The sequence below is a fragment of the Blennius ocellaris genome, assembly GCF_963422515.1.
Source record: "Blennius ocellaris genome assembly, chromosome: 14".
Lineage (NCBI taxonomy): Eukaryota > Metazoa > Chordata > Actinopteri > Blenniiformes > Blenniidae > Blennius > Blennius ocellaris.
The window spans coordinates 8,272,755-8,416,933 of record NC_137663.1 but is presented as its reverse complement, the minus strand read 5'-3'; the positions used below and the strand labels follow the sequence as shown (position 1 = coordinate 8,416,933).

The 144,179-nt window shown below is 41.9% G+C and overlaps 7 protein-coding genes and 1 long non-coding RNA gene across 8 annotated transcripts; 5 read left to right on the top strand and 3 right to left on the bottom strand.

Moving 5' to 3' along the window:
• Positions 1-37,274: 37,274 nt before the first annotated feature.
• caln2 (calneuron 2) lies at positions 37,275-65,859 on the top strand (the record flags this gene model as incomplete). Its single annotated transcript, XM_080509345.1, has 5 exons — positions 37,275-37,419; positions 47,032-47,175; positions 49,516-49,628; positions 59,800-59,953; positions 65,732-65,859. The coding sequence occupies exons 1-5, from the start codon at positions 37,302-37,304 to the stop codon at positions 65,857-65,859; spliced, it is 657 nt and encodes a 218-aa protein (XP_080365471.1). The 5' UTR covers positions 37,275-37,301.
• A 4,384-nt stretch (positions 65,860-70,243) lies between these two features.
• On the bottom strand, positions 70,244-75,216 carry sdf2 (stromal cell-derived factor 2). Its single transcript, XM_080509344.1, has 3 exons — positions 74,968-75,216; positions 73,268-73,464; positions 70,244-71,273 (listed from the first exon to the last, which is right to left on the bottom strand). Exons 1-3 carry the CDS (start codon positions 75,149-75,151, stop codon positions 70,974-70,976), a joined length of 681 nt encoding a protein of 226 aa, XP_080365470.1. The 5' UTR covers positions 75,152-75,216; the 3' UTR covers positions 70,244-70,973.
• A 2,666-nt stretch (positions 75,217-77,882) lies between these two features.
• On the top strand, positions 77,883-90,945 carry supt6h (SPT6 homolog, histone chaperone and transcription elongation factor). The gene is made up of 36 exons (XM_080509346.1): positions 77,883-77,991; positions 78,073-78,234; positions 79,587-79,660; positions 79,740-79,920; positions 80,043-80,124; positions 80,226-80,481; positions 80,573-80,674; positions 80,814-80,927; positions 81,045-81,134; positions 81,227-81,369; positions 81,485-81,630; positions 81,727-81,834; positions 81,927-82,207; positions 82,295-82,449; positions 82,635-82,830; positions 82,974-83,113; positions 83,245-83,362; positions 83,481-83,557; positions 83,654-83,789; positions 83,930-84,067; positions 84,173-84,340; positions 84,436-84,563; positions 84,683-84,890; positions 85,372-85,519; positions 85,681-85,823; positions 85,926-86,066; positions 86,146-86,341; positions 86,466-86,611; positions 86,798-86,890; positions 86,982-87,095; positions 87,186-87,310; positions 87,807-87,919; positions 88,014-88,091; positions 88,170-88,348; positions 88,757-89,058; positions 89,213-90,945. Exons 1-36 carry the CDS (start codon positions 77,892-77,894, stop codon positions 89,403-89,405), a joined length of 5,274 nt encoding a protein of 1,757 aa, XP_080365472.1. The 5' UTR covers positions 77,883-77,891; the 3' UTR covers positions 89,406-90,945.
• A 1,180-nt stretch (positions 90,946-92,125) lies between these two features.
• Positions 92,126-96,239, bottom strand: rab34b (RAB34, member RAS oncogene family b; the record flags this gene model as incomplete). The annotated part of the gene is made up of 10 exons (XM_080508535.1): positions 92,126-92,181; positions 92,960-93,067; positions 93,187-93,277; positions 93,907-93,988; positions 94,225-94,276; positions 94,370-94,434; positions 94,863-94,964; positions 95,582-95,647; positions 95,982-96,073; positions 96,192-96,239. The coding sequence occupies 10 exons, from the start codon at positions 96,237-96,239 to the stop codon at positions 92,126-92,128; spliced, it is 762 nt and encodes a 253-aa protein (XP_080364661.1).
• A 1,280-nt stretch (positions 96,240-97,519) lies between these two features.
• On the top strand, positions 97,520-99,538 carry LOC308139811. Its single transcript, XR_013936934.1, has 7 exons — positions 97,520-97,617; positions 97,964-98,026; positions 98,223-98,339; positions 98,527-98,587; positions 98,924-98,958; positions 99,145-99,203; positions 99,441-99,538. It is a non-coding gene; the product is annotated as an uncharacterized lncRNA (long non-coding RNA).
• An 8,438-nt stretch (positions 99,539-107,976) lies between these two features.
• Positions 107,977-113,976, top strand: LOC308139187 (calpain-2 catalytic subunit-like; the record flags this gene model as incomplete). Its single annotated transcript, XM_080508534.1, has 20 exons — positions 107,977-108,207; positions 108,303-108,390; positions 108,521-108,636; positions 108,714-108,847; positions 108,947-109,139; positions 109,249-109,323; positions 109,405-109,490; positions 109,648-109,719; positions 110,299-110,456; positions 110,628-110,785; positions 111,417-111,616; positions 111,700-111,805; positions 111,895-111,969; positions 112,055-112,112; positions 112,214-112,269; positions 112,508-112,576; positions 112,719-112,797; positions 112,897-113,010; positions 113,154-113,206; positions 113,950-113,976. The coding sequence occupies 20 exons, from the start codon at positions 107,977-107,979 to the stop codon at positions 113,974-113,976; spliced, it is 2,148 nt and encodes a 715-aa protein (XP_080364660.1).
• A 279-nt stretch (positions 113,977-114,255) lies between these two features.
• On the bottom strand, positions 114,256-118,147 carry nsrp1 (nuclear speckle splicing regulatory protein 1; the record flags this gene model as incomplete). Its single annotated transcript, XM_080509343.1, has 7 exons — positions 114,256-116,051; positions 116,146-116,248; positions 116,476-116,683; positions 116,800-116,928; positions 117,016-117,072; positions 117,166-117,253; positions 118,128-118,147. 7 exons carry the CDS (start codon positions 118,145-118,147, stop codon positions 115,301-115,303), a joined length of 1,356 nt encoding a protein of 451 aa, XP_080365469.1. The 3' UTR covers positions 114,256-115,300.
• Positions 118,148-123,687: 5,540 nt separating this feature from the next.
• Positions 123,688-143,751, top strand: ssh2b (slingshot protein phosphatase 2b). The gene is made up of 15 exons (XM_080509338.1): positions 123,688-123,862; positions 129,244-129,287; positions 136,144-136,256; positions 136,343-136,407; positions 136,506-136,627; positions 136,718-136,783; positions 136,896-136,961; positions 137,162-137,356; positions 137,627-137,720; positions 137,827-137,955; positions 138,225-138,271; positions 138,398-138,544; positions 138,675-138,875; positions 139,322-140,369; positions 141,065-143,751. Exons 1-15 carry the CDS (start codon positions 123,800-123,802, stop codon positions 142,319-142,321), a joined length of 3,657 nt encoding a protein of 1,218 aa, XP_080365464.1. The 5' UTR covers positions 123,688-123,799; the 3' UTR covers positions 142,322-143,751.
• Positions 143,752-144,179: the final 428 nt, after the last annotated feature.

Below are 144,179 nucleotides of genomic sequence, written 5' to 3'. Positions count from 1 at the left end.
AAGCAACAGTGGCGAGGCACCAGCACATAAATGCTTTTAATTATTCAGTTACAAAACAAGGCCACTGACTCTAGAGGAGCCTTATTCACACAATCTACATCTACATAGAATGCAATAGGTTTATTTAATATAGATGTGCAGATCCTCTGCTGCAGTACTAATACTGTATATCTCAAGGTTTGAAACCTTCCGTCACAATCAAGAAGTTCATGTCCGGGTTGGTCTTGGCATGTTGTCTTGGTGGAGTTCGTCTTTTTCTCTGTGCAGAAGAAATGTGCATTTAAAGCTAGTTGGTGGCTCTAAAATTGTGTGAATGTGATTGTGCCTGTCTCTCTCTGATGGACCGCTGAGACGTCCAGAGTGCAGCCTTCCTGTCGTCCATAGTCAGAGAGGATCAGACTCAGTCAACCGTGACCCTGAGTCGGACAAAGCAGGAGTAGGGTGGATGTCAAAAAGACCACTTCGTGATTGGTGTACATGAGTAGAAGGATTTTTCTTTTTTTGGGGGGGGGGGGGGGGGGGGGGGGGGGGTATGAGACTTAGTTGTGGAAGTAGGCAAGGCTCTCTCATCACAGTTGCACAAGCCGGCATCTTTGTGTGCCGCTGCCGTGCTCTCTGCTGCAGAGTGCCTGTGCTCAGTGTGACGTTATCGTCTTTGTGTTTTTTCTTCTTCTTCTTCTTCTTCCTCTTTCACTTTGTTGCTGACTGGTGGCAGTCATTAGCCTGAAGATGCCGGCCCCACTGGACCTGTGCGCTCAGGCAGCCCTATCAGCGACAGGCAGAATTTCACAGACAATGCACACATTTTTTTTTCCTTTTTTTTTTTTAACAAAGCCACTACATACAGAGGAAACAACAACAACAACACCATCAGCTCCCAACGCCTGCATCCACAGTGCAAAGGCAGAGGAATCTGGACGTGTGTGAGAGTGTTTTCATATGCTTGTACCGTGCACACATGTGCTGAATAGTTGTGTGTGTGCAAGTCTATGTGTCTGCCATTTGTCTGTACCTGGCAAGGTCAATGCCTCACATCTGTCATGCAGGCCGCTGGGATTTCTCTAATCTGTCAAAACCTGGCAACAGCTGACTGCACGATCTAAAAGGCCGATGCAGACTGACTGCTTTTTTATCTCCAGGCCTAGTTTCGGTACACTTTAACCATGTGTGGTCCTGTTGCCCGCTATATGCTTTTTGTCTTTGTCGAGATGAACCTATTTATGGGAATGTCTTCGTTTCAGCTCCCTCTGAGGGGACTAACCAGGCAGGGAAATTAGAAATCCTCGTTTTCATTGTTTATGTTTTCATTCGACTCGACGCGGACACAACAACCAGAGAAATGAATGTTTTCCTTCGGGTTCAAATGGGCCGACGTGGAGACTTTTTAGTGCATCTCACTGAGGGGGGGTTCTTCAGCTGATAAACTTTGTCAATGAGATGCAAATCCATGCAGCAACGAGGAGGGAAAAAAGCCAAAGGAGCCGGGCACACACACACACACACACACACACACACACACACACACACACACACACACACACACACACACACAACGACATTAAAGCGTAACTTTCTTCTTCAAACGCCTCAAATAACCATGGATTTTTTTGAGTCACTGCCGAGTGGAAAAATAAAACAAAACAAGAACGTCTGTTTTCTTGATCAGTCACTTAGTGACACCCACACCGTCGGCGTCGGCTGCAGCACACAGAGTTGTCTGGGCGATCCTCGGCGCAAATTGAATCAAGCCAATCATCGTGACAAAATCCAATCATTCTGCAATACATAGTATTCCATATGGGGCTTTATTTCATTAGAGAGGAATTGTATTCCAAAACATGAAATATCCATTTCAGCTTTAAAACAAATCACAACCAAAAGATTTCAGGGGGTTTAGCGGGATTGGTGTGATTTAATTTGCAAATGTTATTTTCACAATTGATGGTAAAGGCTGCGCCACAGGGGCGTCAAAATCACACAGTCCAAACCAATCTCGGTCAGGCCGGCAGAATAATAGCATAACTAGATATAGTTATCAAAACGTTTTCATACTAGTAGCTACATTCTGTAAATGTTCCGATTTATTATTTCTTCTCCGAAATGTGTTACATCTGAAATCTACCTCCACTTGCCAGTGTATCCTTCAGGTCAGTGGATTTCTATAGTTTGTAACGTGTTTTTTTTCACCTCCTGGTTTCTCTTCGATACTGTTTTTCCAGCAATACTGTCACAAGCTCGGCCTCTCTAATCTGTCAGCTCTGCGTTATGACTTGTACTTTAAGTGTAAATGAAAAACCCTGTTTGTAGGGACCTTTGAAAACACCGCAGCTCTATCGGGACAATCGATCAGTGTGACAACCCAAGAAGCAGGTTGTGTAAAATGTTCTTTAATCCTACAGAAAGATAACCAAACATACCGTTAACTTTTATAATATCCCAAAGTGTAGAATATTGTGTCAATTTTATTATTACAACTTTTGCTGTGTAACCAGTACACATATTGGACTAAACTTGTAAAATCAATTTCACTTCTTTACAGATGGTACACCCAATTCTAACACAATTGTCCCAAAAAAGTTTTAATAAGGATCAATAATTTTCCTAAATCTTGCTCAGAGGAACTCCAGCCGTACATGTTTTTTTTTTTTTTTTTTTTTTTTTTAAGACATCCTCCTCAAGCTCACTTGGCTCCACTCCAAAGGTCGTTATCAGGCTATGCAGAATGCATTAGGTATGCTGGAGCAGAGAAAATCCGTAGAAAAACAAGCAGTGCGGGGTTCTCCCGGGACCTGGGGAACACAGTAATAAACCTTGATACCAAGTAATTAAAAGAACACCAGTTTTTGTTTGCTTTATGGTTCACGTCCCGATCCCTCTGCTCACACTTTTCTCCCCTGCGGTTTGTCGTCGCCTCTGGATCACCAGCTCCAAGTCAAGTTTTATCAAACTATTCTTTCACAACCTGCTTTGTCTGCCTAAAAAAGAACCAATTCAAATATTTTTACTTGGATTTTCACATAAACATTTGAGCTGCTCATGCAGACATTGACGCCACACAGGATCTTTTTCCCGTAACTTGTAATAATTGCACTCTCCATCCCACATAAGCTCGGGGTTTAAGGAGCCTCGGTCACAGAAGCCCAGCCAGATGGTCACAGCTCGGTGTTCGGAGTTGGAGGTCACGCCGTGTTTTGCTTGGCTCCGCAGATCTTGTGAAGGTGACAGCTGTATCAGATGAGGTATTGATCCTGAGGGCACATCTGAGCTCATATATGGCTCCTCTTGTTTTTCCAGGTCTCCCTGTAATTGATTTGCCCAAACAGATTCATGGTCGTTGTTCACTTGGGGTCAGTCTTTGATAGTGAGGTCCTCGGCACGTGTTGGTAATTAGCTGCGTCTTGTTGAATATGTGAAGTCCTTCGATTTGTTTAAGATGTGGTTTGTGTGAAACTTTTAACAAATATTAGTGGATCGATTCTTGTTAGCGTGCCCAGACTCTGAATGTGAAGTTCTCCTTTTGTCTGTTATACAGCTCTCAGGCAGGAGGTGACACTGTTGATTTGATAATGGATCAATAGGACAGGATCCTGTCAAAGTGGGAGATAATGAGACGGCTCTTACACCCACAGCAGAACATCTTCACAATTTTAATGCATTTTGTTTGATGTAACACGCTGGCCATGGATTAAGGGAATGTTTGAAGGTTTAACTATGGAAAACACACTGAGCAGACTTCAAATGGATTGTTCAAAATTATTTTACTCAGTTTAACAAATAAATTCCAACTTGCGACTTTATGGGTTAAAATTAGGCAAATTTAACTAATAAAGGCATTTCTTTTTTCAAATTTTTCAATATCATGCAAGTGATTTTTGCTTTTCTATCCGTCAATTTTGTACAAAGTGTAAATGTATTTCTACATTCACTACTTAGTATTGTGCTCTCAAGTGTTATGGTCAATAATACTCAGTGTTGGGGTCATGTTTCACTGAAATGCCATAATGTCTGTGACAACTTATAATGCAATAACAGCCAATAATGGAATATATTTGTCCTTTTTCAATGTGATAAAGCCCAAAATGTAATAAGGTGTCAATGGTGTAATAGGCTATTACTTCACTGAAGAAGTTTTATATAGAAACAAAAAACCTTTAAAAATGTAATAACTGCAACCATTATTGTCATAATTCATGAAGACGGCTGCATTTCTTGAAAATAGTGGCTTTTTTAGCTGGTTTTGAGTTTTTACTGGTCCCTGAAAAAACAATGTTGGATGTTTTCATGAATTTATTAATAATAAATAAGTAAAAGTGACGGCCCTGAAAGGACATTAAACGTGGACACGTTTGTTCAAAAGGGGACTTTGTGACATTGTAAAAGTTATCTCACCTGTATGATAGATCTCCTTTCGTCTGCAGGTTGGCAGCTTATCTCCCCCTGAATAACTTCAGCTCAACTTAATGAGTTTATCAGGAATAGACTGACCCACGCAGTCAGAAAGCTCAGCTCATTTATCACATTATACTACAATTATACAGCTCTGTGCACAGGTAACACGCGAGATCGCTGTCCCTGTTAATAAGGCACTTTTTAAATGCAGTAACTCGTGAAGTAACTTTGTAAAGAGGTGACTCGTAACTGTAATTCACTTTCAGCAACCTGCACATCACGGGGGAGGTTTAGTTGAGACACGATTTCCTTCACTTGTGTACTTCACCGAGCTTTCAGTGCTGCAGATGTTTGTGGTCCGTGACATGATCGACTGCACTCGATGCGTTTTATCCTCTTAGAAAGACATTTCATGTCAGGAATAATGAAAAACTCCCGCCGTCAGTCATCTGTGCACCACACAGTGGCATCGCCAGATTAAGCGAGCAGGTTAATCTGCAGTGATGTCTGCGGCGCGCAGTCTGATTCAGGTTGCAGCTTCGCAAATAATAAATGTCTGAGGCAAACGTCTTAGTGTCGGTGTTGCAGGAGAACAGCAAGAGGCGGCGTGTAATGATGTTAAGTCCCGCAAGTACGAGCGAACCGTCACAAACGATGTGATTAATAGTTCTGGAGGAATGTTAAACTGAAGAGGCAGAGGAGGATGTTGGGTTTTGGGCTGATGCGATTAGTACAAGGTCAGAAATAAGAAAAAAACCCCAAACAAAACAACACTGTGTGGATCCATTACAGACAATCTTGTCACCCCAGATGGTGAATGTTCAATTACTCCACAACTCAGCCTGATGCACAACAGACATTTCAAACAGGAGGACTGGACTCAAGGCTGCAAAACTGCAGATATTGACTCTTATTATTTCACACTTTCCTCTTCCTTGTCAAAACAAGCAGGTTTCTCAGGCCCTCATGCAATAAGCAAGCAGAGTTTGGGCTGGTTTTTTGATTATTTGCAGTTTTTGCCAGCACCCCTCCAATCCTCAGTAATTTGGAGGACTGTGTTAAAACTGTATACAAAAGCAAGACTAGATTTTAAAAAAACACCTCACAGTTGTGTCAAATTAAAACTCTGCACTCCAAACCAAACAATCCTTTTTAAAGGTGTCATCTTGCAACAGAAAGATACTCACGTGCGCCACTCGAATCACTTCCAGCACATTGATGGGCTTTTTACAAAGCACTGCAATACTTTTCATTTACATTTTCTCAGTTCGCTGTGAAGCTCAACAGTACAATTTTATGGTAATATGTTTTTAGTTTTTTTTATTACAACACTGAGAGTGCATTAAAAATGAATACAATAATGTTGCACCCTCAAAGTGAACTTTAAGACGCACGTCCATCTTGACTTTGTGACTTTAATAAAGAAAGAAAGGTTCAATACAAGCATACATTTGTTTTTCAGTACATTTGTTTTTCATCAAAAGTACAAACCAACAAATAAGACTTCCTCCAAAAGCCTATGTAAAGCACATTAAGACTAATATTTAATAGGAAATTATAAAATGAAGATCATGTGTTCTTTGAGGATGCTATGCCCCAATTAGATTGTATTTGCTTTACTGTAAATAAAATTACCATAAGTAAAGAAAGGCCGTTGGTATGTTTTATCTGCCCATAACGCCACATCCACAATTCAGACAACCTCCCAGATGAAAAAATATCACCTTGTGTGCCCAAATCAGCTTCAGACTTCTCCTCTTCCATTACATTCAGAAGCAGGTAGTCGTATAATTTCCAGCATCATGCTGCGGAAAATTCTTCAATTGGGTTTGGAAATGTAGTGTAAACTGTCCAGGTTTCACTAAAACAAAAATATGCATAATTTATGTTGTCAATAGCGTTGGACAATGCTTAGAAGGAGACTCGCTATAAGTAGTCAGCTGATTACATAAATGAAGTTGCAAAGAGAATAAGTGCAACGCTTCCCAAACAGTCTAAAACACAGAGCTCAAGGTCACACTGATTGATGAAAAGTTTTCTGTGTTTTCACATGTGTGCAGTATTGTAATGAGCTGTAATGAGATGAGATGTGATTGAGAGATGTTTTCCCAATGACAACACGTTTCAGATTCAACATTCGACGTTCAATGAGTGTTCAATTGTGTTCATGTTGTGCAACACGTTGAAGGATTGAAAACCAAAGTTCAAAGCAGAAACCAAGTATAATTCAAAAGTGTTCTGAGTTTGGCAGCTTGATCAAATGCAATTAGTAGAAAAAGTCCAGAATGTCTAAGTGACACAGCAACTCACTTTATTGCAGGTTAATAAAAAACCAACATGTAGACGTTTTGATGCTTAGAGAAGGTGGAGCTCCCCTGAAGCATCTTTAGTGTCTTGCTTTATGGCATGCGGTGTGTCGTCAAAGTGTTAAAAGAGAAACAAGACTTGCATACTACCACCCATGAATATTTTATGCCACCAGTACATCTGATGATTGTGCGTATTGTAAAAAGGGTCAGTGGTGCTGATTATCACAAATGATCATCTGAGGTCTCCTCAGCTCCCTGAACAATTGTGACATTTTCCATCTCTTTGTTTTGATTTAACGTGTTTGTTTTATTGCTCCCAATGCCGTCATAAATCCCAGCTGTGGCCAGCAGCTGTTTAAAAAAATCTTTTTTTTTTTTAAATCAAACCTCCAGCCCTCAGTATGCTATCTCTTCAGTTCTGAGCAGGAGACTGCCTCAGTTTGTCTTCCTGTTGAAGATTTTAGCTGCTGAAAAGCCAAAATCTGGCCTCAAGAAATGTTGTGGGGTCTAAAATTAGAGATAAAAAGAGATTAAATAGCTAAATCCCCCATGTGGCCAGAAGTATAGGCTTAATATGAAAGCTGATCCTGCACCATGTCTGCTGCATGTGTATTTTGGAAACATTTGCAATGTCAGATTTATGTCTCAATATCATAATGACACCACCAAATCATATTACGAGACTATTCAAGTTACTTGTGTGTATTTGGACAAGTTACACAAACTCTGAGCCAAACAGGGGATCATTTCTAAGGTTTAATGTCTAATTTGCCTAATTTTAATGCATCATTTGGCATGAACAAAGACCGTTTGAGGAGCATGACTCAGCAGACGAGACTGCACGTGGCAGAATGATGGATATTTGCGCAGAAGAACAAGTTGCAGCTCTGTTGTCAAAGGCTGACGCTCTCTGCGCAGAGGATTATTCCATATTTCTCAAACCTTTAAACACCCGTGTGCATTTGTTCTGCAAGAGTTTAGGGACACCATCCAAAGTAGCTTTAACCTTATCTCTGTGTAACACGTCTCTGAAATACATGCAAGTGAAAGCAAATTGTTGATGATGGAAAAACTCAAGGTTGCAGCTTATCTTTGAGAGATTTCAACGACTGACAGTCTCTGGGAAAGATAGTGTGTCTGTACTTATTTTATTTGTGCCCTGGGGGCACAAATCAGTAACACGGCGGAGCCCAATTTCTCTGTTTGGGGACATAAAGCAAATCCCTAATATGTAAGTCTTTGCAATACAAAGCAGAGACTAACTTTAACTTTGAGGTGAGGTTGGAAGTATTTCGATCTGAGTAACGATTTGAGAAATAAGTGAAATATACAAGATAATATACATATTGTGTGTATATGTGTGCGCGTTGTATTTTGGCTGAACCTCCTGAATCCTCAGGCTGTTCATCTTGTCATCGGCGACTTGGCAGCTTTTCTCTGTTCGTGTATGTATATTTAGATATTAAAGTGTGTGTGTGTGTGTGTGTGTGTGTGTGTGTGTGTGTGTGTGTGTGTGTGTGTGTGTGTGTGTGTGTGTGTGTGTGTGTGTGTGTGTGTGTGTGTGTGTGTGTGTGTGTGTGCGCCCTAATATCTGCAGCTAGTCAAACTATGCTAATTTGGTCTCTTTATCTTTCCCCGCTCATTCTCTCCTCGCTGCTGCGTTCACCCACATGTACGTGCGCTCTCTCTCCATCTCACACACTAACAGCTTCCCCAGCTTCTCAGTTTGGCCTACTTCCTGCCGGGTCACGTGACCAACTGGCAGCTGAGATGATTGAGTGGGAGAACCGCAGGTCCAATGATGCTGGAGGGCACCGCGGGTCCCAGCATGCAGTGGAGGGGCACTTCTCTATTTCCTTGCCCCCTTGAGAATCCTCCTGTCAGTAATTAGCGAATACTGCCTCTGGTGTCTGCAAGTGTGTGTAAGATTGTTGATTTCTGTTTGAATGTCGAGGAAAATGTTTTGTGACGAGCTGTTTCAGTCTAAACCTCCAGTAGTGGCTTATTTGTATGGTAAATACTTTGAGTGCGCTAACGTGACGGCACCACGCTCTGTCTCGTCCTATTAGATTCCCCACAGCAGATGTACTTGTATTGTTTCTCTTCCAGGCGGTTTGAATTATCCTCTACAAAAGACAAACCGATTTTCAGGGTCAAATGCACTCAGTGGCATTGAAGTGAAGTTAGGGAAGTTAGTTTGTGGTTATTTGTGGTGAACTCATTTCATGGCCTCGGGTTACTTTGAGTCATCCAGCTGAGTTGAGTCACTTTGAGTAATTGTCGTGGTGGATTTAATCCACTCTAGGTAAAAATCCTTTGGCATCTTTACTGACTTTTCCTGAGAGTGAGATTACCTCAGATGTTTGACGTATGTACGATAGCACACGTTCACAATTTCAAGATATAGTGTTGTTAAATAGAATTAACAGCCACAGCAGCAGCAACAGTCATGATGATAATACCTGGTGGTGCTGTGGGAAATGCTCTTGCTCTATAGCAAGAAGGTCATGGGTTCAAATCCAGGCCAGACAGGTTATAAACTGGATTAGCTCCCACGACCCTTAATGTGATAAAGCGGCAGGGAAAAAGGCTGGAACGATCATAATGATAGCTTTTTTTCATATTTAATGATCAAAAACTCAACCACTTCTCTGCTGCATATATCTATGTGGAATCATCTTAAGTTTGCATTATACTGCGTTGCTTTAAACTCTGGTGTTTATCTGTGCAGCCAATTGTTTTATTTCTCCGTTTTTGTTGTTGTTTAGTGGAGGCAGGAGGAGAGAATCTGAAGTCGATCACAGTTGGATGAACAAATCTTTGCTAGCATAAATGCTTAGCCTGCTGCCCAACCATGATCTGACAATGGAAGCACAATAAAATACGTACCGTTTGGCTTTTACACTTTACTGTAACAAAGTCACATAACTTAGTGTTCATGCAGCAGATTTATTAGCGTTATTTTGTTCGTGCTGAATGCCGATTTCAATAATTTACTTTCAGGCACATCACTCTTTGTCAGGCAGGAAAATAAGAAGCACTTAATGCCAGGTTGAATCATGGACTTTACAATCTCTACTGAATGAATGATGGGCGAAAACAAGACCTGCACTTTGAATCAGTGCAGCTCCACACTCCTTACACTTATTATGAAGGTATAAGTGCATTCACACTGTGCTTACAATCAACATAATCTCTTAGCTATTAGCTAACATTTTCACTTCCATGTTGCATTACACTGAAGAATTAAAAAAAAATCCAGATTTCCGTGAGCAAACAATCGTGTTTGTTGTGGGTGATTTCATCAAATCGCATGAAGATAACATTAATTTAAGATTGGCTAATCCACCAAAATGTTTTATTTACATGGAAATACTGATTTAATAACATAACTGAAGACTGACAGTTTGTCACAGGCATTCAGTTAACCTTTGCTTATTTAGTTTTGCTTTATTGATTCTTTCATCCTTTTGTTGATGTTTTCAAAGACACCACATCAAAGCTCCTACATTTTCTTTAAAAGGTAAACTCAACCATAGTTTCCAGACCGAAACAGTTACCGATGCATTGATTCCACCGGCACCAAAAGGCAAATACAGGTGATCTTCAGGGAAACGTGGAAAAGCTTCCAAGACATTGTCTTCACCCACGTTCTCCGTCACACTGAGGTGAAAACAATACAACGACTGATTAAATGCTTGGTCAGCCGCTTCAGTAAATGAGTCTCCTCCAACATGCTAATTCAGTCCCAAATCATTTGGTTGCAATGCTTAAGTCATTTTAGGTTCAGCAACAGCAAACCGCCACAGTAACTTTTCTCTGCGACACTGAAAACAATAATCAGAGAAGAGACAAAAAGGTTTTATTGATTCAGGACGAGCCCCTATTTGTCACGAACCTGCTCACTAAGAGAGCAACTCAAAAACTCAGACATGTATTAAATCTAAAACCACAAACGGATGCTATGAGAGACGTCTTAAGACATTTTCCTGCTGTTTCTGATTCAAACGATCATTCAGGTTTTCTGCAGAAGTCTGCACTGTCAGTCCTTTGAGTAAAGTGTGTTGGAGTACCAGCATGCAGGACAGGGTCACTTCAGGACCTGGAAGCACAGAACCTGCTCTGGGTTGTCTTGTATTCACCTGCTCAACAAATCAAAAAATAGTGAGGGAAGTGCAGCACTCGGGTCAAGTCCGGTAACGATGATGAAATTAAGTGACTTTTAATGACGAGGATATCCTGTGATAAATAAATGACGATGATTTATTAATGAATCCATCCATCTTCTGTACTTTCTTTTTACAGGAGATGATTGTGGGGTGGGAAAGGGTGCCCCAGCTACTTTAAGAAAACTGAAACAGGCTTTATCAGTGATCTATAATAGCCGTTTTAGATGTTTCTGTGTTGCATCTGATTTTCAAATCAATTGAACTTCATAGTATGCCACAACCTTCTCATCCAGTCCTTTGAGAAAGTTGTATTATATTGATCCCATACGTGACGGGCAGGACTGCTTCAGGTCATAACTGCTCCAAGGTGTTTGGTATTCGACTGGTTCAACACAGCAAACAAAGTGCAGCACTCAGCTGATGATGAAATTAAGTGACTTTTAATGATGAGCACATTTTGTGATTAATATTTGATGTTGCTTGATAATGGATGCATCCATTATGTATACTAGCGGTTTACAGACCAAAGTTCTCGGGAGTTTGTCGCAGCTACATTAATTGATGTACAGTCCATCACACACACACACACAGACACACACACACACACACACACACACACACACACACACACACACACACACACGCACGACTCCCAATATAAAATGTATGTATTTGGCCAGAGAGAGCAGGTCAGATTGTGCAGGGGAAATCCACACAGTCACAGATAGAACATGCAGATCGCTATATATTCAGTATATCGAATGAATTTTTCATATTTCATTCAGCTCTTTTGATCATGGGTGTCAAACTCAATCAGGTTCATACCCCACAAATAGCCCAAGTTTATCAAAGTTATTCAAAATGAATGTTTTTTTTCTTTTGTATATTTTTTTTTAACAAAAGCCATAAAAAACAATCCTCTCTGGCACAATATCTCTCACTACTGATCATTTGAATGTTCTGCTGAAACCCAGTCTTTTGATTAAGGTGTATTTGAGTGAGGAGACATCACAACCATGGAGGGAAAAAGTACTTCAGAACCAGGAAGTTGTTTTATATTCGCCTGGTCAACACAGTTGAAATTGTTGTGCAGCACTGAGCTAATGAGAAAAAAATGTCGGTGACTTTTAATGATGAGCAAGTTTGGCGATAAATAATGACGGTTCATTAATGAATCCATCCATCTTCTATTCCTGTTTTAGTTTTTTTCACAAATTTTTAGGAGGCTGTGCTGGACATACACGTACACATTTTTAGGCGGTATGGCTCGGTAGCGCAGTCGTCGACGGAAGGTTGCAGGTTTGAGTCCCATCTCTGCCTATTTGAGTGTCCCTAGGCAAGGCACTGAACCCCAAACCACCAGGGTAAATGTAGTGCGAGAGTTAGCGGTTGGTGGTGGTCGGAGGGGCCGATGGTGCAGATTGGCAGCCTCTCCTCCATCAATCTGCCCCGGGGCAGCTGTGTCTCCATACGTAGTGTAACCACCATCAAGTATGGAGTGAATGAAGCGATGTAAAGCATCTTTGAGTGTCAAGAAAAGTGCTATATAAAACTATGTGCAAACTATATGCATATCAAAATAATCCAAGCTGTCTAGCATGCAATATGTTGGACTTCGGGGGTAAAAAAACATCCTCGCTGTACCAGTGTGATGCCCTAAATTAGAAATGATGCATTTATTGTTGACGCAAACTAGTTAAAATCCACTTGGAACATTGTTTGAATTTTGAATTTGAGCACATTTGCAATTGAAATGACCTTGTGTTTTCAGACTATAAAGAGGCATGCTGTGCAGCACACACGTCGTACTGGTACTGGGAAGACTTGATCGACTGTGAGAGTTGGTATGTGGCTTGCTCCCTAATAATTCGTGGCAAAAAGAGGAAATACTAAAAATAAACACTTTGCTCACGGTCGCGCCGTGACAAGCGAGCTAAACTGAGGAATGCTGAGGTACTTTTAGTTTGTTGCTCTGCAGTTCACCGTCATGCTAATGGGAAGCACTTCTCCATATTAAGTACGCCCTTGATCTCCTCGTCCTTCTACCTGATGTGTTTCTGAATCACATTATATACACACACACACACACACACACACACACACACACACACACACACACACACACACACACACACACACACACACACACAAAGCCCAGCACGTGCACAAACAACAATAGCACACATAGACACATGTGCCCAGCGTTGTTTTTAATATTTTTCATTTCATCCACTCACCTCATTCACTCAAACTTCATCGTATCCACACTTTTATCTTTCCACAGTTCTCGCTCCATTATATCGCTGGCTCATGCTCGCTCTTTCATGACAAAGCTAATAAGCAGACAAAGAAAGAGGAAATGAAAAAAAAAAAATAGTATACAGCCCTCATTATTTCCACTCACAGCACCAGTTGCATTGTAATAGCAGAAAAACCTTCCCATGTCTCTTTCCCCTGCAATGCTCCATTTAAGTCTGAACCCCTGAAAAGAACAAGTGATTGATGTCTCTCTCGCTCCGTCTTTCATGTTCTTCGTACGTCCTCCACACATGAAAAGACCCACTGCATATTAAAGAAAAACCGTTCAGCATGAGGGTGAAGTTCACCGTAACCCAGTGAGTGACACAAACTGGCCTTTAATTGTTCACCACAAATCTTTCTTCCCACGTGTCTTTGATCCTCTTGTTGCAGAATCAATACCATGTGAACACACACGCACACACGCCACACACATGAATGCATACTGATGAGCACGTGCACTCGGTCACAAATGAGGACGTCTACGAGAACTTGACGGGAGCGTTCGATCTCGGTTTCGTGTTTGACTTTATCAAAGGTTGAATGTGAGGAAAACAGCACTTCGCTGACTTGAAGTTAACAAGCTGGAACAGATGAACATCAGCCGTGCTTCACGCCATCGTGTATGATCTATATGATGTGTATGCATACGGTGTCTCCACTCCCCGACTCTTCTCCTTTTTGTTGTTTAAGAGCCGCTCTTCCACACGGGTTGACGTCTTTATATAAAACTCCTGTACATGAAATGAGCAGACTTCCTGGCGTCTGATTGGCTCCCCACATCAAGGTGAGCTCGTCCCCTGAACGCCAACCGTGTCCTGTTCATGTTTCAGTCTCCGTCACTGACTGCGGCAGCGGGATGTGCGGCACATGTTGTGATTACGTGATTACATTTGCCCCTCTTTGCGCTTGTGTGTGCTGATCGGGGCTCGGGTGTCTGGCCTTTCTACAGCTTTGGATCAATGTGAAATGGAAATCCTCAAAAGGAAAGCAAATCATGAGATAAACCAGATAATATATACAACTAAGTATCGCTGTAAGGTCCTGATTAATATATTTAGTGTAACAGATTGCCACCACACCAGGCTTCCACAGCAATGCCAAGGCTGAATCAACTAAGAAATATTTGATTACATGTAAAAGGAGAGACACTATGTTAATGAGCATCTGTGCATATTTACACTGAGGAGACATGGTACATGTATGTTTGCTTGTAACTCGCAATCTGATGGCAGATGGCTGGAAGGCCCAGTTTGATGTGAACCCACACAAAATATTACATTTCAAAATATTATATAATATAATTATATATATATATATATATTATATATACTGTATACCATACTTGATATCATTCTGATCTATTTGACTTTATTATAGATGAGCTGAGCCACAGATGATTGAGGAGTGTGTGATTTGGGAGCATATAAGCCAATAAAAGTGGTGTTATGAAGACCTTATTAACACATTTTATATTGCAGCAACAAACTGGTAACAGATGGAGACCTTTGCTCGCTGCTCTAGTTCAAGCAAGGGCAGAAATCACTATTCTACCTTGTTCCTGGACTCTGACTTGGCCTCATTATAATTCCTGTGTGTGCGTGTGTGTGTGTGTGTGTGTGTGTGTGTGTGTGTGTGTGTGTGTGTGTGTGTGTGTGTGTGTGTGTGTGTGTGTGTGTGTGTGTGTGTGTGTGTGTGTTACTACATGGTGTACTTACATTTGGTCTGTTGACATCTTCATACTACTTGTGAGAAATATACGGATAACAAGTTCCCATAGCTTGTAGCATTAAATGTTAAGGCGATGATCTGCTTTACATTTGGACTTAGATTAAGGTCCGATCGGTCAGGATTGAACCTGGACAAGTTGTAGTCAAGGGGAAGGTTGAAGAAATCCTGCCGGGAATGAATGTAAGGCCAGTAAAGAGATGGGAATCCAGCTGTGTGTGTGTGTGTGTGTGTGTGTGTGTGTGTTGTGTGCGCATGCGCAAACTCTCACCTGCTTGCTGCCGCTGATCCACACTTTACTCATTAGTATTAATGAATCACACACTAACTGCATCTCCTTCATTATCTCAGTCTCCTTCAATTCGGCCGAGTTCAAAGAGACGTTGTTCGTCCGTAAACAAGAAACAAACTGCAAAACAAAAGCACACAACAGGAAATATACACGTAATATTCATCACCTATAATGACTTCAGTGCTTTTAGTCACGTTGTAGAGGTTGGTCTATAAACTGCAGTAGAAAAGTAAAGATGTACTGTTTGACAGGGGTTTTTTGTTTTTTTATTTCTTGGACTATTTAAGCCTTGAGATGGATTTTGCTCCGATTTGCAATTGTATCGGCCTCAAAGCGAGGCAGTGGGGGGCAGCTGAGATGGAGAGAGCAATAAGCAACCGCCAGAGTTCAGTCTAATAGCCAATAAAACAGGGGCTCTCCCAGATACGCCACATTTATTTTAAGTCCTAAAGTGGCATGAATCAATATTGTGATAGTAAAACTGGAAAAAATCAATATGGAATTGGGAGAATGAACAAGTTATCACACAGTTTTGCAGTTCCCTTCAATGTTTTAGGGTTTTTTGTTTTGTTTTTTTTAGCTCTTTTAACGTATTGTTTCTTTTTCAGCCGACAATCGACAGATTTCATCCCACTTTTTTTTCTAATCAGCCTTGTTTTGTTTTTTAGGTTGTTGGGTTTTTTTTTGCCTGCAGCGGTTTTCAGTAATAAGCACCTGATACACAAATGTTCCTGCACTAAACACTTTAGAAGCTATCTGCTTAATGTAGTGAAGCCCAAAGAGTGATGTTCCAGGTATTTCCTCAAATAAAGTTGGCGAGTAAATAATGGAGCCCAAATTCACATGGGGACAGAAGCATGACTTCCAATGAAAACAAACTGCTTTATTTACCAGATGACTTATGTAACAACACCACTTGCTTATATGTGAAATGGATTTTGTGTCCTTTCTCTCTCTCCCTCTCCCTCTCTCTCTCTCTCTCTCCCTCTCCCTCTCCCTCTCCCTCTCTCCCTTGCTATCTTTAGCTCTCTTTTTCTCCAGATGATAATGCCTGTTCTGCTCAGCGACTCTCCAGGTCCAGCAGAAAACCCCCAAACCATCAATCCCGTACGCTGGCAGCCCCAACGCTGTTGCAATGAAATGTGAACCTATGTTGTGACAGAGCTGACCTCCTTTTCCGTGTGTCTGGGGATTGTGCCAGCGGGAGGTGAGAAGAGAGGATGGCGTAGAAATCGAGGGAGAGAGACACGGATGATGGGGGGGAAAGCGAGTGATGACGGGGAATTGGAAAGAAATGTGGAGTTGGTGGAGAAGAGGAGAGAGGCGAATGAGTTAAATGAAGGTAGAGGCACTGGAATGAGATGGGGGGAGGGGGGGGGGGGGGGGGGGGGCAGGCGGCGTGTGTTGCATGCCAAGGAGAAAATACTGGGATGTAAGAAAAGCGTAAGGGAGACGGGGTAAATTAAGAGAGGGGAGCGAGGTGGACGGATTGGGGTGAGCAGAAGAGGTTACAGCCAATGGTGGAGCTCAATCACTATCGCCGGCTTCGGCTTCCCTGTGCCTCTAGCTGGAGTTGATTTACTGCCCACCACCGAGTGAAGATCCCCTCCACGGTCATCTGCTTCCATCTCCAGCTTAGCGTACCTTCCCGGGGGTGATATTAACACCTGAGGAAACGTATTCACCTGCTGCAGCAATGACTTTATGGGGCACTTCACTACCAAAGAGGCAAGGTGTTACTCAGAGAAGGTGCACAGTGCTATTGTACCTGCTAGATGTCCTCGGCGGTGCGTGAGCAGCACTCCACCCTGCTGTTATGGCCCTTCAGCAAAGAACAAAACGGCCTTCTGTTGCAGCGCCGCAGTAAACTGAATGGTCACCCGGCGGGGACATTTACTGTAAAATGCCCGATAATGTTGTCATAGAAATGATTCTTATCTTTGAGTTTGACCTGGTGAGTCCATGTCGATTCCAGCTGAATGTCTGTTTATATAATATCTCCCATTTAGGTTCGGTTCTGACAAATGAGAGAACATTTTTCAGATGTTCAGACAAAACCACAAAAAACTCCTCCTGGCTCTTCATCAAGTGTTTGTTTACTCTTCCATCCCTCAGCGCTCTCCCCTCTTCACGCAATGCCTAATTGACTTTTTCTCCTTAACTTCACCTTCCCCCTTTTCTCTCATCTTTCACAGCTCCTTCTCGCTCCCTCCGACCTCTCCTTCACCTCAAACCCATATAACCAGTTTTGCCGCCTCTTTTCCCGGCTCTCCTTCAACATCCCTGCACTAGTCCTCCGTCCTCTCATCCGCCGTGCTCGTCAGCGATGTTTCATTTGCTTTAATCTAATTTGGTGTTATTTAATTTAGAGAGCCGTGACTTGTGTTGGCTCAGCAGGGATTCAGGGGTGGAGCTGCACAGTCGCTCCGTGTGTGTCCGTTGCAAATGTGTGCGTATGTGCGTCTGGCGCATGCACACATGCACAGATGTGCCCATCGGTGGAGCCGTTATGTTTGATTTTGTTTTTGTGTTTTTTGTGGGTTTTTTTGCGAGCCTCGATTTGTCTCATCGAAAACAAACTAACTTACAATCATGCCCAGATGGTCATCACTTATTTACATGAATGAGTGAGAGTCTGAAGGCAGCGTGAAGAGCTGGAATGAAAGCATTAGAGGGTAATGTTCAGACTGGCACACTTAGAAAGAACTGATGGGTGCAGGATGAGAAATAGAAAGGAAGGAAGAGGAGGAACAACCTTGGGGAGGCAAGATAAACAGGCGTACTGTGATTTATATGGCTTCATGCATTATTGACAGGGGAATTATTAGCTTTGGGGGACAGTGCTCACTTGTAATAATCTCCAGACTGTTTTGACATGCTGCTACAGACACTGGGTATGAAGACAAAAGTCTATTGGCCATTTCAATTCACCCCGAAGGACCTCCACCAGGCTCCAAGCTGCAGAGGACGGACCTGAACGTCTGAGATAAAGTGAACTCTTGTCTGTGCAATAATGTCATTGATATACGGTATATCTGCTTAAATAAGGCGCCCTGGGCTCAGAGCAGTTTCATAAAGGCTGTGTAACCTGTGGATCCAGTCTCGGGTCTATACGACCTAAAAGTTAAAACATTGAGATTTCTACAATCATATCACATGTTTGCGCTACAATAATACGAGATAATAGCAAAACTGTTGGATTAATGCAGAATACTGCCATGTTGTGTGTAGTTTCCTATACACTCGGCTGAAGGGCTTTCTGACTCTATTCCTGTATTTTTTTTAAATGTATTTTATTGCAAATTTAATAGATGGTATTGCTTTTGTGTGGCAGGTCTGGAATGCATTAATGTGTCTTTATAATAGACAGAATTTAATTCAGTTAGACAATATGTATACGGGAAAATATGTGATCCAATTTTACTGTAATTGTTTTTGCTTAGTGCCTAATGTTGTTTTTAGTGGTCGGCTTTAATAAGTCTCCCTTTGTGTGCTGCGTATTGTTTGTTTACTTTGTGAGTCGAGAAGTTTAGAGCTCAGATGAACTTGTAATCCCGTTAATTTCATCCCTCAGACTTTCGCAGAGAGCAGCAGTGATGCCAGCAGCATTACCATATCATGAATTAAAAGTAATTTAATCGTGTTTTAATTAAACCTCATTTGGGTCTGTTACCAGCATGTGGTTCTCTCTCTCTCTCTCTCTCTCTCTCTCTCTCTCTCTCTCCGCTCACGCACCTCCAGTGTGATGTTTTTTTTTTTAAAGGAGTTCCTCTTTGCTTCTGCCACAGCAGACAGAGACGGACCACTTTTCTGCACTCTAAATTTGATCACATCTCATTATTTCCATTTGTCTTATTTTCTTTTTTCTTCTTTTTCCTGCTTACCCCGACTTTCCTGCTTTAATTCCTCCATATACAAAGACACAAAGAGATAAATGCATAATCTTGCTTTTGAATTTGTTTAGTTTGACGGTTCTGTCCATGTGTGGGAATAAATCCAGGTTGAGCCAAACCCAAACCGTCTGCACGCAGACAGGATGGGAAGAAAACTGCTGCAGCTGAATTTTGGTGTCTGAAGGGATGATGGACTGGCAGCTGCCTGGCTCAGAAGAGAAAACAGACGAGAAGAGCTTAAGCTGACCAAGGTGTGAGATTTATTCAGTGTGTGGGTGTGTGTGGCTACTCAGGTTGAGCTTCTAGGGAATCTTTGAAAGCTCATTCCAATACTTCTGCATTAAAGGCTGATAAATCTGATATTTTCAGGAATCTGCACACAAACCTATTTTCTTTTTTTTCCTTTTTTTTTACCTGGTTTTTATTTGTTTTTTTTTTTATCATGTTCAAAAAAGCTCCTGGACAAAAAAAAAAACATTGAGATCAAAATGACGCAATAAAACTTCCCCTGAAACACATAAAAAATGTAATCGTTCCAGGTTTTTACGGCTCGGATTGAAAGCTTGAGAAAACTCTGGGGTGAAACGAGGTTTTAATTTACCCCAACATCACTAGATAATTAAATGAGGGAATTAAATCGGCAAAGAACATAAGGGATGGATCTTTGGATCAGATGGAACCAGGACGAACGCTCACAGTGAAACCGGCCAGAATAAAAAATGTAATGTTTCTGTTCGTGCAGGCGTGCATTCATGGGTGTGTGTTTTAGCAAAGTGCATGTGTAGTCCTGAGTGTATCCATCTATTTAAAGGAGATGATGAGTCACCCAGTAATCTCCAAATAGAAGCAGTGCTACATTTTGAGGATGCATCCGTCGTCATCATCACCCGTCTCTCGCAGATACTCGGGGGGTCATCAGAGTGGCCACACTGCACACCTCACTCACTCTCACTTCCCTGTTATTCTGGAACGGGCGACAGGTTCTGATTTCACGGTCTTTCGAAAGCAGCAGCAACAAACTAGGTTAAAGTTACCGTAGCTAATGTCATCACGGACTGTCAAACACTATTTGCTTTCAATGCGTAGCTCACAGCTCACAAACAGTAAGCAGGTGAAGCTTCATTGACTTTCTCAAATGTGCACTCACTGACTGTACAAACTGCTTCCATGCTGAAAATGCAGCAGCTTGTTGTGAATGGGTGAATGTGACTAACATTGCAAAGGGCTATTGTGGGCTGTTTAATCAGTGGAAAATCGCCGCATAAGTGAACTACATTTACCATTTAATTCTGGCTGTTGTTTTACAAAGGAAATTGAAATCTCTCTCTGTCAATGTGGAAATGCACTTATTTGAAAAGAGACGCAGAGACGCTGCGACGGTACAGGCGCACTTCCACCGTAGTAAATAAGTCTTCTGCAGATGGACAATAACAACAATGTTTGGCTCCAGTGTGTCATGACTCCCAGTCCATATTCTCCTGGGATTTGGTAGTTTTAGAGTAGAGAGTCACCATAACAGCATTGTTAATGTTCTGTATATAGCAGCTTGTTCTCTGCATGCAAGTTTCATTACAAAATGTGAAAACAAGATAATTGTCACCATTTCTGCCTTGTAATCATCACTTTCAAAACATTGCCACGTAAATGCAAAACATTTCTGAAATGAAAATATAAAAACATGCATTTTTCACTTAAAATGTCGGGGCATCAAATCAAAATATTGATTCATTAAAAATCCATGGTACCTGTTTGGATTGACTAACAAATAAAAAAAACCTCACAGACATTTTTCAGTATTCAGGCTAAACATATCCCATTAACTCTCTGAAGCCTGAAACAAAGTGAAGCAGATGTTGGACGGTTATTGTGGTTACTTTCTTGTACAGAACGTAATCACATTCCTGGATAAATAAAGTCCAATTAATGAGTGTGGTTGGTATTGCTAGCAGCAGCAGCAGCAGCTAGCAGCAGCAGCAGCCATTGGTCCATGCAGGTTTAAGTTCTGATAAACTGTGCTGGTTTGACAAAGGACATGTCTCCAACTACAATTTTGTTCTGAAGCTCTGTGGCCTCAACTAGTGGCCGGAGGCAGTATGACTGTTAGCAGCCTTGCATGTTAGTTAAAACTTAAAAGTAACATTTCTACTGCCAACTAGCAAGGGGGCAGATGTTTAATCGTTTACTGTACATATGTAGATGTATACATTAAATGACAAAATATTTTTTACAACCAGTATTTTTCCTTATATTGTATTTACATTGACTGTCAGATGCAGAGGTTGGACCTTGGTACTATTCTAATATGCCAGAGAAACAAAATTCTCACTTGATCACCAGGCATTCGTAATTTTGTCAAACTAAACTCCTCATGATCTCGCTTGAATTGTCAGTGTCACATCTGCAAGCAGCTGGCTGCTCCGCACACACACATGCCAGCGCACTCTCCCTCCTCCAAAGGTCTGGATGTTAAATCCACTCAGTCCTGCATTATTCATGTGCTGTTGCAGATGTAACCGTCTTCGAGGAGAAATTTAAGTTTAGCCCCCTGCTCTTGAGGGTATTATATATTTTAAAGAACATATATATTCATGTGCAGGCTTGAGGAACCGTTTGAGACAGCTTTTTCTTTTAATGCACTTTGGTGTATGTGTATTGTTTCACTGGCTGACCTTTGAGTTGCAATGTTTTATTTATGACTGGTTCAGTTCCAGCATCCACCTGGTCACTACAGATCTCCTCTGATCTCTGTTTCTTGGTCACAGGAATGTTGTCGGGTTTATTCAGCGACGACTTACTCATGTACTCAGATACAGACCATCACCACACAAAGAGAGTGTATATTGTGTTATCTTCTGTTTACCATGTTGAGTACAGCGGTGGATTTAAAAAGACGAGCTAAAGGATTTTAAGTTAAATCAAAGGGTTGATGAATGTGTGTGGTGCATAACTCTCGCTGACGGGGTGCTTTTTTTTTTCTCCCCCCCATGTAGAAGGTCATCACTGCTGCAGGACTTGAAATAAGCTCTGCCGGGATATGGAGTGGAATGGATGATGACAATATTTAAATACTAATGAAAAATGAGGCTGGATCTTGTGAGATGGTGAATGCATTATATAGCAGGGTTGTGATCTGAAGCCGTAATCTTCTCGCTCACGTTTACACTTCAGGACGGGGCCTCACAACAACACGAAGACGCAGTTCATACCTCACAAAGTCCAGTGAATTCCTATTAAAAAAAAAAAGTTTTTGAAGTCTCTCAAGCATACGTGCTGACTTTGTCTGTCGACTCGCGCGGGGACAAGTTTCAATTCATTGCCTATTATCTGCGATTTAGTTTTATCATCACAAGACTCCGCTGAAATCACAAACTTCAGCACCCTTTAAGATAATCCTTTCATTTTTTTAAAACACACCACCCCAGTGCGGGCTATTAAAACAGCACATTATCATCACCTTTCACTCTCGTAGAGAAAATAAATTGCCAGAGCTGAACATGAACTTTGAAATGCTAATGCTCTTGTTCAGAGGATGGCTGTCTGTGCCCTCAAAAGAGAGTCATTCAGACTTTATTTTGGCCCATTTCATGTCCCAACCTGTTTTTCCTGTATAATTTTTGTTTTCCTTTTTTAATGTGGATCACTTAATATTGTTATTTTCCATATTTCCAGGAATAAATCTACCATGATGTGGAGTGTTGCTTGAGGCCTGCTGATGACAGGCCTCAGGTTCAAATTCGGCCCCTTTAAGACCTTTAATTGTATGTCAGGCCCTATAATTTCTTGGCACTCTCCTCTGTCAACAATCTAATTAAAAAATGGAGAGTGTTGAGTCCGTCACTTCAGGCTATTGTTTAGTCACGGTCTTTTTTAAGTAATGATTAAAGCTCAGGAGACAGGATAAAAGCGTATCTTTATTAGCCTGACAGAAAACAGTCTGGCAGAACTAGCATTATTAAAAAAAAAAAAATAGGGCAGCCACTTTTGATTGCAAACATGACTGGCTGTATTGATTTGTTGTGAGGTGTGAGTCCATGTTCGAGTCCTTGTTACAGTTTTATTTGATGATTTCTACCTCCTCCCGTGCCTCCTCGCTCTGTGTTTTGTGGAGCCTGAAGTTTTGGCAATCTCGGTTACCTTTGGTGATACTCTGGGTTAAGTGCTTTATTCAGGCGGCATAGGACTGCAGCAACACAAAGAATCAGTATTCTGATAATAAGTCGACTTCTTTGACTCAGTGAAGAGGTTCATATTAAGCAAAATACAAAAGGGAGCTGCTGACATTCTGATATAATGCACCACGGTGGATTTTTGACTGAATGGTTGAAGCGTTAAAGTGCGCCTCCCCTACTTATTCCCCTTTACCTCGCCACCGCCGAAGACAAATGAAGTAGATCGGATATCTTGACACCTGAGAAAATTGTGCTCAATTCAGCGTGAGATTTAGATCATCACCTTGCCAGATAATCACTGCACAGCTGTGTCCTTCTTCATGGGAACAAAAAGACTTGACCGGGTACAAGTATTTTACAAGGACGGATGGGAGTCTGTCAATATGATGACCATCAGAAAGAGTATTCAATTTAGTAAATTTCCATTGAAGTCTGTTGAATACTTAATTTACACTAATGATCGCTATGTAAAAGTTCCCCTTTTAAACTAAACAGAAAAAAGGGAAATATTTTGTTTTATGAGAATGAGCATGTTAGAAATGTTGTGATGTCTGATGTCTGTTCGTGTCGTCCATCATCTCTCTTGCTTTTTTTTTTATAACGCAGAGGATCTCATGTCATCTGAATGGGCAAAGCCAGGCGACACCATGTCTTTGGATTGTGGGAGGAAAAAGCCATGCACACCCAGGGAGAACGTGCAAACTCCACGCTGCACTGGCCTCCATACAGCCCTGTTCTTATCAGTTCATATCACTTTCTTATCAATGGCATGAAACTATAAGAGGGGGAAAACTTGAATAATTACCAGTTTGGAAAACCCATTTCCCAGTAAGGAGCATCAACAAGTTAGTTCCATGAGTTAACGACACAAAGCCAACACACTGATATAATCATGCTTGTAAAGGCAACATTGAAACTTATGTTAATTCTAATGGATTTTGTTGGTAGTTACAGTAATTATGTAGTCAAAGCCAATGAAGTCAGGTTATTCACTTCAAATGTGATTATTATTCTTATTATGGAGTAAATGTAGGAATTCATGGTTATCAGTGGCGTTAAATGTCAACTAATTAAAAGCTAAAAGCCACATAATTAGTCTTGGTTTAAACACGTAAACCAGTTTCAATCTTTTTTTTTTTTTTATTTGACCTTTAGTTTTTCAGGTAATCTCAAGGCACATGACCACATTGATCAGGAATAAGAGCGAGACCCTTTCTGGAGATTATTATTTAATCTCACATTAAAATCACCTAAAATCAGATCTGACCATATGAGCTCCAGTTGGAGTTGTTTACAGGTTAATTATATGAAGTACTTTAGGAAAACAGATATTTTAACCACACTGATCGAATACGCAGGCTGATACACTTTTAGTCCGGTCTGTTGTTTGAAAACATGAAAGTCTGGGTCTTTCTTTGTGGAAGATACATGTTCTTCATGTGCCAGTCTGGGTTTCTTTGGCTCTTCGAGCTTCCAAAAACATGCTTGTTGAGTTAATTGGTGACAGTCAGTAGGGGGGTGGATTGTGTATTTGGGTGATTGTCTCTTCCTCCGTGTTGGCTGCAGACAGACTTGCAAGCTGTCCAGGGTGTAAACTGCCTCCAGCCCAATAAGAGCCGGGCTGAGCTCCAACTCTCTGCGACCCTACAAGCATAAATGCTGAAGGGAAGATAAATGGATGAGAGGTGTTACGTAAATATGTTATTTTTAAATACATTGTTTACTTTTGGTTTTGCTTCGTACCAATCTGCACTCTGACACACTTCTGTCTCATATCTTTCTTTGCTCATTTTTACTTGCCACAGTATTATTGTTATTTATGGGAATGAGTTTTTCTCTCTATTGTATTTTTTTTTCCTGCAGGTGACAAATCAAACTTATTTCATCACGTATTGGTTTTTTTTTTTTTTTTTTTTAATTACTTCCCCAATACTTCAATTAGAAAACAGCCCTCGTTGTCCATCACAGTGACCCTGACTGCTTCTGCAGTGTTTTCTAATCGTAGTTCTGGAAACCCATTAGCCTGCATGTTTTAGGCGTCTCCTTGCTCCTACATACCTGATTCAAATTAATTGGTCGTTATCAGGCTTCTGCAGAGCTTCATGACAGCCCATTCAGTCATTCGAATCAGCTGTGCAGGAGCAGGGACTCATGGCTAACCTGCAGGGCAGAGCGACTGCAGAATCAGAGCAGCGAAATGCTCCTCAGAGCACAAAGTGAAGGTGTCATCGGCTGGGTTTTCTTTTTTGTCTGAATACACACACATTCACATGTGAAATGGTACCAGTATTTATGTTTTGGAATATAAGTAACAAATCAATTATTTATCCCCTCACTGCAGTAATAGTACCTGGTAAAAGCCATGTTGATACTTAGACTCTGACAAAGGGAGTAGCAAAATAAGTAAAAATGTTATTACCAGAATGACAAACAGCACAGAATAGACAGGAGTCTGGCTGCAGACTCCTGTTTATTCTGTCGATTAAAAACTTCATGATTCATCATAGTTCATTCATAGTTTGTTTGTATGTTGTTTTTTTTTAACATGTATTATTATTTGTCATATAATTTTGCTTCTGGGACAAATAGAGCCTCGCCTCATTGTATCTTAGAAACTTACAAAATACAATTTCTAAGCAACTACATAGTGCTAATTGAAAAAAAGCTAATAAATGAATCTGGCAAAATAATGAAAAAAAACTTCTGTAGATTAATATCAAGGGCTAAAACATCTAAACTGACTTAAATGAGGTCCGAAATAGCAAAAACGTACATTTTTATTCAACTGTAAAATCACTTAAATGCAACATAAACTACAGTTTCATATCTAACCTACAGCAATGCTTTATAAACCATGTTTATCTTCATTCTGAAATTGTTTTCGCAGCTCCACACAAATTCTATCTTGGTGGAAAGTCAACAAAAAAGCTCTTCTGACAACAGCTTTGAGTGAGAAAATAGTTTAAAGGTCTAGATACTTTTGACTTAAGTTTCATTAGGAGTCTTATATTAGTCTAATTAAATTTAGGATTTTGGTGTATTTCTGGAATTAATCCAATACACTTAAACATGCTACATCAATTGGTTGGAACACAATTGTTTCAGAAATAAGAATGTCAGACAGTGTTATCAATAAAAATCTATAAAAACATGTCCTTCTAATAAAAAAAACCCAACCTGAAATCTTATAATAAATGCATTAATTTTAATGTCGGTTCGGTTGTTACTCGATGCTGCCATGAATCAACAGTGTGTGGCCTGTGCTGGTCAAAGGAAAGGCTTCAGCACCATGGACAGAGCCAAAGACCTGCGTTTCATTGCTTCTGCGGGACCGCCGGGGGGGAAACTGCTTCAATTACTTTGCATGTCTGATTGCTTTACTTTCCAGGTGAGTCGCTGGAAAACGTCTCGAAAACCTTTGCTTACCTCATCAGATCTGCGCAGAGTTGTAAAAACAGCGGGGTGAAATATCCATGACTCATTTGGCGTTGTCTTTACTTTTCACTTGATGGCTGAGCTCCACGGAGGAACAGCGGGCTATTGGCCCATCGCACTGTTATATACCCCAGGGGCCCACGCGTAATCACAGCGCAGCAGCGCAGGAGACAGTTTTCGACCTGAAGGCGAAGGCTGCTACTGAGCTGCTGCGATCCCACTGTTGGGGGAAGGAGGGGGGGGGGGGGGGGGGGGGGGGCACAGGCTTCACACATGCTATTATATAATTAGTATAGATGGGATAGTGGCGGCGTATTCTAATCATGGGGGGGGGGGGGGGGGCAGACAGCTTGATGGAGGGGAGAGACCGTCGAGTAAGAGCTGGAGAGGAATGAGTGTCGCCTGCAAGAATATGAAGAAAAAGATTTTGATTGAGGTGTGTGTGGGGGGGTTGGGGGTGGGGGTGGGGGGATGGGGGGTACACACTGCATCGTTTAAGTACTGCGGCTGATGTCATTTCCTAAGCACCATAATTGGTCATCAATGACTCTTATAAGTGAAGAATGGGTAAATGAAAAGGCGCGCACACACAAACACACAACCACACACTTCCTCAGGGGAGATGTGGCCACCTCACTGAGCCATTGAAACCTTAATTGCTTGGACTCTCTCTCTCTCTCGCTCTCTCTCTCTCTCTCTCTCTCTCTCGCTCTCTCTCTCTCTCTCTCTCTCTCTCTCTCTCTCTCTCTCTCCCCCCCCTCTCTCTCTCTCTCTCTCTCTCTCTCACCTGAGTGGAGGACGGCTCCCACTGAGTACCACAGCGCGTTGCAAATCTCTCTCCAGGCTCACCAGCTCCTCGCACCCCAGCAGCAGTCGTGGCCCCCATGTGGCCCCTCCTTTACCGGACAGGACCGATAAATGGGTTAAGTCTGTCACCGGGAGTAACGGAGATAAATGCACCGGGAGCGTCGGGAGATCCCTTCCCTTCCACGCGCTGGTTGACCGAACTGCGCGCAAAGCTCTCCCCGCGCGTCCACCTCTCCTCTGCGTCCATTTCGACTCATTAAACAATTTAGGCTAAATCGTGTTTCCACCCCCTTTTATTTTACTGAGGGGCGACCGGCGGCAGCGGCAGCAGCACCGGTTCTCAGACCCAGACCCGTGGGCGGCTGGGTGGCGTCCGTCTGGGCGAGCTGATAGGACGAAGATTTGGCACTCTACCTACCAACCGCTTCATCCCAACGACACCCCAAATTTCTCAAGACATGGTGATGACAAGTGAGATGTAGACGACGGATGGGAAGCCGTTTATGTGGGTCTGGGCTTCAGCTGAGACGGATAAATCCTCCCCCCCCCCCCTACCGCCGCCACCACCATCACCCACCTCCTCGTTGTCGTGTAACCAGTTGATTATTTTTTTTTTGCAATAACTATCTGAAAAGTGCAGCGCATGAGACCCTGGTGACTTCCCGCTGCAGGTCCAACACACGGACTGGATGAGTCCACCTCTGGCTGTCGGACGGACTCCTGAAGAGCACAGGACGGATGCAAACAGACTAAACACATCTTGGCAATCCAGCAGCCCCTCAGCCTCCCTGCCAACGCCGTTCTAACCGCACGGGGTGACTCTCGCACGAGGACCTGCCGTCTCGCGGACAGGTAGGCGAACCCCCCCCCCCCCTCACCACCAAGGTGAATTAGTGTGTCACCGGGTTGGAGTGTGAAAGGTGATAAAGGTGATTACCATCGCCGAGCGTCCATGCGTCGCTCCTCCTGATGGCCGCAGAGCCACGCAGGAGATTGCACCTGTTGTAATCTGTGTAAATGGGCACGCGCGCGCCCGCGTGTGAACGCTCAGTTTGGTATTGGCGGTCTGTGAAACGTGCATTTTTTTTTTTTAAATGGATGACAAATTGTCAACACAGTGTCGTGTCTGTTTGTCTTTAGTCTATTCCAAGTGTTTGTTCTAAGAAGCTCCTCGCAGCTGCCTGTGTGCGCGGCGCGCGTCAATGCGCGCGTCGACGCGCGCCTTGTGGGTTTTGATCGGCGTGATTAGGTGATTGCAGTTTCATCACGCACACGCGCCATAAGTGTAATTACAGTATAATTGTCTGAACACGCAACGGGGTGTAGAGCGCTCCACCTCGCACTATACATCACGCTTTGTGGCTCCATCAGCTGGTCCGTCACTCAGAGCAGCGCACATATTGCTTCTGATAAATGGGGACTGGCTGCGGTCTAAAGCCCAATTGTGTTCATTTTCATTGCCAGACGCTCTAAAACTCCAGTCATAAAGCATGATGGCCAAATCTGTCAAATGTCTCGTACACATTCATCATCTGAACCCCTGAGGGAGAGCCGCTTGTTGACGGTGGCTTCACGGACTGTTGTGTGCGCATGAGAATTGGGGGTGTGGGTGCGAGTTTTTTGAGAGGTTTTTTTCGTTTGGATTTTTTTTTTTTTTTTTCAGTTAGGGGCGGGTGGAGGTTGCTTTTTTTTTTTTTTTTTTTTTTTTTAATTTCTCTCAGTGCAGTAGCGATGCCATTAAGTAGCATTCTGAATCCAGCTGCTGCAGATATGAACGGTGCATGTGGAGGACCATCGTGTCCAACTCTTTCGCCCACAGTTGGTGTGACTCTATTAGGATCCGGCATGACTCTCAGGCCACCTGGCAGAAGATCAAGGACGCACACGTCCACGTGTCCTCTGCTGGGAGCTGACTGGTGAAGGCATCAGACTGGCACTATACTGGCGCAGCAGCCGCTGATGGGGTCAGGTGAAGCGTGTTTGGTGACCCAAGCTGAACTCGGGAGAAGGTGGGCGACAGGATGAGGAGCTCATTCGGTGCCTCTCTTGAGGAAATGTTCCATGAATACAGCACTGGTGGGGGATAGAAAGACAACAGAGATCCCAGCTGCGTGGTCCCTGCCTATCTTTTGTCCAAGGTGACTTCTGACAGTATGACATTGTACAGAGGTGGGACGACAAAGGCTCATCAAGTGGTATATATATCTAGTCTATTCATTTTTTTAAATCTTCAATCTCATAAAAATCATTTTTGTTTCTTGTTGCTTTCTCTTTAATAATGATAAAAGAATTACTCCCAGTCCAATTTTGCAGCGCTCTGGTCTGCAGCAGCCACGGGATGACAAATCACAGAGGCAGTTCACCTTTATCCAACAATGATGCTTTACAGCATCAAATGTGGCCTCTCATTATTTTTGGCAGGTAACACGGGGCTCAACAGCAAATGGAGTGGGGACATAAAGAGCTAACTGACATTTTAATGGCTTGAAGAAAAAAGAGAATAATTTGTTGATTTATCTGGTAGCCAAGTCCCTCTGGAAGGCTTGCAGATCTCACGTACATCAAAGAAGCATTGGATTGGAGTTAGATCACATAGTTGTGCATATCCAAGGCTTAATTGTGGGCTGTGGTTGAAGTAACAACCTGTTTCCCTTCATATGAGAGAACAGGACTGATTCGGCATCCTTGTTAGGGTTGCCTGCTTTGTGATGGTTGTTTTGTGCTGCTGGAGGGGGAAAAAAACAGTTGTGACACCCCCAAGCTCTTCTCTGCCATTTTGCTAATGCATTTCCCTCCATGGGGACAAGGTGATGTAGGTGAGGGGGGAAAAAAACATGACCCCCCCCTCCCCCCCTCCCCCCAACCATACTCACTTTTTTTATTTATTTTTTTGTGGCTCACTCAGAACTGCTCGTTTCCCTTCATCTCTGCCTCTCGTCTCTGAGCTTAAATTCGTTGTGATCACCAGGCTGCTAACTTGAAACTGAGTTCCCCGGGGTGCAGGTGACCCCTCGGTTCAAACACTGCCAGTCAGCCCACTTTCATTCGCTGCGTTTCATCCCCTTTTACGTCCCCCTCCCACCCACCCACTCACACTCCACTGTCTGTCTGTCTGCTTCTCCTCTTCCTGCTCTCAGACGGGCAATGAAGCTTATCAGATGGAGGTTTTCTGCTGAAGCTTGTCCTTGTCAGCTTTCATGTCTATCTTTGTACCAACATTCGACGATTTCATAAGCAAAGAAAAAAGAAAGAGAAACAATCCAGAAATATATGGGAGAATAACAGGGATTGATGGAGAGAGGAAAAAAAAACCCAGAAGGAATCGGTGTGTGACTGTTAGATTTTTCTGTGTATGCATGTCTGCCGGTTCTGCCATGAGTGAGTGGGTGTTTCTGTCAGGGGAACAATTGTTTGAGCAGATGGACTGTTGAAATACATTCTCGTTTTAATTTCATATCATATGTCTTATTAATTTCTCCAGTGATTGAATGATTTCTACGTCCTGTTTAATTTGAGGACCTGAAGAATTTGAACATTCAGCTGCGAGCACACGCCACCAATTCATCACTGTTCATCGCTCTGGCTATTTTCAATTTTTTTTCCAAATTTTTCTTCTAACATTCAGTGTTCCTGGGGCTGAATTTATTCACAGCCAATCAATGAAACATGATGCACAATCATCAATAAACCATGAACGAGTGCATGCATAAATTGATGGAGTCTGCCCATCGCATGCCAACGTTACATTTTGGGTTAGGCACGGTTTGTATATCAACCCAGAATCACACTCAGGCTCTTAGTTCGCACTTGAAGGTGGAGAGAAATAGTCATTAATGAGAGGGGGAAGAGACGTTGTCAAAATAGTCATTGGGTAAATAGCACATGCTTTTAGGACTGAAGGGCATGCATTGTGCTGCTGTCATCTTTTCATGTGTGAAGTTGCAGAAATAGTTTTGTAAAGAATTAAAAAAAAAAGAGGTAAGGTCATAAAAATAAACCCAGGCTCCTTTTTCACTTCATCTGTACAATCATGCAAAGGTTGTTTTCTATTCCCTCGTGTTGTTTCTGTACTTAACACTCTCACTTCCCAGTGAATAGAGCATACATCAATTATAGGCTATGGGTTTTCTGGTAGACGTCTGCATGTTCTCCCTGTGCATGCATGGACTTTTGTCCAGGTCGACTGTCTTTCTTGCAATGTCCAAAGACACACCTGTCGGGTTCGGTTAGTCTGTGACTCCAGGATTACAGGTTTGGATACTTGAATTGTCTCATTCAGCGCAATGCAGAGTGAATGAACAGAAGAGGACTCAGTATTTAGTTTGACCATGCCAAAACCTTGTCAGTTCTTCTAGTTGAAGGTTTTTATGCAGGAAGTTTGTTAAAAACGACATTTTAGACTCACAATGTAGAGATCAGGTATCCGGGGGGCTTTGCCATAACTTCCAGGATTCCTAATTCCTTATACCCTTATACTTCTCAATTACACCGGCTGTATGCTTTGGGTTATTGTATAACGCTGCAGGTTGAATCCAGAGTCATGGCTGATGAAATGGAAGCATTTCTTTCAAACATAACTAAATCCTTTGCGCAGTATGGTAGATGCACTTTGGGTGTTTATAAAGAACAGCCACCTTTTCAACAGTTGAATCTGTTATTAAGCTGTGAGAAACAAAAGAACAAGGATGCTTGTCTTGGTTTGTGGTATAAAACAAATTTGTTGTCACACAAGATTTATTGTTTTGGAGGGCTTTGCCAACCTTTAAAGTGAGCTGAATTTCTGAAATGAATGTGGGAATGTGGAGTTGATGATAACCTACAGCATTGGACATTTACAAATAAATCACTCCGCTCGTGTTTTCAAGGTTTCGCTAAATCCGGTCAGTCATAGCTGATCAATCGACTGCAGTCATTGTTGCGTGAACCTCTCAACATCTTAAAGACATTCTTAAATCTGATGTAAAGTTTGACATTGCCGCGGGACGAGCTCATCTATAGACATGGATGATCAAGGTGACTCAACATCCTGTCCAGGATAACATGAGCAAAGATAATACAATTCAATTGCCTGGCTCTGACAATGACACTGCAGTACAACAGAGAATTACCTCCACGGCACCGGGCTGTGCCCCCTGTGTTCAAACATTGAGAAAAACCATCACAAGTACACTTTCATCAATCACTGACCGTGGCTTTGCAGCCTCATCATCTGTGTGTCTGTTGTGAGACCTCATCACTTCGACTGCCACCGAAACACACCGACCAGCTCTGGTTGCACTGAGAAATAGCTAAAAAAAGGGGGAAAAAAGCACCTTTAAGTGGAGATTCAAGAACAGCCTGACAATATGACAATGGCACTGTTTACTATTCACATAGATTTCCATGAAACAACAAATAGGATAGAAATAAATCAAAGGGATTTATTTCACACATGCTGGACTGCTTTGATTATAATTTTCCGTAATAAACATAAACCCATTCTTAGACAAAAACCTGGGTGCTCTTGTGGCGGGATAATGGTCCTCGTGCAGTTTTTCATGAATAGATGAAAGCATAATCATACAAATACATAACAAAATACATACATGAATAAAATAAAAATCAGACAATGTGCCATCAACTTTATCCTCATTGAATGCACTGTGTTTAATAATGAATTTGTTGCGATCGCCCTGATACTGAATAAAGATAGATGGCTCAACGACAACCATGACAGCGATGATAATAATGATAATGCAGGTCACTCCAAGCACAGTCAGTGTAAAACTGGGAGTTTCTGCTCCCACACTGTTTTTGCTCATTCCATGTCCGTTATGCTGACTTAATTTAACAACTTGTCGCAAAAAAGACTTATATCCAAGGTACTTTCAAGCCGTGCAGAGATAAATGTTATTTGCATCGGTTTCTTATCACTGAATAAGTGTTATCTGGGGAGGTTATGACAGTTACAGCTGCAACAATCAGGCTGACATCGTAAAAATGCGAATAGTGTTTTTGTGTTCACACTGGCAGACAGATGGGGGAACACACACACACACACACACACACACACACACACACACACACACACACACACACACACACACACACACACACACACACACACAGAGCAGTGGACGCTTGCCATGTACAATATATCCATTGGTTGCCAGTATGTACAATAACTGCTAATTTTCATTGAGACTTGCCTGAAAAATCTTTTCTGCACTGTTTAAATAATAAAAGCAATTTTGCCAATCAACAACCATTATGACAACAAAGTGTAGAAATTGTTGAAAACTGACAAACAGCTGACATAAAGTAGGCAACATCTGTATCAAAGACTAAAGTTACTGAGTCACCACAGTTCACACACACCAGACATCGACAACTAAAGCTGCAGCAGGAAGCTTTTTTTTTGTTCATTCAACTTTTCTTTGGCAAATGTGTATTTTCTTTCCTTGGGCACTCATACAGTCTCATCCAAAAGTCTGATGTGATCAGATTTGATAATGAAAAACAATACGCAGATAAATGCATGTGGAAATAGATTTGGGTTGATGTGCGGGTGCTTCTTCCATGTGGAGTATTTATTATTGCTCTTGTAATCTTGCTCGCCTGGCCAAACATGAAATCCTAGTGAGGACAATCATTATATTTTCTTGTTGAAGACATGTTTTTAAGGTTGCATTAAGGTATGGGTCAGTGTGGTAATTACCACTTTCCTCTCACTGTGAGCAAACATCCGGATCCGGCCTCGCTGAAGGTCAGGTTCTGGGCTTTCCTCTGGGTAGTTTGCGTTTGCCTTTGTTCCAGGTACTTTGCTTTCTTTCCATCTTCCAAACGAACATGTGCTCTGCAGTTGCTGAAGGTGTGAATGTGTGTGGTTGTCTGTCTCTGGATTTGCCCCGTGATTGAGTGGTGACCTGTTCTCCGCCCTCCTGCAACCCGAAGTTTGATTAAGCAGTATAAAAACTTTAAAGTGGGAAAAAATCGTGCTTTAAGCTTGTTTTTAAAACTTCCGATGATCACTGTAGCCCTCAACATATTCGACAGGTTGTTCATAAAGATGGAGCATATTTGTTGTAAAGCTTCACTTCAAGGTTTTGTCTTGTTGGAGTGGCAGTTTAAAAAAAAAAAAACTAAACTAAAAAAGCTAATTGAAATATCCGTTTATTGGATCCCTTGAGGTGAGCCGTCAGGGACTGAGGGACATTGCTCAAGGCTTCACAGTGAGGTTGATAATGCAGATATAAGTGTTGGCTTTGACTTTCACAATCTAAATCTCTTTCGGTTCAAGCCAGCATCGTTCTGTTCATTAGCTTGCTTCTCAACTAGGCCATTACTGTAAATGGGAACCAAACTTATCTTGTGAAATAAATAAATACATTTGCCCTCAAGGCCACCAGACAGTTAAAGAAAATCCAGCCGACGATGTGATGTCTCACTGTAAAAAATTTGAAATGAAAGGAGCTGCAGTATGTGGAAAATTCCTCATTAGCGCAAGGTATGACTAAAGTTTCAGGTTTAAAGAGGCAATATGTTCAAGATTTGCTTAATGTAAAACAAAATGAGACATTGACATATGCTGCTAGTTCACTGACCGACACGAGGTCTGCACATTTTCCAACTTGCCACATCCCATTTACTCTTGCAGTACAAGTTCGAACCACAAGATGGCGTATTGAGCCACATGGGTTGAAGGTCTCGCTATTACACGGTGCTTTACTGTACAGGATAAGCAGGTACACACCATTTACCCAATCAACCCAACCTTGAGACCTTCATTAGAAGAAGAGCTAAATTTCTGAAAACCAGGTAATCAAGTGACTCAAGACTGCCACCCAATGTACAACAGAGGCATGACTTACATTCTAGATCCATACCACCTAAAATCTCAACTGAAGAGTAAAGTTAGATTAAGGTTGGTGGAAGGCTTGGGTCAAAGTAATTGTAGTTAAAATAAGAGTTTCCAGAAAATGAATGTAGGTAACTGCAATGACCCCCTGGAAGTAAAAATATAGAATACATGATTCTGCATATGTGTTTTTGTTTTTTAAACGTGACACTCATGTTTCTACGAAAGCTATGCATAGTTGAGATGATCAGAATATGTTTACTATACATCTAAGACGGGAGCAGATCGATCTCGTATATATAAATGGTGGCAGAGTGGTTAGTGTTGTTCAAATAATGGCCCGGGGCCTTTCTGCGTGGAGTTTGCATGTTCTCTGTGTGAGTGGGTTTCCTCAGCGTTCTTTGAACGTTCCCAAAAACATGCACTGGGGTTCTCTGAGCAAGTCCCTTGCCCCCCCCCAAGTGCTGCTCTGTGTGGCTGCGACTGATGGGTCAATTTGGAAAGGAATAATATATTGTGAAAAAAGAACAGAAAAGCTGTTTGCCATCTGTCTCATGCGTATGCAAAATGTACACACCTTGTACTGATCATCAGAGCGGACTCCTCCACCAATCTTAACCTTTCACATGTTTTATCTTTCTGTCCGTCTTTGTCGTCCCATAGTTTGCTTCCGAGATCCACAAATGATTTTATTCTCAGAGAGAAGAGGCGAGAGGAGCAGGGTGTTTCTACGTCCTCCATGTTTCTTGTTAGAGAGATATCCTCCATACTATCTCTATCTCTCCTGTCTGCCAGCAACACGCTCACCAAATACTCCGGGGATCCCAATCTCTTCCTTTCTCCCTCTCTTTCTCCTTCTCACCTCAATTCAGCTCAGTGCAGCATGCACTATTGCCAAGAATGTAGCATGAAGTATATCGCCAAATTGTCACAATACTGCGCTGGGAAAGCCCTCAGAGGGACGGCTCTCATGAATCAAAGCTGAGGATCACTGTGATCATACAACAGCAGGGGCCGTTGCCGATTGATGCCCCTTCAAGCCCCGAGGTCTCTCGCTGAGGTATTGGGTGGCAGTAGGGATTGTCTGCTGGGACAGAAAGTCAAGAGATCTGACAGCCGGGGTTTGAAGAAAGGGTATTTGACATGACTTTAGTGCTTCTTCTCTGTGGACCAAGGAGACTGAACAAAGAGCAAGTGGGGAGACAGACAGCAAGAGAATGATTGTACTATTTATCAGTACGATAATAGTGGAACATTTTTTTCATAGCGCCATTGAATTATAATGTGATTACATAATTTGTCACTGCGGTTCTGAAAAGAGGAGACAGCAGTTTCACCCAGAAATGAACGCTAGCAGAACGGAAGGAACAATGCTATCTCCACAGGAGCTTGTGTTTCTAAAAAGGGCTCATGACTGCGCTGGTTGAATACGCATGCATGCACTGTACACACTTTTCTCTCCCCTCTGCTTGTCACACACACACACACACACACACACACACACACACACACACACACACACACACACACACACACACACACACAGACACAGACACACACACACACACACACACACACACACACACACACACACACACACACACACACACACACACACACACACATACACACACAAACAGACTCATGGAACTATCTTTGTGAAGCCTTTTCATTGCCACTTTGTATTCTCCAGTCCCTTTATTTCACCTTAACCATCCAAACAGAGCCCACAAATCTGACCGTGACATTATTGTAAAATTTGCTATAAAACTCACATACAGGGAAATACAAGATCACACACATGCACAAACAAAGTTTATTTAGACCGTGTGTCTGTGTGCCTTTGTGTGTGTCTGTGTGTGTGTGTGTGTGTGTGTGTGTGTGTGTGTGTGTGTGTGTGTGTGTGTGTGTGTGTGTGTGTGTGTGTGTGTGTGTGTGTGTGTGTGTGTGTGTGTGTGGGCTCTGCAGGGAGAAGATGCCATTCCACCATGTGCGGGCGGGCCTGCTCTATCCAGACAACTACCTGAGCAGCTCCCTGACGGAGGGCAGCGAAGCCTTCCAGCTCACCAGCATCTCCACCGAGGAGCTGGGAGGTGAGTGTGCTGCCAGACACAGAGAGAGGAAACAAGGTGGGGGCGACCGGGGGTGCACAATAAAGTAGCAATTAATGGTTCAGTGCTGGAACAATACACCAGGTACAATGCTCCAATTGTCCCGAGGGAAAGTTAGTTGTTGGGGTTTTTTTTTTTTCTTTTTTCATTTAGCCATTGTGTCAGCCTGACTGAATGCACTGGGGATTTTTTTGTGGTTTTTTTTAGTTACACTGCTTTGCAAATAAGATTAGTCAAAGGTCTCCAAATGAAGCTGTGTTTGACATATCAGTACACTAATGCACTGATATTGGTGTTCTAATGACAGTTTTCAGGTAAAATTCATCTTGTGTTTTGTTGCAACAAGTCGCTTCTAGTAAACAACACTGATAATAACGACCTGAGCTGAAATGAATCCCCTTTTATCCATGTAAACAACATTTAAAAAAAAAAGACTAATTCCAGGGTTTCATTGTAACTATGAGGATATTAAATGCTTACAAATAATGTCCATGGGAAGGGAAAAAAGCTTCTGAGGAAAACAGCAACACTCCCAGAAGAAGAGGTCAAATGGAGCAAAAAGTACAAATGTCCAGATCCTGTTAAATTGGCATAGAGGCAGACTGTAATCAAATCTTCAGAAACACTAAACTGAACATTCAAATGCAGGGAAATCATGCAGAATATAACCACCGCTGACATAAACCTTCTGAATCTTGCATTGCCTATGCATCAGTGCAACATCATACACTATTAACCATCACCTCTTAACAAAGTCGCAGCATATATGACAAAACAGCTTGTTTTCAACCTGCATGAGTTAATGGGTTCCTTTTTTTTTTAAGGTGTCAGCAGCAATTACCCCAGTGAGTCCAAATCCGTTGTAATCACAGCACAGAAAGCACCAAACTGTGTTAAAATGACAAAGAACTTTCTCTTCTTTCTTTTTTTTCTTTCCCTATAAAGTATCTTCACTGTTCATTGAGTGCCACTTTTTGTGCAAGACTGACAGCAGGCTGAAGGATCCTAAATCGTACTGAGCACCAGAGTGTTTCACTCTGACTGGAGTTGTGCCAGTGTCATTCAAATAAAGAAATGTATTACACTAATCACATAGAAAGAAAAGAAAAGTCACTCGCGGACTCCCTGCTATTCGTCACTATTAGTAACAGTACTTGTGGAATGCTGTCTTGTCATTGCAGGCCAACAATATAGTGACAGCGACAGATCTGCAAATCCCTCTCCTAATAAGGTGGACATACACAATGTCGCCTCCCGTATGCACTTTAATAAAACAAAGCAACAGCAAAGCTGCTGAGCATCAAAGAGACGTGTACCAATGAGGCGGCTGCATGGTTTTTGCTTTACCACCGCGTAGACAGCAGTGCCATATTAACCCTGGCTATGTGGTTGTTAAGCAATTTAACCATTTGAATATTGGAGCAAAGCAACTTGTATCCACAAGTTATCGGTCGAGACACAGTGTGTAACACATGTAACTTCATGTTTTAGTTAAATTATTGAAGGAGCTGTTCACAAACATTACTAGAATAACAATGAATTTTTCTTTACTAACAGACTCCAAAAGTGACGAGTTCAGCCTTATTTTCGTGATACTCGACATACAACATTCCCTGATTTTCCTCACTGTGTAACATAACCTAACTACACCCAGGAGGTAAATGTATCGTGTGCCCACACGTCAGCAAATCCTTTCACTGAGAACATGAACACACGACAACGTCTGCTATATGCACTCAAATAAATAAAGTGACCGAGAAGCTGCTGAGCACTTATACAAAGAGCACCAAAGACGTGTGGCACTGACTGGGCGACACTGTTTGCATTAACCGTCACATTTTTGTCCTTCCTGTCATCAAATCAATTTGTGTACTATGTTAAATGAATCCATGCCAATGTGTGAAGTGATGAGAACCTCAGATTGGAATTAATGTCAAGCAAGTCGCTGTATTTTGTTAAATGGTTCTTGTCAAACGTGTCCGAAGTGCAACTTTGTTTCAAGGTTTTTCGGTAAAGTGCAACGTTCACCACTTGATACCAATTAGTTGATACAGAAGACGCCCAACAAAACAGCCAAAGTCATCCAGAACTATCTTTTGCATATTGAACACTGGGGTCCTGTAAGTGATTCACCAGACTTCACACCTGGAAGGAGTCCGTTTGAGCTCACAGAGAGAGAGAGCGATGGAGAGATTTCATCAAGCTTACATCCACTTGTTCTATAAGGCATTTGAAATGACCTCCCCGCAGAATCCCATCAGAAACTGTGTGAACATATACTGAGAAGAAATAACGCTGGTTGGGATTCAAACGGCCACCGTACACCCGTCCTCTTTCTCTCCATTCACTTTGCATTCTCTTACTTGATAGAAATGTTCAATAAAGCTCTTAACAGCTGTTTTTTTTTCCCCATAGCCAATCTTCAATTCTGAGCCCTTGTTTTGTTTGCAGTGGTGATCGGCAGGCACACAGATGAAGCCAGAATATGACAGGCTCACCTGGACAGCAATGTTTATGGATGACACAGTGATCACAGAGCGACAGTGGAGAGCGGATTGGAGACAACCTGGAAAAGTAAAGGCTTGCAGAATGATGAAACAATGAAGGGACTGGAAGTAGCACATAGACAGGAATTCAAGTATTTGAGTTCAACTGTCCAAAGCAGTGGAAGGTGGAAGTGAAGGAGAGAATACAGGCAGAGTGAACGGGATGGAGACGAATGTCACGGATCCTCTTTGATAGAATCGTCCCAAAAGTCTACAGGATTATAATGAGACAAGCCGACAGAGTTGAGGATGTTGCGGTTTTAACTAGGAGTGAGCAGAATGGAGAGAATTAGGAATGAGTACTTTAGAGGGAGAGAGCTGTCACAAGTAAGGCGTGAACTCAAAACGCAGAACACAGCAAGTAACGAGACCACAGATCTCTTCATTATCAAAGATGGAAAAGAGGAGGTGGAGTACTTCACAGGCCGGGAGGTCGTCGTACAGGTCGAGTCAGAATCCAGTAAACATCTAAGGACGGGGCAGAAAGTGTGTCGGACACGTGGAAACATATAATTATTATTAGGTTCAAACCTGTAAAGTCTAACATTGCTAACCAGATTATTACAATGATCACACTAAGTGGATATACCACAGACTCTGTTACTTTTGGGATAAATTATACTTGTGAGAGGAGTTTTTTATACTTTTACTTAAGTAGAAAAATGTGATTTTCACTCTGGGTTTAATGCAGCTGATTACATTTACCTTTACTTTAAAATATCAACAACAATTTCTGAGTAGGATGAAACATCTGCTGCAGCTGCTCACATTCAGTTTATTGTGTTCTCTTCTGATTTTACAATCAACTCTACAAATATGATTAAGAGTGACCATATTGTGATTTTCACAAAAAGTGGACATTTGGCCCAGTTTCTATATACTGAAATGGTACTCTAAATGTACTCAAAAAGGCTTTATAATGTTAATTTATTCAAGGTATGCCTCCCTTGTATGGATACAAAAATCCTATTAAAAAACAACATTATCTTTCTATAACCAGACAAAAATTCGGACCTCTGGGATTTTAGTTGTCATCTTATTATAGATAAAGGTATCTCTCTTCCACTAACATTGGTACAAACTCATTATTCATAAGTGTCTGGAATGAAACAATTATGGAAATAATACCTATTCTCTATGACAAAAAGGATTTTTTTTTAAAAATGAAATAATGTTCTGAATAATTAATAATGAGTTTGAGACAATCCAGCTTTGACAAAATGTCTGTGTTTTAACTAATAAAACAATAAAATGGCCTCTTTACAGTACTAGCTTCACAAATATGCACACAGAGCGGCACTTTAGCAATTTTCCATCGATTTATTGAATTATCTCCAACTATTGTTCCCCGTAATAAAGCTTTTTTTTCTTTCTTTTTCAGTACTGAAGCCACACAAGGCAGCTTCTTGGTGATTATATCTCACACCATAATATTCAGCATTAAGCAGCACATGTCCTTGGAAAGAAACAATGAAAACTGGACATTTCCATGAAGTCATAACAGAAATATAGTTACCCTTACACAAGTTTTTGAAAATGTAAAGTCAGTGTAGTCTGTTGATCTGACTTCATCATTGTAAAATTGTACATATAATAAAACAGGGTTCAACATTCAAAAACAAGAGTGTGAAGAGGAAAAATACAAATAATTTCATTGTGAAATAGATTCTTGTTACTCAAGTTACATTAAGGTGTTATTTTGTTAAGATGTATTTATTTCAGATTTCAAGAACTTGAGTAATATTATACTAAAGTGGCAATACTTTTGAAGTAGTCTACAGACCTCCGCTGCTGCACCCTCATATGGGCTAATGACCAGCCATGCAGAACAAAGCCTTCGACGTTGCAGTAAGTGAATATGGTGTATTTCTGAGTTGCTCTGAGACGGCTAATCCTGTCACCGAGTGCAGACCGAGAGCACGAGAGTGGCTGAGGCTGTTTGTTTGTGTTTATACATATGGCCTATTGTAGTTTGCTCGAATGAGCTTCGGTATGAAATACTTTGTAGTATAAATCTTTTAATCCATTGTCCCTTGTGAACAATTCGACTCAACCCAGCTCAGTTTGATAGTTTGTGCTGAAAGCGGAGCTGCTGCACTGACTGAAACGTCTCGTCGTCGGCAGTCTGGTTGGCCTGTGTTTTGTTTGTCAAGGGCAGTGAGAAGGTGGAAGTGGTGTGGACCTACGTATCCGTGGAGCTATTATATAAATTGAATGTCGGACTCTCAGACTCCAGACATTATGATGAGGCATTATCTCAGCCCCGTCAGCCGCCAATCCAACGCAGCCAATGGGGCTGTTAGATGTGGATAAAATATCCGTGGTATTTGCTGCCAGCATTTGAAAACTCCTAATCCCACTTCAGAGAGATGCTGTAGGTTCTTCCAGGATCATCTGTTTGCATCTGTACAAGGCTGGTTAATCACCCCTGTGTTGGATCGCCACTATCCTTTTCTCTAGTTTTGAGGCATTTCATCAATCACAGTGAGAAAATGCACCGTCCTGGGGGGGGGGGGGGGTCGACTTCATAATACACAGTCACGCACAAGCAAGGCTACATCCCCACACACACCCGCGGGCACTCCAAAATAATATATCAGGGACCGGCTCATTTGTACCCTATTGAAAATGTACAGTTCAGTGTTGAGCTGCATACAAATATCCCCGGCTTTGTTTTGGGGAGGCCCCATGCTTTCCCAGCCTCTCGCTTCTGATTCCCACTTTATTTAGTGAGCGTGAAAGTGAGGCGGTGGCATTGGTGCTCTGGTCTAGTTATCAGCCGGGGGGGGGGGGGGTATTTACAGGCTTAGATGGCGGCTGTGACTGAACTTCGGCTCTCACACGACTGACAGAAAAAAGACAGGCAAAGGAGGCAGACTGGGACCGACTTAATACACAGAGGAAGGAGGGAGCCGCGTGCTCGGGACGAGAATATTAATGACAGGCGGCCTGAGAGAGATGCAGAGAAGATGAACTTCATGTAAAATTCATTGTTTAAGTCGTGAGAAGAATTAGTGTTGGGGAAATTGTTACGTTCCATTGTGTTTCTCCCGTAACGATCTGCACGCATTCTGAAACGACGGTCACTCCCACCCCTGAAGTGCGGCGATCCACGGAAAAATGAAGTGCTCACTTGTGATAGTGCGTCCCGCCGCCGCCGCCGCCGTCTTCATCGAGTCGATAAAAATTCAGCCCCCTCCCTCCAAAACTGAGCTCCTCCTCCAGGCTTTCATTTCCCATCAGATAGCGATGACAGACTGACATTAATTAGCCAGAGACTGACCAGGAGTATTTTGTAAGAAGCTCCTTGGAGGTTTTAATAATTGGGCTGGGCAAATGGAAAGATTCCTCTTGAGCCGTGTGCATTTATTTACAATTTCAGGCGAGAAGGAAGCCTTTTATGTGGGAGGAGTGAGTCGGAAATGCTCTTGGCAGTGCTGGTGGTGATTGTGCTGCACGGAGTGATTGGGACGGGGCCCTCGGGGTTTACAAAATACAATAAGTAGATAAAGATGTAACTCAGACAAGAAGAGGCAATGAAGGGAAGATCATGGGGGAGGAAGGCAGTGTGGGAGATCACCGTCACCTTGATTTGTTTTCGAACTAATGCCGCAGCACTTCCAGGTAATGGGAATGTCTGTTATCAGCGCTGGGGAAGCTCCAGTCAGCGCCATCGACAGACCTGCTGAAATCTGTTAATCATTAAATTTGTCTCAGTCATATAAGTCCACTGCACTGACACCATCTGATGACTCACTGTTACATTTTTAGATTCATCGGGGTGAAGGCAATACGGGCATTGTTGCTTTGGGAAGAAAATAAAAAAAAGAGAGATGATTAGATTTTGTTTGAATGGCCTAAATAGCAAGTTGATTATTGCTAATTGCTCTCCACATCAAAGCATGAATATATACTGATCTTGCATCCCTGTTGTCAAGGCAACGCCGTTACGGCTACAAACGATGGATCTGATGTTGACCTGCAGCTGCGTGTCAAATCGCTCCCTTGAATCACCCATTCTGTCCGGCTGTCAGGTGGACATTTAAAGTTTACACTTTGAAAAGTGAAGACAGAGGATAAAATGTACGAATGAATTATTAGGATTTTTACATTGTTAAAATATGGACCGGTGCGTTGCATTGGGGTCGAGTATAGGCTACAGGCAAAAGAACGATTTTGGGTTTTTTTTTTCACAGCACTGTGGGTTTTTGTGAGGACACTATATAGTGAATATATTTATAGGCTCGCCTCATTCAGACACTTCAAAGAAATGGTGGCGGGTATACCCCAGACTGTGTCGTGTACAGCAGAGCGTCGGCTTGGACACACAGTCTCAGCGTCAAACATAAAAACTACTTGGTTAAATGACTTGTTTTCAGTCTCTAGCTGCCAAGAAGTATTAGTGCTGCGCCAATGTATTTGCCGGCGAGTCGCTCATTTGTCAGTGTGCTGTTCGGTTTCTGCGCAGGTAGTGCACAGTGGGTTGTGTGGCCTTTATCGCCAAAAAAACCTGCTGCAGCTCAAAACAGGGCTGAAAGAGTGGAGACTGAATGCAAACAGTAAGGTTATAGGAAATAGAAAATGAATGTAAAAGTGCAGTTGCAGCCATTTCACATTCCTTTGTGAGTTTGGCATGATGAATAAACCATTAAACCTTATTGAGTGCTCGCTGTATGAACTGACAGGTTTAACCCGAAGGTGAAAAATCTAAATCGGAAAAAAATAAAATAAAATACACCATCACGTATCAAGTACACAATCAAATATCTTGAAAATTGGTGTAAAACTGACCAAGATCACACATTTGTCGTTTGTGAAAATGTTCTCTGAATGGGCTTCAGTGTCCCCTTTTATTACCACTGTCCTGCAGTACAATGTGCTATTTACAAAAAAATACAAAAATACTTTACATGAGAGTCAATTATTGGGCATATATTTAAAAATAGATACCTTCACTTGCAGTAAATTTCTGTTAAATAATTTTCCATCTTTTCATACTTTTCACGATACGTGCATTAATCAGCTCCACTAAGTGAGAACATGACTGGTGTTTGTACAATCATATGAATGCCAAACATGTCCCAAAAAAAGCTGAAGCAGACTCATGTTTAACATTGCATCACATATCCTGCCGTCTGTAAATATCTGGGAAGTGAGGAGACAGTTGCTTGAGTTTTGGGAGAGGAAAAATGTCTCTTATTTTCCTGATGCAGCATTTCAGCTGCTCAGCACTCGTCCCACGTCTTATTTGCTATGGATGTGGTTTCCTGATGCTCTATATATTTTCTATTAGTGAAAGGTGTGGCCTGCAAGCTGCTCAGCTCACAAACTCTTCGATTGTGAAGTCGTACGGTTGGGATTGGATGCAGTGTGTGGTCGAGCTCTGTCTTTGCTGAGTAATGCTCTTTTTTTTTTCCCCCCAAAGAAATAAATGTTTGGAACCTAAAAGTTCTGAAACACTGATGTACTTTTCAGCATTGATAGTGCATTTCCAGATGGATAACCTGCCCACACTGTAGGCGCTAATGCAACTGTATGCCATCAGATATGAGGATTTGTTTCTTTCCACTGTGTGTTGAAAACAAAGTGGACTGGATGTGGTTTCCAAAAATAATTTAAAAACGTTCTTTATCGGACAAGAGAACATTTTGACATTTTGTTTTGAATTCAATGGTTTCTGTTTTTGGATTGCACTTGCATTTACATTTTGCCTCTGCCTGATAGAACTTTCACTTACATTTTTGCACAGCAAACATTAATCCCTGGGAGTGTTTTTGAGCACGTGCAGTGGTTTCCCGGATCCAATCATGCCCGTCGTTATTGAGAGCCTGAGGGCACCAAGATCCTCCCCATGCAAGACTGACCTTCAGTTCTTCACACAGAGATGTATTAAGATACTCTCAATCATGTATACTATTTAATGTTGCAGGATGTTGAAAACCTTTGCAACTTTACAGTTGTGAACTTGTATACGGAAATTATTGCCCAATTTTGGGACAGTCTGTCATTTTCTGAGAGCTTCTGTCAACCTGAAGTGTTCTATTCATGTAACTATGGTGCTGCTCATTAACCTAATTGGCTGCAAAATGCTCTCCTTTATGAGTATCACTTCACTTTTACAACCTTTTTACCTCTCTCCCAAACTTTTAAGATGTGTTCCTGATTTCTAAATCTGACATGTTGTGAATGGAATTTGGTTGTGAGCTCCTTGTATCTTGTTTGTATTTACACTTTACTCGTCATCTCAACCGTCCTGTAATTCAGCATAATTTGATGATCATGTTACCCTTATTGCAACTTTATCCCTCAAACTGTGACTACCCAGCTCCTGTGCTTTTCATCCCGAGAGACGGAAGCAATATTTAGTCACACAAGCGAAAGTACTCATTGCCAGTGAATGTAAACACGTGTCATTGTGTGTGTGTGAGGAGCACAAACAAATGACCAAATGCTGCAACAGCTCAATCAACAATCATTCTAAGCAAAGAAATGAAAGCAGACATCATCAAAATCAAACACAAAAATGATCTACAAGACATTTTGAAAAATAAATTACAACAATTTGGCAAAAATGTAGGGAAATTAGTGACATTTATTATGCCACTACAGTCATAATGGAAGGAGAGCCTTCTACTAACAATACAAATGTTCCTGAGAGTCACTGTCCTTGGAAGATGAATGCATTAAAAGAAACAACTAAAGCAACAAAACACACCTCATTAGTGCACAGACGAAAACAGTAAAGACCAGAGAAGTCAGTCAAATGAATGCTAATGTTGCATTTTAATGGTGATTAGGTATACAGATAAAATAATATCTTTATCTGCTGTGATGAGTCACTCACCAGCCATTAAAAGAAACACCAAACAAAGAAAGGACAAATAAATAACCTTTTAAATGTAGTTTAACTGCAAACAAATGGACCGACAATGATATTACCACAAAGAAAGTGTTTTATTCTTTTTTATCCATAAATCTCTGAAGCAGAGCGTCGACAGAAGCGCAGGGACAATAAGGAGCAGTGACGTATTGTGTCTTTGTTGTGCAGAGATCCGTGAGGCGTTTCGAGTTCTGGATCGCGATGGGAATGGTTTCATCTCCAAACAGGAGCTGGGCATGGCCATGCGCTCACTGGGTTACATGCCCAGCGAAGTGGAGCTGGCCATCATCATGCAGAGACTGGACATGGATGGTGAGACGCCACATAAGGACACACAAGGGTGCAGGGACGGCAAACAAACACACACACACACACACACACACACACACACACACACACACACACACACACACACACACACACACACACACACACAATGTTTGAGTGATCAAAATATATTGCTAATTGCTCATGTTTCCTTACAGTTGTTATGTTTGTAATGAGAGGGATGTTTTCCCTCCAAAGAAGATATATTGTATAAATGCTTCAGTGCATTTAATTCTATTGTAATGTGAAAAATCTCTTGCCTATTTGCTTGAAGCAAAATCAGATTTGTAGTTATAGTTTAATACAAAATGTGCCCTCTGAACAGTTTCTAAACTGTCATAATAGCAGCAGGTGGTCAACTGTTGAAAAACAAATTCCCCTGGAGAAAACAAAAGGGGGGGGGACCGCTTTCCCCGCTCCTTAAAATCCAGCTCTGCTTGTAAATTCTCAGTGGATCGCAATTACTCGTAAGCAGTCCCTGCATCACAAACAAGCCAGTCAATCTCCCAGCTGCTTCTTATCAGCCTGCTCTTGATTCCACAGCTCGCAGTAAATATCAAAGGTCAAAGCTAAAAGCTTTCAGCTTCTGCTTTCAATGAGTCGTCTGACCATCTGAAAGCAGCACTGCCATTTGTTCTGGGAACACGCGGTATCTCTCCTCAAATCCTCCACCTCTGACTCCTATTATCTCTGTGTCACTGCTCGTAAAGCCCCCTGAAGCAGCCGCTGGCACAATTAGCTAGAGAATGCCAATCATCAGCAGGCGTCAGACGACTTCTTAGTCCTCACATGTATTTTATTCGAATGAATTCATACTTTATCCACTCATAATCTGGAATTATCCTCCCATCAAGTTCAAGGCAAAAACAGTCTTAAATATACGATTATAGGATAATATGTTAATTCCCGGGACCCATTCATGGGAAGCTGTAGTCAGGCTTTGGATTATCGTTGTCATGCATAATATACTGTGATACAAGATAACCCAGGGCTTCATGGGTCTCACATTTCTTAATATTGTTTTAATTAGTTTAACATGCATGGAATATTAAACGGTAACCTGCAGACCCCACCTCAGTCCATCCATACGCCGCCTCATCGTCTCTCCAATCGGTCTGTCTGGAAATACATCTTTTTACAATGCACTTTTCAAAGGCAGAGCCGTACAATCTGAATGCCATCAATATGTTAGTAGTTTTGGGACTTATATTTCGGTTTCAGTGCATAATTCAAAATGTTTCAGGCCTTTTTTTAAATGTTAATTTGGATAGTTATGACAGGAAGTTTATTTTCCTCACTTTTATATATCAATATGCTTAGAAAAATGTAAGAATCAATCAACAATCTAACTTCTACAGAAGTTGGACTGTTGAAATGAACATTTCCATTGTAGTTTAATTCTTCCAGGTACATTTGTATTTCCTGAAGAAGATGTTAAAGCATTTTATCGCTTTAACTGTTGCCTGTGGACCAAAATGATCCTTTCTTGCATTCTTACATGTTCTGCTCGCCAGCTGTGCATCAACTAAAAGACTCATCATTACACAGCAATTAATTTGAATTCATTTAACGCAAGAGTACTCACTGAATAGTTTATATTTTCCCCATAATTAGTATCAAATTGAGAGGATCTTCCTGATCCTCAAACAGAAATTGCAGACTCATAAAATAAAGTGTCATCCTAATACCATTATTTACTCAACAGCACTGCAGCTATGCAGACTACTAATGCTTCCAATATGCCCCTCGTTATGACACGCAATAAACAGAACATGAGATAGCGCTATGAACTGGTCATAAAATCAATACTGGTGATATATAGTCTAATCAGCCCATGCAGAAACTCAGCCTGCAGTTTGCGATGTGCTGTCGTGGAGATGTTCAATGAGTATTAATTCCACAGGACGCCGGCTGTTGATTGGTATCTCCAACAGCCCACAGCAACGGAATACGCAATGCAAACACTTCCAAGTTGTCTCTTTTGAATTAAAATTTTTGGAAGCGGCCCCCGAATCGTCGCGAAATCAATTCCTCGGACGCTCGCGCACAAACACACACAGGCGGAGACGTACGCAGGTGCACACACCTTATTTGAGAGGTGAATTAATACTGACGATGTGCAATGTTTGTCATGCATGAGAGGAGGGCCATCTGTTGATCTGTCTTCTTTGTTTCTGGAAACAAACAAACTTTGTCATGTAATGCATTATTTAGTTCTGGTCCACCAGCTTCCCATACCGAGTGTGTGATTTTCTATTGAGCGGTTGTGTCTCCATTCCCTGTGTTTGTGTGTGTGTGTGTATGTGTGTGTATGTGTGTCTGCAGGGGACGGCCAGGTGGACTTTGAGGAGTTCATGACGATACTGGGGCCCAAGCTGCTGTCGTCCGACAACAGAGAAGGGTTCCTGGGCAACACCATCGACAACATCTTCTGGCAGGTGAGAGACAAAACTTCCTCCTCCCAGCTGGAAAACAGTCTGTTTCTCATCACTCGTACTTCTCATCATTTATCAGCTCCATCCCCAGTGCCTCCTCTTGCTTACTTTCCCTCACCTCTAACTGTGTGTTTCAGCAGTCAGAGTAAGTCTTACATGCTCAGGCAGAGCTTCACGTTCTGCAGGGACTCTGCACAGGCATGCACAGAAATACACACACTCTCAGACCCCCTACCTGCCTGTTCTGTTGCCTGACAGCCTTATTTTTTTTTTCCTTTTGACTCTGGGTCTTGAAGGAAAAGAGACCTACTGAGAATTAAATGTGTTTTTTTGGGGGGTGTTTTTTTTTCCAAGGGGTTTTAAATGCTACTATATGTTGGAGTTTTGGTTTGGACGTGTCTGTGTGTGCAGAAACATTACCATAATAAAGATTTCAGGGATGGACGTCAAGACTTAAAAGGGGAAGTCTGAGCGTGTGTGGTTTCGAGTGTCCAAACTGGGCACAGTGGTAATTAAGGCTGCATTCTTTGGAATATGCTTACTTTGTTTTTGAAAATTGCTCCAGACTGAAGATTTGCTGCTCTCAGAAGTTTTTCTCATCCCTCTTAGGTAAGACATGCGACAATAATGAAAAGTGCAGAGTTTTGAGAGTAGGTGTGTGTGTGTGTGTGTGTGTGTGTGTGTGTGTGTGTGTGTGTGTGTGTGTGTGTGTGTGTGTGTGTGTGTGTGTGTGTGTGTGTGTGTGTGTGTGTGTGTGTGTGTGTGTGTGTGTGTGTGTGTGTGTGTGTGTGTGTGTGTGTGTGTGTGGACGGCTGCTGGAGAGGGGACACAGCAGCTCCCAGGAAGCTGTTCTCTGCTTTTCCTTGAGTCAAATCAGAGGAGAAACATTTAGAGGGTGACTCACTGAAATGAGGAGGTGTGTTTGTGTTTCAGATCGAAAAACACACACACACACACACACACACACACACACACTGGACCATGTTTCAGACGTTCTTCATCCTTGATTGCATTGTGCAACTCCTTCAGAAAATATAATTGCAGAAAAAAAAAAAATGCTGATTTTAACATCCGGATCATTTTTCTGCAGTGGAACACCTTTGTTTAATGAGAGACATTGGATCTGCGAGGGATAGACGGAGCGATACTGACCACAGCCTGAAAGCGCTGACAGAATAGAGAGGCATATGCACAATAAGAGGGGATTCGGAGTGTGGTGGTGGAGTGTGTGTGTGGGGAGGGTGCCCCACATAAAGATACGGGTATGTAAAGGGAAAACCACCAAGGAGAAGACTGGCAGAGAAGGAAAGAAGGAGTACGAGATGAATGTGCTTAATCAAGGTCGCAGTCGGTGCACCACAGTGATGATTTTGCGTTGACCTCCCACAAAGAAACGTATAGACCGGGATGAAAACAGGAGGAAAAAGAACGAAAAGCGATGTGACCAAAGAGCAGAGAAGAGGACAGAGGGAGCGAGCGATGAAGGCACAGCACAAACGAACATAGAAAGCGAGGAGAGGAGGGGGGGGGGTGAAATGCTAGGAGGAAGTATGTCTCTGAGGATTGTGAGAGCAGCATTTTGTGTGTGTCTGTTTATATTCCACAGACCTCAGAGGAAGACAGGAAGAGAAGCAGAGTCATTGTGTTCAAAAGAGAGAAATAGAAGAGGCCCACCAAGATGGATACATCACAGTGGGTCATAATGACTCAGTTCAGTATGTTCCGCTAATGTCCGGGCTCACAGATGATGCCTGATTTGATTGGAAATACTGAAATTGGGATTCTTTTTGTGTATTTTCCTTCATGTGCATGCATCGTGTGTGTTGAATAAACAGTGTGTGCCCCGGTGGTTCTGTCTGGCTTGTTTGACTCAGTTTACCATTGAAACATCCTCTGTTTTACTGTTTGTTCACCGTTGTTGCACGGTTTCATAAAATACCTCAGGGAAAGAAATCCGCTTTGAAAAAAAAAAAAAAAAACTCCTGACTCGAGTTACCACATTTTTGCTGACAGTCAGTAAATTAGATCTGAAAGAGACAACACCAGTGGCAAAAGACAGCCGCTTTCTGCTAAGGTAAAAACAAACCATTTTTAGGCCAATAGCTTAACAGTGTTTATAGTTTGGAGGAAATGTGCGTGTGCTTGAGCGAGAGCAGGAAAGAGGTCCACAGGGTCTATTGTTTTACAATCACTCATAAAAAGCCAGTCGGTGGCCAGCTTTGCGTAACATTCGCTTGGCAGATTTGTTTGTCCTGATGGGCATGCAAATCATCGAATGGACGTAGCCTGCGAGTGATGACCAGCCTACTCCACCACCTGAGCCTCCGCCAAAGCATGTATAATACGATCCACCCCAAAGAAAACTCCTGCATGACCTACTTAAATTAGAACTCGACAGCTCCTGGAAGAACTTCTCACGGCTGTTGGGTGTTAAAAGTGTAACTCCTCTGCATTTTTACATCACTGCAGGGTGTAACAGAAGCAAACTACGGCGTGCTCTCTTTACTAATACATGGCCATTTGGTTTTTAGATTATCGTGTTAAGTTGTATTTCTATATAGACATGAGAGGGAGTTGCATCAGGAGAATTTTTCTAGTTGTGCCTTCATGGTCTACGAAAGTGCGTGTCTGTATGCACTTGTACTTTGAGTTGTGCTTTTTAAACATAGCAGTTAACTGAGTTCACCTCAGTAAAGCATTCCGTGCAGGATTGTGCAGAATTTTTACGCTGGTGTGACATAATGCCACTTATCCGTCATGTCATGCCAGCAGGAAGGCGTCTGATTGGCTCCGAATTCATTCTGCAGCAGGGAAAACAACACTAAAGTCACAGCCAGTGATCATTAAGAAGTACCATCAGAGGGAAGAAGAACTGGGGGTCCTGGAAGTGGTGGTGCGGCCCCCCACAGAGCCCCAATCTTAATCAAATTTGTCTGAGTTTACACGAATAGACAGAAAGACCTGAACCAGACTGCATCGTCAGCAGATCTGTGCTCAGTTCTCTGAGATGTGAAACAACCTTGCAACCCATACAAATTTCATATAGAAAGTGTGCTGAGAGGAGCTGAAGCTGCTTTGGTCGCACAAAATACACACTCCTCTCCTGCTGATTAACTTTTGTGAATTTGTGATAAAAAAAACAAAACAAAGAAAAACCAAACATTAACAAATCATTTCTGAATGAATGCACTGCTGCACCTCTTTTCTTCCCCACACCAGTCAAAAACTTTTGGTACTGTATTGTGCATATGCTTTATTCTTAGTGGAGCAATTCTCTCAGCAAAAACAGTTCAAACACAAAGAAAATCAAAGTTTCTTTTTCTGCTTTGGTCTTGAAGAGAGTGAGTGCACTCTTCAAATAGTTCATCGCAGTGGTTTCAAACCCGCCGCCCAGCATGGTTCAGACGTCTGCCTGTTCCTCATCTTAAATGATTGAATGGTCTTCCAGCTCTGCAGAGTGTCTGACAATAATCCAGTTATCTGTATTAGTCTGCTGTCTTGAAGCTGGGATATGTGATTCCTAATTACCAAGGCGCGGGGACAACAATTTCAAGGCTTTTAGCCTTCAAAACATCTGATGTGTTTGAGCTGAATCCACTTTTCCCCCGGCTCACGTGTGGCCAGGTGATTGTTCAGGGCCTGAACTTGTTCACATCGAATAATCTGTCACGGTAATAACTCAATTGTCTTGGAGAATCACTTCACATTTCAGATTTTCGTCCATTAGCTCGACCACCTGCCAGTATTTCTATCAATGAAAACAGAAAATGAGAAGCAGCTGAAGAAAGTAGATTTAAACTCATCTCTGCCATCTACATCCGTTGAAACAGTCTGCAGGGTTCCCTCTAATGACTAGGGAAGAGTTTTTGGGTTGTTGTTTTTTTTTTAGAGTGGCGTGTGTCTGTTACGTAATATCTTTGCTAAATGTTTTATCCACACTGCAATTACTTGAACTGGGACAAGAACAGTTTCGTTTCAGCGCCTTCACTCTGGAAAACTTTGCTTCAGATTGGTTCAAATCTGTTCATATTTTTAGTAGCCGTCTTCTGTTGCATCACATCGGCGGCCACCTTGACAGATTCTGCTCCTGTGGCTCGTGTTTATCTATTATTCATATGAGGTTGGCTCTGGCCTCTGCCTGCTTTGTTGTGCCTACTGTTTTGTATTACGATGTGTTCTCATTGTGTGTGCGCATTCACTGTTGTGTGTTTTTAACACATGCATGCATCTTTCTTTGCTTGTAGCAATTTGTGCACTATTTATTTTCCTTCGAATAGTTTAAACTCAAAGAAGTGGTCTCACAGCCCTACTGCTGGACGTGGAAAAGCAAAGGGAACCAAAGCAGAATAATCTTCTTTTTTTTTTAATGGTACTTGCTCATCCTGCAGGACATGCATGTGTTTGTTTGTTTTTTTTATAGTATACACAATTCCAAAGCATAAATCAATTTCTGTGTGCACATTTATCTTTATCAACACGTAAACCATCTTGTTTTCTGGCAAATGTTTTAATTGAATATGAAGATGTTGCCTTTCAGCACCACTGCTGCTGGACGAGAAAAACAAGAGAGGGAATTGGAACAAATAAAGCAGGGCTTGCAGTTTGTCTCATATTGGGCACATGCATGCATCTTTGTGTCTGCAATTCTTTTGATAAAATCATGTCATGGATACAATTGATCTGCTTTCACAGTTTATTTGTGGTTTCCACTCGGGCTCTCTTCTACTGGACATAATTGCACGCTTGCACAGTTGCAGTTTGTTACACATTTGGCACATGCATCTTTGCTTATTTCTTTCAATTAAAACATTTATTTTGTGTGTGTGTGTGTGTGTGTGTGTGTGTACAGATGGTGTGGTTTTCTGGCAAAATTTGAAGATGTTTCCCAACAGAGAGACATACTATAACAGGAAGGAAAAGAAAGAGGATGAAACAAATTGTCTGGCATGTCGCCTGCTGTGTCATTGTCAAATTTGAGTGTCTTACCTGTTGTTCCCTGTTTTATTTTGTCTTGTCTCTGTTTCAGTTCACTTGCCTTCCTGTCTCCCACTCCCTAGTGTATATAAACTATCTTCACTCATGTTCCTATTGATCGCCTTTGTCAAGACAATTTTCCTCGTCTTATCTTCAAATTTTGCCTCCCATACCTTTGCTTGGTTTCTTTGGAAACTGACTGTGACGACTTTTTGAACTTTAGTCTCACGTCTGCAATTTAATTCTGCCCCTCATTTGAAGCAGTTTCCTTTCAGGTTTGTCACATATTCAGCAAGCCTGTTTATCTTCACACGTGGGTTTGTCACATGTTGAAGACATGCCTGCATCGTGTATGCATTTATTTTTTTTAATTTCAACACTTATCTCTTTAACTCAACTGAAAGAAATCCTGACAGCAGCACTCCTCGAGAGAAAAACTGAAATAGAGCAGAATAAAAGAAAGGGCAGGTTGTCACATACTGAGACTGTATATGCATATTTGTGTAGTTTTCTTCTGATTTTAGCACTTTCTGCACACAGTTCAACTGCTGTCCATGGAAAACTTTCATTTAAACGCGATTATGTCAGGTAACAGTGCTAATGGAGCAAAATGTGACAGAAAGAATACGAGTGAAAGAGCAGCCGTTGCAGGATGTCACATATCGATCACATGAATGAATGCATCAGTCGACTGGATGCCCATCCTCAGGACATGAATGCATGTTTCTCTGTGCATTTTTCTTTTGATTAAGGCAACATCCATGTTTTATCTGAACTGTAAGATGTCACATAACAGCGCCTGCTCTAGACAGGAACAAAATGGAAGAAAAAGAGTCCAGAATAAAATAAACAATTGTTTTAAGGTTGTCACGCTGTGTGACTTTTTAGACGAGTGGTCAGAAAACAGAGCATGTGGAGGCCTGATGAAACAAGCTTGTGCTCTATGAGGCCAAGCAGGATTAGACAGGAAGGACGGCGTGTAAGCACCTGTTCCTCTGATTGATGTGTCCTGGCTCCTTCGGTAAGGCGGCCGTCTCTGCTCCTGATCCCCTGTTGTTCTCCTGTCACACGCCTTTCAGCGTGCACGCATGTTCATGCATCAGATATGTGAGTTTATTCAGTGAGTAATGATGTGCTTAGTTTACATCTTGAGTTTCTGTCTCTCGTCTGTGTCCCTGTATTGCATGTGTGTGTGTGTGTGTGTGTGTGTGTGTGTGTGTGTGTGTGTGTGTGTGTGTGTGTGTGTGTGTGTGTGTGTGTGTGTGTGTGTGTGTGTGTGTGTGTGTGTGTGTGTGTGTGTGTGTGTGTGTGTGTGTGTGTGTGTGTGTCAGTGTCCTTCAGAGACCAGGCAGGAGGAGAAATCACTCTGTTGACTAGTAGCAGGTTGCAGCTCCACTGTGGCTTTTCGCCCCTCAAACAGACAGACAGAAACATTGTACATTATCCATGCTGCTGCCCTCAGCTGTCATGTTGTCTGTCCTACGGCTGCAGTCTAAAGAGGTGTTTCTCTATTTCCCTGCAACCATTCCAGGCAGAGACAGCTATGTTAGGAAGGAGGGTGAAATTGAGGCAGAGCGAGCCCTGAAACTGCTTCTGCCAATCCATGTTTATCTGCCCTGCAGTGGCACACGAGGCAGCATCCAATCAGAGCGATCCAATGTGTGTTTTATTGTTTGACCGTAAATGTGAAAAGTATGAACACATATGTAAAAAAAGAAGACACTTTCAAGTCACTTTCAATTCAATATCTCAATATAAAAAAAAAGAAAGAAAAAAAAAGAAAGAAAAATGCCTCAAGGGGCTTCACAGTCTGTGTGGTAGAAAACTCTGAGTCGATAGCAACTCAATCTGGATCACAAAAAAGAGAAATTCAGAGCATTGATAGACAGATGTGTATTTTAAAGTCCGCAGAAAGGCAACATAGCAGACACTTGAGATAACAACGTACATATATATAATGTAATGTATAAAGAGTATGATCCTAGAGGACATCAAGCAATTTCCAGGTGTTACCACACAGATAAGGTGTGAAGAGATATGAAGGTATGGGGACAGAAGCAGCCGTGGATGCAGACACTTGTGATGCACATAAACCTCACACAGCTCTGACTGAGGAATAATCATACCCGGGGTGTATCTGTTTACGAAAATCCAAACAATTACAGAGGAGGAATTACCACATTTTGGTGGTGAAGTGGTATTTTTGTTTGCATGAGAATATCTTTGTTGCTGTTTTTATTTGTGATCATTATGACTTTTGCTCACACTAAAATGGACCAGCGCTCTATCTGCTTTGTCATATTTACTAGATTACTGATTCAGAAGTTTTAGAATAAAGTACATTACTTCAATTCTGAAGAATAATGCTATTTTATCATCGCTTGAAAAATAAAGCCTGTGTCTAGTATTATGTGTGTGTTAATGGGGAGGAAAGATGGCAAGGATAACCCGGAGTGTGCTTGTCTGTTATGTGACATTATTTTATTTTAATTTGCAGTGTCTCTGGTTTACTATTCATGATGTGTACGTTTGTTTTTGCTCCTGTGCTTTGTCTATGCATTGAAAGGCATGTTGCCATAATGACACTGTAAATCACCTGAAGAAGCAGCACGAGTGGTCAGATTAGAATCAATAGACATTTGCAGAGCAGAGAGGAACACACATGCAAAGTCCACAAAGACCTGATTCAATGAGTTTGTGTGGGAGTGCGCACGTGTGTTTCTTATTACCTTTATGTGTGCACATTGGAAGATAATATCATGCCTCTCTCTTCATGCAATAATATCTTGTTTGCGTTCCACTGATTGCGTTGTTAGTGTAAATGTGTGACATTAGTTGCTCAATCAATCATGTGAGGTTGTTAAATTTCTTTGCAAAACAAGTGCAGTGAGAATGAATGCAGTGTGTCTTTCTCATTACTTTTATACCCGCATGTTAGAAGATAACATCTCTGAACTTTTTTATATGACCATAAAAATCTGATAATTGTAATAATTGGATCTGACTTGTTTACGTGCACTTCAGAAATGTTCCAGTTGCATTGTCGGGAATGTATGTACTGACATAAGATTTTAACTTCCTGCATTTATTCAACATGAAGTTAATCTAAATTTCACTCCAGAAGTGGCTCTTCATTGAATTTTTACTCCGTGTTTGTTGTCATTTGTCTTCTGCTCACGACGCAAAGATGTAAAAGAACAAAATTTATCAGATTATAAAGGCGATGCCTGCTGGAAGACATCAAAGTATATAGATGTGTTTATTAAAGTTCTCATATGTCATATCAAATTGTGCTGTTTTACATCATCATCGGAATAAACTGATAACAATAGATATCTGATAATGAGCAGATATTTAGCATCGATGTAAACAAGGCTCATCAATACGATCATTTTAGTAACTCAATAAGGTAATTGTATGAGATTGCTGGTCATTTTTGTAACGCAAATGTAGTAATAATACCTCATAGTGTGTTTCTATTTAGGATGTATGCTCAATAAGAATATCCTGCTTAGCTAATATAGCGCTAACATCTTGGATAGATTTCACTATTTTACTTCTATTTTACAAATGGCAAGTTACCTGATTGTATGCATCCCTTCTCCAAACATCTTACACAGGTTAGAGCATGTTGAATAGCAGCTATGGGTTTATGTGTTTGCGTAACAACTGTTAGAATCATACCAAAATTTTAACCAGATACCAAACAAGCCCTTTGGTTCTTTCAGTCAAACCATGTCAAAAGGACAGAGATGAGGTACATTTCCGAAAGTGACGATATCAATCCAGAATAAATTGAGACTGAGATAAGATGATTAATATCACTCTCTTATCTCTCCATTAGATATGGTGCTAGGGCTGCAAATGATTAATTTAGCTCACTATTACGAGTGGAATCATGGGGAAATTGCCGGTCTGTCTATGTCCTACATGAAATCCAACAGATTAGCTTTAATCTTGGTTGTTTATTTGTTTTGTTTTCTTTACTTCAGGCCCGGAAAGCCTGTACACTGGTTTTGTACAATATAAAGGTATCACTTAGTCTTCTAATCTGACTTGATGGGAAAAAAAACAAAAAACAGAAGAGTGTCCCAAAGTGTGGTGCTTTTCCTTTGGAAATAAAAAAAAACTGCAAGTCCTTAAGAATGTTTTTGTGTCTGTTCCTAATAAATTGGATGCACACTCACAATAATTTTTAAACTTTTGCATGTAATTATCCTTTAGTGAATACTTATCTGCTGTTCTGCTAAATGCAGACGAGCATAGAAGATGCTGCATTCTGTGTAAAGCAAGCAATGCAATAAAGTCTGAGCAGGATTATCATCCTCTTGCTGAAATGAGCATCTCTTCTTCATTATCGCAACTCTTTTACATCTTTACCACCATTGTCTGCCAGTTCCGTTTTCTCCATCTGTCTCCCACTGCCTCGTTCGTCTCCTTTTTCTTTGACCTCATCGTACTCTCCCATTTTCTAATCTTGCAGCCTCTCTCTTACTCTCTCAGTCAACCCCTCATTTTCTTCCACTTTGCCATGCCTGTCTGTGTGTCCATCTGGTGTGCTAAACCAAGTGACTGATTGTATTTCAGGCCTTCAGTGAGGTAAATAATCTACACATACATGCTCTTGGATATGAAAATGTTGTTTACTTGTGTGCATCTGTAGATTGCAGGGGGGAGGGGGGGGCAGGGGGGATCTGCTGAGGAGGCAGGAAGGACATGATTATTTGGAAGGGCAGACAGAGAATAGGACAGAGGAGAAGATTCAGCCTTCAAGTCAGGGAGAGATGAGAGCCAAACAAGAAAACAAACATTTTACACATAAACATGTTCACAGAACTGAAAATACAACCACCTACGGAGACCGGAGTGTGCCAGTTCTTCTGTAGTAATTAATACATCCATTAAGCCCATTGTGCAAAAGATATTTATCCACCTATATGAATACACACACACACACACGCTGACACACATACGGATGCAGGCAACCAGAAATAGCACCATGGATGCTTTAGATTACATCTAACAGCTCCTGTTTACATTCTGTCTCTGTACATTGCACATTTGTACAATAAGGCATCATCATCTTCATATGCCGCCATTTCTTGCTACACGTCATTCTTATCTTCTATAATTATCTGGCCTCATAAAGCCAGTTTGTGGCTGACTGTGCCTCTGCATTGATCGCCGTGTGCCCCTGCAGTTTGACATGCAGCAGCTGTCTCTGGATGAGCTGAAACAGGTGCTGTTCCACGCCTTCCGGGACCATCTGACAATGAAGGACATAGAGAACATCATCATCACCGAGGAGGAGAGCCTCAATGAAACCTCAGGGAACTGCCCTGAGTATGAGGGAGGTGAGGAAGCTGTTTTCCTTGAAACTTTCCTGACATCAATACCTGTATGCATGAAAACGTATCCCTTAGAGTCGTTTGACGCTTTCCAACAATGACGATGACAGCTGATAACCTGCGCTGTGCAAGATGATCGATGGGGGAAACAGCCATTACACTTACCGAGAGTTAGATGAGTATCTCAGTTCCACTTGCACATCTGTATGCATCAGAGCGAAGACACAATTAGCTTAACTTCTAGGAAAGAGAAGCCGAGACGGGGGGGAAACTACCGTGTTTCCAGATCTCTGAATTGCTGCCGACATCTGTCAACTCTAATTTGTTTTGCAAAAAAATAGATTGCGCATTGTGCTCCCCCTCGGCTATTTATAACCAATCAGAGCTTCGCTGGAAGGACTAAGAATAAGGACATCACGGTCCTGCATAACAACAAGACCGGCTTCCAGACAGCAAATGACCAGGTGGTGTAAGAAATATGCATCTACATAAGTTGTAAATTAACTTAATTTAAACCTTTAAGATGTCATATGCATCATTGTGCCCAGCGGCCAGGTAAATTAGCCTTCTTTGCATCCGCTGGGCAAGCTCACAGTAAAATGTCTCAAGCAAATAATTACAGCACTAACTCACTGTAAAAGCACAAAATGTTGATTTTATTGCTCTGTTTGTGCCGGGACTATACAAATAAGATGCAATGTGATAAGAGCGGTGTGATGTTGTGTGTTTGGACTTTGGGTTGTGCCAGTTTACTGCTCAACCCCCTGCTGCTGAGTTTTGAGAGGCAAATTCTCTATTTCTATAGTCAAAGTGTACATATTGAAGTTGTACTGATCGTTTCCGGACTGTTCTTTGCCTACAAACACATAAACGCACATATGATTCCTTCAAGTTGTACACGACAAGAGAAATGTACGAATGCCGTTGCTGCTTCCGACATAAATAGCAGACAAATGCAGCAGTTTGCATGACGAAACAGAATTTGATGTCAAGATAAACACTGGAGAAAAAAGCCGAGGAAGCCTTGACAAGTATGCAAATCAAAAGGGTGCCGCAACAGAAAAAAAGAAAGCTGACCTTCACACCTGAAATGGAAAACACACAGCATCGAGCAGAGGAGAAAATCATGAATGTATAGTTTTAAACTCTCACACTTTTAAGTTACAGTCGTAGGGTACACTTGGGAAAAATTCAAGGTTAAATCTTTAATGTGCGGCTGCTTTATTAACATGAACAACGAGGGTTTTAACCATAAGGGGTTGATTATGACAGAGTAACATATCTGCTCAGAATATTGCTTTGGCCAAGACTGCCAAAGCAATATTCAGATCTATTAATGTCAAGGTTACGCGTGATTATTTTTTTCTCTACGTGTCAGCGCAGTGTGAACCAGCTGGTCATATTAGTCAAACACAATACAGAAAGACATTATAGACATAAAACCAAGTGAAAAATATGCTTTGCATGTAGAAGATTAGATATTCACAAAGCCTTTTAAAATAAGGATGTACCTTGACCCGTGTTGAAAAGTTTACTAAATATTAGCCCTTTATATTGTTTCGTCTTCACTTTTTAATTATTTATTTACAACACAGCTATCTCATGGTACCGTTACAACCTGAGGAAACCCAACAATCCCACTGAGAAAGCGTTGGTGATGCTGGAGAAGAAAAGTCTCCTTGGATAAAACCTTTGCAGATCCAGACTGAAAGACGGTGTTTTCCTGCTGCACCCTTTGTGCTTCGGGGATAATAAGAGAGAAATGCACAGTCGTTTGTTTCTACAAGCTGGCATGAGAAGAGCGAGAGCACAGATCACAAACCTCCAGTTACAAATTTGGTGATCCTGCTGAAGGTACAGAGGGAAAGAGAGTACAGAATAAAGCAATGGTGACATGATGTAGAGTTATTTCAGTACTTAAACAAAACCTAGTGACTTGAGGGGAAAAAATGTGTTTCGATAATGTGTCTCTCCCTTTCAGGATGTGTTAATATCAGATTGTTGCCAGAACTAAGCATCCCACAAATTCGATGCAATTTTATTTTCATAGTGCCAAATACAATCATTTCAAGGAACTTTTATGAAGAAAAAAAACAAAAAACAAAATAACAATCCCACATGAGCATAAGTGACCGTGGAAATGAAAAACTCTCTTTTACCTGGAAGAAACCTGCATAATCCGACTCAGAGGAGGAGACTTTGTGCTGTTCTGGTTGGGGTTAGAGGATAGAGGGACACAGACTACAAAAGAGGGAAAGAATGTTAATAATCTCTACTCTAACATGCAGTCGTGAAACATGGAGAGTGAGAAAGATAAGAAGCTCAGTGCAGGTCCTCCAGCAGTCTAAACCTAAAGCAGCTTCATTAGAAAGTGGTCCAGGGTGGCCCAAAACCAGCACTAACTGTAAGCTTTATGAATCAAAAAAAAAAAAAAAAAGGAAGTCATAAACCTAATCTCAGAGGTAGAGACTCCTTAACTGAAACTGTGAACTGGTTCCACATAACAGGAGGAGCCTGAAAGCTGAAAGCCCTGCCTCCCGTTCTACTTTTAGAAAACCTAGGAACCTCCAGGGGGCAGCACTCTGAGAACAGTTGTTAAGAGCTTTGCATTTTAGGATGAAAGGATTTTAAATTCTATTCTGGATTCAACAGGAAGTCAATGAAGAGAAGCTAATGTTGGAATGACGTGATCGCTGCTGCTAATACAGTTAATAATAGAGTTACAATGTCGACTCTGCATATTCAGGAATGCATATTTCTGACAAATGTACCAGTAGTGCCATTTAAATTAGGCTTTTCAAAATAAAAAATAATGTCCCAGAGATAGATAAAAACAATTTTGTTACTTTTTCTGCAGTGAATTTAAAACAGATGTTTGGGTTTTTCCCAGTTAGTAGTGCAACATATGGAGCACTCATAGCACATTTATCATATATCTCGTCCTTGTCTTAATTGTTTGGCGCTTGCGCTGCCTGGTGCCTTTGGGCTTTGCCTGGTGCTGTCTATGAGTATTCTGGCCAGGGCCACAGGGAAGGCAAAAGAAACCTGAACCTGACCTTGTGCTGGCTGCTCAAAATTGCCTTTCGGCTGTAAAACATTGACCAAGCGAGACGAGGACAAAGGTAAAGACAGATCAAACAGGCAGAAAACTTGGAAAGTCTTAATGAATCCACTGGGTCCCGGCCTGGAGTCTTGGGGAACCCGAGAAAAGGCGACAGTTGGGAGGAAATGGTGAAACTTAGCAGAGGAGGGGCAGTGAAGGAGGAGATAAGAGGCTCAAGAAGGGATCAGGGAACTGCTGGATTGGCACTCTCTTTCACAAAGTTTTCAGCGTTGAGTAAAGGAGTTAAAGCACTGCGGAGCAAGGGACAAGAAAATGTGAATAGGTATAGAGAGCAGAAGAAGGTGGAGAAAGGGGCTAAAAAGGGATGAGGAGGTGTCGAGCGTCTTTCTTAGTGAACAGCTGTATCTTTATTCACATTTAACCCTCTTCCCACATCCTCTTTCAACGACTGTTCCTTTGCCATTCCATTTCTGTCCGGTGGGACCTGGAAGCCTTTCACGGCTCCTCAGACTCACAAGTCAGAGCTCTGACTTGATTTATTGATGCAGCATGTGATTCTAACAAACTGAGACAAGGAGGCTGACGGACAGGAAATTTTTGGTTGTTCCGCTCACTGCCAGGCCCGTTGGAGGACACATCTGCCTTCACTCATCTCACTCTTTCAATCTACTGAGATAATATTTTTCAGGAGGATTTTAAACAAAAAGTGAGGGGGAGTTGAAGTCCAAACAGACAGAAGTTGTCCACTTTGTTTTCATTGCAGCACTGAGTCTTCTCACCAGTTTGTGCCACATAAGCGTTCATCGATTTTACATTAGAGACTCCTCCACTCGTGATCTGGGTCACAGGAATAAACTGCAAAAAGCACGGCAGCAACAAATGTTAGCAACAAAGACGTCTCATGACAAGCAGGTTCAAATTTGAAATGTTCATGAAGATACAACAGAGATTATTGTCTCTGTTTTATTTATTTATTTATTTTTCTTCACTTGAGTTTTTCACTGAATGTCATTGTCTTCTCTCGACCTCTTGAAGTATCTCAGGTGTCGTCTGAGCTTTGGTGAAGTGGTCAAATGACCAAACACAGAAAGGGAGGAGGTCTTAACAGAAAAGGATATTAGGTTCAAGGCACAAAGCCTTTAAATGTCTTTTATACATCAGGTTTTGGCAAGAATTTATGGTTTTTTTTTAATTAATAGGTAAAACAATCAAGAAATATTTCAAATTTAAATGTTACTAAAGCTTGCAGCCCATTTAACAGACGCCTTTTATTGCCCCAGGATCACCTATCGGCAACAATATTGTCAACAATGTTGATAGAAAATCCAGAATTCAACCAAATTTTGCGAGTTTAGAGTTAAAAAGCTTTCTCCCTTGTTTAACTTAAAGGTCGGTTCATTTTTTCCACGTCTGCCTTTGAAGTGTTTTAATGTCAATGCAGAGCAGAATGATTTAATACACGCCCAAAGGAAATAATAAAATCAGCATAAAAGGGGACACAGACCTGAGGGGAGGTATATCCTCCCTCATCACTAAATCCCACCCTGATAATAACCCGTCACTTTAAGGTTATTATTAGAATTTATATGTGTTGTTCATTTAATCCATAAATCAAATCCTATGAGCCACAATGTATGGCTTTGTGGGGTGGTTTCTACTAAACTATGTTTGGCTTATTCTGGAAATCTCTGCTGAATTCATACTCTGTGGGGATTTTTCTTTTCATACAAAATCTAAGTTTGAGTAAAGGAAGGAGGTGCTGGTGGGCAGCTTTCTTTGTTTGCACACTGCCAGGTAATCTTATTTATTTTCTTTTAATTTTAGTCCTTATGCAGAGTTAAAGTAACTTATCTCAAGGGTTTCAATTGACCTGCATGAAATGATATCGGTCTCAGGACGCGTGTCCTCCTGCTGCACCACCCCCAATAACAGCTTCTTTTTGCAAACAGCAAGAAAGTAAAATCCTTCAGAACTGCTGCAGTGAACTGCTTCTTATTGATGGATTGAAGTAGTCAAACATTAAATGTAACTTATACAGAGGTTTACTTTTTATTATAGGTTCATGCTATTCCTTATCCCTGTGTTATTGTAATGGGATCTATTTCATATGCTTACTGTTTGGACTTTGTGAAAGTTATCTATTTTAATGTACTCGTAGTAGATTTCCATGAGTGAAGACAAAAAGCAGCTGTTCATTACATTTATGCTACAAGACCACTTGAGTTTGAAAATAAAAGGCTTTACAAATCTGTGTAATCTGCACTATTTGTCCAGTGTGAAAATATTAAAAAGTTTTTTTTTTCTATTCCCGAAGTTAATTAATTTTGTAGTTGAACTTCTGACTTTGTATTGAAACTAGGTTAGTCGCCCCATTTGTTTACTTTATCGTGAAGGTTTTTAATGTCTCCTGGAAAAGACATTGATTTTATCCTCCACCTCAATCTGCTTTCTAAATTCAGCTTATTATGTCTTTATATTTCATCTCTTCACATGCTGCATTGATGCAACCATAATTAATATTACCACTCGGAAGCATTGAACATAAGTTCTTGTCCACTTATAATAGTGCACTTAACTTGTATTTCCCAAACTTCTTTATTATCAGCAGTATTTGTAATCATTAGTATTCGGTAGAACTTACCTTAAAATGTGAAAGTTACTTGATTTGATTGAATACCGCATTCATTTCCTTGTTTCCTCTTCTCCTTCCCGCCTCTCAGTCCATCCTAAGAAGAAGAATCGGCAGACGTGTGTCAGGAAAAGCCTGATCTGCGCCTTCGCTATGGCTTTCATCATCAGTGTCATGCTTATTGCGGCCAATCAGATGCTGCGAAATGGCATGGAGTAACCAATTGCACTGTGAGCATGGGGAATGGACAGATCAGCCATGACCTCACATCCTGTCTTTGCAGCCAAAGCTGGACCAGCCACAACCCGAGCACTTCTCTAAACAATCAGTTCAAGGTGTTTCTCTTCTTTTTTTCCTTTACTTTGATTTGCTTTTTCTTTCTTTTGATCTTTTCTTGTAAAAGCAGACAATGTAAATGTCGATCGATGTATATGTTGTTTTGCATTGAAGATGTCACCACGTGGATTCACTGGACTTTCTGGTCTGGTCATGAGGAACCTGAATTTCAACTAAATTGTGTTTTGATATAAATCATGAGCCTAAGAAGGGTGTTTTACTTTGCTATCTTTGAGGCCAAGACCGCCCTTTAACCTTGATTTTCTAATTAACAAAAGTTTATCAGGTGCTTTGAGCCATTCCTAATTTCAGAAACAAACAGTGATTATGGGAAAATGTGCATTTACCCTCCAGAAGTTGAACTGAATGTGAACTGAGTGAATGTTGGGCACTGAATGTGGGCCATCGTATTTTAAATGCATCGGAAATTTGTCACATTTCACGCAGTTACGTATAAACATCACACATTTTGTGACACGATTTATGTATCTACAAGAAGCACAACTCAACACTCAGCGAGGGACCACTCGGGAGCCATTGCTGTCCCACTGTTGTCGTTCTTTTAGAGCTGATTGATTGATCAAACATGTGTGTGGCGTGTAAAACACAGTATTGTCTGCATACATAATGTACACTCAAGCTGTCTGACGCGTGTAAAAGACATGAAGGTCGGACAGAGGAAAAAAAAAAAAAACCAAGGCATCAAGTCAACTGACAGCAGGACTGTGGTTTGGAATAATAATAGGATATAGAGTCAAATTATAGTCATTATAGTCATGTGCTGGTATTAAAAACAATGTTTCACCACAGCATCACATTGTGACACTGCCTCGCTGTGGTACAAGCAGTATAATCCACACAAACGCATGCTTTTATATTCACTGCCGCACCACACATATCACTCTGATTTCCATGTATTTCACTGTATGTATAGCGTTACTTAGCTCGTATAGATTATTACTCGTCTCAACACCAGAATGTATCAAGGATAGGAAATAGTGAGCTTCATCAGGGATACACAGTGGAGCTGTGGCAGTTTTCTTGAAAAGGATTGCTGTCTAGTGGTTAGAATGAGAACTGCAGCCTGATGCTTGAACAGCCATGTTTACAAGGTGTTCAAGAGCTGAAGATCAACATCATATAGTCAGTGCCGTAAGGGTCGTTTGGTCAGGGACTATTTTATAATGGTATATAGAAGAATGTTGCGTTTCACAACCTACTTGTAGCTCAGGATCAGACGAAGAGCTGAAGGTGACTGTGATAGTATCTGTATTCTTTTCTGTGGTCATAGCTAAGTTTAAAGATTTTCTTAAATTTAGACATTTGAAAAACATCTAAGTGGTTAAAGCAGATATTGTTTCTGTTATTGCATGTGATTTTCAAAGACCTTTTGACATTTTCCATAGTATGATGATGTTTTTTTCAGTCAGATGGTCCAGCCGTGTGTTAATGTAGCTCTGTGTTGGAGTCCATTGCTTTTCACTGTAACAACAGCAACATTTGTGGATTCCTACACTGCACGGTGCTCCCCTGGAAAAAAAAAACAAAACAAGGTGGGATCTGTTTTTTGTTTTTTGTTTTTTTTCCCGTCATGCTCTTTGTTTAAATTTTTTTTTAGAACTTTATCTTTAATCCAGGTTGGGCGAAAACACACAATGAGATCTTTTGATTGAACTAATGTGCAGCCACATGAGTTTACTGTCCAGGTCCCATACGATCTAAAGAACACCGGAGGTGAGAGGGCTTTCTTTTAAAAGGAAAAACATTTAAAATAAAATAGCTTTGTAAGATCAATTACCACTGCAAAAATGTATAATACTGTAAATCAGTATGCATGTTGTCGTTAAGATTTCCATGTCTTGAAAGACAGGGAATCCAGTTAATCTTTCTTTGTAGTGGCACAGCCTTGGTTTCTAAATGTACCTATGTATGTACTACTGTCACATATTTGACACTCCAGTTTATACTGTAATAGCCATTTTTTCTAATTTCTACCAGCTATTAATCAAATCAGAGTGCAGACGAGGGCATTTTCATAAATATGCAAATACAAGGTCACAGCATCTTCATCTCTGTTTCACGTCAGCGCCTGTAGGGCTCACTGTGGATGGTTTAGGCTTGACTCTCACTCCGTAGAGTGAGTGTTTCAGTCACATTAGGTTTCACTGGAATGTTTCCACCGCCTCAGCGTCCTGTAAAAAAAACAACCTAAAAAAACAAAACTGCTGTAAAATGTATGCTACAGTCTATTTGTCTTTGGTATTCTCCACACATTAATGTGTTTCCACCTCCATCTGTTGACATCGCGGCCCTTTTGAAACCAGCATTGACCACCTTATCTTAAAACTCAATAATTGTGCCATTCAGACATCCTTTGCATGGCCATGTAAGGGGAGCTCGTTTGAAAGAGCTTTTATCAACACTTTCAAAGTTTACATTATTATGACTGTACATCTGTAACAGAACAGGATCAGTTCATGATTTTCATGTTTTTGAAGGTTGCTTTTGAGATTTGTTTTTACCAAAACATGTTTTTACCAGTTGTAGATTGTATAGAGATTAAAAACTAAAACACAAATGTGTAATAAACCTTGGCATGCTGCTTAGAAAAGGAGAAAGAAAACAGCAATAGTTATAAACTGAGTGGATATTTAAAAATGCAAATAATGAGTTTAATCTGTCTAATCTAAAAAGAAAAAAAATCTATATCCATATATGTTTATGCAATAAAACCTTGTTTTGATAGAAATATGTGGTGTTTGTTTTAACCCTTTATTAGGAACGTGATCATATTTGGTAACTTTGGCAAATATTGGACTATGTTTAGTTTCAGACATAATGCATCAGATTATTCAAGTCACATTTGTGCTTTTCTGTTGCAAATAACAAAATAGAATGTAGGACTGTAGGGCTCAGCAGTGTCGACAAGTCTTTTTTTCATCCAGTGACAAGTCGGTCGCATTTACATTTTCTTTCTTTCCGAGAAATTAAGAAACGTGGGATTTTCATCAGTTTTGCCATTTCTAAATTTTAATTGTAGGTATAAATGACATGTAAGTATGTTGATTAAAGAAAAAAATAGCATTAAAATAATTTCAGGATGACATTGCAAGGTGTAGAAATAAACAAAACAAACACTTTTTAATATTACTACCAGCAGATGATTTAATCGGGAATGCAGTGTTTTAACCAGCGCAGCAGTGAGACCTGAGCTGATAGTGAAAGCGCCACTATGTTATTGAGTAGTCGAAACACCATCAAAGTCATGCTGTGAGAATGAAAATGTGAAAATATGCAGGCTGAAGGCTGCAAATGGAATTTTTTCTGGCATGTCTCTGTAGTTTACGGCAGGCGACATCGAATAAAAGTGGAAACCCTTACAGATATTGATAAAGACTGTACACCCATCATACATGTGACCATTGGACAACCCTATCTTGAACGCCCTATAAAGGGTTAAACCTGCAACATTTCGACACAACAAGGTAAAACGTGAAACTTTTTCCTCACACTGAGCCGGTGAGGAGGGATGCATTCGGCTGCATCTCGTCCTCAAAGCAAAAAGAGGCTTGTTATATTACTTGTCACTTGTGATCAGTGCTTGCAATGTCATTTTAAATACCAACCTCGAAAATAGAAAGACAACACAGCGTGGTCTTTACCGAGCGCCCTTCACTGCGGCTCCCACATGCAGGCATGAGAGAATAGATAAAAGGTCTGTGAGTCAGCCGGAGCTCACTGCTCCGACATCACCTTCAGACGGTCCGCGCCGGGCGCACAGCACTTCAAACAAAACTGCTTTAAGGGAATTAACCTCGGTGGCGGCGACGAGGCATGCACGCAAGAGCCTCATCGCTCAGAAGCGAGCGCTCGCAAGGGATTCGGCCTGATGCGGTCTGCCACGGCTCGAGGTGAATTAACACCTTTGTCCGTTTGTGTCGGACCGAGGTGTTTCCTGCAGTGCCACACGCCGCCATCAGCGCCCGCCCCGAAATCACGATAATTAGGGGGCCACAGGTCAAACACAAGTGAGAGTAGCCCGAGAGCAGACGCACCCGAACTCCATTAACCGTCAGATAATGAACCCCAACACGCCATTAAGTGGACAAACAAGGTATTATGCTAAGTGTAATGATCCAGACAGACATTAACAACTCCACTCACATTAACAAATCCCTCTGTTGGTTTTAATCTTTGAGGGGAAATTAAGAGGAGGGCCACTGCGAGGTGATCTCAGCTCACTTGAAGACAAAAACCAAGACACAGATGAAGGTATGCATAAAAAAAACTCTTTAATGAGGTATTCATCGTGGGTTTGTTGTTCATGTTAACCTCTAGAATACATGTATATGCATGTAAAACACGGTACTTCCTCCCAACACTGTCAAAATTGATCAAACAATGACAAGGAGCAGCATTCAGATAAATCAATGTTGATGAATGAGAAAAAACATTAAATACATTTAACACTGGAGTTGGCTTAAAGGGAAAAAGGTCATTTTTTTTCCCTACAATGTGTGGAGCATGGCTTAGAAATAACATACAAAAGAAGAAAGTCCTTGTGTTTCCAAAAGTTTGAAAAGCGCCAGCAGAAAAAACACGGATGCTTTTTTTTTGAAAGAGAATAAAGGCACAAGTGTAACAATGTCTTTTTAGTATCACTAAACACAAGACTGGTTTGGTGACACAAACGTGCCGACATGGTAAACCTTCACCGTCCTGCGTCGTCGTGTGACAATAAATAACATGTCCTGTTATACAAAGTGTCAAAAATCTGAGTCAAGATTAGTTTTGTACTCTTCTGACAGCGCTGTTCCCACATTATGGCTCCGAGCGAAGCCGCTAAGACCTTCGAGGACTCGAGTAGTGATTCAACGTTAATGTCCACGGACAGAATGTTTATCTTGGGCAGGCGGCTGATGCCGATGTAATTAGAGACAGAGGTAGACGGGGAGGGAGAACGTGAAAAGACAAAAAGCCGAGAGGGGACGCGAAGATCAAAACTCGGTGTGTGGGTAACTGTAGTCCCGGCTGCCTGCCGGGCTCTCGCTGGGCTTCATGAAGATGCCCTCCATGGCCTTCCACAGGCTGTGCTGGCTGGGGCTCGACATGGCGTGGACTTCCGTCTGGCCGTGGATCGGCCGGCCGTACTGCTCGCCCGTCACCGACAGCAGCGCCTCCGTGGCCTTGTGGCGGAAGTGGATGGCCTCCTCACGCTTCCACACGGAGCCAGCGCACTGAACGGTCCACTCGTCAAGGTGGTCGCCTTCCCCTTCCTCCCCGAAGGCGCTCACCTCCTGGGGAGCAGAGGAGGGAGTGAGGGCACGCCGCCGCAGGAAAACTCAGCAGCCTCACATCGCCACGTCAGCATCGACACTGCACCTTTAACACTTCCTCACCTAAAAACGCCTCTTTTAAAATGGAAATGGTCAATTCTCCCAGAGCTTCATTAAAACCGTGACATTTATTCTACAGAAACGGAGACATTTCAAACAGGTTTTTGTGTCATTCCTTACCACTGTAGAAAATGTAATAAGATTTGTTTTTCCATAATGGTCACAATGAAGATATAAAAATGCTTGAAACGTTTCAAGAAAAAAACAAAAAACTGCCATATCATAACCCTCTCAATGATATTTTTTCAAGCTGCACCTGAATAGTTTTTATGTTGTTTTTTTTATATCTATCACTTATTCTCAAACTGTGGAGCTCCCTCGAGTAGTACATGAAGGAAAGTCTTTAAAAAAATGAATTTTGCTAATACCTAGAGACAGAAAAATGCCAAAAAAAATTTGAATACCATCTAAAATACGAGATTTATATTCAAAGTAAATACATCCTTTATTTTATGGAAAACAGCTGTTGGAGGTGTTCAGAAGAGGGTAAATGTTTGTTAAAAAGATATCCAAATATAATTGATATAATTAGATATATAACTGCTGCATGTTGACGTTGGTCATCGTGCTTTCAAAAAGTGTCACAATTAATTAGAAAATTCTTTCAACCACCTAAAATCTCTCTATGTGGACACTGACATTTCTAGTATTTTTCAAAATTTAATTCAAATTTGAGAACCACGGCTTTGTTCAATGTTCCTGGAATTTTTTTTTTTTTTTTTTTTATAGTGAAGCAGTTTTTCCATTTTTATTTATTGAAAATAGATTTCTTTCCAGTTCAGTATGCACAAGAGACACTATCTGTTAAAAAAACAAACTGCTAAAAACTTTTATTTGATTTGTTTTTTTTCCGCTTTTTTAAACAATTTTTATTGTAGTTGTTCATTTGTATTTGTGTCATTTCTTTTTCTCACCTGTGAACCGTTTTGATTTTAACTGTAAAATAGTTTTTCATGATGATGATGATGATGATGATAAATATTTCGACACAATTTTAATATAATATAACAAGTTTAAATTCTCATAAATCTTCCACAAACACTCATGGACATGATAATATACCAAGACAAACATTAAGCATTTAAAAAAAAAGCAAACATATGCATGAGTTTTATGTCTGATTAGTGAATACCCAGAAGGACAGTGAAGGATTTGCTGTGCTTGCCGAGTGAATGGAAACTCCTGCCGTGTCTGTGAGATCTTTTTAACGTGCTGCTAATTTCACATTGCCATAGTGATGGGAAACGGTGGTTCTGGACGCGTTCAGGAACCCTGGAAGCTGCAGATAAATAACAACACAGGGACATCTATTTCTGGCTGAAAGTAAAAAAAAAAAAAAAAAAAAAGACCCATCTGTCAAAGAACTTTATCACTGATTTAAGACTCCTGTGGATGAAGGATGATGGAGTGCCACAGAGCAGACCACTACTTCGTGACATAACCCGCCATCACCTCTTACATCCAGACACATTAGAGGAAGAGCCGTCTGAGAAGGGATGGAGACCAAAATATCCCGACAGCTCTCGCGGAGCGGATCTCCCAGCCCTCTTACACCTCGGACAGACAGTCTTCTGACACTTCCTGAAGACCGGGGAGGTTTCTGCTGGCCTGAGGCTGCTTTTCCCTGAAAATTTGCCAAGTCGTCTAAAGTGTTAAAGCTGCTGTCAGCCGATGTCCACCTCACGTCTTTGTCCAAGTCGAGCTCAGCGCGAGGACTGTCACTGCAGTTAATCTCTCGGTGGCTGGAACTCAGCTGGCCTGTTGTAAAGTGTGTTACATTCCACATGCACTTTTCTAATCAGCTTTTTTTTTTTTTAAATGAGGCTGGAAGTTTCTAATAACATCTTTTCCTCCATCTGTCATACGGACGATCCATCACATGCCAACACACCCACCTGGTTAGAGGACAGCGGCGACACGAAGTAGTGGCTGTGCAGGTTGCGGCCCGTGTTGACGTGAGTGAGGCGGATGGTCTGGCCACATTTAACCGGGGTGCCGCGATGGCACGACGCCCCGCTGGTCCCTCGGACGCTCCAGTAGCTGTTGCTGTCCTCCACTGTAGCAACTCCAGTCACAGACTGCTGCCCGCTACCTGCCTCACAAACAACAGAAGAGCAGCTCAGATGCTCAGTCAGGCAACGAGAAGTTTTCATCACATTCATCCATTCCCACCTACGTTATGCAAGTTCATCACGCAGAGTCTGAATATCCAGAGCAACAGGTGAGGACGTGCAAACTCCACAGACTGGGTCTGATAGCTGTGATGCCTTCAGACTTTGGTCAGTAGCTTTATTTAATACTAGAGATTTGACACTCTTGAACAGTTGTGTTGCAGCCCGGAGTTTGACTACAAAGTCCCAAACTTTGTACCTTCATGCACCTACAGATTGCCTCTGAGATGCTGAACACGCCTTTGGCTGGATTTAAACTTATAATCTTTTTTTACATAGATGAGCATTCTTTTAAATTGTTATCTTGTGTTTACTTTAATTTCAATTCATTTTATTGCTTTTCGTTTCTTTATTCTTCATTATAAGTGGTGTATCTTTTGTTGCTATTCTGTTCTGCATCTTATTTTGTCAATTTTGTAATCCCATTTGTTTCAGTCTTTTGAAGCGCCCTTTCTTTTTAAGATTGAATTGAATTTCAACGCATTTTCGCTTCGCTCTGTGTTTGTCGTTATACATACTGTAAGTTCACTCACCAAACTAATCATACTTTATTCATTCTGTTTTTTTTTTAATATTCTCTATGAATACTTTTTCGTATATTTAAATGTCAATAAATACCTTGGGTTGATAATGACAAAGCATAGAGAATTGTTTACATAATAATGTTTCATATGTTGCATAATTCATATTAATATATTTCATTTTATTTGGTATATCTTGTATATAATACAATTATTGTAAATATTGTATATCTTGCGAAAGGATAGATGATAGTTGATAATAATAAAGACAATATTTAGCAGTGAATTGACTGTCGGGAAGTTTATAACGGCAATGTAGCCATATCTTTTTATAATGTTTAATTTATGGAAAAGCAGAGTGATATAATCGCTAATATTTCTTTAAGCCAACACATGTATTGTGTGTTTTTGTAAGATATATACTGTTTGACGAGTGCTGTGGATTTATTTGCTCATCTTTCAGAGGAGACTGAACTGGCGGCAGAGGTATTTGTGTTGGAATTATGACATAATCTGTGGCACATTGGACAATATAAATACTACCTTATTTTTTATTATTATTGACACTGAATGACATTGTGTAGTTATGAGTGATTCATTTATTTCCTCTAACCTCTGTCAAACAAACGACACAAGAACAGGATTAGTGACCTCCTGAGTCTGCTTCACACGTATAATCTTAAACTCGAAAGTCAAACTGATCTGATTTGTTGAGTAGATTAAAGCAGGTCACATTCCAGTGTTTTACACGTCTCACTCTCTGATTGCACCGTTAGCATGTCCACCTTTGAACACAAAGATCTCTCGTTTTGTAATCCGACGCACGAAGGCGAACTCAATCTGAGCGCAGGCGAAGTTGACGTGCGTCAAGAATCTAGACGTGTAATAAACGGCAGAACTCACCGGAGCCGTAGCGCACGTCATGAGAGTGAAGTCTCACATTGTGTCTCACGTTCAGCAGTTTGATCACGGAGCCGCATGTCACAAAGCTCAGCTCGGTTCCAAGCGACAGCCCCGACAGACATGAAATCACAACGAAGAGAGATGACAGACACAGTGGGAGAGGAGGATAGTAGACGTTTCCCATTCCTGGAAGAGAAAAACCGGTGATCACCGGCGGGAGATCCCTCAGAATGGTAATAATGTGTCGATCGTCATGAACCACGTACAGCCCGGTGACCGGTTGGCAGCAAAGCAGCGCCTCTAGCGGCCCGGAGGAGTAACTGCTATGATAGTTAACATTACAGTATAATAATGTTATCTATCTATCTACCTATCCACCCATCTACCTATCAATCAATTTATCCATCTATCTATCATTATGTACAAACAACCCCATGTATTACTATGAGTGTAAGCTGCTTTAAATTGGATTCATTTAGTTCCAGAGCAATTGTGAAGAATAATTTAAAACCCACCCACCCATCTACCTACCTCGCTACTTACCTACCCCTCTACCTATCTGCCTATCTACCCATCCATCCATTGCATTTTCATTATGTAGATGTTAAACTGCAGTGTCTTAACTTTAAATTGCATTCATGTAAATTATTTGGGGCAATCATTAAGGATAACTTAAGACCTACCCAAACACCTACCTCCCTGCCTACCTACTTACCTACCTACCTATCTACCTACCTACCTGCCTACCTACTTACCTAACTACCTACCTACCTACCTGCCTACCTACTTACCTACCTACCTACCTACCTACCTACCTGCCTGCCTACCTACTTACCTAACTACCTCCCTACCTACCTACCTACCTGCCTACCTACTTACCTACCTACCTACCTACCTACCTACCTACTTACCTACCTACCTACCTACCTACCTGCCTACCTACTTACCCAACTACCTACCTACCAACCTGGCTACTTATCATTCATACCCTTCACCAATGAAAGTTGAGTGAACAAATAGGTCAATTTGCCATTTTTAACTACCTTTGCTTTTACCTCTATATTTCAACATCAGTGACCATTTAACTTGAATTCTTGGTGTGTTATTTTCCCAGTACAATCTCACCTATGGGATTCTATAATTATTTACTCATTTTGAAAAACTGGATGATCCCACTGGCCCTAAAACAACAACAACTACAACCACAACAACAACAACAAAAATACAAAATTTGACTGGGAAAATGTATAATGTTTTAATCTTGAGAGCCACAAACACATATAATGAAACATTTTCACAATTTAGAAAGCATATCTAATTAGTATATGCACAAACCAATGCACAAATTTATCCAAAAAAACACAACTGTTATGCAACTGTTTACATAAAAAAGTATGAGAAACCTCAGGCGTTTTTGTACAAAACCAAGCTGGCACAATCATTTAGCTGTAACAAACAATTTGCATTGTTAAAGCAGCCAATAGCCAATACAATAATCCACAAAAACACATTTAGGATGGACAGACAAATTGGAGGCAAGAAACAAACTCTGGTTCGGGTAGGAGGGAGGTAGAGAGAGAGGCGGGAGAAAAGGGGTCCAGAGGTCTCTCCCAATTTAAAAAAGCAAGATTGTTGTAATGTGGTTTATAAATGCACTGTATTTCAATGACGTTAACACTGGCTGAATAATAATAAAAAGACCCCACCTAAAAAAAAATGTCACTTGCCGCCACTGACAGTTGGTTGGGTTTGCAAAATGCTGGTTAACCTGCAGGGGGCGCCACCTCGACTTTACCGGAAGTTACCTCCAAAATCACTTTAATGTCGTCACAGCACTGCTGCACTGTGGTCTTTTAGCAGTGCGAGCTCCGAAACACAAACACACAACACAGTGCAATTTATCCCACACGTATATTGGGACTACACCGCCGCACTGAGACGTGTAAGTCCGCTCTCACCCGGTCCTCGGGGACGTAAACACACCGCGCCGCTGAGCTGACGCTCGGAACCGCCGAGGCTAATGTTAGGCTAGCCGACATGCTAAAGCGCTAACTCGCCTGACACCGGAGGAGGTCCGAAGGCCTCTGTTTAATCTCTACAGCGGTGATTTAGGCTCGATTCTATTTGTCGATATACTAGCTAACTTACTGCCGTGCATAAGTTTTTCTTTTAAACACTAAAATACCAGTCGTGCTTATAAGCGTTAGCTCAGATGCTAAGTAGCACCGTTGAGCCTCGTTGCTGATCACACTCGTTCGCTCGCGTTTCCCTTGACAGAATTCCAATAAAGTTGTGATTTTGGGACGTTTTCAATACATCGGGTACAACAAATGGATACATTCACTTTAATTATTCTGCGTTCGGTTGAATGTAGGGAGTGTTAGCTGGGCCATTTGTTGATGCTATGTGCGCAATGCGACAGTGTTCTTAAGATGATGGCTCGTAAACAAATTACTTTCCAACTGAACAATCTGCGATTTAAGTATACTTGTGCTGCAGGCACAAGCCTTCTATCATTACTCGTTTGACTGTTACTCGATAAGTGTTCAGTTTGCTGTAATTCCCCGCCTTTGTGTTCAGTTATTACTCAGTGCAGCGATTATCATTGTGACGTGATTATTTAATATATTTTGCAGAAATGAGCTTATATTACACATAACAATGAGTCTCAGTTTAATTCTGAAGACGACAGAGAAGATGAAAAACTCATGTTATAAGTATAACTGCATTGTAAGCGTATTGTTTTTGTTAGCTTCTGTATCAAACTGATGATGCTTATGAGTGAACTATATCAACATTCGAATGATCACTGAATAGGGTTGTATGTACATCAGAAAATGACAGTGCAAATATTTTGTGTGCGTGATTTGGTTTTATGTTTGTAGGGATCATATGTTAACCTCTGTCTTCCAGGAGCAGCAGTCATGTCTGACTTTATTGAGAGTGAAGCAGAAGTGTCAGAGGAGGAGTTTGAAGAGAAAGACCTAAAGCCAAAGAAGACCCAGAGGTTTATGGAAGAGGATGGTATGTTCTCCTCTTGTCATGCTTCTTGTGTATTGTTATTGTCATTTTGTGTGGCAGCTGCTTATTGTCATGTTTCAACAGATGAGGAAGAGGAAGAGGAAAACACAGAGGATCAGGATGAGCAAGGAAATTTACGTGGGCTCATCGATGATGGCGACGAGGAGGAAGAAGAGGAAGCAGCAAGTGCCAGTCCAAAAGGGAGTGACTCGGAAGACGAGGTGAAGCATAGACGCAAAAAGCGCGGTAAGTCTTATTGTTATTCTTATAGTTGCAGAATTAGAGCACCACACATTTAATTGTCACAAGGTCAAATGTGTTGAGCATGATGAAAAGGCTTATTGTCTTTTGGTCTCTTTCCACATCCCTTCAAATTATACAAGTTGCAACCCATGTATCACCAACATTAACAGCCAACGTTTGTGTTGTGGCCCTGCAACACTTAAAGTTTGGAGTTGGTTTTCAAAATGATTATCATTAATGTGCTAACAATCTTTATTCAGTATTGTTGTTGTTGTTGTTATATGAGTTTGGAATCTATGTATATATTATGACGTTTGTTGTCAAGATGCTGTATTACTTCATGAGCTCAGCTGAGAAAAGCATTGATAAGAGCTGAATGAAAGTGTGACACACTCTTGAGTGAGTGAGTGAGTGAGTGAGTGAGTGAGTGGTGTTCCAGCTTAATCAGTAGTTGAAAAGCAGTGATTTTACTTTGATTTATAATACAACGGTCTTTTCCTTGAGTGGCACAAGAAGTGAAAACAATCCTTCTGAATGTGAAAAAGTTGGATTGTCATTCAGAATTCTCCTTTCCATATTTAATTTAAGTTGACGTCTTCTCTTAGGCCCTATTGGGTCTCCAGCAACGCATTTGTCGAATAGTTTCGAGTCATTTTGCCTGATCAGATGAAATAAACCGCCTGATTGCAGTTATGATGATGCATGATCTGCTCTGCAACCAAATCAATATTCTGAACTGGATTTAAGATGATTCAGAAAAAAGTGGCTGTTCGACAGTTTCCTCGTCGGAAAGCTCAGACATTGCATTAATCTTTAAAATGTCCTGCTTAATCTTAAAAAGCAAGACTCTTGTTTTCTGACTCGAAGAAAAATGTATTTCTAAGTTGCGATTTTAAGATAATCTAATCTTTCGTGTTTATTCTAGAATGTTCTTATGTGATGTTTTGTACGTACTTGTGCATTTTACAGTGAGAGTAGATCTATTTCTGAATAACCAGGACAAACCATTAACATATTTCTGACATCTGTTGTTGAGGTGAAGCAATAAGTGGGTTCCTCCACCTTCACCCCCATATGTTGTAGAGACAGATGCACGCACATATTGCTTGGATTAACCTGGACAGGTGCGGTTTAATTTTAGCTCTCTACTAGTGCAACGTTTAACCTTCCTTCATTTATTTTGAAGAAAGAATGATTAATAACAGTTGCCTTTTGCAGTTATGCAGACCGATATCATAGAATAAAAAAATCACAATCTTTTTTTTTTTGTTTAATCCCTCAGTATTAATGTTTGTGTACAGATATATAACACATCTAACACGGTTTTCTCTGACTGACACTTTTAATCTTTGCAGTTTATGACGACACCCTTGATGACGATGACCTTGACCTCATTGAGGAAAACTTGGGTGTCAAAGTCAAACGGAGGGTAAGAACAGTTGTTTTCTCACTATTCCATCAGGGAAGTTTCCGGGTAGGATTTATACTGTTTATGTCTCGCTTCACAGAAGAAGAAATATGACCGTGTCAAAATGCTGGACGATGACGAGGAGGATGACGACGAGAAAGATTTGATCGCCGACGAGATTTTTCATGGGGATGCTGAGGGTGAGCTGGAGGACGGCGAAGCCGTGGACGAGCCTCTCCGACATGCCGATGACGACGAAGAAGGAGAGGACGAGGAATCAGGTTCGACTACATGGGGGTTTTTAGATTCATTGAAAGCGCGAGCATCAGAATATAAACAGTGGCATATTAATGTGTTGTATTTTCAAATGGTTTTGTTTGTTTTTTTTGGCTTTGCTTCACAGATATCGATGATTTTATTGTCGACGATGACGGCCAACCCATCACGAAAAAGAAGGGCAAAAAGTTCTCGGGCTACACGGATGCGTGAGTGTTGTCGTGACGTCGGCCGAGCGAGCAGACTTCAGTTTACAGTAATTGTCTGGAGAGTCAGACGCTCGTTCTAATCTGGGTTCATATTTGCACAGAGCTTTGCAAGAGGCCCAGGAGATTTTTGGCGGCGACTTCGACTTTGCCGACTTTGACGCAGACGCGTATGATCAGGGAGAGGAGGAGGAAGAAGATCAAGATGAAGAGGGTTGGGACAGACCCAAGAAACAAACGAAGAGGAGGCAGGGGAGGAAGAGCATCTTTGAGATCTATGAGCCCAGTGAGCTGGAGAGCAGTCACATGACTGACCAGGACAACGAGATCCGCTCTACAGACATGCCCGAGAGGTTCCAGGTGTGTTTCCTCAGCTGGTCCTTCTGGACACGTTCATTTAGAGTTTTCATACTTTCGTCTTACTGAGTATTTTTCCTATCGTGTCCCGTAGTTACGATCCGTCCCTGTTAAACCTGCTGAGGATGATGAACTGGAGGAAGAGGCAGAGTGGATCTACAGACATGGCTTTTCCACGCTTACAATTTCTATGCAGGTAAAGGTTTTTCTTAGTTGCTTCAAGTTTGTAATTAAACTGCGTACCAGTTTTTCATTTTGTTTCCTGTTTGTGACACAATTTAGATTTTTCTCCCAATATTAACAGAACGCGGCTTCTTTTTGTGTGCACTGAACAGGAAAGTACAGATTACCTTGACAGAGGAACAACCACAAACTTCAGCAGGAAGGGTCCCAGCACCATTGCCAAAATTAAAGAGGCCCTCAACTTCATGAGGAATCAACAGTTTGAGGTACAGTCACCCGCCTTTTTCTATTTGTTAACGTCACTTTGTTGTTTTGTCAGTATTGTGAAGCGAAAGAATGATGCTGTTGTAAAAAAAAACGGTTGGGTTTTTTTTTTCTTCCAGGTTCCTTTCATCGCTTTCTACAGAAAGGAATATGTTGAACCTGAGCTAAATATCAACGACCTGTGGAAAGTGTGGCAATGGGATGAGAAGGTACTACACACACATTTCCTTCACCACCGGAATCACTTCACTGCCGTTCGCTTTCATGGACGACCATCTTAACGTCATCCTTCACCCTGCAGTGGACTCAGCTGAGGACCAGGAAGCAGAACCTGACCCGTCTGTTTCAGAAGATGCAGTCTTTCCAGTTTGAGCAGATCTCTGCTGACCCAGACAAACCTTTGGCTGACGGCATCCGTCCTCTGGACACTTCTGACATGGAGAGGTACGTTTTGGTAGCGCTGGAGCCCCAAAGCCGAGAAGCATCATTTCTTTTTCAGGTCGTTGAGAAGGAAGGAGCAAGCGGATTGAATGTAAATCTATTTTATTGTCTTCTTAAGGCTGAAAGATGTTCAGACACTCGAGGAGCTGAGTGACGTGTACAATCACTTCTTGCTGTACTATGGCCGAGACATTCCCAAGATGCAGAATGCAGCCAAAGCAAGCAAGAAAAGGCTCAAAAAGATCAGAGAAGTGTCTGAAGATGGTAAGACTGATGTGGCTGAGATGATCAAAGAGAAAAACTATATCTCTTATGTTGTGTTGAGCTTGTTTTGACAATTCTAAACAACTTTGTCTTTAGGTGAAGAGGAGGAGGTGGAGGTGGAGGAGGAAGGCGATCATAAAAGCCCTGACCTGAAGTTGGCCTCTCGCAGGGATATGTACAGCATCTGTCAGAGTGTCGGGCTGGGTTAGTCTCTTTTTTCTTAGTTTTATTGCCCGCACCTCATGTGTTTAGGAGTCACTGTTTCATTAGTTCTTGCTGTGTCCTCTTTGCTACAGACGGCTTGGCTAAAAAGTTTGGATTAACTCCCGAGCAGTTTGGAGAAAACTTGAGAGACAGCTACCAGCGTCACGAGACAGAGCAGTTCCCAGCTGAGCCAGTCGAGCTGGCCAAAGACTACGTTTGCAGTCAGTTCTCCACCCCGGAGGCCGTCCTGGAAGGGACCAGATATATGGTCGCCATGCAGATTGCCCGCGAGCCTCTGGTCAGACACGTCCTCCGACAGACGTTTCAAGAGAGAGCAAAGATCAACACCAAACCCACAAAGAAGGGCAAGGAGGTACGAGCCAGTTCCACTGCAGACCTCGACAATTCCAAGGGAGCCAAACATCCTCACATCGTTGAGCCATTTTATTTCTTCTCACAGGCAGTGGACGAGGCTCACTTCGCCTACTCCTTCAAGTATCTCAAGAATAAACCCGTGAAAGAGCTGAACGGGGATCAGTTCTTGAAAATGTGTCTGGCTGAGGACGAGGGGCTGCTTTCCATCGAGATCTGTATCGATCTCATCGGGGTGAAGGGGTAAGTACACCCGACGTGTTCCGTTGTCTCTTTTTCTCGCATCTGTGTAGAAAAACAACTTGGATGTTGAAGCAAAGATTATACGTAAATAATCAAATATGTAAGGGTTTGTTGTTGTTTTTTTGGCCAAACTGTTTTGTCGTCTCTTCTGCGCATTAAAATGTTTGTTTTTTTATTTTGCACAGGTATGCTGGGGACCAGACATACTTTGACGAGATCAAACAGTTCTACTACAGAGATGAGTTCAGTCACCAGGTGCAAGAGTGGAACCGACAGCGAACGTTGGCCATAGAAAGAGCTCTCAACGAGTTCCTTTACCCTCAGATGGCAAAGGAGCTTAAAACCAAACTGATTGCAGAGGCTAAAGAGAGCATTGTTAGGGTAATTATACAGCTTTTCTTTTTTTTTTTCCCAATGCAGCTGCTGTTAAAATCGTTGATTTTATTATGTCTGTGTGCTCCACATATGATATATCAGTAATTCATTTATATTTCTAACTGTGTTTCTCCCATTTCCTCCTGAAGTCCTGCTGCCGTCGCTTGTATAACTGGCTGAAGGTGGCTCCCTACAGGCCCGATCAGCAGGTGGAAGAAGATGATGATCTTATGGACGAAAACCAAGGGAAAGGCATCCGTGTGCTTGGTGTAGCCTACGCACCGAGCAGGTATGTGTTGCAAACAGTTACAGAGCACGTGCAGTGTGAGACATACTGCATGTCTGAGTTTTGACCATATTAAACCGCGTTTGGAGATACTGTATTCTCAAAAGTTTGCTCTTTTTAAACTACTCTGTCAGAGATACGCCCGTTTTCTGTGCTTTGATCAACGGCGAAGGCGAAGTGGTGGATTTCCTTCGTCTGCCCTACTTTTTGATGAGGCGGAATGCCTTCAGGGAGGACGAGAGAACAAAGAAGGTAGAAGATGAGAACCTAACTCTCTCACTTTACTGTTGCATGATGTATTTTAGGCATTGGAACTATATTAGCGAATATGTTGTTATTATGTTTTCTCCTTTGCGTTTGACACCCTCAGGCCACTGATATTGAAAGTCTGAAGAAGTTCCTCTCCGGTAAGAAGCCTCATGTTGTGGCTGTCGCAGGAGAAAACCGGTAAGAAATTGATTCCCATCTGTATGTGACACCAAGACTTTCTCACGACAGGTCTTAAAGAAGCTGATTTTGATCTGTGTATATGTGTGTTTGCAGTGATGCCCAAATGATTATGGAGGACATCAAGAGGACGATCGGTGAGCTTGAACAGGAGTCCTCTCTTCCTGCCGTTGGTGTGGAGCTGGTTGACAATGAACTGGCCACGCTGTACATGAACAGCAAAAAGTCCGAGGTAAACACTCGATACCTTTCATTTATACCACGCCTATCAGATACTTAATAATGCCAGTGGTTTCATTGTTACATCTACGGCGTTTCCATTGTTTCCTGTGACTGTTCACACTTGCCTGACCCCCTGCTTCCTCTATACAGGTTGATTACAGGGATTATCCTCCCCTGCTGCGGCAGGCGATATCTATAGCCAGGAAGATCCAAGATCCCCTGGTGGAGTATGCTCAAGTGTGTAGTAGTGATGAGGACATTCTCTGCCTCAAGCTGCACCCACTGCAGGTGAGATCTTAGACAAAAATGGGAAATCTACGTGGTTCCCTCATCCTGTACACATGTATTGTTATGGTAGAATATGATTAAACTGTGTGTCTTTGCTTGTTGTAGGAGCATGTGGTCAAGGACGATTTGATCTCGGCTCTGTACTGTGAGTTCATCAACCGTGTCAATGAGGTTGGGGTGGACGTAAACAAGGCCATCGCTCATCCTCACACGCAGAGTCTTGTCCAGTACGTCTGTGGTTTGGGACCAAGGAAGGGCTCTCACCTGCTCAAGGTCTGGGACTGTGACTCTCGTGAGAAGCGTTTGTGTGATATCAGAGCCTATCTGGTGACGTTCCAACCATCGTGGGGTTTGTTTTGTTTGTGCAGATTCTGAAGCAGAACAACACTCGTCTGGAAAACCGAACACAGCTGGTCACAATGTGTCACATGGGACCCAAAGTCTTTATCAACTGTGCCGGGTTCATCAAGATTGACACGGCGTCACTTGGGGACAGGTTTGTACCTCATACTTGGATCATTGAACTCTTTCCGACTGTATTAGACATACTGTTGTTAAGGTATTTACAACTTACAGGGCCTTAAGAGTTTTTGTTTTCCCCCCCTCTTCTTACAGTACGGATTCATATATCGAGGTTCTGGATGGTTCTCGCGTCCATCCTGAGACGTATGAGTGGGCTCGCAAGATGGCTGTGGATGCTCTGGAGTATGACGAATCTGCCGAGGATGCTAACCCAGCTGGGGCTCTGGAGGAGATCCTGGAAAATCCAGAACGTCTGAAAGATCTGGATCTGGATGCTTTTGCTGAAGAGCTCGAAAGACAGGTGTGTGTGTGTGTGTGTGTGTGTGTGTGTGTGTGTGTGTGTGTGTGTGTGTGTGTGTGTGTGTGTGTGTGTGTGTGCGTGTGCGTGTGTGTTTATGCATCCAGTAACCTCAAATTAAAACCATTTCAAACTAAATAAATCCACTATCTAGTTTGAAGCAAGCTTTAAAAATAGCTTCTTCGACCAGGAGTTTTTTTTTTTATAATTTTTTTTGCACGTGCTGTGATTTGATTGGGATCATTTTTCTGGCCTTTGAAGTACTTCTGTGCAGCAGTACAGCCGGGCAGCACACAAACCGAAGACTCCTATTTTACACACGGGCGGCCTGGCGAATTGTTCGGAACTGACGAGAAGCTTGTTACATGACTGTTACAGCCCCATTGCAGATTGTCCGTAGAGGGTGACTGGATGCAAAACATGAGCCCTTCCCACACGCAGATTCACCATCGCTCCTGTTCTACTCCTCATTTTGTCTGTGTAGGGTTACGGCAACAAGGGAATCACCTTGTATGACATCCGTGCAGAGCTCAGCTGCAGGTATAAAGATCTGAGAGTTGCCTACCGAGTCCCCAACACTGAGGAGGTCTTCAACCTGCTCACTAAGGAGACTCCAGAGACCTTCTATATCGGTAAACAATTCACCACCCTGGGGTGACTTATGTATAATCAGTTTGCAGGGGTGATTCCAATGTTTTGGCATTCGCTGTAAGAAGCTGATGTTAAATTGATGCTCTGTAGTACAATTGTGTAATTATTGCAATGTTTACGTTTTTGTCCTCTTTTCTTTCAGGTAAACTGATCACCAGTGTCGTGACTGGGATTGCTCACCGCCGGCCACAGAGTGAGACCTACGACCAGGCCATACGCAACGACAGTACGGGCCTGTGGCAGTGTCCCTTCTGCCAGCAGGACAGTTTCCCCGAGCTGAGCGAGGTACCAGATGGCTCCAGCTGTTCTTTCTTCTTTCGGTGTGCCTTAAGCAGATGAATGTCTGGCAGCCTTTTTCGTCTCATGTGCATTTTGCTTTGGGTTCAGGTGTGGAACCACTTCGACAATGGCTCGTGTCCCGGTCAGGCCATTGGGGTGAGGAGCAGGCTGGACAACGGCGTCCAGGGGTTTATTCCCACAAAGTTCCTCAGTGACAAAGTGGTCAAACACCCCGAGGAGAGGGTCAGGGTGAGTCGCTTGTAGTTTTCTGATGGTGTGTTTTGTGTTTTCCTGGTTTTAATCGATGGCTCCTCTTCTCCTCTTCCAGGTGGGCATGACCGTTCACTGCCGCATCATGAAAATCGACATCGAGAAGTTCAGTGTTGACCTGACGTGTCGCACCTCCGACCTGATGGACAAAAACAATGAGTGGAAGCTGCCTAAAGACACCTACTACGACTTTGACACCGAGTCTGAAGATCAGAAACACAAGGAGGAGCTTAAAAAGAAGCAGCAGCGAACGCGTGAGTGTAACAAAAAAAAACACAAAAAAATAGTCCTCGGTATCTTGGTAATACAAACTTTAGGGGATATTTATTGAACAAGATTAATTTCGCCTCACATCTTTTTTGCCACTTGTTTTGTCAGAGTATGTAAAGCGCGTCATCGCCCACCTGAACTTCCACAACATCAGCTTCAACCAGGCTGAGAAAATGATGGAGACCCTCGACCAGGGAGACCTGATCATCAGACCGAGCAGCAAAGGAGAAAACCACCTCACAGTAACCTGGAAGGTGAGAAACTGGATATTAAAGAAAATATCCTGAATCAAAGAGAAGGACGGCGAGAAGCTTTGTAGTGCCGGTGAAAGTGAGATTGATGCAGAGAGCTGACGAAAGATCAAATGGAAATTCATCAAGAGTGAACTTATGAAGTGACGTTCAGACAGGGTTTGATGCAAAGTGTCTGATGTTGTTCAGGTGGCAGATGGTATCTACCAACATGTTGACGTGAAGGAAGAAGGCAAAGAGAACGCTTTCAGCCTGGGGCGCAGGCTCTGGATCAATAACGAAGTGAGCTGTCATCTCCTTTTAATAATCATCACAAGAGTGTTCTGTAATGTTTTTGGGTTTTTTTAACGATCCGTCTTCATACCATCTGCAGGAGTTTGAAGATTTAGATGAAATCATTGCTCGCTACATTCAGCCCATGGCTTCCTTCGCCCGGGATTTACTTGGACACAAGTACTTCCACGACTGCAACGGGGGAAGCAAAGAGGTATGGACTCCTTGTCCTGTTCCACCGTATTTATTACTGAAGGAGATCCAACTCATCTCGTGCTGTTCATTTGATTCTTCCCTGATACAGAAAATGGAGGAGATGTTGGTCAGGACAAAGAGGGAGAAGCCCACTTTTATTCCTTACTTTATTTCGGCATGTAAAGATCTGCCGGGGAAATTCATTCTCGGCTACCAGCCCCGCGGAAAACCTCGGTGAGCTTTACTTTTACAGTTTTTAAGTTTGTGGAGCTGACATGAAATGGCAGGATCAGGTCCATACGTTTTTGTGACTTTTTCCTTTTTCTTTCTTTTCTTTTTTTTTTCGTATCTCTTTATTTTATGTTGAACATTTCTACATTTTATTACATTAACAAAACTAACAGAAGATAGTAGGGATACACATGTATTCATACTGAATTTAATTGAAGTAGGGAGTCCACAACTGTGCAGTGTCCTCTTCCTTTGAAGAAAACCTATTCTACTTTTCAGTCAGTTCTCTTTCTTATGGGGAAAGTAATTGTTTTCCGTTGTGTATAATCCTGTAACCACATCCATCCATTGTTTGAGGCTTGGAGGTTCAGGTTTGTACCAGTTATTGGTGATCACTTTTTTTTGCAGCCAATAAGTAAAGTTTTACACAAGTACCAACCACTCTCCACGACTCCAATTAGTTTTGTTGAGAATATAAACTTTTTTGTGTTTCCTCTAGGATTGAGTACGTGACCATCACCCCGGATGGTTTCCGCTACCGGTCGCAGATATTCCCAACTGTTAACGGGTTATTCCGCTGGTTTAAGGACCATTACCAAGAGCCTGTGCCAGGTACTGAAGCCCCGTACACGTAACTTCAAACGTTTCTTTCAAATCTGTTGAAATATGCTGTGGCTGATGAACATTTGGTTTGCTCCTGTCAAAGGTATCACCCCTAGCAACAGCAGCAGAACAAGGACCCCCGCCTCCCTGAACGCCACCCCAGCTAATATCAATATTGCAGGTGCGTCTCTGCTCTTTTGCACACGCTCAGAGTGCCTTTGTCCCCTTGTTAATAAGTCATTGCCTCCTTCCTCCCCAGACCTGACACGAGCTGTCAACTCCCTCCCGCGCAACATGACTTCTCAGATGTTCAACGCCATCGCCGCAGTCACAGGTCAGGGCCAGAACCCCAACACCACCCCGGCGCAGTGGGGCTCCAGCCAGTACGGCTACGGCGGCAGCACAGGAGGGGGCGGAGGAAGCTCGTCTGCTTATCACGTGAGGACAGATTTTCATGTTGCAGATACTCCTGGCTCAGTAGATTACAACCAATCAGTAAAAGACTATATTTGTCCCCGGGGGTCAATTCAAAGGACGCGTAGGGCAGGCAGTACAAATTACTACTATATCACTGAGTAAATAAATACCAGTAATAATAAAAACTTGTAATCTAACGTAGTCACTTTTCAAAACAAGTCATCGGTAAAGTAACTGATTTCCTTTGTAAAGGAGTAACTCGTAATCAGTAATCATAACTTTTTCAAGATGACACAGCCAATACTCTGTAAACTGAAGCAGCATGTTCTGGGGCTGCTTCCTCTCTGATGACGAAGAGATGATCAGTGTCACCGATTCACTGGAGTAAATCTTCAGTTGCCGTTGGTTCCAAACGTCTTTTCTCTGCAGGTGTTTGCCACGCCGCAGCAGCCCATCGCGACGCCCATGATGACGCCCAGCTACTCCTACACCACCCCGAGTCAGCAGGCGCTGGGCACGCCGCAGTACACCAGCACCACCCCCCAGTCCTCGCACGCCCACCCACACGCAGGCCACGTCGCACACGCCAGCCACCACGGTCATCACAGCAGTCACCACGCACACTCCTCCGGCACGCCGTCCTCCTCCACCTCGTCCCGAGGGCGGACGCCACAGCAGCAGCCGCAGCCGCAGCAGCAGCAGCCGCAGCAGCCGCAGCAGCCGCAGCCAAAGTAACTACGCAGAATTTATAGAAAAACTTTGTGAAAACTCTTGTGAATATCAACTGTTTTGTGAATGCAGCTTGTCCGCCACAAGGGGGTGCTAGACCTCAGGTTTCCTTCAGATGTGGTCTCTTAACAAAACCCCTCCTCCTCTGTCCTGCAGGCCCAGCGGCAGCAACGCCTCAGCGGTGGACTGGGGCAAGATGGCCGAACAGTGGCTGAAGGACAAAGAAGCAGAAGGGCGGAAAAAAACCCAGAGGATGACGCCGCGGCCGTCCCCCAGCCCCATGATCGAGAGCACACCCATGTCCATTGCCGGCGACGCCACACCGCTGCTGGATGAGATGGACCGATAGGACACAGAAGGGGGCGTCGCCTAGCCCCCCCACCCCACCCTGACTTCATCCTTTGTCCTGCTTCATCTTACGATGAACCTCCACCCACCCACCCGTCTGACCCTTTCATATCACTGACCACCAGTCGAAGCTCACTGCATCCATCCTGCCTGCTGTCCGTTCCTGTGCTCCCATCGCCTCATGTTGTAGTGACCAGTGTGTCGCCACACCTCACACACATCACTGGAATGTCAGGACGTCATGAGCTCCACCAATACGAGGAGATCCTGTTTTACCACCTTTCCCTCCACTCTGTCTCTATCTTCTTTTCTCGTACCATCCTCCCTCCCGCCGGACTCTCGGCAGCTTAGTATTCTGTACAGTTTCAATTAAATGTGCGTCGCACAGACCGCGGTGCAATGACGGAAGTGATTCAAGACAGCAGAGAGCAGTTCCAACTAGGATATGGACCTTCATAGACATTGACTGACAAGCTGTCCTGCTCCCTTCTTTTTTTTTTGTCTTTGCAATCGATTTGTGGTTTGATGAATGAATGAATGGCTTTGACAGAGAGGAACAGGTCATCTCTCCTCCGTTACGGTCGGCTAAGATTTTCTTTGCTAAAAGAGCGCCTTGCCAAACCAATCGGGAAAGTGATTTTTTTTTGTGTGTGTGTGTGTGTATGGAATGCGTCAGAATGAATAAAGACTTCTTTTTTCCTGTTTGAGTTTTTAGACTCCCCGCTGCTCGTCTATATCTGAACACACTCATGCACATATTACGAAAGAACAGGCTTCAGTTCCTGCTAATAATTTCCACCGCGCGCTGTATTATGAGCAGCTGACTGTATGTTGGCTCCTGCAGAGAGCCTGTGATGTACCGTGGATTCTGTGGCCTGTACCACGTGGACATGATCAATGTGCCGCAGTCGAAGCTGGTTTGTTTTGATTCTGGATGGTTTCGTGCGCAGAGGTTGTATATTGACCTTTTCAAAACTGTGTTGACCTGGTGTATTTTTACCTGGCTGTGGCGAGTGAGAATCAATGGCCTGTCCGTTCGTTTTAAGTTGACTCATATTTGACTCTCTTGTATCTCGAAATGTTTGCAGTCCAATGAGTTTTTTTCCCCACTCCTGACGTCGTTTGCCACCTTACGAGCCCGAGACAGTATCGCTTCTCCCAACTTGACTTTTCTCAGCCACAAGTTTTATCTAAACACGGGAAGATACCGTCAAACTGATTCCCCACTGTGTTTCTACTCCTTACTCTGTATGATAACCCTGAACTGCACGCAGTTATTTCAGTAATTAATAATAAAAACATGTCACGTGGCATAAAAATAGTTTTTTTTTGCTGAGTGAGTACAAGCAAGACGTTGCTGGAAGTTGGATGTATGCGTCGTATATCTGCAGTGTGCTGAGTATCATCCCATTCTATACATAATGTTCTTCGTTTGGGGTAAACACTGGGTTCCACGCGTCTCACCAGGTGAAGAAGCTGGTTGTCAGCAGGAGTTGATGGAGAGGAAATCCTGTGTGTGACTCTGCTGATGACCATTTTTGCCTGTGATCCCTTTAATAAAAGTGTTCATAGTAAAAACAGAAGGAAAAAAAGTGTCTGTGCTACTTTGGGAAATCACGTGTGAATATTTGCTGTGCCTGCATGAGTAACGGTGTGTTTGCATTCCTGATTTCATCCACACAGGATCTTGTCAAAGCAGAACATGGTGGATTTTTTTTCTGCATTTATGTCGCTTTTTTTCCACATTTTAGAAAATGGAGGGTATAAATACAAAAAACAAAACAAAACAGATTATTCATGATTTTGTCACAGGTTTACCTTTACCTAGCCTTAATATAATAGAAGATTAACTGATTTTATTATAACTGTATTCATGCCCACCCAGGTTTAAGGTTCAATCAGCTCTCAATGACAAAAACAAAAAAAATCTAAATGTTTAAAGTTTATAAGGGTAGAGAAAAAAATAAAATCTCAAATATAAAGGGTTTGGATCGTGTCTAATCAGTCAGAAAATAGGTGCAAATGAGCAGAATTCAGTGTGTAGCTTCGTGGTGCAGCTGAGAGGCGTGAAGACGGTAGATGAGACGGGAGAGGACATTCTGTAAGTGCAGGATCGACAAGACACGCCGCTGTTCATCCCATCTGACTGAGAGGAAATCAGTTGGATGTAACTGACGGCGAACAATCCCTCCTTTTTGTCCTGATCATGGGAGAGAGGGGAGCCGCACTATGGGTATGGCCACAGTCACTGGAGCTGGCGTACGCATCCAATTAGCAGCGGAGACACATGACAGGAGGCCAGAGAGGAAGTCAAAACAGAATCATGAAAGATGGACTACAGCATTTCTTCCAGGATCGTGGGGGGGGGGGGGGCTTTGCTTCAGGTTACATGTCAGTGAAGGCTGGGACAGAAAGTACTGAAACATCTTGTAGAAAATGATCTCCAATTTTTGATAAATTCTCACACACACATACACATCACAAAGCCTTTTTTTGTTGCAGCAGCGGTAAACATTCCAGAGAGGACGCCATCTGATGGACCTGTTTACAGACTCTACAAACTAATTCCTTCTCAGGCCGTTTGCAAGAGGGCCACAAATAAAACACTGTTTGCTCAACATCGATTTTTTTTTTTTTTTAAGGAGTCCGTTGGTGCCGAACTGCCCGCCGAGTCGCCTCCGCCGTGTCGCCACTACAGTACATCCAGGAATGTGTTGAAGCTCAGCAGCAGGTGGATCTCCTCTTCGACCCGTCGGATCCGGCACGGTCTGTGATCCCTGTGCACAAAGGGAAAGAAAACTGAGCTTTCATTTCAGGTACACGGGAAATAAAAAGTGCAATGAGAGCCTGTTGTAGGAGTGTGTTGTTCACAGCCAAGTTACTGTTCTCTTTTAAAACCTCTGCCACTTTTATATAGTTCTACTGATGCACACGCACAGTTTTTCATGCGTTTTATTGCTTCTACCTCTTATATAGCTATAATGTAGTGCTTACACAGCCTCCACTGCATTAACAATGTTGTTGTTTTGAACAATGACAATGAAGACTCTGATTCTGGCGTTCATGGAGCTGAGAACCCGGGAGAGTTACCAGCTGTCATGTGACTTTTAAAAATCACATGACACAGCCAACAAGTTACTTCCATACTTTCCAGATACAGGAGTGACTCATTTTTATTTCCCTCAAAGAAATCACTTGGAGGGAAGTTTAGTCTCCTGACAAAATTAAATAACAATTTAATAACAGTGGCTGTTTAATCTTTAAGATTGTGCATCTTTAAGAAGTATCCTCATGTCGAATCACACAATTGCTGAGTAATGCAAGAGTTTCCAAATTGTGTATTCCATCTGTTTTCTAAAGGATATTTTTTGAATTTGACCACATTGAAATGTGTAATAAACAATAATGTAACGCTGAAAAATAGGTCTGATGCCCCTCGAACACTGCATGAAATCCTAACTTTTAAATGTTTTCCTGATCAAACAGCACGTTTTTCCCATCAGAGATCTAACAGGCAGAGTAGCCAGAGAGCGTCCAGTGAGTAAACTGACTCACTGATTATGTCCCCTCCTTGCCGCGACCCACTTTTCTCCAGCTCAGACAAAACGTTGGCCTCGAAAGTCAAAGATGCCACGCGGAAGAAGAAGTCCCTGACACCATCTCCTGGAGCCGCAGACAGACACACAGACACACAGACACACAGACACACTGTTTGGTGAGATAAAACAAAAAACAAAAAAATAAAAACTGGAACATGCAGTCAGTGAGAGTTTATCTCCCACCTGACTTTGCAGACACGGCCCAGTACTCGGCTTTGATTTCCTCAGAGAGTCGGATGGCTTCGCGCTCGACCCGAGCCAGCTGATCAGGAGACTGAGGAGAGAAACCGTCGCCATGGAAACAGGCTCATCAAAAACTAAAAGATGAACTGTGGAATTTTCAGAGCTGCCTTCAATGTACCCCGAAGGAGAGCAGAAGGTGGTGATTTATTTTTTTTTTTTTTAATGTAAAGCATTATCATGCAAGAATAGACTAGGGTTAGAATTTCTTCTCTTAAGTGAAAGTAGATAGATAGATAGATAGATAGATAGATAGATAGATAGATAGATAGATAGATAGATAGATAGATAGATAGATAGATAGATAGATAGATAGATAGATAGATAGATAGATAGAGAGATAGAGAGATAGATAGATAGATAGATAGATAGATAGATAGATAGATAGATAGATAGATAGATAGATAGATTTTTAGTTTAAGATATGAGCCTTAAAATGTTCTTTTTTTTACTGAAGACTCCTGAAAAATATAAATTCAGAACTGTTTTTCTTAAATGTTAGTTTTGATTTTATCCATCAATCGATTTGAAGATGACGAAGTTAAAGAACAAGCAATTAAATAAACAAGCAGGATTTTCCGAAGTGAAAGATGACATCGTTAAACTAATGAAAACACCCGATCTTGTCCTCGCTTGTAATGATTCTTTTTAAATTTCACCCACACCGAGGTCCTTCTTGGTACCAACGAGGAAGAGTAACACGCTGGAGGGGTCGTTCTCCTTCATAGCATCCTCCAGCCACTGCCTACACACACACACACACACACACACACACACACACACACACACACACACACACACACACACACACACACACACACACACACACCCACACACACACACACACACACACACACACACACACACACACACACACACACACACACACACACACACACACACACACATGCACACACAGTTCATAAATAATAAATAGGTCCTAATAGAATAGCAGTGACATCCTAAAAGGCCGTTTCCTACCTGGCGTGTGCTAATGAGCTCACGCTGCTCAAATCAAATACCACAATGATGGCTGAAAGACACAATTTGAAGAAAACAAATGAGGAGCTCCAAGAGGCTGACAAATGAGATGTGTAATAATAATGACGTGAGGATCTGGGTTCACCTTGTGCCCCCCGATAATAGGTGGAGGCGATGCACTTGAATCTCTCCTGACCAGCTGTATCCCATCTGAAATACATAACAGGCAACTTCATTATCAGTCCAAACAGCTTTATCAACACCTCCTCTGTTAAACCTCCAATGAATGAAATTACATTCCAGACACATGGAATCATTTAATTCTTTATCTGTTGCTTTGTAAAAAAAAAAAAAATAACTAAAAGGGAATATCTTCTAGGTTATTGCTGCAAATCAAATGCAGACAGTGAAGAAAAAAAAACCCTGATTTAACCTCCATTGCAACAGTCCAAAGAATGATTATTGAGATTATTTCGAGGACTTTGTGCAGCCTCACAATAATGTAATTAGACACATTTTATTACGTCATCGTGTTTCCAAATGTGGGACAAACCTTTTTTTGTTTAACCTGTCTGATTCTGCCCACACAGTAAATGGATTAATTTAGGGTGGAAGATTCAACATGTAGTTTGACTTACAGCTGTAAACTGAAGGGAACGCCAAGCACTTCAAAACGCTCCATCTCAAAATCCACCCCAATAGTGGCTTTGTAGTTCTTATCAAAAGCATCCTTGCAGAATCTGGAAGGAAATGGAAATACATATGAGGAAGAGGGGAAACAGAGGAAAAGAGGAGTGTAGTTAGTTTACTATCTATAAGCAAGTAATCCATATTATGTCAGGAGCTTTGATTCAATAATTCTAACTGAAGAATAGCATACAAAACAAAACAAATATACTGTAGTTAATATCGTGAAATTGCCTATAATGTATGTTTAGAGGCTAAAAGAGAGGAGGCTGAACTGGAGGTTGCAGATTTGAAGTTGTTGAGGTTTTCTCTGTGAGCATTATTATGAACAGGATTAGGAATGAGAACATTAGACTATTTGATGGGAAAATGTAAGGTTGAAATGGTTTGGTTGTGTATTTAGGATCAATAGCAGCTCTGTAAACAAAAGGATTGAAGGAGGTTCATGGATTCACTGAGGGAGGACTGCAAAGAGGAAGCAGGAAACAAAGTATATTGGAATAAAATAATCCGCTGTGGCAACACTTACATGGAAAATTCTGAAAAAAATTTATTATTAATAAAAAAGAATGCTGAAAAGACAAATTATGAAAGATAAAGCTTATTTATTTATATTATGTTTAATCTTTATTGAATACTTTGAGTCCCAAGTTCCTGAAAACTTCTTTACCTGCTGATCAGACACGTTTTCCCAACTGCCACGTCTCCAACCACGATAACTTTGGCAATGTTGAAGCTGTAATAAGAAGTCGAGACAGTCAGAAATAATAACAACCAACTAAAACCATGAAATTCTCATTGTGTTAGAGTTTGTGCAGAAAACACAATATTATCTCATATGTGTTTGCTCATTTTACAAGAAGAAATGATCCCATCATCCTGATTTGAAGCTCCATGTCTGAGGTAACGTGGTTGCATGTGGCGGGTATGGCTGATAAATGTCAGCTGACACAGCAAACACAGCATGACTTCAAGGACTCTGCCCAAACTAATTCATTCAGCTCACTTAAACGCACACATGTCTGTGAGTCTGAACAAGTGTGTGTTTTAACCTGGAGAGGTGAACTTACCTGATGGAGCTCGTCCTCTGAACCTGGCACACGGCCTTCACCTGAGGGTGGAAACCCTCTTTAGTGTGCAGCGCCGCAGTTGGACTGAAACACTGCGCAGAGAGCAAATAGTCAGAAACTGAAGAGAAAAGCAGACGAGAAACAGATCCTATAACGACGTCGCACACAGGAGCGGTTGGAGCATTTGTTTGTTAACTTGTCTGTACTGACCTGTGGAAGCTGAGAAATGACCCGGTCCTTCTTCACAGGGGGCAACATGCTGATGCACTTTATCAATGCAAGTGTGTGTCTGCACACACACACACACACACACACACACACACACACACACACACACACACACACACACACACACACACACACACACACACACACACACACACACACACACACACACACACACACACACACACACACACACTCACAGACTCACAAACCTCAAGCTGCCACTGTCAGCACAGCAAACACACTTCTTTTCAACTCTCAACACACTCTGTTATATATATATATGTTCCCACCATTCATTACACTTGCAGGTTCACCTGGAACACAAAACGTGGTAAAATACTGGTTGTGGTAAAAGCAGGACAAATAGAAAAGCAGTTGACAATTGTGTGGGAAACGTGAGTTGTTACTTATTGTCACTGCTAACAATTTTAAATCTTTAAAAATATAGAATAACAAATTACTTACACTGATGAGCAAAAACCTGATGTGTTTTGATGTTAAACCTACAACTCTAAAAGATACATTTGCCCCTAATGGAGTTTATATATCATAACAGGAAAGAAAGTCATCTGCACAGCAAAAGAAACAGACTGTGTCCAAATATGAAAAGCAACAATACCTGGTGCAGGTGAAATAAGTGAATCTGGAGATGTGAAGTGTACCCAAAGTGCCCAAAGGAGAGAAATCCGAAGCAAAAACGCAGTGATGAAGTTTGGTCAGTCTGCGCTTCTCCCAGACAGCAGACACACAAAGAGGCTGTCACTACATTAACTTTCCTGACATGAGTTTGCTCATGTCAAATGACTAAGCTGTCAAACAGCACCACCCTCCGACCTCAGGCGCAATGACATGTCCATTCTGATAGTAATTTTGAGGAACGGGAATGAAGAAGTGCAGAAGAAACAAAGACAAAAATGCATTTCATTTTCATTTAGTCAGCTGCATAAATTATGCTTAATTACGTAACTGTGAACTTGTATTACTCTGGGCTCAGATTGTATGGATCCATCCCTGTGAGAAAATAGAACCAAGTACACTAAATTATGTAAAACTGAATCATTTATTTGTATATATATCAATAATAAATGCAAAACTATGCTTTATATAAGGATAACCCGCTGCCTATACAACCAAGCACAAAATAACAACAACAAAAATAGATTATCTCATGAAATTATTTCATTAAAGAAAAAAAGAAATTCTAACGGATGACGCTTGCGCGTCATACGTCGACGCTGCGTTGATGACGTAATATTTCCGCGCCAGCCAGGCTATATAAACTTTCCCCAGCGCCGTTCTCTCTCTTTCGACTTCCTCCTTCAAGGCGAGCTCACGTACCAAGTTAGTCTGATCTCTTACTAGAGATTAACAGTCGGCACGTCACCACAAATACTTTAAAACTGCACAAGTAAGTTCAACTTTGTATTTTCAATCAATTCGGGACATTTGTGAATGATTTTTATACTCAAGTCGGGTAGATCCTCGTGCAGCATCATGGAGGCCCAACACGTGGTCAATCCACTGGACGTGGTTCTCAACTCTGTTTTCATGTTTCTATTAAGTGAGATTATATATTATATTAAAGCATCACTGTTAAAAGTGAAACGTGCAGTAATTAAATCGTTATAGGTTATTAAATAGTTTATTGGGAGCCCTTGGCCTTTCTATTCTAAACACCCTGCTTTACATTTCACCGCTTGGCAGTTTGATATTTATCACATCAAAATAATGACCAGTAATTTCTTTCTCCACAGATGGAGCCTCGAGGCCTCAGTTCGACAAAGTCACTACTTTGGGCTTGGTCATGTCCTCTGCAGGTGGGTAATGGTGGAACCATCAATGTGTCTTCTGCAGCTCTTGTCAGTGATGAAAACTGTGAATAGGAAGTGCCGTCTGATGCGACAACTGACGATGTTTCTCACACACTTCTCTGAGCCTCCATAGCTGCAAATGACTATTGCTGGAGTCAGTTGAGTTATTGCTAACTTTAATTGTGTGGTTTCACTTTTATAGGCAACATGACCTCAAGCCAATCTTATATGATGGAAAGTTGAAGGACATTGAGCCCTTGAGCAATGCAGCTCAGGTCTGTAAGACACCGTCTGACTGAGAATGGTTCTTTTCCCTCAGGTGAGTCTTTTCTCATAAAAATGCACATTTTCTACTCCTGTTGTGATGAAACTTAAAACTGACAGCTGGAATTACCGTCAGATTGTTCAGTGTTGATTACTAGTTTTCTGAATATGAAATTAGACTTGAACATTAATTTGAAATAAAATGTATCTGGTTTTTAAGTTATTGCCCCTGATTTCCCCAGACATTCAGCGGGTGATGAGTCGAGGCTTCCACACAGCCGCTCCGCCACTGAGGTGATGCTGGTAAGTTGGTTTCTTTAAACCGATGAATAGGTTTGGTCTCACCTTTATGCAATAAGACATTGGTTATCAGAAAAACATCATTTAATGCAGAAATGTGTAGAATATTTAAGTGTCACATCCACAGGTCATTTGATTAGCTGCCACATTAGTTACTACAAAACGTCAATTCAATGATAAAGACGAGAACAAGGATGAAAACCTGGAATAGGAAGTGCCGTCTGATGCGACAACTGACGATTTTTTTCTGGTCCAGTTTTCTGAGTTTTCATTAAAAGTATTTTTATATTTCTTTGTTGCCTTCTGATCTCACTTTTTTGTTTTTTGTTTTTGTTTTAGATCTCCCAGTGTGACCTGCTCCTCAAATGCATCTTGTAAGTTTGAGTGATATCTAATAAGCTTTTGATTCTTTTGTGGTGATGAAATCTAAACTGAAATAGCTGGAATTACCGGCAGACTGTTGGTGGTGACTCTCGGTTTTCTGAACTTAAGTTAGTGACTTGATGCAGGATTTCACAAAGTGAATTATTTGCGGTCTAAAATTCTGTCTCGTCCCACAGAACCAGATCAAGGACTTTCGGCATCTCTGGCCAGCTCATTCATCACTTTGCCATTTGTGGTAAGACACCTGACATTGTGTGCTTCACTGTACAAATATAACATTGTCTCAGTTTAACTCCCTGCGGCTTCAATAGTTGAGTAACGCTTTGGTTTGATGTTAGACACACAATGGTGTCGACCAAAGCAGTTTTACGCAGTGTATAGTCTTTATGGTTCATGATTGTAGGCAGCATGAATGGTGAGTGATTACCACAAATGAGTTTTACAAATCTAACTTCAATCTTTTCTTCTTCAGGTGGCAAGAGGCAAATGGACGATGGTTGGAAGAAAAGATGTGAATACATTTTCCAGTGTGAAAAGTTTTATAAATGTGAATAAAGTGTCTAAACAATGGTTGAAATCTTGGCTCTTATTTTGCCGATCACAGCACAAAGTTAAAGTGGTATCCATGTTGAGCTGCAGGTAAAGTAAGCCCTGTCAAAGAGCCAACATGAAATGTTTGAGGTGAAGGAGAGACTTTCAGGATAGAACTGAGATCTTTGGATTTTTTTCCAAGGATAGTTGAGTCCATTCAAGAATCACCGAAATCTTTCAGGGTTGGTTGTACAGGCTTTGTTGTGATGTGAGATTGTATTTGACACAATCTGTTAAACTAGCGTGGCAGCTCCATTCACTAGACTCGTTCAAATTAATGCAAGTGCTGACATTTTGCTATTCAAATTCAGCCTTTCCCCATGGAAAGTTTTCATAGCTCACTCTTGTATAGTTAATATAATCTCCAATCCACATGTTTAACTAGATGAACTAGAGCAAGGGGTGTCAAACTCAGATCCTCGAGGGCCGAAGCTCTGCACGTTTTCCCTGTCTCCCACTGAACGTCCTGATGCTTCAGCACAAAGCCAGATAACGAGCTGCTCATTGGAATCCAAACCGTGCAGGGCTGCGGCCCTTGAGGACCGGAGTTCGACACGTGTGAACTAGAGCATGTGAAAGTATTGGTGAGGGGGTTTCCTGTATTACAAGTCAGGGGCTCATTTAGAAAATCAAATGAAAAGAAATTGGCTTTTTTTTTTTTTTTTTTTTTTTTTGCAATTTGGTTCAAGAGAAAAATTAAGTGGAACACAAAATGTCACAAATATCCCGACTGGCAAGTTGAGGTGTGACTGCAGGTAACTGGAGCTCTTTCATCACAACACTAACGTCACTGTGGCACAGTGGATTGTGTGAGAACGTCGTGGGTTCAAATGGGGCTCTTCTGTGTGCAGTTTGCATGTTCTCTCCCTCTGTATGTGGGTTTCCTATGGGTACTTCAGTTTTCCCTACAGTCCATAAAACATGCACTGGGGCTCTCTGACCAAGACCCTCGGCTCAATGAATGTATAATTAAAAATGTATTCATATTAATTGTACTTCATTAACAAAGTAGAATTCTTCTAACCATGTTCTTCTGAAAGAAAAATCTGCAGAGGCTCCAGCAGTGAACCAGGCGAACTTTGATTGTCCTTCAGTTGCACTTTTTACAGTTGAACTTTGAACTTCTCAGGATTCACGACTGACAAGATGTGAGTAACAGATCTCTTCTGAAGAAAGATTCAAAATACTGAATTAGTATATTTACTTTTTCTTCATTGTCTTGAATATCTGTTTAATAAATGGCGGTATTGTGAAAATTACTGAGTTAATTGATTTATACTAAAGTCACTCTAACTGTCACTAATAAGCGTATTACTGTAACACAGCAATCAGTATTCTGTGAGTCAGTTTAATATTTGATCTTTTCATAAATTAAGGTAGTTGAAGGAAGAGGCTCCAAAATATGGATGTTAAAATAAATGTGTTATTTAGCTCTTGAGCATTGAAGGTAGTGTTGAAACTGCAACGTTAATATTGGGAACATTTGATTTCAAGGAAAATGAGCTGAATAAACAAGTGACAAGTGAATTTAGTGACAATGTAACTGAGAAAAACAGTTTCCACTGATGCTAAAGCTATGAGTGACATCTTGGCTGTATAATATGAAATATAAATATTTAATAATTATAACAACTGTAGTATGGTACAATTGGATGCCTTTGTAAAACAAACAAAAGTCATATCTGCTGCTGAAACCTGTTATTTATTTTAATCTTATTCTTTTTTGGGGGCGTTTAACAGCAGTTTTCATACATAAGGTTATACTACTGTCATTTTTTAAAGCAATATAATACAAATGGTCAATTTTATTTTGGAATTTTACATTTTGTAAAAATTCATTTGCAAAAGTAAATTTTGGGAGTACTGTGAGATTCTGTAACCGTATGGCTAAAACTAAATTTAACCTTGAATTAAGATGTGAAGTCACATCAGTGAGAAAATGCATTCATGGATCTTGTGTTGCTGATCATCTTCAGGTGCTGCTGCACATCAGAAAGAGCATCATCTGTCATCCACGTCTCCTCGTCCCGACAGACACTGAAGTGGCGACTTCCGCCCTCACTCATCCTCCAAGGTGGAAGTTTGATCTTTTCCTGCATGTTTGACCCGAAGTAGACCCCAGATGTCATGGTATCCATGGTAACTAATAAATAGAAACCTGCTAGTTTAGTGAGGATGGTCCTTTTCTTCATAGTAGTTCCATCGTAGTTTGGCGTGTTGTCTTATGATGCTGCTCATGCTGTTGGGTTAGAGAGTCACCTTGTGGCGGATTGAAGAAAAGGCATCTTTTTGAATCATGGATGGTTGTGAGGTGTGTGGCTGGATGAGCATCTACACTCCTAATGTCTAACAAAATGTCAGCACGAGCTGGAAAGTATCTGGCTGCTTTACTTTGCAATGCAATTTACCCTTTACTCGAGGTCCAGTCTTGTCGTCCAACACAGGTTTAATATAAACCAAAAGAATGAGCAAGTGAACACGTCTTTGAGGGAAATATTGCTTTTCACATTCAAATAGTTCAATTTTAATTCTGTAACTTCAGTTTTCTTTCTTTCTTTTTACTTAGACACAACAGTGTTTCCATGCACATAGAAAAAAAAATCTATCTTTGCATTTGCAGCAACCCAACAGCCTTCTGGATGTGTAAAGAAATTACGGTTTATTACATAATGATCAGCTGAAGTACATTTTTTGCTCAGGGAATGAGCAAAAAATATATAGAAGCCAATTTTTGAATGCAAATACTATTAAAAAGTAGCTTTATTAATGTTTAATCTGGTATATTTACAGTATTTGTCTGTCATGTCCGAGGCCTCTATATGTCTGAAGCTGCACAGAATAGAACATTGAGTGAAGACATGACAGGTTTTCCTGCCTTCAGGCCTGAATGGGTCACAATGGTGGAAATCGGTGGGTGTAAAATAACCGGTGTTTAGTAATTTGTCTAGAGAAGGAAAGTTTTAGTGCTTGAAAATATGTTTATTTGCACTTGAAAGCAACCGATTGTGTGTAATAAGAGAGGAACTCAACAAACAGTGATCATTTTCACTGTATGTCTAAACGGAATTCAGAAAATAGTTTAAACTATTTTATTTTTCCATGAAATCTCTTGTGGTTTTTCTGATTTGGTATAATCAGGATATACAATTGAAATGGAGAAAACTAAAACTTCAGTCCCCGATGAATCTCTCAACGTGGTAATTAAAAAAGGCGTGTAATTTAAAACATCTCATTTCAAGTACAGTGTGTTTACATCAGGGTTAAAAGGAATTTCTCCTGAGGGCAACTCTCCTTTTGACATTAACAACATGTGGTGAAAGCCTTTTTTATCACTCGCCAGCGCGTGTATGCAAATATATACTGACGTGTCAGGAGAACATAAACATAATAAACAAATGATTTACATCTGTGGGAAGTAATAATAACATAAATAGAGACTTCATGAAATGTATTTGTTTGTTCTAGACAAATAATATATTTTGCGCTGGTTTCACAAACTCTGTGAATTCTTTTTAGATAAAGTCCAATTTCTGTATTTTAACACTAATATTATTAAATAAAGCATGACATGAATGTCTTTATGTTTTGCAACATCTATAAAGGTATCATGTCTTTATTAAAGTTTAAGTCCTGATGTACAGAACTACAGACAAAACTATGCAGGGAATCTGTTAGGGTTTTTTGTTTTTTTCCACGTGTCTCTGACTACAACGGCCACACAGATCTTGTAAAAACAAACACCTAAAACCTTTGAAAGACACGAGAGGCGCCACCAAGAGGTCTGTGGACGCGTTTCATCTCAGGTTCAAGTCTGTTGTCGTACTCAGAAAACGAAAATCCTTCTTTCCTGCCCACAGATGATGTCAACAGTAAGATAACATGTCAATAAAAACAATGCAAGACAGGCAAACAAAAGAGGAAGGAGTTTTAAACATCTGAGGTTGTCACATAAACTCCTTTTGTTTGAGTGAAGCATCTATTACTGCACTGAAATGATGCATTTATGAAAACAGCATTAGTATATTTGTTGATTTGCAGTCTTTATATCTGGTGCAACTTCTCTCTTTTTTGCAAATAAAGTATATTATGTTAATATTAGGGATGTGACTGCATGTGATCGTTTTCCATTTCGATGCATTTATAGTCTTTTAAATTGTGAAAAAAAAACCATTTTGCAGTTTTACATTTTTTAATTGCACATACATATGATAAGTGGAACTTTTCATAGATTTGATGCAGTCAATAGATTAAAAGGATAAAATATGAAATCCAAGGATTTAAGCTAATAATGCAGGTTTAGTGTGGTCCAGACTGAGGTGATGAAAAATCATGAAAATTGCTGTAAATGATTCATGCAATACAAAAACAAAACCTGAATTCAACTTGTGGCTGAGCTCTGCAGTGCAAATAGAGTTTCCCATGTGAACGCTGCCAAATTGGAAGTATTCAAAAACCTCTGTTTTATGGGTCAAAAACCATCCCTGGCAACTATTTGCATATTGTTCCGGCAGGTTTTTGCTTGCAGCGTTCTCTAACATCAGAAACACACCTACAGGCTCAGATTACATGGACGGACTGAGAACTGTGCAGGAATGTAGAGAAGTCTGTAGAATAAAGTGACAGTGGCCGTGACAGGTACATTTCCTTTTTTTTTTAAAGAGAAAAGTAAACTACCTCGGTAAATAAAGGTCTTAAATCAAGACTAGGATTTTCTAAATACACCTTGTTTATAAGGAATTGCAGAGTCGACATTTTTTTCAGGTATTTCTATTGTTAAAGTTGTCATTTAGATTTGCAGTGATTCATATTTCTGTCAACGACGTAGCTTAAAAAATGTAGTGGAGCCCAGTTTGAGTCCCAGCTGTTGCAGGAGAAGAAGCTTGTTTTAAAAAGTATCTCAATAAAAATTACAATGAGTTGCTGTAAAAGGGAAATGTGATATACTTCCACCATCATTGAGCCTAAATCTAAAACTATTGAATAAATACAGATGTAGGGAAATAGATTAATGCTTTACTGTTAAGTTAAACGATATCTTTAAAAGCTGATTCAACATAAAACAGGAAATATGACTTCATGCATTAAATTTCACATGTTTTAGATCCTGTCTCAAATATCAGCCTGCAGGGATTTTTTTATATTTCAATGTTCTTCTTAGAAAATCTTCAGAAGTCAAGCTGACACCCAACCTTGTGATATTTCAGACCAGGAGAGACATTTATTCCATCATGCAATCGTGTTTCACATAATTCATGTGCAAACCACTGAAACAGTCACTTGTTGTGTCAAAGTTAGATATGAGACTTGAGTTGAATGTAATTCAGGGGGAAAATTATTCTAGAACATTTGTTTGAATAATAAAAAAAAACTTTAAATGCCATCACAGATTTTTCTAGTTCTAAGGTATTGATGACATAATATGACATAAACCACTTATTGCCTTTATCTGTATAACTCTGTATAAGTCCTGGCCCCTGGAAATACTAAAGCTAAGTGATTTTGAAAAAAGGTAATAAACTGTAGTTGTTTTGAATAATATGACCACATCAGTGGCCGAATGGTGAATAACGTGGACATACTTATGTGTTTGTTATCAAGTGAGAATTGGGAAAGTGTATGGTTCCAAGAAGTAGTGATTTAATGATTTGAACAAACATCTATTATTGTTATTGACTATTGCTTTTTTGGCATTTTCTATCAAGTTTCCCGCTTTCCTGGTGGGAACTTCCGAGTTTGGTCTCATGCTGTGGTGGATTTTCTACTTGGAAATGAGAAATTCTGCTTTTTCCAATAATGCATGATGCATTGGTTTCAAGATCCAATTTTTTTTTTATTTTTTAAAGATCCAACATTTTTTATTCTTCGAATATGGCAGAAATCCACCAGTTTCTATGTGTTTTTAGTCTGAGTACATAGTGTTTACGAATATGTCCCAAGGGCAGCTCCTCCTTTGACTCTGACAGAGTCAGACTGAAAGCTCATAATAACTATCACTTCAGGATGGATTTACGTCTGTTCTGACATGTCCAGATTACACGAGGGAAAGACAATAGCTTATTCTGTACGGCTGTGAGATTATCCAACACTGCAAAACAAAGCACTCTGACTTCAGTGAACCCGTAGATACAGATACACTTTTTTTAAAAGCAGTTGCATTGCATGTGTCGTGCACATATATTTTCATCTGATTCATAGATTCTCACTATGATAATGATGATGATGATGATGCCATTCAGGAATCGTCAAATCATACATTTTCTGTTCTTTTGAAACATGCTATTCTTTCTCAACATACATAAACCTGTAATGAATTATTTTAAAGAACTGAGACATGGTCAAAAAGTCACAACTGTCTCCCATGCATGCGCCGTCCCATTAAAAATAATAAGCTTATACGTCTACTTTGCAACACTTTATTCAGTTTTATTTAAATAGCACCACATGCATCACAACAAGGTGATGTTTACAGAGAGAAACCCAACAAATCCACGTGAGCAAGCATAGAACGCATGGAAAGGAATAACTCCCTCCAACAGGAAGAAACCTTTGCAGAAACCAAACTCGGAGGTGGCGGCTTGTCTGCTCTTCTGGACTGGAGTGAGGGGACAGAGGAGAGAATAGGAGAGGACAGACGGGCAGATTGGGGCAGGGATACAGACCCTGGTTCTCCCAACCTGCAGGATATTTGAAACCAAGAAGGGTTCCTACACTATTGTCTGTTCCCATTTCAACAATTTGTGCTGCGATCATCATTGGCTGCATGAAAACTGCATGATAAACCATATATCAGTCACTTCTATGTATTTTTTGAATGCGGTGGCATAAATTGGCTAATGGCACAGAAAACATAGAGAAAACTGAAGTAATATAAAGATTTTTACAAGAGTAAAACCTTATTTCGTGTGCTGGTCATGTTGTAACACTTGCTTTGAATTATTTGCATATAAGCCTGGACTGCACTGCTCAGACGGATGTGTACAGTTGAGCGATCTTTTCCCAAAGGCAAGTTCAAACCTGAGCGCAAGAGGGGGAAATAAATTCCAGCAGTATAGAATGGAGAGTACAGAGACATTTATTAGCCTGCAAAAAGGAAGGCACATACCTCCCGCAGGAAGAGTACACCTGTACACCGAGAGGCGGTACTTACAGGGTTTGTCCGACTGGATTGCCTCTGGCAGAGTACCAGTGCGCAAACACATTGAATGTTGAATCTCCTGTCGACAGCTTCTATTGTTCCTCTTCTTTTCCATGTTTTTCCCACTGTTCTTTGTGGGATTTATGTTTTCTTGGCTCGAGGTGTTGCCTTTATTGTACCTGTACATGCAGTGTTATATAATGCAGTGCTGCTGCCTTTTTTTCTGTTTCTTCCATCATCTCATTCCACATATTATTATTCCCACTTCAAAAAGCCGTAATGTATCAGACATGTAATTTGGGTGTCCTATAGACTTTAATGTGCGTGACTGTTCTCAGGATGAAAATTTGCCGAAGGCAGGCCTTCAAAATCCCACCATCATAGTCTGGGAAAACCTACAGCCTACAAATATGAAGTCAGAAGAGAGGAAAAAGAGTTTTACAAGAATTGCGTTTTCATTAGAACGTGTACAATTATAAGGAGAGAAGATATGTTAATTATCTCAATGGTTTTATGAAGTCTTCAGTTTTGCTGGTGTGTGGTTTGTAATCACTTCAGGGGGATTTCAAGTTGAAATCATCATGAGACATGGGATGATTGCAAGCCTTTACATTAAATCAGAGGCCGCAATTCATGACAGGACATATGCAATTAGCAGCAGCAGATTCGAAGGTACAACAGTTTTCCTTTGTTTGTTGGAAAAAAAGTCAGTATAACACAAGAAAAAAAACCAATTGTCATTATTTCCAGACCGTAACACCAAAGTTGCATTTATTCAGTGCTCATGATTGCAGCAAGAGGGACGGATTTTAGAAAGTGATGTTTTAGGTTTTTGACCTTGGACTTTTTTCTTTTTTGTTTTGCCCTTGAGCAGAAACAAACCCTGAGCAGTTCTGGCAGGCATGACATGAGAAGAGACAGTAAGAATGACAGGTGTTATTATCCTGATGGATATGATTTACCAGAAAACCGGTTTTGTGGTCTTTTTTTAAGCCTCTTGGCCCCTTCTCCTATACGTTAGGGGGAGGGTCTGGCTCCATCCTTATGTAAGGCTGTGTGACTATAAGTAGGGGTTTCTCCGCTGTACAGTCAGACTTGGCAATTCCAAGTTTCTCCTCTTGCAAGGACTCAGCAGTTTTCTTCCCCATCAATTGACAGGTACGTATTTCCATTTCTCTTTAAAAAAAAAAAAAAAAAAGTATTTGCATTTTACCCAAGGCTCAGATCCCCTCTACAACATTCACTCTTTAATTGCAGAGTCCCTGTGAGGCGTTTGGTCAACATGAGTGCCACTGGAACCTGCACCGGGATCATCAACCTCCGCTACCAAGATGGCAGCGAGGGAAGCGCCTCCAGCCCTGCCAAGTACAAAAACCAGGACTACATGCAGCTGAAAGATAACCACCAACGCAAGAGGCGACTATTCGTGGACTACAGCTTCCCACCCAACCACCGCTCTCTGGGAAACGTCGACGTCCCCGGTTACATGCAAGTGGAATGGCTTCGTCCTTCGGTAAATTTAATTTTAATCGAACCTCACATTTATTTGTTGCTTTTTGGGGGAAAAAAAATAAATTTCATTATCTTATATAATCCATTTTTGCCCAGGAAATCCTGAAAGCCCAAAATAAGACTGACGAGCCTATTTTCTGCACAAAAGGAGCCTCAAGATTTGATTTTGGACAAGGCAGTGTGGGTAGGTATCTGTTTTGTATAGCTTTACATATAAAGGCCTCCATTTATTGGTTGCCACAGCCAAAACAGAAAAATCGATTAAACCGTGATGTATGTCGCAGTGATTTGATAATTTCTTCTCCATTGATCAGGTAACTGCTGGTTTCTGGCGGCCATCACCTCACTGACTTTCCACAAAAAACTGATGGCTCAAGTCGTGCCCATGGACCAGTCCTTCAATAACTACGCTGGAATCTTTCACTTCAGAGTAAATACCTGACTGCACTTTCACGACACGCCTTCACAATATACTGTGGTTACTGAGTCTCACTTATTCCTCTCCAGTTCTGGCACTTTGGCAAGTGGGTGGACGTGGTTATTGATGACCTTCTGCCAACAGCTAACAAGCAGCTGCTGTTTGTGCACTGCAAAGGAGGAAACGAGTTCTGGGTTCCTCTGCTGGAGAAAGCATACGCCAAGTACGGCGATCTCGCACACACTCGTTTATGAGACTATTGCAATTATCCAGTGTAGAAAAGAATCAACAAGTGAGATGTTTTTACATCTGCCTCCTGCAGGTTGTGCGGAACCTACGCCGACATGAGCGCTGGGCTGCCATCAGAGGCCTGCAAGGACTTCAGTGGAGGCGTGAACATGAGTTACGACCTCCAGCAGGAGCACAATTCGGGTCATGGTGAGGAGCTGTGGCTCAGGCTGAGCAGAGCCACCGGCTGCAATTCAATGATCTGCTGCGGGACCGCCGCCAAAGGAGTGAGAATCACTTTGCTTTAGAGAACTTCAAAAACAAGAGATTTAAAAAAAAAAAAAGAAAAGAAAAGAAAGAAATTGGGGCTTCAGTGACATGTTTAACCTGTTCCAGAACAAGATCATAAACACTGTTGCACACACTGGACTGGTGGACGCACACGCCTACTCCGTCACAGGTGTCACTGAGGTAAACGGCAAGTAAACTGTGCCAGCGTTAACTTGGAGACGTCACACGTTTCTGATTCCATTCTGACAATTTCCCCTGAAGGTCACTTACTATGGCCGCAAAGTAAGGCTGGTGCGCGTCATGAATCCCTGGGGCCAACAAGAGTGGAACGGAAAGTGGAGTGACAAGTACGTGCATTAATTCTACAATGACATGGTACTGCTAAAACCAATTGGAAATTTAAAAATAAAAACTAACAAAAAAGCATTACTCTGTAAACAATAATGGAGGAATGTGTTTCCACTCAGTGTGCAGTTAATGCCGTCATTTATTCTTTGTTCTCAGGTCAGACATGTGGGACAAAGTGAACCCAGAGGATCGGGAAAAGTGCTTCAACCGCGACGATGGAGAGTTCTGGTAAATTGAATTAGTACCACACTCTGTAAATAAACTGCTCTGAGTCAACATTTCTCACCAACATCCTTCAAAAGAAACTGAGCAGAAATGTGTTAAACTGCACTAAACATCTGTCCCCTTTTAAAAAAACAAAACAATTGTGGATGACTTCAGCCAGTATTCAAACAGCTTGAAGTCAGTCAAGTTCTGACACGAGGCAAAGTAACTCCTCCATTAGCTTACGTCTCTTTGTCTAAATGATGCTGTACTATTGTGGAGTCGCTCAAACACATTAGCCGAGCTTGATGAGTGAGGCAGTCTGATGATATGAAGTAAAGTTAGTGGTGAAAGATGCTCTAAACCGTAGAATGTTCTTGAATCTTTAAAAAAGACAAAAAGCAGCTGGCATAACTAAGAAACATAGAGATAACAGTAGATACAGAGAGACAGCAGCTCTACTGTTGTTGTCATGCATGAAGAAAGTAACTCGCTCACAGAAGCATTTAATAATCATTTCTGTTTCCAACATTGTGTACTTCACATGCATTTCCTTCAATCATTTTATCCAAATCTATCTTACTACCCTTTTGTTTCCATCAGGATGGAGTTGGAGGACTTCTGCCGCTACTTCAACCTCATCTCCATGTGCTGCGAGAACCCGAACTTTATCGACGGAGACCTGACCTGCCAGTGGAAGTGCATGACTTACGACGGCAGCTGGATTGCAGGGAGATCTGCAGGCGGCAACGTCAACAGCTGTGAGCCCGCTTTAAAAACTTCAAGCATAAGATAAGATCAGCCTTTATTGATCTCACAAAGGAGAAATAAATAAACCGTCCTCTGAAATCATTCTAAAGCACAAAAAAAAAAGTACCTGACTATTTGGAAGAAAAATGACTCCTGCCTTCCTTGTCTCCCATTGTCTACAGCTTCCTTCTACACAAACCCTCAGTATCGCATCCAGGTGGACATCATCAACAGGAACGAGAAAGACGACGACAACATCATGATCTCGCTGATGCAGAAACCTCAGGAGGAGAATCGTAAACAGAGAAGGCTCATTTCAACTGGACTCACGATCTACAAGGTGTGCTCACTGGATTTCTAATGATTTTTAACCACTCAGACACATTGCAATTGAAGTTGTAGCTGAATGGTTGAAGTTCAGTCCTGAATCCACAACTACACCCAGATTTCTGGCTTGGTTTGTTGTCTTGAGTGACATCGAGCCATGCTTAATTTTTTTTCTTTCTGATTTAAGTAAAAAAGAGTTCTGTCAAGTCCATTCATTCATTTCTTTTATGCACTTACTCGGCAGGTATAAGGGACCGTGGTCATTCACTGACACTGATATGTAGAACTGTGTGTCATCTGCAACATGTTGTAATGTTCCATGATCTGAGCCAGAGAGACTATGTAGGTGTTGAATTAAAGAGGCCCAAGGATGGAGCCCTGAGGAACCGATCAAGTAGTTTTCATAGGCTCTTAGACTATTAAGTAAAACTCGTAAGATGGCACAGAATGCCCCACTGATGTGGCAGCAGTGACTGTGAATTACTTGAAAAGTTTATTAACATATTTCTCATTTATATTTCAACAGATTCCACCCGGGGTAAGCACAGAAACCAACGCAAACTGCACATACGTCACATTTTGCAAGTACATAGCCTCCTTATAGTTGATTCAGATTTATTACAAATACGTGAGTTTCCCTTCAGACTCAGCAGGGACGCCTGGGATCCTACTTCTTCAGGAGGAACAGGCCACTGAACGCGCAGGTCTACAGCTACACCAGGGATCTGGTTCAGCTCTACAGCCTGGAGCCTGCAGAGTATCTCATCATCCCCTCCACCTCTGGGACCAATGATACTGCAGACTTTGTGATCACCATCTACACCAAGGCTGACGCTAAGATCACGTAAAGACCCAAATAAATCCAACAAATACTGAGAGAAAGACAAAACACTGAAGGGACTGACTGGTTATTTTCTTTGCGTCCAGTCCTCATCACGGAGATGAAGATGACCATGACCATGACCACGACCACGACCATGACCATGACCATGAGGAGGAGGAGAAGGATGAGGGAAGCCTCATTCTTCCTGAGGTATAATGACTGTAGCTTTGACTTTTAATTTACAGCTTGCAGCTCAGATCCCAGTTAGTGATTAAATTATGTATTTGGTTCTACTTTAGATCCCCGACAAGGACAAAGACGACAGCAATGATCGGGATCCCTCCCGTGCCCTGTTCAAGCGCTACGCTGATCAGGTTTGATATCAGTCTTTTTCCACACGTCCACCTGCTTGTTCGCGTTTCTTTGTCTTGAACTCACCGCCACTGATTCATTTCTCAGAGAGATGAGCTGCATCCCATACAGCTCCAGAAGCTGCTGAGTGACAACTTCCCTCACGGTCAGTCGATATTTTTCACAAATTTTCCAACTCTTCGATTTAAGACATCCAGCAAAAAAAAAATTCACTTTACTGAAGTCTTCCATCGCTTCCATTCTCAGGGACCCGGTACGGCTTTTCTTTTGATACGTGCAGGAGCATGATTGCGATGGTGGATGTATCCTTGTACTTGAGTACTTAAACGTGTGCCTTGCACTACTCCAGCTGAGGCCGCGCCACCATGTGCATCGCAAACACTATGAGTCACTAATTACTCTGATAGAATACAGTGCCAGAGTACCCAGATAGAGGACATGCAAACTCATTTCAACTGGCAAGAATCTCCACTTTCTCATTACGAGCCAAATATTTTACCCGTGTTTTTTTAATTGACATTTCCTTAACTGAATATTAAGCTTGACCAAAGACGGACGATGACCTTTAAAGAGTTCTCAATTCTCTGGAAAAAGATCACTGAGTACAAGGTAATGCAGCAGTGTGTGAGCAACTTTATTATCAATACAGTAGTGTGGATTTTAATTTTTTTTCTTTTTTCCCCTGCTTGTCTTCCGGTATGTATTTGTAAACTTAATGATATACCTGGTATCAATTTCGTTGTTTTCACAGGATCTGTTCCACCGCTCCGACGTGAACCGTGGCGGAACCTTGTCTGAGCAAGAGCTCAACAATGCCGTCAAGTCCAAAGGTGCCGGCTCTCTGTTTCTGTTTGCCTTGAGCCTCAGAGTGATCGCAGTAGAGGGAACTCATCAGTTCTTTTCTTTTTTGTTTTTTTTCTCTGTACCAGGGATCGACGTTAATGACGGCATGGTGATGCTGATGATGTTCCGCTATTCGGGCTTCAGCACCACCTCCCTGGAGGAGTTCATCACTCTCATGCTGCGTCTGGACAAGATAACCAGTGAGTGACGTCAGGAGACCATTCGGCTCTGAATGAAGAAAACATTTGAATAAGCTTGCGTTAAAAGTGATTCATGTGCTCCATTAAATAACAAAAACAAAACAAAAAAAACAACACAAAACTATCTTGTTCTTTCATTGCAGATACTTTCAAGGACAAATCCTCCGGTGGCGTTATCCACTTCACCTGGGAGGAGGTAACTGCAGTTTCATTTCAACCACTTCTGGTGTATTTCTGTAATCGTCTATAACAAAACAGAAATATTCAAACCATCTGGGAACTGACAAGCAGAGATAATTAAGATTTATTAGTAGTATAATGTTGACAAGGAATATGTGTTTTCAAATTCTGTTGGAGATTTCAGTGTTTCATCATCTCTGCACCATACTTTGTTGTATCAATACAATTTTTAAATGGTATTCGTGTGAGGTGAGTTAAGTAATAATAATGTGATAAAAGGTATAATTACTTTACCATGAAATGCATTCGACTTATTATTATATATAAACTTATATACTTATATACTATATAGACTTATAAATTATTATTCTAATTCTTTATTGTTTACCTGTCAAGATCTGTCATGACAGTGTTGATAAGTCAATTCGTATAAGTTATGTTCCACTTGCAAGTAATAAAATGTGTTTTCAAGCTCCTTACCGACCAAAATCACACATATTTGATTTTTATTGCTGAAAAAACTGTTTAAAGTTGGATGATTTTCTCATTCGATTTCCGGAATGTATTGTCTCCACACTATAGAGCACTGTTATTGCAACATATATTGTGTCAACTGCAAAAAAAGTTAAATTAGGCTTACATATCAAGCCTTATAGTACAACCTCATAAGTTTTCTCTTGTCATTTACTAGTAGTGAGCAGTTAAGTGTAGAGATCATTAATAATCAGTGTTTCTAAAATCTGCCTCCTTCTCTTCCAGTTTTCCAACTTCAGCCTGTACAACTAGGCTGAACGCAGCACAGGAGCCTCGCAAGAGGAGATTCATGCAATAAAAGCATCAATTTCAATGGAATTGCTGTCTCCTTGAAGAAACATGAAGCTGAAACACCATTAAGTAATCAGTGCAACGTTTAATAAACGTGATTGTATTCTGAACTCTCCGGAACGTTTTTTTTTTGGCAACACGCTTTACCATCCATCCACACACACACACACACACACACACACTTAGTCCTGTGATGCATGAATCCTAACCACTCCACCACAAAATAACAACAAAATACACTTCAGACCAAAAAAAAACTTTATTACCCAGATCAGAAAGATACAAAAGTAAATAAACACAACATCACTGGTTTACAAGTTATTTCACTCATCCAGATTTCCAGATTAAGTAATTAGATAAAAGTACCTATTTGTTTAATCTTTCCTGGATGTAATCACACAGAGGCTCAAAATGATCATATTCACAGTGAACAGATGAATCAAAACCAATTGATTTACTGTCTCATGAAAAGATTAAAGTCAATAATGATACGATCACATTAACAGTATCATCAAAATAATGGAGCCTCGCTGCTGTTTCTCTGTTACAATGTAGTTTGTCTGTCCTCTCCAAAAAACACCCCACAGAATGTGTTTACTAACAAAATGACAACAGAGCTTACACAGCCTATAATGTGGTTTCAGCACTAAATGTAAAGAACCTGAATTTATTGCAAGTGCTACATCTTTCAAAAGCATCACCACCTTGTGTCAGAAGGTGATAAAGTCCAGAAAAATGTTATTTGTGACCAAAAAGAAAATACAAAATTCACAAAGTGCAACACTGTAGCGAACAAAGAGCCGATTCCTCTCTGGATGACAACTTTCCCACAATGAAGCACACACAAAATAAACAAATAGCCCACTCGTCTTGAGTTTCTGGACGTCCACAGACCTCTATGCTGTGTGTTTCTGCAGTCACCCTGTCTGATTATGAAACTATTAGAATCACTCAGGAGTTTGTGCCTGCAGACAAAAGTTTGGACGGAGATGAAACTAAAAGGTTCTATGTGAAACAATTGAAGCTATTTATTGTAACCAGCAGTACGCTTGTGGTCATAGTGAATTTCAAAACGTTTGTAGATCCCCCTCAGCGCTGCAGCAGATGCTTATTCTACGATAGAATTGACTGAAACAACAACAACATCCTGAAGAAACTGAAATTCTAGCAAGATGAAACTTTATTTTTTTTCAAAGGATGTGTGAGAAAAACATTCTATATTGTGACAATCTGTAAATGAAAACCAGTGCTGGGTGATATTCAGGGATGAGTTCACAGTGCACCGCTAGTCCTCCTCTTTCTCCACGTAGCTCTTGCATGCTGAGCGAGCCATCTGCCTGGCCATGTAGCGCTCTCGAGCTGAAGTCACCGTCTGATCCGTGCTGCGCTTGACAAACTTGCTGGCATTGTCCTCCGTCTCCGCGTTCTCGTGGCCTTCCTTCCTCTCGCCATCCTCTTTTTCCTTCGGGTGCCCCTCGGGCGCGTCCTTCTTTTCTACCGCTTTTTCTTCCACGACCACCCCCTTCTCCGGGTTTCTCTCCTTCCTCTTGTCTTCATCTGAATTCCTCCTCTTCTCTCGGTCCCCGTTCCTTTCCCGCTCTCGTTCTTTGGGGCTCCTCTCCCTCTTTCCGTGCCTGTCTTCCCTCGTTCTGTCCCTGTCGTCTCTGCCTCGGTCCCTGTCTTTCCCTCTGTCCCTGTCACTTCTTTTTTCTCCGTGTCTGTCGTCTCTTTCCCTCCCCCTGTTCTTGTCTCTGTCTCTCTCTCTGTCTCTGTCCCTGTCCCTTCCTCTGTCTCTGTGGCTCTTCTTATGTCTGTCTCTCTCCTTCTGTCTCTCCTTCTCCTCTCCGCTCTCCGATGAAGGCGACCTCTGCCTGTACTGGCGTTTTGAGTGTGCGGAGATGCCCGCCGGCTTACTGAACCCAGTTTTCTGCTCCTGCTCCTCCTCGTTGTCGCTGCCTGAACTTGGGATATTGTCACGGGACGTTGGCGAGGTGACGGGTAACATCTGCTGTGCGTCTTCGGAAACCTTTGGTGTTCTGTGGAAGATATGAGAGAAACAATTAAAGGCTGAGTAGACTTTTGGGTGCTTGTTGTTTTACTATTTGGCAGGCGATGAGGGATTTAACTGACTTAATTGCGGAGCGATCCGGTATGGCCTCCTCCCCTACAGTCTGATTGAGAAGGTGTCGATAGAAGCCACTCAGGTCTTGTTGTTTCTTCACATCCAAAGCAGCTAAACAGAACAAAGAATGGCAAAATTATTCATTATACTTCATCAGGTTTGGGAGCTCTGAGAAAAAAAGCTATTTGTGGTAGGATAAAATGAATACAAAACGGAGAGCGTTAATGTCCTAAACTTTTTTTTTTTTTATCAGAAAACTTGAGAAGTTTAGATTTCTTAAAAGTGACAGAAGTTGTTTCTGATGTGGCAAACTTAATATTAAAAACGATATAACTAACCTTCCATGGCTGCCTCTCTATTCTCTCTCTCCTGCTCCTCTTTCTGCTCCAGCAGTTTCTGTTTGTAGGCAGAAGTAACGTAGGACTCTTTATCAGCAAACTGCTCTCCCTCCGCCTCTCTTTCCTTCTGAATCTTCCTCTCTTCCCTCCGTTCCTGTTCTTTCTTTCGATCCTCCACCGCTTTCATTAACTGGTGGATATATTTTGGCTGTCGGGAAAAGATAAAAAAAACAGAACATAAAACAAATTAAGTGACCGTTGTCAGCTCGACAAAGGGTGCGAAATCAAAATGCTTAATATATAGCATCAAAACAAACATCTCACCTTTTTGTCAGCGCCACTCAGGATCTTTTTGTTGCTCTCTAACCTTTCTTTCTGAATGTTATCATAAACAGAGTCGTAGTCGTACACAGTGCTGTCCTGATCGAGGGCCTTCTGCATCTCTATACGAGTCTTCAGACAAAAACAAGAGAAGAGAAAAATCCGAAAAACTGCACTCAATGACACACACGTCACATAAACTCTTTATCTATCTTTCACCTGCTTCATCATCTTCTTTTTGTTCGCCTCCCTCTGCAGACTCTCCCCAACTGAAGTCTGAAGAGCAAAAACAGAAATATATAAATGTTCACATGCAGTATCTCACTAATTTAATTACTCTACATGTTACGGATTGGAAAATTGACCGACCTCATCATCGGAGTCATCCCCAAACACTGAAGGTCTCTGAAGCATCGCATTCTTTGCTCCCTTCTTCTGGGGCAAGATCAGCCCATACCTACATTAAAACCGCAAAGGAGGATATTAAACCATGTCATAGAGTTCATGCAAAAGGCAATTTCTCCATCAGTAAAAGATTGTGACACCAAAACTAAGTCATCCACATGAATGAATACCAAATGATTATCCTGCTGCATGACTGCATGCTTTCGTATTTGCTGGTGCAGTGCATTTCGGTTTGAAAAGAGAACTGTATATCACTTTATATTACACGATATGTGCACTAAAATTACTATACTATATGGAATCTATTAATAATATATACAATATTCATGATATGCAGTTAAGACAGTACACACACACACACACACACGCACATTTTTGCTAAATCTGTCTCTACAAGCGAGACATTCCTGCATGTAGGGCTAATTTAAAATGAGTATTGAGAGACGTTGCTTTAAACAGACCTTGTAAATATCTGCATACGAACACTGACTGTCCACAAATATATAATTAATGTCATGAAATGGTCACAGCTTAAAGTGATAAAAACACATCAACAACCTTTTCACTGAATGTGCTGCCTGCAACACTTAATTGTTCCAGAACACATGAAACACTGTGTTGGGTCATAAGAATAATAATCCGGCCACTGTGTGGTACGATTGGAAATGACATAAACAGGGTTTTTACACAAATGAACCGTTGTTTCCTGAACGTAAACGACCTGTTTCAGATTAGCTTAGCTCGATGTTAGCACGACGCCAACCCCCGTTTCTACTTATATGGCAACACTGAGCTTCAACAATATGGCGTCGGCATCGAATTTTGTCAGTTATCGTGACTGTAACTACAATTCCAGTCATCTTAAACAGCTGTCGATTGTATTCGATCCCGCAATGTCACAACCAGGTTAGCATGTTAGCACTCACTGTTTCGTAGGGAGCGCCATCTTGCTCTGTTGATGTGAGCGAGATCGGCAGATTCAACATAATTGCAATTATTTTATCAAAAGAAATAAAAATGCATGATTGCATTTCAACTCAATAACTGCAGTTATCAGAATAATTACAAGTGATTGCATGTGTATTTATTTCCATTAGAAATGTAATGCTCCTCGTGTCATCAGCTGTTTTGAATGTGCGGAATTAGATTTACAGATACGTGACCGATCATGATTATATTTGTATTCATTTATCTTTATAATTTCAATATTTTCAGGATCACAGAATAACCACTCCATAATACATATAAACACATTATGAACGTCATATTCTGCCCGTGACAATTTCATTAAATCTGTTGAACGCCTGCATTTTAAAGATTTGCCACGAGATGACGACATTGCGCTAACTGATAACTCAGATAGATAGATAGATAGATAGATAGATAGATAGATAGATAGATAGATAGATAGATAGATAGATAGATAGATAGATAGATAGATAGATAGATAGAATCTTTTCTACAAATTCACAATATACTTAAATAAGTCCCACATGCAGGAAATGTCTCTTTTCTATAGCAGATGTAGCAAAAAGTGTGCGCGTGTCTTAATTCCAAATTTTTCCTATAATAGAATTCCTGTTTAAATTAAAGTCATCTCATTCAAACCAGCAGATTGTGAATAACTTCTACTGTATATTGTCAAAATAACCTCAAGTGAAACTATACAGATGTTAGAAGTTCCAGACTATTCTATATCTTATATCATACTTCGCCTAGAAGCAGCAAACTGCTAAGATATGAGAAATGATTGACTGGTTTAACAGTGAGAATATACAGAGCTGGAAGGAATGTTTAGGTGTGAGATATAAATAACATCAAGTGTTTTTTTGTTTCTTTTTAAAAGATCAACTGCAACAAAAGATACATGTGAATCTGCTTATTTCACTGACACAAAGAAGCTGCTCTTGTTTCATTTGTTGTTTGTGATCAGTGCGGTCAGCTGCTCTCTTCTGAACCTTGGTGCTGATTCATCCTTTTCAGTCGGTTCAGAGAGCACATGGCTCACCTGTGATTAAAGCCGCAGCTTTGAATCCCCTCCGCCTCCTCCGAGTGACTCTAAATCCAAACACCATTATCTCTGTCGTAATCTGCATCTCATCTCCTCTCTGGCCCTGCTGCTAATCCCTCTGGTACACACAGAATGACCAAAGCTGCCTGATGGATGAATGGATGCAGTGGTGATGAGATGAACTGTGGAGTCACGAGCTCGAAGGAAAGAGAGAATGCAAGGAAGCCACAGAGGAGCATCGACGTGAAACATTAGCGGCAGCTGAAGAAATACAGTTCAGAGATTAGTAATTTCTTCAAAAAGGAAATATCATAAGACATTTGACCGATTTTATGATTTTGTCTTCATGCTGAATATCAAGATGAGAGGAGAGAGGAGCCAGATTGCTCTGCAGCAGTAAGAATAGTTGCCACGTATCTGTGCATACCTGCACACATTGCAACTGGGCTGTTTTACTCACGCTCACGACACAGACCTGAGTGTGTGTGTTATCTGACAGGCGATGGTTTGCAGGTATCCTTGATCTGTGGCTGCAGGCGGGGAAGATAACAGTGTAGCGGTGCGGGTTTAGACAGACGGGCTGCACCAGGACTCATGAGACATCACCTGATGTTTTCTCTCACTCCAGAAGCTTGTTCTCAAACAGAGAAAATTTCACATGACTGACTGATCAATGTTAGTTCAAGGTTTCATCACGGCTATTTTCCAATACCTATACTTGTCCATACTTGTGTTCTCTGTACCCGTGAAACGTCATTAGCGGGAGACCAAGTGCTGACCCAATTCTTGGAACGTTTCTCACCGAGAATGCCTGGAATACGAGGTGTCAGGTCTCTGTGTCTGCCCCTGCGTGTCTCACCTCATATTTCCTATTAAAACAATGATCTTCTCCCTCTGTGTGCTCCCATCTTTGTGTTCCACCTGTGTCCACCCTTTCTCTTTGTATTTAAACCCCTCTCCCTCTGTTGTCTTGTCTTGTCAACATGTTGCAGGACAATGCAGGTTGCTGATGATGGGATGTGGACATCATCCCAGCAGCCGGGTGTTGCAGCCGTGTGTTTGAGTAACTGGCGATCAAATCTCTCATGTCTGACCGTCGGCGTACGTGAACTGAACTTTGACCATAATCTCAATTGAGACGGAGTTTTTGTTTAAAAAAAAAAAGATAGGAGTAAGTAGGGGGAAAAAATCAAGTATGTGATAACTAAACTTTTGACCTGAAATTTAAACAAAATTCTTATCATTTTGATAGACAACCTTTATAAAAATTGATTAAAGCACCAGAATTTAGAGTTTCAAAAATAAATTATTTTACTTGAGGTGAAAATTAAATTTGTGCTGCACACATCTCTATACTTTAATTAGTTTACAGTAAATATGAATTGCTTTGTCACAAGAAGGTGCTCTATCCATCTCTATAAAAGACACTTTCTTTGAAGATCAAATATGTCCCTGTGTTTGTGTTTGTGTTTGTGTAATGAAAGAGGAATGTTGATGAAATATGAAGCATTACCAGCTGATGCTGTTGGATGAATAATGAAATAAGATGCTCTTTTCACTTCTTACAATTATAAATCTGACTCCAGAGGAGTCAGTGCCTCACCACATGTCACTGGTCTTGAAATATAAGTTGATATTCTGTAATTAAATGCGTAAGCTGACTTGTGTCTGACCATTAGAGAATGACTTGAAACAATACTGTATGAGTGTAACATGTTCTTGGATATCAGGAGCAAACAGGAAATGACCGGAGGAAACCCATGCAGGCACAGGGAGAACAAGCAAACTCCACTCAGAAGGCATGAGAATATGACATGTGAATATGACAAAAAGAACTGTGAACCTACTTAAAGTTGTTTGATTTCTTACAAAAGACAAAATGTGTGAAAATTATTATTTATTTTTTTCCCCCTCAAAAATAATGAAAGATTTCCTCAAAATATAAAACATGAAATGATAAACACTGTCTGGCCATATTGCTTTATTTCTTAAATAATATACAAGTAGATTACAAGAGATCGTTCCTCTTGTAATGCATATAGAAAGCCTAAAGTGCTGCTTTTTTATTGATGGTCTGTCAAAACACTTGAAAGAGACAAATTCATCCCAAGGGGACATTTTAATAGCGTTGCTCCAATGTACAACACCCCTTAGAGAGAATAAACATTAATTATAGCAGCAAGCGGCGTTGAACGGGTCCTCGAACATCCAGGTGCATCGGAACGTGGTCCATGTTGGATTTCAGTGCACGTCAGAGTGCGATGGAAATGAGGAACAACAATAGTAAATAATGGTTTTCCTTTAATGTTTGTCATTCTGAAAATTGCAGACAAAAAATAGGGAAATGTGAATTTGGATAATTCTCTCTTTGTTTTAACAATTTTTCTTATTGGCAAAACAATATATCTTTTATGAGTTGCCACCTGTTTGAGGCAAATACGAGTGTTCTCCACTCATGACGGACAATTGATTCTACTTTAGCCTTTTGTTTTGTGTCATTGACACGTGATGATTGAATTTAAACAAAATGCACACATTAACTTCCTTTACCAAACATGAGCACGCATAAGCTTGAGGATTCACTCAGATGATAACTTTATTAACAAGTTGACCACAAGAATGAAATGAGGAAGAGAAATAAGTGAACATATTTTTCGAGTTCATCCTCCGTCCTCCTTTTCTGCTGCCTCTCCATCTCTTTGTCGCTCCTCCTGGCAGCCTCCTCTGAGCTTTCGTCCTCTTGGACTTGGAGCTGAGCGCCAGCAACTGGAGGATCTTCATGTCCAGGTTGGGCCAGTCCTCTGCTTCTCCGGCATGCTGAAGCAGCTCCTCCTAAAACTTCAGCTTTTCCTCCAGACGGGCTTCCAACAACTTCATGTTCGCTCGACCGTTCAGCTTCTTCCTCTTGGAGCTTTAATGAAAATTGTAAAAATAGTCATTAAGTTAGTTTTAAAGCCATTCACTTTCATTCGCTTGCTGCCAATATACCTTTATACAGAAGGAAATTACAAAAATAGTGTAACTTCTCTGCAGTTGTGTTTTATTGTAATGATTCAGCGATGATGTTCTGTTGGTTCCAATTATTTTATGTTACTTGAATGCATTGTTAGTCTGTTGGCCTGTGATTGTGATTTAGATTACTTGTTATGTAAAAAGTGGTTAAATTAGATTAACGCGTTATTGGCGTCACTGAAACCCGTACATATCCAGGCAAAAGGAAATTAGGTAAAGTTGTGTGAAATGTTGGAAATGAAATATCTACCTTGATGAGCTTGGCCAGACATTCTCCAGGTTGGTCTGGATCGCTGCGGCCTTTTGTCGCCGGTGCTACTCTTTCAAGCAGGCGATCTCTGCTGACACCTCGTCCTCACATATCTTGTCTGAGGCATTTCCGGTAACTGACAAATTACATTGTGGTGGATTGCAGCCCAGTGTGTTTATCTCGTCTATAAAACTACCATAAAACGTAACAAACAACGCTGCTACCAGAATATTAAAGTGGGAACACTTGCAAACTGAGCAGGGACGATCAGATGGCATCATGTTCCCTCTTCCTTCCTTATTTTGACCTGAGAGGACGACATAAGAAAGTGGACTGTGGTAACTTAGGATGATGTCTTCGTCCTGTCATAAACGGCTCACGGAGCAGCTATGATCAAATGTAAGAATACTGAGGTGTACCATTATCTACACAGTGGAAAGGTGGGCCAGGTGCTGTCATCCAGAGATGGATGAATTCATCTTTAAAGGCAGACCCTAATTATTAAAAACAATATAAGTAGAAGGACTTGACAGAAAAATTATTATTGACACAGAATATCTGAAGGAATGATGTATATCCCACGTTAGTGTTTGAACAAAGTAAGAATATTATCCAGAATTACAACAAATAAAACCTGATCGTGGAAGAGAGGAAAGAAGCCCAGAGGCTTTTATGAAATCTGTTTTAAAGTTTGCGTCGGTTCACTTCTATGCCACCTGTGCAGAAATGACATAAACTGGACAATTGGACGTTGATTAATTGTCTTTATAATCAAATGATGACTTCCTCGCTCCCTTTCCTGTGACCTGTGCCCTCTAACAAATACAACCTGTGTCCAACTAACGCCACTACGTGTCCAAATCATGCAACAACAGAAAAAATCGAAATAATCCAAATTACCTCCCAACAATAAGCGCAAATTGCTCCGACAGATATATTAAACTATGGTACAGTGACATGAGACATGAATTATATACTGAATGACTATTATTCGTGATGATTATCCTAATAAAATAGCATCGTTCGCAGGGTTTTTATTGTTGCTGCAGGAGCTGCGTGTTTAATAATTGACGCTTTGTTTTCTTCCGGCACTCAAACAGTTAATGTGGCTTGACAAGCGGAGGGTAGGTGCGCATGCGCAGGAGGCGCTGACAGAGGAAACAGCCGGGGAGTAGTCAAACTGTCCACGATCACAGAGAAAGAGGCAGCAATACACAGCGGACGTCCGATAGCCCGGGTACCGCCGGTGTCTCTCCCTCTCCGGGACCCTTATGCTCGTATCGCCCCCGCCGCTTCCTCTCAGATGTCCGCTTCCCGGTCGCTGAATGGCGCTGGTTACCGTGCAGCGTTCACCGACCCCCAGCACCAGCTCCAGCCCCTGCGTTTCGGTAAGAGCGGCTCTTATTGAAACCCCCCCCTCCCTTCCTCTTCCTCCGCCTTCCTCCCGGTGAACAGACCCGGTGTCTGTACCGGGGGGAAGGCGAGCTGCGGCTCCGTTTCCGCTGTCTTTTTGTCGGCTGCTGACTGTCGTCAAGTGCCGTGCCTTTGTACTGCTGCGCATGCGCGTAATATAACCGCACATCATTTTCATCAATTTCGATAAGTTCTAGCCTCCTAAAAAGTGTCTCACAGACAGATCGCTACCAATCAGTAAAGTAAACCTCCGATTGAAGGCTTTTATCTGCTTTTTAACCCTCCTCTCAGTCTCTGCACATTTCCGCCTGTTAAGGTTCCACTGGAAGCTACTTTTACGCTTCAGATAAACTCCACACGAGTCGACGACAAGCTGAGAAACAGTCCCGTTTTCTCACGTTTCTGTGTGACGGCTATTCGTCTAAAGGTTTTGCTGTTGGAAAAACGGCGTTCTGGCTCGGCTTTCAGAAGTGTTCCCGGACTCCCTGCACATCCGGTGGTAATAAGCGACCTGCCGCTCGCCTGAATGCAGTTATTTGCCTTCAGATTACTATTGTTTGGTGTGTTTGGTATTTAGTGTGTCTTTTTCTCTCTCTCTCTCACCTCCCCTGAAAAAAGGAAACAAAAAAAACAAAAAGAAAACGTCCACGCATCTGCATATTTTCTGCACGTCTGCCTTCTCGCTTCCTGTCTCTGTGAGATCAGTCAATGCAAATCAGAGGAGCAGGTGATTTTGTTTTGTCCAGCCCCAGATAGTATTTCTATGCCATTCTTTATTCTTTTTTTTTTTTTTTTTCTCAGAATAAAGCAGTCATTACGGCCATGTGACCATGTTTGGTAACTTATGCAAACTAACAATCTTTCAAAAATAATTATGATGACTTAAAATAAACATGAAAATATAGTTGTGCTATTTATTGAAATGCATAGTATTATTATGCTTTTACTTATAATTGCATAAACACTATGTTGTTGCCCCCCCCCTCCCTTTACCCAGTCAAGCAACTCTTACTCTGATGTATTAATCTGACAAATAAGACAACAAATGTCCACTGTATGATAAACTACTACCTCTGAAAACTTTCATCAAAATAGTTCAATGACCATGTAATGGTTCATCCCTATGCCGAAGTTTTGAAATGTAATTGATATTAGGGTTTAAGTAATCACGATACAGAAACTTGTAGCTCTATTTTGGTTCAGTTGGTACGCAGGAATTTGCAGCTCTCAACATTTGTCTACATGTTAAAGCAGGACTTTGTCAACGCAAATCAGAGGGGCACGTGGTTTTTAGTTTGCAATTTCTTTCTTGCTTGTAAAGATGCAAAGAAAAGTGAGAGAGTAGATTTACACTGCAAACTTTAGTAAATCATAGCAGATCACTTTTGATATAAGACATTATGCATTTTCTGATAGTGTGTCTGAGTTTAACTCTGTATTATGTTTTCAAGTGACCCCCCCCCCCCCCCTCCACACACACACACACACACACACACACACACACACACACGCTCTCTCTGTGTCTGGCTTAGTCAGGAGCTCGACCATGCAAATCGGAGAAGCAAGTAGTTTCGGTTGATTCTGACAAAACAAGCTGTCAGACTTAATCAGAATAGGGAGTGAAGATACAAACTTGTTCTTTCCATTTAGTTTTTCTGTGTGTATTTCCCTGAACTCCCTGGAAAGCCTTTCCAACTTCATAATGGAGTTCTTATTAGAATATAAGAGCAATCTAAAATTTTATTTTGCACACACATTTGAATGATTTGCTCGTGTTTCTAAATTTGAAATATTCACGAATAAACTGTGTGACATTTGGATCATTCTGATGATGACTAGGCTTTTTCGTTAGTGCTGCAGATAGTGTGGGAAATGTTTAAAGTGTATCTTTAGTCAGAATTGCAGAGGATTTATTTATATGTAACAGGGGTGTCGAACTCCTTTTTTTTAGGTCACAAATGGAGAAAAGAATAAATTTCTCACTGAAAATGTTGATGTCTCTTTCACTTTTCCAAGATTTACTGTATTTGTTTAAAACCAGAGTGTTACACTGGGGAGGCTCGGTGGTGAAGTGGTTTGCATTTGCATTTGATTTTGTGTTTTTTATCTGGCGATTGAACATTTCCATCTGCCTGCATGCAGCTTGTCAAGGCGCTCAGGCTGGACCCACAATACAAGTGTATGTTGACAATTTTTCTCTTCAATGAAACAAAGTTTTAAAAGAATAGACTGTTGTTGGGCCACATATTTCTTAGTCTTTTTGGATCTTCAATCTTTAATGCTTGTGTTACATTCATGATTTAGTGGGAGACTTAAGTGCAAGTCTTTAAAAAGATCAAACTTTCATGGAAAGGAGCCTGCCCATCTATGGCAAAGTCTACCTCTGAAACAAGTTTGGTTGTAGGAAGTTCTAATGTGTAAAGATAGCACTTTGAGCTATTCGAGTTTGAAATGTTCCACAATTCACCCAGCTCATGGATGTAGACCGAGCTGAGATCAGTCAAGCATGAGTGACACAATGAGGCAAACGTCAATGGGAAACCTATTGAGTTGTTTATTTCACAAAGTAGTTAACGTCCCGCAGAGGTAAACCGCTCGGTTCAGTTCATGCACCGTTGGCTTTTCACTCTTCACGACTTCACGGTGCCGTGTCGTGACACGAAAGGAGTTGTGACACAAGAACATCAGGAAAAACACAGTATTTCCTGCATTTTATGAGTGAAAAATAAGCGTGAACAATGGCGTCAATCGGCCAAGAGTGGCTCTAATGGCTATAATCAGCCGATTAAATCGTCAGGCCAGTTGATTGGTCAGTCCCGAGCTCCTGCCAAATTAAATAAGTACCAATGTGACTTTCCACGTCTGTCAGAAGATTGCATGAATGGGGGCATCAGGAAGTTTTCAGGATTTGAATAGGAAAGACCATAATGGAGCAAAAATCTAATTTGTGTGTTTGGACCCTGCTCCAGTGTTGTACAGAGTCCGTCATTCAACACTGTTTGAGCTGACTTCTATTTATTTTTTTAAATTATCTAGAATACCAGTTCAAACCTTTGGTTTGATGGTAGCATATAAAAGAGTTTACTGTATAAAAATGCCTAATTGGTGGAGAATTTGTATCCCATCGCATTATGCCTAGCGGTCAAATGAAGTGACGAGTTGCTCAGTATAGAAAGAGAGAAGTCAGTCTTCAGCTGCTTGTTGGGCACAGGATGAGATTGGATTAGTTGTGTATGAAATGTTTTTCTAGCCCCAGCTGCATCCGAGATCACATTCTGCAGTCAGGCTATTTTTTTTTTTTTTTTTTTTTTTTTACGAACAGTGGCAGTCAAAAGTCACCAGGACGAACTGCGGCTTTGAACAGGACCCTGTTGTTTTTAAAACCTTTTTGTATTTTTACGAGCAAAGAACAGGTTTTGCGAGTCGTCATGATGATAACCTTCTTGGTCTGCATGTTTTAAGTCATTTGTTCCATCTTCCAGAAACGTGAAAACAACAATTTCTTTGGGGTCGTAGAGCAGCCGGCAGTAAGGATGATAAGGTTTAATGCTGGAGATCTTTCATCACAGCTCGAGTGTGAACGGTAAAGCTGGACTGGGTGTCATGTAGCCAGGTGAGCCAGGCCAGGCTGCTGAAAGGATGTGAAGCATTTCCTGGTGGAAATATTTAAGTTTTAACACACGCACACACACACACACTTTGCAAATTGCACAAACACATGTCTGGTTTCCTGTCTTGTCATGTGACGTGTGCATCTTATGTAAAGTCAGTCATGGGACGTCTGCTCGCTGTTTTTTACCACCCCACCATATCGACTTGAGCATTTTGTTGTCTGCTGAGGGTGTTTTTCGGAGGGGGGGGGGGAAATACACGCATTGTGCTGCATGCACTTGGACGCCATTCTTTGGCCTGTAGGGGCGAAGTCGTTAAGTTTTATGCTTGTGATTGCTGGAGTCAGCTGCTACACACAAGCTCAGACGGGTGTCCGACAGTCTGCATGCTCAGGCTTCACATTTCCATAAGCGGTGGGAAAAATCGAACATGCATGCAAAACTCAAAACAAGGAGCGTGGTTATCTCTCGGCATACGACACAATGACATGGAAATGACTTACCTCGTCTGTGCTGGTGAACTCTAAAAAAACAATCTGAAAATATAAAGATTAGAGTTTCGGACAAACAATGTTGTTAGACGGACTTCCCTCGGTTTTGTCATTGTTTATCCACGTGTACAGTCGCGTGTCGCGTGCATAGCTGAAACTAACACACTCATTATAAGTCACCGAGGTATGCAGCAGACAACGGTATCAAAGTGGATGTTATTGTTGCAGTGAACGCCTGCCAATTTTCACTCTTATAATTCATACATGATTTATTTCAACGATACAGAAGCAGCTTTTCGTGGGTGCACCATTTTTCACAGTCGCATGCTTTACGCGGAGTGTTCACCAGTGCATTGACTCCGTTTTAAATCGCTCTGGAGCTTCTGGGTCTCAGAGGCCCACAGTGGAAACCTGCGTTGTAAACTGTGGCTGGGCGCCACACTGGATCTGCAGCAGTGTCACACAATCTGGTTGCAACTTAACAATTATTTACTGCCTTTACAGCAGAGCGTGCAAAATAAACACGGCAGACGGTTTGGGCATGATTGTTTTGCACATTAAAATGATGCATTATCGTTTTCTTCCATGTGTCATTTGACTCCAGTGAGACTGAACACAACAAGGCCGCCCTGCGTGACTTCCTCTTTTGTCTGCGCTCATTATGACCCATCATCAACCCGTAATCCACTTTTCGCTTTTATGAAGCTGTTAATGTTGTTAAGGCCAGTTAAGCTCGCACACAGTGTAAACAAGATGAGGTCCGGGCATAAGTGGCAGGTGTTTATCTCCCGCGAAGCCGCGTCTTTGTCATTCAGCAGATTGAGCTTCATATTCTCCGATGCATTGATGTCGATCTCTCTTTTGGTTTCTGTGTCTCCAGGCTGGTTTTTTTTTTGTGTGTGAGTGTGTTTGAATATGTTATTCTGTGACCAGCCGCACCCTAAAATCAGACTGAGCCCATTGTCCCGTAGAGTAAATTGAAGTTGAACTCAATTTGAGAACCAGAACTGGAGCCTATCGTCGCTGACTGTGGTGGACAAACACAGACAATCACACTCACTCACACTATTGGCACTTTATAGCGGCCAGTTCACCTTAAACCAGACGAAGTCCCTGGAGAAGATCCAGCACGGAGACTCCACACAACATGACCACAACCAGACTTTGTCAGTTTTCGCAGCTGCTGTTCAAATGTTATGCTGTATATGATTGTCATTATTGTTAAATCTGTTTTGCCTCCTTTTATCTCCCTAGGAGTCCGGTAGCGGGGAGGATGACCGCCGCTCTCAGCCAAGAAGGTAAGATATAGACACACATCATACATACAGCATCCACCCGCTCTTGATCAGATAAGATTCCCTCATCTTTCTGTGTCGTAACGCCGTAAATAAACAAATGTATTGCAAGTTTGAGGTCATAGATTATTGGTTTGGTTTAAAATGACAGGATACTGGAGGTCTCAGGCCAGGGGAAGTGTTCAAAAGATTATATTTCTAAAAATACAGTCAGAAGGGCTCATTGTGTTTCTTCCCCCGGACCTCTGAACCCGACCTCCAAATAGGCTTTTCCTGAAGAAGCAGGCAAAGATTAATCATTACAGATGTCTGACGTGGCAGGACTCCCTTCCTGCACTGCTGTCGCGTTACAATGCAGTGGTCCCTCTTATTGCCTCGAAGTTGGAAATCTGGTTTATCCTGTTTTGCTCAGCCACTCTTACGACTGGTTTCAGTCCTCCGCACAGAAGCAATTTCCTTCCCCGGGGTCTCGCCGTGTTTATTTGTTCAACGTGAAACCAATGAAACGCTCGCTCCTTCTCGGTTGTACTTGGCCCTTTAATAACAGGTGAAATCCTGCAATCCTCTCATGTATGAGATAATTAACGGTGGTTTTCTGGCCGTCCTTTAGAGGGCAGCAATGCCTGTGTGAGTCAGTGCTGGGTATGTGGGTCAGGGGAGCTGCACTGCTGATTCAGGGCAGATTGGTAACCACTCCCTAAGTCAGAGCGTCTCTGTGTCTGTCTGGTCATTGGAGCTCTGCCCCATCCAACTGAGAGGACTGTCTGTATTTGTGCAGCTGGGAGTGAAATCTATACTCGCATGCTCTGTGTGTGTGTGTGTGTGTGTGTGTGTGTGTGTGTGTGTGTGTGTGTGTGTGTGTGTGTGTGTGTGTGTGTGTGTGTGTGTGTGTGTGTGTGTGTGTGTGTGTGTGTGTGTGTGTGTGTGTGTGTGTGTGTGTGTGTGTGTGTGTGTGTGTGTGTGTGTACTCAGCGACAAGGTACATGACCTCATGCCACCTTTTAATTTCAGTATTCTCTGAACCAATATTATTAACGCTGTTGTTTTGAAGTCGGCCACTTTGTGGTGATCGACAGTCACGCTGTGATTGTTTGGATAAAAGTGCGTTAGCTTTCTGTAGAAACGAGAACTGCTTGATTTGAGTGCATTTTTCATCAGGAAGCCTTGCCTTTGCCTCCGATTAGCCTCAACAACCTCTCATTGGCTTCTCTAATGGATGAGGAGGAAATTCTCAATGGTTCACTTTTTCATTTGAGGAGTTCATGTTTCTTTTTGGTAGATGTTTTTTTTTAATTTGCCAGCTTAAGTTGTTGAGGATAGAGAGACGACTTGAGTTTTTACATTAACTTACACTTTTTGTCTACTACTTGAGTCTCATTAGAAACATATTATTTCAAGTTATTCAGACTAAGTGACTAGTCCAAGAAAAGAAAAGAAAAACTGCATTAAGGACCACATATTTCATTAACTAGTTGTAGCCATCATGATCAAAAGGTAATGAGGGAGTCTGGCGTCCCACTCCTCAGTTAAGCAATATTGTACATGAATAAAAGCAATTTGTTTAATATTTCTGGTGCAGACTTGGAATGTGATGGAGGTTTATTGCTTAGCAAAGTCATCGCCCACATGCAGTTGTTTTAAACATAACAAAGTTCAGCTGAATCAATTTTAAAACAACATATTTACAGTCAGATTATCAAGTTAAATAAGTTCAGCTTAGTTTCAGATATAAAGCCCTTCTTCTGATACAAAAAAAAAATACAATGAAAGAAAAATCGTAATTCCTCTTTTCATCATGGCTTTATAACAAATATCATGCTTTGTTAATACTAGTATTGTATTACAGCTTAAAAATCAGTCTTTGTGAATCTTAAGCTTTCGGTTTTCATCTAACTTAATGACTTTTGACCATTTGACCTTTCAGTCGCCAGCTTTGTTGAAGTTCCAACCGCAGTACACACACATTGTTCCTGGTGTACTTGTGTTTTGTCCAATAAAGGTGTCTCACATTTCATGTTCCGCTATCGTCTGATCTCAGTACTTCCACAATTTCAGAAAGTGCACCGTGTCTCACATACCCCAGGAACAGGAAATGCTTACTGTGCGCGAATGTGTGAGCTGGTTTGACCACAGAAAAGACTGCAGCCTGTGTTTCTATACATCTCAGTGCGGTTTAATGTAATGCTATAAAATCTACAATAACGCTCGGGATTAAAAGGTCACTACTGCGCTTTTTTTTTTAAACATAACGTTACGAGCTAAGGTGTTAATCAGAAAGTAAGGTGGACCCCTCTTTAAATAACAGCTTGAGAAAACCTATTCGGGCTGTTCAAATATTCAGATTGAACCACGTGTGTACGAATGACTTCCATTTCTTCATTTCTTCCTGCACTCAACAGGAAGCCAATGACACTAATGTCAAATTACAAACAATTCGTTTTCACTTAAAACGTTGTCGTATATAAACGAAGACTAAGTCAACGGACATCCAAATGTCATGTTGTGAACAGATTGTGAATTTCGGGACAGCAAATGGACTCGACATGAGAAACTTACTTGAATTCCATGTTTTTTTTTCTTTCGTGGGAATAAAACAAGGAGTTAAAATGACTCCCACTCATGAGGCGTTCTCTTTAAGAATATGTTGTAGTTCAGGCTTGTTGAAGGCCGTCTGCAGGTCTAAACCCACCTTTTAAATCAAAGGATGAGGATTAGATGAGTAACACTACTATAATGAAAAAGAATATCCCCCTGAAGCTGAAATAGTTTTATGTGATGGATACATATGATTATGTAACTGCATAAATTCAACATGGCTGACAGACCTCTTCGTTAAAATGCTTGACGTTTAAAAAAAAAAAACCCACAGTTTAATTACATCCTTGTGTTCTTAGTTGTGTTGTTAAAGACGCAGCAATTCGGAGGAATTGAGAATATACTTGGAAGTGTAAATTCCCCGAAGGCTCAGGAGCAGGTTTGCTGACGTGTGTGCCTGCAGCGAGGCTCGTCTCTGACACGGGTAGTGGCGTCCATTCAGTCTTCAGAAAGGCTGAAGTGATGCAGCGTGCCGGCCTGCGTCAGCACGGATCACTGCAGCGCCGCTGATTAAAGCCGTGACGTCGGCTGAAGCGGCGACGTCACTGCAGGAGGACAACTGAAAAGAGGGAAAAGGATTTATTGTGACACTACAATTACAGGCCACGTCTGATCTTCTTGTAATCGCGCTTGCACGCATCGTCCTTTAGTCAGATTGGAGAAAAATAGAGTCAAGTGGGTTTTTTTTTTTTTTTTCTGTGAATGGGATTATCATCTGTATGATGTAGCCTTTCTTTCCATTTCTGCTTGTTATACACATGCCTCTGAAACTCCAGTAAATCTTTTTTTATTCACTCCGTAATCCAAAAGGTCATACGTGCTCTCTGTCAGGTTCCTCTGCAAATAAGCAGTGACTCTATGTTCCGTATGTGTCTGTCTGTGCTTTAAACAAATGCAGCCTCTGCTATGTTGTATAACATACAGTACGCGATGCTGTGATCACTAAGGTGACATTCCGTGTTTGTATATGTGGAAACCTAACACGAGTGTCTGGTGTCCGTCTGCATGCAAAAGACACATCCAGGCCTTCTCTGCTCAAATGGTGTGAATTTCAGCAGTCGAATGAGAGAAGTCGGTGTGAACTAGAGAGATTATCAGACAACACACAGAATCCTGCGATTTGCTGAGAGTCCATATAATAAATACAGTATTATGTTGCTCATTAAATCAGGACTATTCTTGTGCTCAGACCACCGACAGAATGAAGGGAGATGCAAGTGATAATGCAGTAGTCATTCGACAGGAAGGAAAAAAATAAAAATAAAGCTGCACTTTTGAACACACGTCATTGTTTTGCCCTTGAAGCTGAAAGTCCTGATGGTTTAACACCCAGACCCTTGTGGGACAGTGGAAAGTCCTCCTGAGTGTCAAACCATCCACAGCTTTTTCCTCCACACTTGAAGCGGAAATAAAGTGTGACTGTGGGGGAAAATATACTAAAACCGAACACGTAAAAGCACCCTGATCTTAAGAAAGGCAGCTTTTTAGTTTAAGAGGAAGCTGCTCTTTCCATTTAGGATTTGGGTACTATCGCTTAACTTTGTGTTGTGTATCTCTATCTGAGATAATGTTTCTTTGCCAGTCAATCACAGTGTTGTTAAAGTAGTTCATGTAGATATTTTTGACATGTTGTGCCTCGGCTCTCAAGTCATTCAATCCAGAATCAAACCATCTGGTTATCTGACTTCAGAGCATCGCGTACAACAAACATGTTCCGTTTCCCACAGATCTGACAGATAAACAACAACACTGCGGTTGTTGTTGTTGTTTATCCTAAGGTGTGAATCTGTCGTCAGGTGACGGCCTCGTAGCTCCTCTCAGCCGGTCGTCTGTCCTATAAACTGAAACCACGAGGCGTCAACAAACGGCGAAGCCATGCCTAAGATCAGGTTTCTCCTGGGTTACTGAGCAGCATGATCCCTCCTTTTCGATTTCTCAATCTTTTTTTTTTTTTCCGCTGTTGTTGTTGCGGTTGCTGTGGCTGGAGGCACCTTTTGGTGTCAGGTGTTTGCTGACACTGCTGAGAATTTTCCCTGCAGGTTACCGACCTGGTTACACAACTCGGCTCCTGCTGGGTTCACCTTCAAACAACACATTTCCCCCCCCTCTGGGCATGACATGCAGAGTCGTTAATGAAAAACCATTAAGGGGTCATCATGAGAGCTTTCGGATGCCTTCGCCATCATGATTACAGAGACATATGTCAGAAGATTGTAAAAAACCTTGTTTGATTTCTGACTTGGTCACTTAGTAGGGGATTTTTTTTAAGGTTCCAATATGACCTGTGGGTTTTTGTCTGACAAAAGTGCCTTGAGAAGACTGTGTTGTGTTTGGCGCTATGTAAATAAAGTTGAATTTAATTAAATTGTTCAGTAAAAGCAACTGAATAAGCCAGTTAAGTTACATAACAGATGTGCAGCTCTGTAGAATACGAGTCCATGTAGTCAGGGTTTGATGGAAAGAGGAAACTAAAGGAGCTCTTACATGTCTGTCTTATACAATCACTAACCAACGCCTCAAAGAAAGAAACATGGCTAAAGGTTTGCTTTTACAGCGTCCGAGACACCACTGCTGTTTGCATGCATCTTGACATCCTGACAAATTGAGTTATTGAAACCAAATCAGTGAAATTATGAGATAGGATGAAATGGATTTCAAGGTAGATTAAAATTCATTAAAACTTTTAAAAATGTACTAAAACAGTTAAAGTGTCTAAAACACGTAAAATGTACTAAAATGTTTAATGCAGGGGTGTAAAGTCAGTATAGTTGTCGTTCAGAGGACACATACAGTCCAATTTCATATAGAGATCTCCAGACCAGTAAAATATCATAAGCTTTACATTTAAACCCTTTCGTTTGGAGTCATCCATGGGGTTAAGGAATAGTAGGTAGGAAAGGAGAAAGGAGGGACTCTTCCAATGTACCCAAGGTGTTCCAGTCAGTCCTGTGTTGTTGTTTTTTCCCTCCCCCCCATCTGCCTTCATTTGGTTGGGTGTTTTTTCCCGGTCTCCCTCCTCTCCCCCCCCCGGATTGGCTGGGTGTGTCTCCTCCCCTCAGCCCCTGGTTTTACCGCAGCCTGCTGCAGACACAGACACAGAAGCAGATGTGAAGATGCACCTGCACCGCTGAGCGACGTCCGCAATGTGTCAGCCTTCTCGCTCCTTTCCGCAACCCACGCGCAATTCACCGGTGGCTTGTGATGTCGTCAGCGTGTGACTTTACATCAGATCTCCTGCGTTTCCACCGCGAGTGACTTCCGCCGCGCGACTCTCGCTCAGTCAGCAAGCCGGCTTCCCCGCGCGCCCTGACAGCGATGCCTCCCGGCGTGGCGACTGCCCCGCGCGGCTCGTCAGACAGCTGCTTCTGCGCCTATTGCGGGGGGAAGATGAGACCTTATTTTACCGAAAACTCCGTGATCTCCCAGGAGGATGTCTATCAGCTGTGAGTTGATTGAATGCACCGCGCTGAGCTGTTTACGGTGTTGCGCTGTGACAAAGACCCGTGCTTTTCCCTGATGAGTCAATGGGAAGGATGTGACAACACTGCAGAGGTTTCCTTCCCGCTGCACCCTGAGAAAGATCCACCACATGCTGCACTCACCTGCTCTGTTGTGCATCCATTCACCTCCTTGTTGGTTTGGTTTATTTTGGTGTTGTTTTAGTTGATAAATCTTGACTTGGTACACAGTGTACCCTGGAGGGGCAGGAGTCACATGATGGGATTGATTCCTGACCAAATGTTCAAAATGACACCGTTGTTTATTGGCAATTTCTATTTAACCAACTCTGTATGCTTTTAAAGATCATATGTGTTCCATGCTTAGTTAAAAGAACTTGCAGATTGTGGCTTGGTTTTGTGGAATTGTGAGGAATCTAGGTTTTAGTGTTTGTTTGTTTAGCGGATTGTAGTCTCTAAGATTTGTTATGGAAACAGCCTCACTTTTGGTCCATGGATGTTACTGATCCCTTTTTTTTCCTACCTCGTGAATGTAATTGGATATTTTACAGCAGACAGAAAAATGGTCCTTCCTTAACTTTGACATGTATGTGTATTTGTAATCGGTGTGGAGTGACAGAGATGAACAACCCGGACAGGATACACAACACTTACATTTTGATATTTCGATATTAAAAGTTAACTGTCAACTAAAAACGACTGTTTACCTTGTTATTGGCAAACGACTACAAATGACTAAATTGTAAAGCCTTTTCAGTCGCCATTAAGATGTATTGAAACTGTATTTCCTCTTGTTTTGTCTGCAGCATCAGTGAAAGTTTCCTGACAGTTAAAGGAGCTGCTCTCTTCTTACCTCGAGGAAATGGCGCCTCCCCTTCTTCTGCTTCTCGCTTCTCTCAGCTACGGAGCAAGCATGCAGGTGAGGCCGCGCAACCCCAAAACCGGGTGTCGTATACGCGCCACTGTAGTCCTTCACGCTCAAATCCACTGCTGTCGTTTCTCCAGGAGACATCCAGCAGCATCTGCAAACCATGTTCACCCTCCTCCGACCGGAGGACAACATCAAGCTGGTGGCTACACACTCCGACACAAAAACACGGTGATGATGTTGTTGATCAGCGGCGGAGTCGTCACCTCTATACCTTTCTGTTGTTCCCGAATGCTCCAGGCGGTTCGTCTGGAGAGCATGCATGCTCAGATCACCCGCTACATGGTGGTGGTGTCCACCAACGGTCGGCAGGACACCGAGGAGAGCGTGGTCCTGGGGATGGATTTCAGTCCCGTCGATAGGTGGGATGGTCATTCATACATACAAGCTCCTACCTGCTGGTTTTGCTGACCTGCGTCAGGTTGTCACAGAGATTTGTGCTCCTCTTCCAGCTCATGTTCAGTAGGACTGGTTCTGCCTCTGTGGAGTGACACCTTGATACATCTGGATGGAGACGGGTAAGAAGCATGCTTCAGTGTTACAATACACTCTAAATACCCATTTTGCTGAGATTGCTGACCTTTTTTTTCTCTTCTTCTTCTGCTGTGCTTTCTCTTGTGCTGCCCTCAGAGGATTCAGTGTGTCGACTGATAGCAGAGTGCACGTGTTCAAGCCCGTTTCCGTTCAAGCCATGTGGTGAGTCGCACTGTTATTAATCACACAACTTCACAGACCCAGATAGTTCTCCCTATATCATCTGTATTGTTTCCAGGTGTTCATCTCGTTGCTTAACTGTACCACTTATTTAGAAAAGAGGTTTTCTCACAGGAATGCCCTCTCTTTTTGTCCTCGGCTTTAAAAAAAAAAAAACCCCAAACAATTTTCTCCTCCCACAGGTCAGCCCTCCAATCCCTCCATAAAGCTTGCGAGGTGGCTCGTTGTCATAACTACTTCCCAGGCAGCTTGTTCCTCACGTGGGTCAGCTATTATCAGAGCAGGGTCTCCTCTGACCAGACGCGCATCAACGAGTGGAACGCCATGCAGGATGTGCAGTCGCATCGTGCCGATTCCCCCGTGCTCTTCTCAGACATGTACGTAGCCTTGATAAATAAACCTCGATTTAGTTCTCGCCTCTCTTCTATGCTTATACACTGCTCCAGAAGTCTCCAAGTGCTTCACGTCATTAGTGGAATTCTCTGTATACCTTGTTTGAACACAGAAGCTTGTGACTAAAAGGCAACTGGAGCTATGCCACAACACAAACCCAGAATGGAAAAAAGTTGCTCATGTCTGTAGTTTGGGTGGATATTTAGTTTACTCTGATAAATTCAGCTCGTGGATATTTTTTTTCACGTGTGCAGCCCCACAGAGCGAGAGCTGACGGAGCGTCAGATCAAAAGCAGCCTACGAGAAATCATGATGCAGAAAGATCTTGAGAATGTGACCTGCAAAGAGGTGAGCACCCGACTTGGTTTTTTTTAAATTTGCCCTCCGTTTAAATTGTCCAAGAAAACTTGTATGTCTCAAGTTGAAATATCCCTTTATGTCTTCTGTTGTGTAGATCCGAACGGCGCTGGAAATGCACATGACCTGCAACCTTCGGGAATTTAAGGAATTCATCGACAATGAGATGATTCTCATTCTGGGCCAGATGGACAGTCCGACAGAAATCTTCGATCACGTCTTCTTGGTAGGTTGACCTGGAGCGCCTCTGCATGAGCTGGGCTACATTCGGCTCCACTCTTATACATCAGGTGTCATCCACGTCTGCGTATCCTGACAAAGCATGAGAAGGTTTTGTTCATCTCCGAATTCATCCCGATTTAAAGGTGCTCTCTGCATGTTTGGTTTGGATGGCAGACTGTATATCAGACATGTCTTCCCACAGGATTTGAGCATTATGAAAAGCTCAGTGGAAGGCTGAGGACAAGTCTGAGGATTGCTTTTTGTTGCTTGCAGGGATCTGAATGGAATGCGTCCAATATGGAGGAGCTGCAGAATAGTGGGTACGTAAGCTGGAGAACAACAAATCCCATTTAAAAGTACAGAGTGTACTAAAGTCTGTGGAACAATCTTATCTCTGCCATTGCCCTCTAACCTTTCCTCCTCCTTGTGTGTTTTTGCCACTCAAGAGTTGAATACATCCTGAATATAACGAGGGAGATTGATAACTTCTTCCCCGGTGTGTTTGAGTACCACAACATCCGCGTCTACGACGAAGAAGCCACAGACTTACTTGCCTATTGGAATGACACATACAAGTTCATATCAAGAGCCAAGTGAGTTTGAGATGACAAACTAGTCTGAGTATTACTTTCTAACCTGCACATATTCTATACTCACAGTAGAAGAAGAAAAAAAACCCCCACTGTCCTCTTCACATGATTTGCGTCTTTTAACCTGCTCCAGGAAAGCTGGATCCAAGTGCCTGGTGCATTGTAAAATGGGTATAAGTCGCTCTGCAGCCACGGTGATCGCGTACGCCATGAAGGAGTACGGCTGGGATCTGAAAAAGGCTTTCGATTATGTCAAGGAGCGACGAACTGTGACCAAACCCAACCCTTCGTTCATGAGACAGCTGGAGGAGTATCAAGGCATCCTGCTGGCCAGGTACTGAGGAAAATACATGCATGTTATATGTCTTTTAGAGCGATGCTGTGACTAAATGTAAATTATAAAGGCACACACAGCTTGACGACATTGTGAAAGCTTTCTTTGACACTTTGAGTATTTAGTCATTTTGAACCCTTTTTTGGACATTGTATATCTGTTAAGTTATCATTTTGTTAAGTTTCAGTTTTCAAAGCCCGACCGAGGGCCAACAGAATCTGCCGTAAATATAATATTGACTTGTCTTCTTAAAGCTGTTATGGTTTTCGTTTGGACTTGTATTAAGATTTCAGAGGTTTTTTTTTTCTTCCTTCCATTCCTGTATTATGTAATATTAGTAAAATACAGTAAATCTTTTGATCTGCTGTTTTCAAACACAGAAGTGACACAAAAAGAAATGTTAATTTCTGTGTCTTTCCACCCCTTGTTGGTTTCTTTTTCTGCAGCAAGCAGAGGCACAACAAGCTGTGGCGCTCTCACTCCGACAGCGACCTCTCCGAGCACCACGAGCCTCTGTCTAAATCCTACGGCCAGCCCCTCAGCCTGGGCCGCTCAGACCCCCACAACCAGTCCAGCAGCACGCCCGGCCCCTCTGTGAAAGAACTGCTGGAATCACTGGCCACTTCAGCCAGCGTGGGCAAAGCCGCCCTCTCCGCCAGCCAGCCCGACACTGGCATCAAGTCCAGCCAGCTCAGCTCCTCCTTCGAGGGGGTGGCGTCTCTGTCGCGTGACAGTGGGGCCCTGAGCCTCGAGGCTCCCCCTCACTCCGCCGGCGGTGCGAGCAGCCGGCTGAATCCTCCCCGTCCCCACTCCACGGCCGGCTTTGTGTCTCTGTCCTCTTCCCCGCTCTCCAACGGGCTGTACGACTCAGAGGAGCCGCCGCCGTCGCTCTCCCGCGTCCAGCCGAGGGCCGCCACCGTGGTGCCCGAGCCTCACAAGACCGACACCGTGACTGTGGCACAAAGCGTTTCAGTGGGCCACCCTCACCCGCCTCCGTCCCTCCACCTCCTCCCCACCTCCCCTGCTGCAGCCCCAACTCCCCCCTGCAGGGACGAGGTTAATAAATCGGCGGCGCCGTCCTGCGCTCAGCCCGCGGTGAAACCTGCGCCGTCGTCCACGTCCGAGCCAGCGGCGCCACAGACAGCGAGCACTCCACAGGCTGAACCGCACGGCCCGTCTGCAGCGGCGGCAGCACTCCGAAAACCAGAATGTGATCATCAGATGTCCGCCGCGTCTTCGGACAGCTCGGCAGCCCCTCCGCCTCCCGCCAACGATTTTATCAGTGCCATTCCCGACGACAACGTGGCGTTGTTCGGCCACAGTGCGGATCACATTAACTTTTTCAGTGCCAGAGAAAAGTTCAAGGGAATGAGTCAAGATGGTAAAGGTCAGTGTGCCGCCGGAGAGCCGCCGACAAAGAATTGTGGCAAAGGCATCCAGGCGCCACTTCAGGAGGTTTCCACTCCTGAGAGCAAAGAGGAAGAGAAGAAAAAGGTAAATACCGCATCAGGAAACCGTCCACAATGACTGCATAGTTCATCATAAACATAATAGTTACTGTCTGGGGGGGGGATGGTATCAGACTATCTCTTGTTATCCTCTGCTGGTCAGAGTTTGAGCATCTTTGATAATAATTTATCTGTAAATGTTCTGATTCTCGCCACACAGAATATCTCAGACTCATTTAGTTTTTGATACACCTTTTCAAACGTGTCATTCAATGATAATATACATATTGCATAAAAACCTCTTAGAGCAACCGTTTCAGTAGGTCTCGAGTTGAATTGTGCCACCTAGTGGCAAAAAGATTGAATAGCTTTCTGGTTTGTCACACCTGAAACGGATGATTTTTAAAGAACGATCTTCAATCATGTAATATCTGATTGGAAACTAAAATGTACTCTTGAAGACATACATGTTAATATTTTCGAGAGCGTTGAAGTAGTTTGCGGTGTTTTATAATAACTGGTTTGACGAACTCAGCTTTGAGTGTTTGCTTTTCCAAATACTGTACATCTTCCCACAATGATCCCGCCGCCACCTCGAGTTGTTCTTTTTTTATTCTTTTAAGATTTTAGAAACTTTACTTTTGGCGCTATAGAAATGTTTTTTTTTTTTTTTTATCGAGAGCACCTTTGTTGGGCATTCAAATTGAATTCTAATCGTATATAATCTGTCCTCGTTTGTAGGAAATTCCTATCCCTGTGCAGGTCGCAGGACTGAAGCCGGAGGCTTCGCCTCCCAGCCAAGCGGAGCCCCAAGCCCCCCACAACCAGGAAGCGAGGAAACCGAGGCAGGAAACGGAGGTCAGAGATGTTTTGTCACTGAAGGAAGCCGAGAATGTAAAAGAGGATGCGAGGAACAAAGAGGAGGAGGAGGCGGCTCCTCCTCGACTCTACAGCGACTGGACCAGGGGGTCTGTGCGGCGCGTCACTCAACAACTGGAGCAACGAATGAAGCAAGAGCACGAAACGCCCTCGCCCTCCTCCTCTCCCCCGTCCCTCTCCGGTGGCTCCTCCCACTCGCAGCGGCGTCCGCACAGCGTGACGCTGTGCGAGCTCCGGGACGCGGAGGTGTCGGTGGAGAGCGCCGTGCAGGGAGGGCAGGAGGAGAAAAAGGAGGGCGCTCGCGTAGCGCTAGTGGGGGCCCGAGAAAAACACGAAAGAAGCTTAAAAGGAGACAAACTCCATCCTGCTGACTCTGGACTCCTCTCCACCTCGTCTCCGTTCCACCTCTTCGCCCAGTCTCCCTTCGCCTCGGTGAACTTCCTGTGTCTGGAGGGCGTGACGGAGCTGGAGTCGGGCACAGAGTGGGACTGCGGCGCCGACGGGCCCTACGGCGACGTCGTCATGAGGGAGACGTGGGAGACCCTGTGCGAGCTGGGCGCCTTCCTGCAGCAGGTGGCCATGGGGGAAACCCGCAACGCCAGGCGCGCGGGCCCGGACGCCGGGGCGGCTCAGAAGCGAGGGAGCAGCATCCAGAAGAGGGTCCGCGAGGTGGAAGCCAGGATCCGCCAGGCGGGGCTCACGCCGCCGTCGCTGATGAAGCGCTCGGCCTCGCTGGCCAAACTGGGCTGCTTGGAGTCGCTGGCCAACGAGCTGAGCGAGTGGGAGTTCAGCCGATCGGCCGTCGCCCCGCCCTCGGCGCAGCCGCCGGCCCACGCGCCGAGCGACGAGTCCAAGAAGCAGCGCGTCCACAACCTGCCTCCCTCGGCGGGCCAGCAGCGGGAGGCTGTTGCGATTAGCGCAGAGAGGCTGTCGAAAGCTGGGGAAGCGTCAAGCCCGCCATCAAGTCAGAGTCCACCGAGAGGGGAGCCCTCGCCAGTCTCCGGCCAAGATTGTCTGTCAGGGCCCACACTTTTAACAACGAGGCAACAGTACGGGAGGACTCATCCACTGAGGCGGCTTAAGAAGCGAACTGTCAGTACCTTCTATCACACCATGTAACCCTCACCGTGTGTGTTTGTGTGTGTGCGTGTGTGAAGAATGAGAGCGATCATGCACACGTGAGGAATGGAAATGAGGGATGTTGGATTTATTTAGCAAAACAAAACCAATGCCTCTTGCCTTAAAGAATATGTTTAGTAGTATCTGTACCTTTTGTTTGTTTTTTTTTCTATCTCCTTACAGATCCACCAAGAGCCTCTGTGAAATCTGTGATATGTGATACCGGTGAGAACAGTGACACGTCCACAAGGGTTTCTCCGTTTTTAAATGAAAGCAACAAGTCAAAGAGAAGAAAAAAAACAAAAAACAGTTAACGACAAGCAGCAAAAAAACAATCATTCAGTTGCACACGGGGGTGAGGCGGCCCCCGCCATCACTGCTGGTTTCTCCTTTTCAAACTCGATCACTGTCGGTTGATTGAACAGTCCATCCTGATGTTTTTGCAGGATGGAGCTTCTGTTTCACTCGTCTCCTGTTTCCACCTCATATTTGCTGGTAATTCTGCTGAGAAACGGACGCAGCTGTGTCTCTGACAGTAAGCCGACAGGTGGAGTTAAATCCCGCTCTGTAAAAAAAGAAAATCCCTTGTCAAACTGATAAAATGACACCTATTTTTCAACAATCCATTAATTGCCTTCTTCATCCAGAGCTGGGACAAAGCTGCACATGAGGAGAGGACACTGTTTTAGTAACACAAGATGTAAAAATAAGAATGCTGGCTTGTTATTTTCTCCTTCCGGTTTGTTTTCCTGACACAATACCTCAGTAAGTCGACCAAATCTGACCTGCACACGTTCGTCTCAACCAGAAACCATTTTTACACTTCAAACTCACTTCTCTCAGCTAAAACTCGTGTCTGTCGTATCCTCTCACAGTTTTAATGCCACTCAACCCTTTTGTTTTGTTTGATTTTTTTTTTTTAATGTATCTATTCCAGTGTGGGAGATGATATAGGTTAGGAGGAGTTAAAGGCAGATTGTATAGTTGTGAGTTTTCTGCTCCGTTCTCTTTGGGATGTAAAGGTATGTATTGTGAGTGTTGACATTTTAGGAACTCTACGTGTTTTTGTTTTTGTTTTTTTATATCTGGTGTGCGTGAATGAATGTGGCCGAGTAGCACAACTTCACCATGCGGGAACTTTTTTTTTTTTTTTTTTTTTTTTTTTTAACTGATCATTATCTCTTTTGTACACTTTGTAGGAGTGCTTCTCTGCAGTCTATCAGAAATGTCTGTACAGGGACGTCTGTCATACATGCACTTTACTACTCTTTCTTTTATTTTTTTAATGTGGCTTTTCATTTTTTTTTTTTACGTATGTTTGCTACTCTTTGGAAGCATGCTGTAGATGTAGCAGCTGTTGGGTGTGTGTGTGTGTGTATGTATGTGCGTGCGAGCGTACTGTAAAAAAAAAAAAAACACGTTTTAAACTATCGGTGTAAATATTCTTTTTATATCATGTGCTACAACTGTGACCATTAAACAATGGAAATTACTAAAAGTCAGTTTTTCTGTGATCTGTGTGCATAAAGGTAAGATCAGTAGCGTGTGTTTATTATTAGAGTTTTGTAGCAAGGGGAGAGGTTTGGTTGTGTAGTTTGCATCTCTGCCGGGGGTCGCAACACATTTTTAATCCAGCAGCTTGCATGCAGCCCAGTTGCATCTCGAATGGGTCGGACTGGTAAAACCTTCAAATCTAAATGTATTCTTTGTTGTGGTGCAGAGTATACGAGAGGAAAAAGTGCAAAAACCAAGCAGTTACTTCAGAAGATTACTCCAATCTGAATAAAAAGACAATTTTAACGAAACCTTCTGGCGCAAAATACAATGACATGTCAAATCAACATTTCAGTTTGACACC

What these genes read in the sequence shown, in the direction of transcription:
- sdf2 (XM_080509344.1), bottom strand. Translation starts at nt 75,151, where the DNA reads ATGGGAAACGTCTACTATCCTCCTCTCCCACTGTGTCTGTCATCTCTC. An exon ending in TGACGTGCGCTACGGCTCCG is followed by an intron (nt 73,465 to 74,967) that starts GTGAGTTCTGCC and finishes TTTGTGAGGCAG; the next exon opens with GTAGCGGGCAGCAGTCTGTG. An exon ending in CGCCGCTGTCCTCTAACCAG is followed by an intron (nt 71,274 to 73,267) that starts GTGGGTGTGTTG and finishes TCTGCTCCCCAG; the next exon opens with GAGGTGAGCGCCTTCGGGGA.
- supt6h (XM_080509346.1), top strand. Translation starts at nt 77,892, where the DNA reads ATGTCTGACTTTATTGAGAGTGAAGCAGAAGTGTCAGAGGAGGAGTTT. An exon ending in GAGGTTTATGGAAGAGGATG is followed by an intron (nt 77,992 to 78,072) that starts GTATGTTCTCCT and finishes ATGTTTCAACAG; the next exon opens with ATGAGGAAGAGGAAGAGGAA. An exon ending in GACACTTCTGACATGGAGAG is followed by an intron (nt 81,370 to 81,484) that starts GTACGTTTTGGT and finishes TGTCTTCTTAAG; the next exon opens with GCTGAAAGATGTTCAGACAC.
- ssh2b (XM_080509338.1), top strand. Translation starts at nt 123,800, where the DNA reads ATGGCGCTGGTTACCGTGCAGCGTTCACCGACCCCCAGCACCAGCTCC. An exon ending in GCTCCAGCCCCTGCGTTTCG is followed by an intron (nt 123,863 to 129,243) that starts GTAAGAGCGGCT and finishes TTATCTCCCTAG; the next exon opens with GAGTCCGGTAGCGGGGAGGA. An exon ending in CAAGGCATCCTGCTGGCCAG is followed by an intron (nt 138,876 to 139,321) that starts GTACTGAGGAAA and finishes CTTTTTCTGCAG; the next exon opens with CAAGCAGAGGCACAACAAGC.